This window comes from Trichomycterus rosablanca, chromosome 3 (assembly GCF_030014385.1).
Source record: "Trichomycterus rosablanca isolate fTriRos1 chromosome 3, fTriRos1.hap1, whole genome shotgun sequence".
In the NCBI taxonomy this organism is placed as follows: Eukaryota; Metazoa; Chordata; class Actinopteri; order Siluriformes; family Trichomycteridae; genus Trichomycterus; species Trichomycterus rosablanca.
The window spans coordinates 37991017-38135195 of NC_085990.1; the positions used below are offsets into that span (position 1 = coordinate 37991017).

The following is a 144179-nucleotide window of genomic DNA, read 5'->3' on the forward strand; positions in this document are numbered from 1 at the left end:
AAATATTGAATACAAATATAAAACACAATGTTTCTTACATTTAATTTGACTTTTATTAATTGCAGACAGTATAAACAAACAATATTTCATTTAATATGTTACTATACACCCATTCCTGCAAAGATGTTGTCTTGAAAGCAGCATATGTTGCTCTCAATGTATTTTCTGCATTAATGCTGCCATCAGAGAAGTGTAAATTACATTTGCCAAAAGCACTGACACAATCTAATGCCATGTCAGACCCTTACTTAACATTCATAATACTTTCATTCATAAAACATCCTAAAAATGTCTAAAGTTTTCAAGCCTTTTGCAGGGGCACTCTAAATGTTGGTCAGCCAAATTAGACAGCCAGGCAAAAAGGACCTTGGTCAGGGAGGTTATAAAGAACCCAACAGTCACTCTAGAGCTTCAAAAGTCCTGTGCAGAGTTGGTTTTAACCTATTGTATGGACAACAATCTCTGCAGCACTCCATCCAAGACTCCAAGACCAATCAGGTCTTTATGGCAAAATGGCAAGACAAATGCAACCGCTGAGTATAAGGCATATGACGGCCCATTCGGAGTTTGCTAAAAGGCATGTAAAAGACTTTGTCAACATAAGGAAACAGATTCACTGTATGCACAGCCTGGTGAAAAACAGGTACACTACAACCATGGCTGGATTACTGACCGGGCCAGTGGGGCCAGCGCCCAGGGGCCCTTGAGGTCAGGGGGCCCCGGGGGGGCCCTGGCCCAAAACATTTTGCGATGCCTATCAACATTTATTTCCGAGGGCCCTCCATTTTAAGGATCCTCTGACTATTAGGGACTTTGACCCCAGGGCCTCTTGGGGGCCCTAGCCATGCTTTTGGGGCCCCTAGCCATGCTTTTGGGCACTAGCCATGCTTCTGGGGGCCCTAGCCATGCTTTTGGGCCCTAGCCATGCTTTTGGGCCCCTTATGAAAATGGATGAGGCGTTGTGGCACTGCTCTGACTTCGACTTTTGGCTATTAGGGGTCCTAGGAAAGAGGGGGGCATATTTTTAGAGGGTCCTGGTTATGAGAGCCCCTACCAGGGGGCCCTAGAGAAGAGCAGGGCATACCATTAGAGGGGTCTTGATCACGAGGGCCCCTGCTATGGGGCCCTTGACTTCCATAGAAGTCATTTACCATGGCTCCTTGACTTTCTAGGGACCTACAAATTGCCAGGCAAGCTACCATATTTCATAACAGACGTTTTGTTGCAAATATGCGATTCAGGCCCTTACTTAATGTTTCTGAATTTGTATTGTTTCAAAATTATTATGTTCAATTTCTCTTAAGCGCAGAGACACAAATTAATTTAGCAATTTTGCAATTATTTAAATTTAAGACAAGCAATTTGTCTGATGAATGCTATCTTTGACACCGAGTAAATTGAGTGAATTTGGCCAAGGGTGTGATTTCACTTATGTGAAAACAACAAGCCATTTGACTAGTTTCATGTTTCCCCTTTAATAAACAACAGTAAAGAGACCAGTGGTCACTCTAGCTCTAAAGGAATGCATGAAAGGAAAAGTGCCTTTTCATACAACTGAACTGCAAGCTAATTTTACTGAGTAGCACAATTTTGGTTTGGTGACAGATGATGAAACAGCAAGTGGTTTTGTTGTAGTAGCTGTGGCTGCGTATGCGTGTAACCCTGATATTTTGTTTGAGGATTATTTATTGGAAAACATATTTTATTCAGCTTGTTATTCAATGACTATTCAATGACAGTTTGACATGACTTGACATGTTTCAAGGCAGTGTGAAGGGGTCTCGACAATAATTAAACTTGATTTAATATCATTAACACAGCATTTTTAATATACTCAAAACCTTCCCCCTGTCTCCCTCTCCATGCCTCTCTCTCTCTCTCTCTCTCTCTCTCACACACACACACACACACACAAAACAGCATTTTTTGTAGTAGATAGTGGCTGCCCCTCCCCCACTCTCTCACTCAGTGGTGAAAAATTGTTACATTGCCCTAAATTCCCACGGGGGCTGAGCCAATCAGGTGTTGCGAGAACTTCCAAGTGAATATGCAAGATCTATATAAAACCCCCTGCCAGTATCAAAACTCCTCACATTCAGACAGTTCAGCTTGCGAACTTGCTCTGTGCTTTTACTACAACTTTTACCTTGCTATTACCAGATCAGCAACCAACAGCCTTTTTAAAGGCTCATTGCCCTTTATACTGCATTATATTATTTTATAATATATACAAATATTTTTATATTATATTATACTATACTATATTGCATATATTCTGTTACATTCTTTTCATAGTCTTTTCAAAGGCTTATATATTATATTATATTATATTATATTACATGATATTATATTATATTACTATATATAATATATTAAACTTTGAAAGGTTCACAGCCTTTTTCAAGGCTAGTGTAACATTGCTAACTAGCAACTCACAGCTTTTTTAAAAGCTTATTGTTATTTGCATATTACATTATTGATAATAGTAGAAGTGTAAGCTTTATAATATTAGTACATACATACAGTGCCTTGCAAAAGTATTCAGCCCCCTTGAACTTTTCAACCTTTTGCCACATTTCAGGCTTTAAACATAAAGATATGAAATTGTAATTTTTTGTGAAGAATCAACAACAAGCGGGACACAATCGTGAAGTGGAACGAAATGTATTGGATATTTTAAACTTTTTTTAGAAATAAAAAACTGAAAAGTGGGGCGTGCAATATTATTCAGCCCCCTTGCGTTAATACTTTGTAGCGCCACCTTTTGCTGCGATTACAGCTGCAAGTCGCTTGGGGTATGTCTCTATTAGTTTTGCACATCGAGATACTGAAATTTTTGCCCATTCTTCCTTGCAAAACAGTTCGAGCTCAGTGAGGTTGGATGGAGAGCGTTTGTGAACAGCAGTTTTCAGCTCTTTCCACAGATTCTCGATGGGATTCAGGTCTGGACTTTGACTTGGCCATTCTAACACCTGGATACGTTTATTTGTGAACCATTCCATTGTAGATTCTGCTTTATGTTTTGGATCATTGTCTTGTTGGAAGATAAATCACCGTCCCAGTCTCAGGTCTTTTGCAGACTGCAACAGGTTTTCTTCCAGAATGGTCCTGTATTTGGCTCCATCCATCTTCCCATCAATTTTAACCATCTTCCCTGTCCCTGCTGAAGAAAAGCAGGCCCAAACCATGATGCTGCCACCACCATGTTTGACAGTGGGGATGGTGTGTTCAGGGTGATGAGCTGTGTTGCTTTTATGCCAAACATAACGTTTTGCTTTGTGGCCAAAAAGTTCGATTTTGGTTTCATCTGACCAGAGCACCTTCTTCCACATGTCTTCCAAAAGTCTCCCAGGTGACTTTTTATAGATATCTTTGAGAAATGGCTTTCTTCTTGCCACTCTTCCATAAAGGCCAGATTTGTGCAGTGTACGACTGATTGTTGTCCTATGGACAGATTCTCCCACCTCAGCTGTAGATCTCTGCAGTTCATTCAGAGTGATCATGGGCCTCTTGGCTGCATCTCTGATCAGTCTTCTCCTTGTTTGAGCTGAAAGTTTAGAGGGACGGCCGGGTCTTGGTAGATTTGCAGTGGTCTGATACTCCCTTCATTTCAATATGATCGCTTGCACAGTGCTCCTTGAGATGTTTAAAGCTTGGGAAATCTTTTTGTATCCAAATTCGGCTTTAAACTTCTCCACAACAGTATCTTGGACCTGCCTGGTGTGTTCCTTGGTCTTCATGATGCTCTCTGCGCTTTAAACAGAACTCTGAGACTGTCACAGAGCAGGTGCATTTATACGGAGACTTGATTACACACAGGTGGATTCTATTTATCACCATCAGTCATTTAGGTCAACATTGGATCATTCAGAGATCCTCACTGAACTTCTGGAGTGAGTTTGCTGCACTGAAAGTAAGGGGGCTGAATAATATTGCACGCCCCACTTTTCAGGTTTTTATTTCTAAAAAAAGTTTAAAATATCCAATAAATTTCGTTCCACTTGACAATTGTGTCGCACTTGTTATTGATTCTTCACAAAAAATTACAATTTCATATCTTTATGTTTAAAGCCTGAAATGTGGCAAAAGGTTGAAAAGTTCAAGGGGGCTGAATACTTTTGCAAGGCACTGTACAATACATTTACAATAACAACAATTTATAGCTAAATAGTTATAGGTCAGCCTTTTTTTATTACATATTGTATCTGGTTCTACAATTTTGTGATTGTATTTTTTTCCTGAACATACAACATAGAAACAACATAGTAAGTATTGGATAGGAATAGGAATTTGCAAGACAAGCTTCTATATTTGCATCTTAAGAAACACTTGCCATTAATAACATGGATCCCAAACAAAAAAGTGGTGCCTCAAAAAGAAAAGCAAAAAAGATTAAGGAAGCAAATCAGGCAGATTTCCTGAAAAGCGTTCCTTTGATCTCAAACTTCTTTGAGAAACCGCTGGATATGAGTGAGACAAGTATTGCTAATGTTAGCAGTGATCAGAGTTCTAGCAATGAAGATGTGATCACCACTGGCTTAGTGTCACCTGGCTACCACAGACCAGCAGCAGAAAGACCATGAAAGAAAAGTTGCAGGTGTGTCAGACCCACAATCAGACCAGCCAGCTGCATCGTGTGAGTGTCGTTTTTCAAATAAGGAGGGCAAGGACCCCAACTCCTGGTGTGAAACGGTCAACGACCCTGCTTTATGGCCCAGTACCATTACCGACCAAGCCAAGTCGATTCTTGTTAGTAGAGGAGAAGCTGCATTTCAAAACAGAAGTGCTAAGTACCCAGCCTCAGTCAGGGATAGAGGCATTGGGGGTACCAGTAGGAGCTTTACAAATGCTCTACTCAGTTGCTCTCTACCCAACGGGCAAACTGTGACTAGGCAGTGGCTACTTTACTCTCCTTCAACTGGCTGTGTGTATTGTTTTGCTTGCAAACTGTTTTCCAGTAAGCACAATACTTTTGTTCATGGATTTTCTGACTGGAAACATTCAGAGCGGATTGGTTAGCATGAGGGGAGTGTGGAGCATTGGGCTTGCATGCTAGCATTATATAATCGCTCCAGAGGCACAGCAACAATTGATTCTGATATTGTCAAACAAATTGATGCAGAAAGACAATACTGGCGGGAAGTTTTGAAAAGAGTTGTTGCAGTCATCCAGTTTTTGGGGGAGAGGGGACTTGCTTTCAGTGGAGATGATGAGCTATTAGGATCAGCCCACAATGGTAATTTTTTGGGCATCATAGAACTCTTAGCCAAATTTGACCCATTCCTAGCTGAGCACCTCCAAAGGTTTGGAGGTAAGGGAAAAGGTTTTGTGTCCTACTTATCATCGACAGTGTGTGAAGAATTTATCCATTTGATGGGACAGAGAACAAAGCAGGCAATTGTTAATGAGATCAAAGAATCAAAATATTTCTCTGTTATAGTTGACTCCACTCCAGACCTTGCTCATGTGGACCAACTTACTTTTATTTTCAGGTTTGTTAATAATGACGGACATGTAGTTGAGCGTTTTTTAGCTTTTGAGCCTATTGAAAACCATAGTGGGGACAGTTTGGCAGAGTGTGTCGTTGCTATGGTGGATAATCTGGGCCTAGACTTATCCAACTGTAGGGGCCAGTCATATGATAATGCAAGTAACATGTCGGGAAAGTACAATGGAGTCCAAGCTCATCTTAAACAAAGAAACCCTTTGATTTGTTATGTCCCCTGTGCAGCACATTCACTGAATTTAGTTGGTGTCAATGCTGTTGACAGTAGCCCAGAAGCTGGACGTTTTTTTGACTTTGTACAGGCAATGTACACATTTTGTGCATCATCTACACACAGGTGGGGAAAGGTTTTCCGTGATACTGATATCAAACTCACACTGAAATCACTGTCAGGTACTCGATGGAGCGCACAAGCTGAGTCAACTAAGGCTCTTTGGAAATATTATGCACAACTGAGAGAGGCATTGAATGATATGTCTAAAGATATGGAGGAGAAATGTGTAACTCGAAGTGAAGCCTCTGCACTCTGTGACAAATTGGACACGTTGGAGATGGCCTTCATGGCATACTTCTGGGACACAATACTACAGAGGTTCCAAGCCACAAGCCTGCAGCTGCAGAAGCATGATATTGACATATGTACAGCTACACAACTTCTCTTGTCTTTACGAGACTTTGTGGCAGCACAGAGAGATAACTTTGAGATGTTTGAAGGGGCAGCTTTAAATGTCACCACTGCTGTCTCCCAAGAGTATAGGCATGACCTCCAGCGTACAAAGAAGCGCAAAATTATGTCTGATGATAGTGCAGAGCCAGGTGTAGCATTTAACGGAAAGGACAAGTTTCGGATCGAAACTTTCAATGTTGTCATTGACAAACTTGTGTCCTGTCTCAACCACCGTTTGCCCAGGGGCCCAGACTATCCTTAATCCGTCCTTGACTACAACACCTGGTTAATACTATATGTACATTAAAACATAGTGGTAGTAGCAACATGCTATGGAGGTGTTTCTTGGCAGAAGGGACAGGCAGACTGGTACAAATTAAGGGACAGATGAATGCAGTGATATACATGAATGTCCTTATAGAAATACTAGAGATTTCGGTTTTTCATTTAAAGTGATTTTCAAAAAACTTTAAAAACTTTTTCAGTTTATCATAATGTGTGTTCAGATTAATGGTAAAAGTAGCTATTACATCCCTTCAGTCCCTGCAAGTCAAGGGGTCTAAATACTTTCTGAATTCACTATAGGTGTACCTAAGAAATTCGCCAAAAATAAGGTACTTAGTGCAAATCCATATCGCTCACACAGAGATGTGATTACCAGCAACCTGCTGCTTGCATCTGAGACAACTCTGCATGATACACAGTGCAATCAGTACACTGCTTCTTGCAGATTAAATTATTTATGTTTTTAAAATCCACAAAGGTATGCATGGCCATCTATTGTGTTAAAAATACGATTAAAATATTACATTGTATTTTACTGGCATGCGAATACAGATAGGCCATCAATAACAGTAAAATCCCAAACCCAGTGTGATCCTTCTCTCACTATGTTGCTTAATAATTTTTACAAGGAACCTGATGAATATTTAGCATGTCAGCTTTGTTCTTTGTTCCTGTGGCTGGTAAATCAGATGGCTGATATGTTTGTTGAATGCCCAATTAGGGTAAGCTGTTGAGCCTGCTGAATGTAATGGATGTAGTTCTGTGGGAGTCAACAGGCTCTCTGACGTCTGTTACGTAGCAAACTGCTTTATATTGTAGGCATTAGAGAACTGACCCCGATTAGTCTTTTGTAGCCATATTCCTAAAAGGCTTTAAAAAAAGATTTCCCTCACCCAAGTTCCTCTATTTAAATGTCACATTTAAATGTTCCAGATCTTCTAATTAATTTTAATATAAGATACAGATAACACAAAATGCAGCTTTTAAATGATCATTTAATTTATTGATTTTATTTTGATTTATTTTATCCTCATTAAGATAAAGAAGATATAGATTTTAAATGAATCTTTATGTGGAGAGTGAGAAAAACTTATTTTAGTTTTTCCCCAGTATGTAAAAGTTAGCAAATAAATAGAAACTGTGCATTACAATCTGCTGCAATGTGTCAACTATAACAGAGTATAGAAGGTGTAAGCTTATTTTTCACTTAAAACACATCTGGCTTATTTAAAAACAGCTGTCACACCCAGGCTACATAGCCTTAAACTAGTGCTAAGAATTATGACTCACTTTATTGATTAAAATTCTTAAAACCTTTTTAAAATTAGAACAAGTTAGACCATGCCAAATTTTATTCAGATGATTTATGATCTAGACTGGCATCCAAAGATGTGTTAGCTACGATATGACTGCAAGCAGCGAGCTAGTCTGAACTTTTAGCTTTATACTGTCACCTGGCCTATATAGAACTCTCTGCATGTTGCTATAAAGTCAAAATGTTCTAACAAACCCATTCAGCTGCTAAGAAATGTCACATTTAAAGACCTTATTTTACTGTGTAATGTAAAAATTTAATGCCATATTAGTTTTATTGTTTATATAGTTAAACCATAACCTAACATACCTGTATGGCTGCAGAAAAACTTCACATTTATAAGAATTAGTAAAAGTAGCCTAGCAAAGTCAGTATTTTTATGATGATGTGTTGGCTACAAAATGAACCTCATAAAGGTGGTTTGCACTGCTTGAGATGCTGCACTAGCGCCGACATGTACCCTGTCATACACATAAAAAAACAACTGATTTTAATATAATTTATAAAAACTCAATGCAAAGTATTAAATAAATAAAATTATACTATGACTTGTTTAATTTTTTGTATAGAGCTGTACTGTCCATTTCCATTGTAGTATACTGGTGATATAAGCTAATTATTAAAGTAAACATTATGTTTCATATTATTTATTTATTTATTTTCATCAACCACTTTATCCTGGTCAGGACCGCAGTGGAGGTCCAGTTTTACAGAGCGCCAATCCATTGCAGGGCTTCAACTATTGAAATTGAACCCTATTGTTAATTGAATTTGCTTAACTAATGGATTTAGTAGATAGAGGTGCAATTACTTTTTCACACCGGGTCATGTGGGGCTGTAAAGCATTTATCATTTAATAAATAAATGTATCATTTAAATGCTTTTTGTGGTTACTTAAGTTACCTTTGTATAACATTATAAGCTATTTGATCCTCTAAATAAAAGAAATTGGGAAGGGGCAAGTACTTTTTTTACAGCATTGTACACTATACATGCATATATCACAGCAAGAAGGTCCTGGGTTCGATCCCCAGGTGGGGATGCAAGTGAGGTGAAGTGGAGATACAAAATTCATGACTGTGTTCAGTATAACCTTGTGAATAGATGAATGAATTAATTAATCTTGTGTAACGAGTAACTACCGTGTCTGTCATAAATGTAACCAAATAGTGTAAAACATGACGTTAAAATCCTTATAAACAAACAAACAAACATCTACATCATCTGCCAAAATATTGTACTTATTGTATATACAAAGGTTTGGACACTCCTGGTTGAATTCTGTATTTAGTAAAAATAAGTTACCACATTGTCTACAGGAAGAAAAAGTGTGATAAAGCACATTTTATTGCACAATATGTAGTGTTTAGTTGATACTTAACATCCAGTGGAAAAATTAAAAAATAATGTGTGGTATCTGCAAAAGTCCTGAGAAGATTTTATGTTAGTTTTTCCCCAGTAAGTAAAAGTTAGTGAATAAATAGAAACTGTGCATTAACATCTGCTGTAATGTGTCAAATATAACTGAGTATAGAAGGCATAAATTCATTTTCACACCTGTCTTATTTAAACACAGCTGTCACACCCAGGCTACATAGCCTTAAACTATTGATGAGTTATGACTCATGTTATTAATTGAAATTCTTAAGACTTCTCTTTGAAATATAACAAGTTAGGCCATGCCAAATCTTATTCAGATGATTTATTATCTAGACCGGCATCCAAAAAGCTGTTAGCTACGATATGACTGCATACAGCGAGGTTGTCTGAACTTTTGGCTTTATACTGTCACTCGACCTTTCCTTTGCTATAAAGAGTCATAAATGTTTATGTGTCCATAACAAAACCCTTTAATTGCTAAGAAATGTCATATTTAACAATCTTGTGTTTACAGTGTAATGTGAAAATGTAATGCCAGATTAGTTCTATTGTGTATACACTGATCAGCCATAACATTAAAACCACCTCCTTATTTCTACACTCACTGTCCATTTTATCAGCTCCACTTATCATATAGAAGCACTGCTTTCACTTTGTTCTTTATTGGTCAAGACCACCACAGAGTAGGTATTATTTGGTTGGTGGATCATTCTCAGCACTGCAGTGACACTGACATGGTGGTGGTGTGTTAGTGTGTGTTGTGCTGGTATGAGTGGATCAGACACAGCAGCGCTGCTGTAGTTTTTAAATACCGTGTCCACTCACTGTCCACTCTATAGACACTTCTACCTAGTTGGTCCACCTTGTAGATGTAAATTCGGAGACGATCGCTCATCTATTTGCTGCTGTTTGAGTTGGTCATCTTCTAGACCTTCATCAGTGGTCATAGGACGCTGCACACGGGGCGTTGTTGGCTGGATATTTTTTGCTTGGTGGACTATTCTCAGTCCAGCAGTGACAGTGAGGTCACTAACACACCACTGAAAGGGGGCTAACAAAGCATGCAGAGAAACAGATGGACTACAGTCAGTGATTGTATAACTACAAAATGGTTCTATATGGTAAGTGGAGCTGATAAAATGGACAGTGAGTGTAGAAACAAGAAGGTGATTTTAATGTTATGGCTGATTGGTGAATAGTTTATAAACCATGTCCTAACATACCTTATGCAGAAAACATCACGTTTATGAGAATTAGTAAAAGTAGTCTAGCTAAGTCATTATTTTAAAAAGATGTGATGGCTACAAATTCAACCCCATAAATGTGATTTCACTCAGTAGTTGTGGTGCTGGACTAGCTCTGGTGTAAGGTAAACAACTCACCCTGATGTACCTGGTCATCCACATGATTTAGGGGAAAACACTGGACCAGACAACCTTTTTTTTTACTGTACCAATGACTAGCTTTGATGTCTGTGCACCCATTGTAGCTGCTTTTGATGGTGAACAGAAGGCACTTTGACTGGAAAACAGGGACTATGTCAACTCACATATAAAAACTTTCAAGGCATTGTATCTGGACAAATTTACCTTATCACTATGGCAAGCTGTAGCCTAGTGGTTAAAGCACTGGACTAGTAATCTGAAGGTTGCTGGTTCAAGACCCACCACTGCCAGGTTGCCACTGTTGGGCACTTGAGCAAGGTTCTTAACCCTCAATTGCTCAGACTGTATACTGTAACTGTACTGTAAGTCGCTTTGGATAAAGGCATCTGCTAAATGCTGAAAATGTAAAGCACCAGTATTAAAATTATGTTCAATCTGAGCTCTCTGTTTTCCCCCCACCCCCTTAAAAAGCATAATGTGGATTGTCTACTCTAAACTACTCCTGGTTGTGAGTGAGTTAGTTACTGGGTGAGAGAGTGGTGCCCTGTGGTTGGTTGACATTTTTGTGCCAAGTGTTTGCAAGTGGTGCAGGACCCTGGACAAGGACAACGTGGTAAGTAAATTGAAAATTAGTTTAAATAAATTGAAAAAGTTTACAGTGAGCACAAAGATTGTACAAATACAGTAAATTATAACTTCTGTACAGTTTTTTAAAAGTCTGTGTTTGTGAATCGATTCACTCGGTTTGGTTGAAAGAGTCGTTCAAATAGAACCGATTCTTGCGCCAGACGCTCGCAAGCAGACAACCTGCGTATCTTCCTTTTCTTACCGAGCGGTTTATTTCTATCAACATGGAATTACTCCCCGGTTTTGGACTAACAGATGTGAAATATACGAACTACTATGCTGTGTTATTTATATGTGTGGATTAACTGATTGAACTTTTGCACCGTTCACCCGCCTCCCGGTAGGATTTCGATGCGAACAATTCAGCGCATATTCACGGTACATGCAAATGTGCAGCAGATTTCATGTTCTGTCATCCGCTGTCGGGTTTAGTGTCAATACGGGATTAAGACTAGGTGCAGCTTTCTGTCCTGAGCCGTTACCAAAGAAATGCCTGTATTACAGCAGCCAAACAGTACAGCTAGCATTCAGAACACCGATTATGAATGGAGATATGAATACTATGATGATGAAGAACCTGTCTCCTTTGAAGGACTCAAAGCGCACAAATGTAAGTCACGCTTTCTGTACTGACAGTGAAAGAAGTTTTTAATTGTGATATTATTATTATTATCATTCTAACATGACAGCCTAGCACATTTTCCAATCCTGTCAGAACCGATAACAGTTGAACTGTAATAATTTTGTTGTAATAATACAGTTTTTTTGTGTTTAGAAAGACCATAAAAATAGCAAATTTTAGGCAAACAGTAACACATAAGCTCCCACAACAAAAGACAGTCACATCCACCAACAGCAGTGCCTTATTGTTTAATGTCAAATGCTGTACAACTGGACAAACCTAACAAAACAATGGATGGTCAGCTGCTGGCCAGACTCTTGAGGTGTGCCTAACAAAAGAGCATTATTTAAACACATAGTGTTGTGTAAAATGGTAATGGAAAACCACACATTAGTCAATGAATCTCCTATTTAAACAGGTCTAAAATAGTTGTTAACATTTAAATGTATAGGGACTCATTGAGTTAACTGCAGTGACCAGTCTTGCTAGAAAATTCCACACTTAGTGGCTAGAAATTTAACACAAGCAGTTAAGGAAGAACCACAAGGTACAAATTATATTCCCTTAAATATACCAAGCCAGTGAGAAATTTAGTTTGTAGTGCACTTTGGAGAAGAGTTGTCCAGAAAAGATCTCGGCTACAGTGGGCTAAGAACTTTAATCACTCTACTGTAGGTGATGGCTACAAATTCAACCCACATAAATGTGGTTTCACTCAGTGGTTGCGGTGCTGGACTAGCTCCGGTGTAAGGTAAACAACTCACCCTGATGTACTGTACCTGGTCATCCACATGATTTAGGGGAAAACACTGGACTAGACAACCTTCTTTTACTAAGAAACCTTAGAAGAAACTGGACTAGACAATCTTCATTTACTCAGTGGGATAAGAACTTTAATCACTCTACTGTAGATGATCGGAAAACTATGACAGATCTAGATTTGCCTCTGCTGTAATGACACAAAGCAGTGGGTCTACCAAAAGCTTCATGTGGCTTTTCTTCTAGAAGGAATTATGCAAGTAGTAGAGTGCTCTGTCATGTTCTGGGGGTGTTTTAACTTAAATCTTTTTGTTAAAGTGTCATCTGCTGTATATCAACATGTCTACAAAGTAATTCCTGACAACCCCATGCTGCCTTTTTTGCTTTATGTGTAGCAGAACACAACAATGATGCTTTCACTTTCAGGATGCTGACTGTAACAAGCATATGGTTAAATGTGTACGTGACTGTGCAAAGGATGCAAAGGATTAAACACTGGGACACCTTGACTGACAAGCAATCTCCAGACAATAATAAGATAGTAGACAGTTGTAGCCTATTGAGTAGAGCTCTGGGCTATCAGTCGGAAGATTGATGGTTTAAATCCAGGCTCTGCCATTCAGTCACTGTTGAGCCCTTGAGCAAGGCCATTAACACTGTCTGCTCCAGGGGCACAATACAATGGCTGACCCTGCGCTCTGACTGATTCATTGTACTGTACATGTGTATCTGTATATATGCCACATAAAGGCATTCTTCTAAAATATTTAGCTGACAGGATGTAACCAAGTATTAGGAAATAAATGACACATTCAGTTAATTTCTTTGTCCAGCATTTCCAATACTATTAATAATCAGTTTCAAACAACTGCAATTTTTGTTTCAGATTCAATTGTAATCGGATTCTGGGTGGGCCTGGCAGTGTTTGTCATTTTTATGTTCTTCGTTCTGACTCTTTTGACCAAGACAGGAGCTCCACATCCAGAGTAAGTACCACATTACTGTCAAAATTATAAATCATATGAATCTAATTATATGAATCCTGGGTCAGTCTCAGGAGCATGTCACTACAATGGAGAGTATACACAGATGAGGCATAACATTATGACCACCTCCTTGTTTCTACACTCACTGTCCATTTTATCAGCTCCACTTACCATATGGAGTCACTTTGTAGTTCTACAAATACTGACTGTAGTCCATCTGTTTCTCTACATACTTTTTTTAGCCTGCGTTCACCCTGTTCTTCAATGGTCATGACCCCCACAGGACCACCACGGAGTAGGTATTATTTATGTGGATCATTCTCAGCACTGCAGTGACACTGACATGGTGGTGGTGTGTTAGTGTGTGTTGTTCTGGTATGAGTGGTTCAGAAACAGCAGCGCTGCTGGAGTTTTTTAACACCTCACTGTCACTGCTGAACTGAGAATAGTCCACCAACCAAAAACATCCAACCAACAGTACCCCATGGGCAGCGTCCTGTGACCACTGATGAAGGTCTACAAAAAAAACCAACTCAAACAGCAGCAATAGATGAGTGATCGTCTCTGACTTTACATCTGCAAGGAGGACCAACTAGGTAGGAGTGTCTAATAGAGTGGACAGTGAGTGGACACGGTATTTAAAAACTCCAGCAGCGCTGCTGTGTCCAGCACCTAAATAATACCTGCTCTGTAGTGGTCCTGTGGGGGTCCTGACCATTAAAGAACAGGGTGAAAGCAGGCTAAAAAGGTATGTAGAGAAACAGATGGACTACAGTCAGTAATTGTAGAACTACAAAGTGCTTCTATATAATAAGTGGAGCTGATAAAATGGACAGGAGGTGGTTTTAATGTCATGGCTGATCAGTGTATAATTGAAAATGTACAGTGAGAAAGTGACTGCTCCTTATCTAATTACCCTCTATTCAATATTTTTTACTCTTAAATATTTAATATCATTCAACAAAATATAGTATTACACAAATGAATTTTAGGTAAAAACAGAACATATTTAGTAAACATATTTATTTAAAATACAACAAAGTTATAAAACATCCATATTACCCCAATCAGACATGTTTCGTTTACAGCCATTTAAATGTGATTTTGATTTTATAATGAAACTTTTGCTGTCCAATGAGTTCCAATTTGAATTAGTCTGTTCAGAGGTTTAACTGGTGCTTTTTCTTTTAAGTTTTATTTATTTCTTGCAAATGTCAGATAAACACTGTTTTTTCCTGTTAGCAGTACCCTCCCATCAATCTTAATGGGGAGGGGGGTTTGTTGCTTAGCCCCTGAAGCAAATTATAGCTGGTATTCCATTTCTTGGTAGGTTTACCGCTGTTCCATCTTTTATATCTGGAGATAATAGCTCCTACTGTGGCTAAATGAGAAGTGTGGTTTATATTCTACAGGGCTGTATGAAATGTGCGTTCAATTAGCTAAAGGGTGTTTAGACAGACATAGGTCATATAGCGAGTTAAATCATTTGTTCTGTAAATAATTACAGTGATCTGAAAGATTTCAGGGTGATATTTGCGATAACACAGACTACCTGATAACTGTGATCTACTTGATGAATACTTAATGAACATATTCGGTTACTCTTAATTCTGCACTCTGATGTTTGGGCTGTGCCCGTCTTGGGGCCTCATTATCTCCTTTTGCTGTGCGTGGGGGTGTGGGGGGTGTATACCATGCTCTATTTAACTGTCTAATTGGACTAGTTTACTACTTTAACACAAATTGAGCCAGAATGCAACTGTAGGACTGATATGAACACACAGCTTTAACAATTTGATGGCATTTACAATCCCTTTAAAAAGTATAAAGGCAAAAGTACAAAGTAAGGCCCAGACTTATTATAAATGCATGCTAATTTTTGATCACATGCAACACATTGCCTTGGCAACCCACTACCATATAGTCAAAGTTTAAATAGCCTATCTCAAAAACATTTAAATCAGAAATCGAATTATAAGGAAGCACATGTCTAGAGTTTAATTAACCATGAATAAGAATACACTGATCAGCCATAATATTAAAACCACCTCCTTGTTTCTACACTCACTGTCCAGTTTATCAGCTCCACTTAATTTATAGAAGCACTTTGTTGTTCTACAATTACTGACTGTAGTCCATCTGTTTCTCTACATACTTAGCTTGCTTTCACCCTGTTCTTCAGTGGCTAGGACCACCACAGGACCAACACAGAGCAGGTATCATTTAGGTGGTGGATCACTCTCAGCACTGCAGTGACAATGACATGGTGGTGGTGTGTTAGTGTGTGTTGTGCTGGTGTGAGTGGATCAGACACAGTAGCGCTGCTGGAGTTTTTACATACTGTGTCCACTCACTGTCCACTCTATTAGACACTTCTAACTAGTTGGTCCACCTTGCAGATGTGAAGTCAGAGACGATCGCTCATCTATTGCTGCTGTTTGAGTTGGTCATCTTCTAGACCTCGAGTGGTCACAGGACGCTGCCCAGGGGGCGCTGTTGGCTGGATTATTTTGGTTGGTGGACTATTCTCAGTCCACCAGTGACAGAGAGGTGTTTAAAAACTCCATCAGCGCTGCTGTGTCTTATCCACTCGTACCAGTACAACACACACTAACACACCACCACCAAGTCAGTGTCAATGCAGTGCTGAGAATGATCCACCACCTAGATAATACCTACTCTGTGGGGGTCCTGACCATTGAAGAACAGCATGAAAGGGGGCTAACAAAGTATGCAGAGAAACAGACGGACATCTAGATTGCCGTGTTAAACCACTGACAACCTAATTAGGATTACTGGGAAAAAGTAGAGAAAGTAGGGCAGTGTGCATTTGAATATAATACAGTCAGCACTGTGTTCAGCAGCTCACTGTATTGTTTTTGCTGAACATTTTCATTATATATTTTTGCCTCCATATTTGAATGTAGGTCTCTCCAATGATCTATGGTGTATTAATTATACTAAAAAGTAGACCAGATAATAATGTGTTGTGCTTGCTCAAATATGAGTAATTTGAATTAACAGGAAAGGTACAAGCTCTCAGGGAGTCAATAATGAGGTTAAGGTTCGTATCTTTAATTAACTAGCTAGCAAAGTACTGTAAGTAATGAAGATCTCATTCAGCATTTAATATCAAAAATAATATGAGCAGCCCATTAGACGATTAGTAAGCTATGTACAGAAACAACCTCACCAAATAGCTATGACTTCATCCCACCATGTGCCAGTGTGACCGGCAGGAGCTTAGCTGGGTGGGAAAACCCTCGAGACGTGCAGGACATGTTACAGGTGAGCTTCTGCTGGACCGAAAAGGGCTTCTCGGTCACACTGACACATGGTGGAATTAAATGCAAGATATATTTGTGAGTGATATCATTGCTGCTCTTGATATTTTTGCTTATTATATACTTGCTGGGTAATAAAAGATAGGAGTCATTAGTGATATTTGCGTGCAGCAAACACCCAGTATACATTCTTATTATGCTTACAGATGTGTTTGAGGAGCTGGTAACATCTGGTATTCATTGGTCTTGGAGCTGGGAATGACAAACACTTAGAAAGTTGTAAAAAAATATGTGAAATTGTCAAAATAAGAGCAGATGTGAGAGCATTTGATGAATCAACCTCAGCCAGTTTTTTCACCAGTCCCAAATTAGATATTAAACAGATAAGCAAAGAGGAAAATGACAGCAGACAACAAGATGGATGGATACAAATAAAAAGAGCCATTAAGAAGCCTGAGAACCAAAAGAACAGGATGTTCTGGAGAAACACCATCAGAATGGTTGCCAGGAGTCGGACTGACTTGATGGCACTTATAATAATTAGTTACAAAAATAAAAATCTGGTAAAATTTCTATTGATTCATGTTCTATTGATTTTCTAAGTAAAAAAAAAAAAAGCTAAAGCAGGAGTTCTGAACGACTGGGCCAGGGACCACTAGTGGGCTGTAAAGTGTTGTCTAGTAGTAGTATTCCCAGGTTAAACCAGTGGGTTTTGGGTTAATTGAAAAATGTAAATAATTAAAGCAAACAGTACTTAGAATGATAAATCATCTGCAGTGTTTAGAGGACAATATACACAAAACAGTCATAACATTAAAACCACCTCCTTGTTTCTACACTCACCGTCCATGTTATCAGCTCCACTTACCATATAGAAGCACTTTGTAGTTCTACAATTACTGAATGTAGTCCACCTGTTTCTATGCATGCTGTGTTAGCCCCCTTTCATGCTGTTCTTCAATGGTCAGGACTCTCCCAGGACCACCACAGAGCAGGTATTATTTGGGTGGTGGATCATTCTCAGCACTGCAGTGACACTGACATGGTGGTGGTGTGTTAGTGTGTGTTGTACTGGTATGAGTGGATCAGACACAGCAGTGCTGATGGAGTTTTTAAACACCTCACTGTCACTGCTGGACTGAGAATAGTCCACCAACCAAAAATATATCCAGCCAACAGCGCCCCGTGGGCAGCGTCCTGTGACCACTGATGAAGGTCTAGAAGATGACCAACTCAAACAGCAGCAATAAATGAGCGATCGTCTCTGACTTTACATCCAGTGTCTAATAAAGTGGACAGGTTATTTAAAAACTCCAGCAGCGCTGCTGTGTCTGATCCACTCACACCAGCACAACACACACTAACACACCACCACCATGTCATTGTCACTGCAGTGCTGAGAATCATCCACCACTTAAATAATACCTGCTCTGTGGTGGTCCTGTGGTGGTCCTGACCATTGAAGAACAGGGTGAAAGCAGGCTAAAAAAGTATGTAGAGAAACAGATGGACTACAGTCAGTAATTGTAGAACTACAAAGTGCTTCTATATGGTAAGTGGAGCTGATAAAATTGACAGTGAGTGGTTTTAATGTTATGGCTGATCATTGTATGGACTACTACTCAAACAGTGCAGGTAATAGAAGGAGCAAGACTTTTTTTTTAAATGGGATTTTTGAAGTATCCTCTGCAAGTACTGGATTTGATTTGTCAAAAAGGTGATGAACTTTACATATTACTTTACATATTAATGCACAATTGCTGTATATTGTATACTGTATAGTTGAACTGATCAAGAAGGCTGGCTCAGTCTTGGGCTGCTCACTGGAAGTTTTCGAGTTGGTGGTCGAAAGGAGGTCCCTTAACAAACTCATTTCTATATTGGACAACTCATCACACCCCCTCCATGACCTCCTAGTTAGACAGCGGGGCACTTTCAGTAACAGACTCATTTAGCTCCGCTCTAACAAGGAACAATACGAGAAATCGTTTGTACCAACAGTGATCTCAGTGTATAACTCCTCTCCACTGTGCCGGGACATCATAACACACTGAGTCACTACCAGGACTATCAGGACAGACTCATCAAGCATGATCTGTCACTCTGTTTATGGAACCTACATTGCACATCTGTGAATATTTACTTCACAGGACACTTTTATAATTGTCTATTATATCACATATTACATCTACAGTATCTGTTCATCCAACCATCCATCTATCCATGTTATATTTTCAATATTGGAAAAAATAAAATGAAATAGAAAGTTTTAGCAAATTTAAAATTATGCTAACTTTTTAAAATATGTCAAAGAATCATAAGATAAATGATGACATTGTAATGACAGAGCTTTGAAAAAATATTGAGCACCCTGCTCTTTTGTACAAACTGTTACAACCGATGCCTTGTGTGTTCCTTCCAATGACTGCTGGCACCTTAACGAGAGGTCACATTTTGCAGCAGCAATGAGAAACCAAATATGCAATAGTGTAACTTTGCGATAATGTAATTTTGAGGTCTTGCCCCAGATGTTCATTGAGGTTAGGATCAGGACTGAGTGGGCCACTTAAAGACATTCATATTCATTCTGTCATCATCACCCTCTCAGACATGTCAATTATGTTCTTGTATATGAATAATAAGCAATAATCTACTGCATCTGAATAATTTTATGGCTGCATCCAAACCAAATCCTAGCTACGAAATAGTAAGTAATGATACCAGTGGTGATGTACCATAGTGTGCTGTTTAGGACACAGCCTGTGTGACTCTTTCAGGTAAAATTAACTTCACATTTACAGTATGATTAGATTTTATTCTTTCCTACTCTAATAGGAATGCCCTTGCTGGCTTTTAATACAATTACCTCTCATGGTTCTTGAGATGTTATAAGATTATGTCTGGCTCTGTGCAGACTAGCATATCTCCAGGTCTGTTTTTCCCCTGCAACTACACAATAAACCAAAAATTATGAAGACACCGGGCCATGAGCTAACTGCATTTTAGATAGACATCACTTTTAAAACTGGCTATTAATATAGAGTTGTCCCCTTTTTGAGGCTCCAGTTCATCCCAAGGTTCTTCAGAAAGGACGGGCTTAATAGACATAACCTATCAAGTCTGTTTGTAGGCTTGGCTGGCCGCTAGCATAGATGAGGATTCGAGCAGTAGCAGGCTAGTTGGAAACTTGTCAGCATTGTGTGTGGCCTAAACACCAAAAGTCATTATTTAGATGATGTCCATTTTTGACTATGTAGTGTATTTTGCACTATTCCTAAAAAGGAAACAGTTGTGTAGCATGCAGATAGGGATAGTGGTAGCCTAGTGAGTAGAGCTTTGGGCTATCAGTCGGAAGGTTGTCGATTTAAATCCAGGCTCTGCTGTATAGCCACTGTTGAGCCCTTGAGCAATGGCTGACCCTGTGCTCTGACTCCAGCTTCCAAACAAGCTGGGACATGCAGAAAAATAATTTAATTGCACTGTACACATGTATATGTAGGTATCCTTCAAATAAAGGTATCCTTCAAAATCTGCTTTTAGCATAGCTGAAAGTTCAGATTGTATCTGCGTGAAGGCTGCCATCACAATACATACAAATATTCAGATATGCTCAGGATGCCCCCCCACAATATACCTATGTAAAAATGATAAATAAACGTATTCCACTCAATAGCTCAGTAATGTTAGGATCTGTCAGTTTTCCTAACAGTGGTTAATATAATGAATGTTTTAGAATGACAAAACCCCCAAAGGGTAAATTTGTTCAATTCAATGTTCAATTCATGGCAAGTGCTTTGATCTGCTGTGCTTTTACACTAATTAATTAAAAGGGGTTTGAATCTGCTTAATTAAAAAGGTAATTAAAATGATAATATTTAGTAAACACTGAATGAAACCCGCTCTTATCTATTTTTATTTCTCCCACAGGAGTTCTGAACCATGTGAGGATTGCGTGCATCTAACCAGCTGTGTGGAGGAACTAGGCCGGCCCCGGGAGCCAGAGAACAGAGCCGGATTATCCCGACCCTTACTGCAGGAGTCTCACTTTCTTTTTAACTGCTACATTAATGAAGAGGAGCAAACAGGGGAGCAAGCCCTACACCGAGCCCGCAGAGTTCACACACTGTCGAGCAGCAGCGAGTCCAGCGGCCCTGTGAAAAGCAGGGGTCGAGCTGGCCAGAGTACACAGGTGGAAATGAGGGAGGATGATGAAGCTGCATTTCTAGCGCATTTTAACATTCCAAACTTTGTGAACACTGAACTCAGCTCGACAATGGGTGACGATGACTTACTGCTTTGTGAGCCGCCCATAATCATGGACAGTGAGTCTCAATGCCACAGCACCAGTCACATTAGAGACTAAATGTGGACTGGAGTGAACAAGCCCAGACACTTAATAAAGTCCCAAAATCCAAACTGAAATCCATAACTAAGATTGTGTTCCAAAACCAAACAGAAACTATTGATTTTTTGTGTCCCTTAGCTGAGTTCCAAGAAGCAGGAAGCTTGTTTGTGCCAATTCTGAGAGCAGAAGATAAAGTGCCTCTGTATGAACTATTACCAACAGATAAATCCTTTATCCTCATCTGCCCTTATAAAATCACAATAGCTGTTTTTCCATCCATGTGCTGTTTGTGGGCAACAATGCAAAAACAAATGATGGAAGAAACCTACAGTTAGTTAAGTGAGCTGGAAGTTGCTTTTGCCTGTAAGGTTTGTGTATCTAACATACACTATATGAACAAATGTAATGGGACAAACAGGGTCACAAGGTCTATAAAGGTCTATTAAGACATGAGGAAAAGCTTGGACATGAAGAAAAGAAACTCCAGTGTCCTGCACAGAGCCCTGAACTCAGCCTCACTGAACTGAGCTTTGGGATGAACTGCAACATCAATTAAGGCTTTCTGGATCAATTTCAGTGCCAAAAAACATACTTTACATCAGTGCCAACAAACATACTCTAAGTCTTGTGAGAGTGGCTAAAATTATTATAGCTAAAAGATCATATAGAGGTCACTGTCACTGTTTTCATACTATTTGTTTTCAAATGGGATGTCCAACAAGCTCATGGTCAGCTGTCCAAATACCTTTGGCCATATAGTGTATTTGGACTATTAGAAAACAGGCTTTGAACATAATTTCGTCATGAACATAATTCTTTTTTTTTCTCAAGGCCTTACCAGCTCCTTGAAATCATTTTACCACACAAAAATAGAAAATACTAGAAAAACTAAAAGCTGCTAAAAGAAAACACGACTTGTGCAAACATTTCTTTATGCATTTTTTTTTTCACTCGTCATTACCGCGTGTAGTTTCAGTTTCCTTTTCTCTCTAATTTTTTTAACAAAAGAAGTCAGGAGGTTTTCCAGACATAAATTTTAAAAACAATTGTGTTCATATTTCTCCTTTGTCCTGCATGTCTTAAAGAAACACAATGCTCTCTGTCAATACCAGTCAATACCAGGCCAATGACAAAGCTGAGATTTGATTTTGACAGCTCTGTGGTGGTGGGCTAGCACATTAGACCATTATGCTACCTAAGCACCCCTCATAATACATTAAAAGCATCCTAGTTGTTTCCACAAGTGGTCAAAAATTGTCTGGAAAACAACTGTAACGTAGAAACGAGATCAACAATCTGTCCTTGCCGTGCATTTATGCATAGTGCAGAATCAGCATAGGAATATGTCAAATATCAATAATTTGATTTGTATTTTTTAGAATGTCCTGTATATAAAGTGTTTTCACTTTTAAGCAATTTGTGTATGTATGTACAGTGGATATAAAATGTCTACATACCCCTGTTACAATGCCAGGTTTTTGCTATGTAATAATCATTTCAATTTATATATCACCTTTCACAGACCCATTACATAGAAATGTAATAAAAATCAGACCAAGAAAAATAATTTCAGAACTTTTCCACTTTGCACAATCTGTCAAACTAATACCTTTTGATTTTGACAGCAGTCAGTCTTTCTGGGTAAGAGTCTTAACATCATGGTACATCTTGGCTATTGTTGCTCACTCTTCCTTGCAAAAGGGCTTCAAATTGGTCACATTGCAAAACCATCTCCTGTGCACAGCCTTCTTAAGGTCACCTGGCAGATTTCTATTGGATTCAGGTCTGGGCTCTGGCTGGGCCATTAAAAAATAACAAAACTTTGATCTTCTGGTGTTCTTTTGGTGATGCACCTTCTGGAATCATGTTAATTAAGTTCATTTTTTAGGATTTTTACACACTTTGGTTACATTAATGACAGGACAGGTAGTTACTCGTTACACAAAATTCATCAGTTCAAGTCTTAATGTCAAACACCATCATGGACAATTTAGTGTCTCCAGTTAACCTGACTGCATGTCTTTAGACTGTGGGAGGAAACCGGAGCTCCAAGAGGAAACCCACTCAGACACGGGGAGAACATGCAAACTCCTCACAGAAAGGACCCAGACCACTCCACCTGGGTATCAAACCCAAGCGACAGTGCAATCCACTAAGCCACCATGCTGTCCCAGAAAGTTCAACCTTGGTCTTATGAGACCATAACACGTTTCCCACAAGCTTTTGGCAAAATTGATGTAGGTTTTTGCAAAATGTAGCCGGCTGTTCATGTTTCTCTTTGACAAGATACCCCACATCCCAGACATAAGAAATTTCTGCAGCTCTTTTAATGCTGCTGTAGACAATTTTACTGCTTGTCTTATCATATTTGGAGTGACATACAGTTCTTGGTAATGTCACTATTGTGTTGTATTTTATCTACTTGTTGTGTTTCATGGTATATGTAATGCCTTGGAAATTCTGTACCCTGATTCCTTTCATGCATTGTAAGCTCTTTGTGGACCTTGGTTAAGTAAATGTCAGGAAAATCCTATTAAAACAAGTGAACTTTATATGGGGTTAATCAGTCATGTCAATTAATGGCAGGTTTATACTGACTGCTATTTAACATCAGTTTTTAATGTGATTGGTTAATTCTGAAAACAGCCACATTCCCAATTATAAAAGTGTGTGCATACATATGCAACCGCTTTATATTAGTTTTTTTAATGTTTCCCTTCTGTACAATTTCAGTTTAATTTTTTTAAAATTGCACAGATCATAGGTCACATTAGGGGTGAAAATAAATCTAAACTGGTTGATCTTTTGCATCTAAAAGGCCTGGCATTTTAACAGGGATGTGTAGACTTTTTATATCCACTATGTGTAACTAATTTGTGCAAGTTATATATGTCCTGTCCATCCTGTAATTTTAATGGTTGAATAATTGAAACAAAGAGGATGTTTTTAATTATATGATTTTCTGCTAAAGTTTGTTAATGATTACACAGACAAAAATGTCTTAAGTAGAAGAATTTTATAGTTAGATAAAACAATGTTATATGGCCTCAATGATCAGAAGTACACTGCTCAAAAAATGGGTCACTTAAATCACACATCATACTTTATTAGAAAGTCTGTACCAGAAAACCAAAAAATCTGGTGCTCAGGTTATGCAGCTGTCTATTGTTCTACCCCACCAGAGATCTTTAGCTCAAATCTCAGCTGGACTATTGACCTGACCAGCTATTCCACAGACACAGTTGGCTGTATTAGGTAAAACGAATTCATTTTTGCTCTTTCAAATGCAGGCTCTGCTGGCTGGTCAAGGCATGGAGCAGGACTCTCCCAGGACCACTAGAGAGTAGGTTTTAGTTGGGTGGTGGATCATTCTCAGCACTGCAGTGACACTGACATGGTGTGGTGTGTTAGTGTGTGTTGTGCTAATATGAGTGGATAAGACACAGCAGCACTGATGGAGTTTTTAAACACCTCACTGTCACTGCTGGACTGAGAATAGTCCACCAACCAAAAATATCTAGCCGACAGCGCCCCGTGACCACTGATGAAGGGCTAGAAGATGACCAACTCAAACAGCATCAATAGATGAGTGATCGTCTCTGACTTTACATCTACAAGGTGGACCAACTAGGTAGGATTGTCTAACAGAGTGGACAGTGAGTGGACACGGTATTTAACAACTCCAGCAGTGCTGCTGTGTCTGATCCACTCATACCAGCACAACACACACTAACACACCACCACCATGTCAGTGTCACTGCAGTGCTGAGAATGATCCACCACCTAAATAATACCTGCTCTGTAGTGGTCCTGTGGGGGTCCTGACCATTGAAGAACAGGGTGAAAGCAGGTTAAAAAGCTATATAGAGAAAGATGGACTACAGTCAATAATTGTAGAACTACAAAGTTCTATATGGTAAATGAAGCTGATAAAATGGACAGTGAGTGTAGAAACAAGGAGGTGGTTTTAATGTTATGGCTGATCAGTGTTTGTTACAGTAATTTTTCCCAGAGTGTATTATTTATACTACATCTAATGTAATTAATGTAATTACATCTAATGTACTTTCAAATGTAATATAAACAGAGGACAAACAGATTTTTATTAAAAATTTATGTGTGCAATTTCTAATTTTACTGTCAGGACTGGAGCTAAAACAGTGTGACCACTGTGCCAGTCACTTTAAATTCTTTATTCATTTATTAGGATTTTACTGTCATGCTTTACACACTTTGGTTACATTCATGACAGAAACAGTAATTACTCGTTACACAAGATTCATCAGTTTACAGGTTTAATGTCAAACACAGTCATGGACAATTTTGTATCTCCAATTCACCTCACTTGCACGTCTTTGTGTGGGTTTTCTCCGGGAGCTCCGGTTTCCTCCCACAGTCCAGACACGGGGAGAACACCTGGGGATCGAACCCAGGACCTTCTTGCTGTGAGGTGACAGTGCTACCCACTCAGCCACTGTACCGCCCACTTTAAACAATAAAGTGGAAATGCATTAGTTTTAAATAAACACTGTACAGTATTTAATAGTACATTGCTGTGAAATATGATCTGACTGAACAAAGTAATGTAGCATATTTAGTACCATTAATAACACCTATTTTAAGTTATCTGCATCACATCTGTTTTGTAAATGATGTTCATAATGGTCTCAAGCTTTGTACTTGCGTGGGTGGGTATGTACCTCTCTGTTTCAATTGTAGCAGGTTATACAACTGTTTCTAATATGTCTTGTATCACCAATGTAAATGAATATTTTTAAACAAAAATAAATTGAAAAAAAAATCAGATTTAAATACAACTGAACAATATGAATGTGTATTCTTTTCACACATTTTTTTCTGAAGACACTAAAATAACAGATTTTATATCTATAACAATGCTCTATGTTAATTTAGTTTTATAAAGACTTACCTCAATATGTACTCAAGTCAAACAGTGATTGTTGACTTGATTTAGCTCACTACTCTGGTCCTCATTATAACATGACACTGCAGCACTAATGGACGCTACTGTAAAATATGATTTGTCTGATGAACTGATGATCACTAACGGGTACACTTTTACACTGTATAGTACAGAGCTTTTTGCATAAACAAATCCTCATGTCCTAATACCACTTGCCTTAACCAAAAAAAGTGCATTGGGGTCTTGAAAATCAACCATAAAAATTTTATCATCAAAGAAATTATGCTACTTTTATTAATTAGCCAATACATAAGGAGCACCTGCCTTATATGCTGTCAGAACAGCTCTGACCCACTGATACATTGACTCCACCAGACATGAGGTAATCCTGTGGTATCTGGTACCAGGACATAACTAGCAGGTCTACTTCATTATGACAAGGAGGATCGTACTACAGTGCATCCTGGTAACATATTTTCTATGGGGAAGTGATGTAGACAGGCCTGGCTTGTACACATGATTTATATAAAAAAAATCTAGATTTATCAGACCAGTCAACGTACTTCTATTGCTCCAATGTCCAGTTCCAATGAACATTCTTTTTATATGGCAAGGTAATAACCGATTTCCCTGAATAAGCCAATTGGTCTTGTTTAAATTCATTCAATAACCATTTTCTCATTTAGACGTAAGCTCAACCCTAACCCTACATCAAGTACAACAATTTGACATCTTTAGAAGGAAACACTTAGCTAGGAACTTTTGCATGCCCATTGTAGGTGATTTAAACGATGGATAGGGTAATAATCCTTATATAAGTAGTCTAGGTTTACTTTGATTAACTAACATCAGCCCAACATCTAACAAACCCCCAAACACGACATGCACAGTTGTTGCAATTGTTGTTCTTTTTTTAAATTTATTTATGTGTTTAATTTGGTGGTGGTGGTGGGGGGGGGGGGGGCATAGGGGGGGGTAAGAAACTTGTGTTTTGGAAACTTATGTACTCAACGCATCACCAGCACCCAGTTACCCACCATACAGGACAACAAACTGTGCGTGGGCAGAGCAAGGAACATTATCAAGGATGTTTCTCATCCTAACCATGGACTTTTCACCCTGCTTCCATTTGGCAGGCGTTACAGGAGCCTCCGCTCTCGTACGAGTAGACTCAGGAAGAGCTTCTTCCCTGAGGCTGTAAACTCTTCTACACAACTTTAAGTATCTAATCTAATCTAATTTAATTACCCATCTAAAGTTACTGAAGTTGATGACACATCAGGGAGTTAGGGACAGTGGTAGCCTAATGGGTAGAGCTTTGGGCTATCAACTGAAAGGTTGAGAGTTCGAATCCCAGCTTGAGCAAGGCCCTTAACTCTCTCAGCTCCAGAGGGGCCGTATGATGTCTGACCCTGTGCTTTGACCCCAACTTCCAAACAAGCTGGGATATGAAAATTTCATTGTACTGTACATGTGTATATTTATAAGACAAATAAAGGCATTCTATTCTATTCTTCAACAGCCAACCCTCACATCCTGTAATCATTTACATTTAGCAGACGCTTTTTATCCAAAGCGACTTACACAATGAGCAATTGAGGGTTAAGGGCATTGCTCAGGGACCCAACAGTGGCAACCTGGTACCTTAAATCACTGAGCTATCACTGCCCGTAATGAAAATGTATAGTACAAAACCTTCATTTACAACAGATATATGTATGATCTGCACTGTATAGAATACAATATAATTTTTTTGCTCTCCAGAATCATTCAACTGCAAAATAAAGCTTTACCACCATAACACAACGTTGCAAATTTGAGCCATAATAAACTGATAGACATCAATGACTATCAATAATTAATGTCTCCTTCAGGAAATGACACTCAGTCATGTGAGTCTGTACATCACTGTGCAACAGAACATTTTATTATACAGTAGTTCAAATACAACTGGTTTCCATTCACTGAAAGATTCAGTAATAAGTGATTCAGAAATTACTTAAATAGAAAAAAGAGAATGAGTCGCAGAGTGATATTTGAATTAGAAATTAAGGTCTAATGACAGTCTAAATGAAAAGCTCCTTAATTCACATGGATAATGTCAGCGTCAGGAAGAATTTGATTACAAGGACTCTGATTTGCAGTGCATGAGAACCAAACGTCATGTTTTACACACTTTGGTTACATTCATGACAGGACAGGAGGTTACTGGTTACACAAGATTCATCAGTTCACGTCTTAATGTCAAACACAGTCATGAACAATTGTGTATCTCCAGTTCATCTCACTTGTACGTCTTTGGACTGTGAGAGGAAACCGGAGCTCCCGGAGGAAAACCCATGCAGACACAGGAAGAACATGCAAACTCCATACAGAAAGAACCCAAACCGCTCCATCAGGAATCGAACACAGGACAAATTACTATTTGAAACATTTATTAACATTGTTATAACTTAACACCTCTTACAGGATTAAACAAAGAAACAGACGTTTAAAAATGGGCACTACAGATATAACGCACAAGTGTGCACAAATGCGTCTGTTAAAGAAAAAAACAGCTTTAATGTGTCAAATGCACAAGCTGACATTTTGGTTACATGCACAGGCTGACAATTTGGTTGTAGGCAGTTGTAGCCTAGGGGTTAAGGTACTGGACTAATAAGCAGAAGGTTGCTGGTTCAAACCCCACCACTGCCAGGTTGCCACTGTTGGGCCCTTGAGCAAGGCCCTTAACCCTCCATTGCTTAGACTGTATAATGTAAGTCACTTTGGATAAAAGCGTCTGCTAAATGCTGTAAATGACAATTAATTAAACATATTTGACAAACATGTATTAAGATTTTTATTTTCATATATAAAATTATACATTTTATATGGCAGGGTAATTACTGATTTCCCTGAATAAGTTTAAGACAGACTGCAATCAGGTTAGCTACTAAGTGTTGTTTAAATTAATTCAATGGGCATTTTCTCATTTAGACGTAAGCTCAACCCTACTCCTACACCGAGTACAACCATTCCTCAACATATTTAGAAAATTCCGTTTAAGAGGACACGCTTAGCTAGGAACTTCTAGTGCCACTTAGGAGAACTAGCAGTGTAGTACATTATTAAAAAAAAGTGAAAAAATTGAAAAAAAGTCCTTCTTCTACTAAACTCAAACGTAATGTGAATTTATGAATGTTAGACTGTTGATGTTTATTGCGTCTTAGAAAATGCTGGTTTAGTTTACTCAAAAGATTCTTGGTGCTTGTTACCAGAACCAATACTTAAATAATAATAATAACATAGCTTGACTAATTTACAGTGTATCACAAAAGTAAGTACACCCCTCACATTTCTGCAGATATTTAAGTATATCTTTTCATGGGACAACACTGACAAAATGACACTTTGACACAATGAAAAGTAGTCTGTGTGCAGCTTATATAACAGTGTAAATTTATTATTCCCTCAAAATAACTCAATATACAGCCATTAATGTCTAAACCACCGGCAACAAAAGTGAGTACACCCCTAAGAGACTACACCCCTAAATGTCCAAATTGAGCACTGCTTGTCATTTTCCCTCCAAAATGTCATGTGATTTGTTAGTGTTACTAGGTCTCAGGTGTGCATAGGGAGCAGGTGTGTTCAATTTAGTAGTACAGCTCTCACACTCTCTCATACTGGTCACTGAAAGTTCCAACATGGCACCTCATGGCAAAGAACTCTCTGAGGATCTTAAAAGATGAATTGTTGCGCTACATGAAGATGGCCAAGGCTACAAGAAGATTGCCAACACCCTGAAACTGAGCTGCAGCACAGTGGCCAAGATCATCCAGCGTTTTAAAAGAGCAGGGTCCACTCAGAACAGACCTCGCGTTGGTCGTCCAAAGAAGCTGAGTGCACGTGCTCAGCGTCACATCCAACTGCTGTCTTTGAAAGATAGGCGCAGGAGTGCTGTCAGCATTGCTGCAGAGATTGAAAAGGTGGGGGGTCAGCCTGTCAGTGCTCAGACCATACGCCGCACACTACATAAAATTGGTCTGCATGGCTGTCACCCCAGAAGGAAGCCTCTTCTGAAGTCTCTACACAAGAAAGCCCGCAAACAGTTTTCTGAAGACATGTCAACAAAGGACATGGATTACTGGAACCATGTCCTATGGTCTGATGAGACCAAGATTAATTTGTTTGGTTCAGATGGTCTCAAGCATGTGTGGCGGCAATCAGGTGAGGAGTACAAAGATAAGTGTGTCATGCCTACAGTCAAGCATGGTGGTGGGAATGCCATGGTCTGGGGCTGCATGGGTGCAGCAAGTGTTGGGGAGTTACATTTCATTGAGGGACACATGAACTCCAATATGTACTGTGAAATACTGAAGCAGAGCATGATCCCCTTCCTCCGGATACTGGGTCGCAGGGCAGTGTTCCAGCATGATAATGACCCCAAACACACCTCTAAGACGACCACTGCTTTATTGAAGAGGCTGAGGGTAAAGGTGATGGACTGGCCAAGCATGTCTCCAGACCTAAACCCAATAGAACATCTTTGGGGCATCCTCAAGCGGAAGGTGGAGGAGCGCAAAGTCTCGAATATCCGCCAGCTCCGTGATGTCGTCATGGAGGAGTGGAAAAGCATTCCAGTGGCAACCTGTGAAGCTCTGGTAAACTCCATGCCAAGGAGAGTTAAGGCAGTTCTGGGAAATAATGGTGGCCACACAAAATATTGACACTTCAGGAACTTTCACTAAGGGGTGTACTCACTTTTGTTGCCGGTGGTTTAGACATTAATGGCTGTATATTGAGTTATTTTGAGGGAAGAATAAATTTACACTGTTATATAAGCTGCACACAGACTACTTTTCATTGTGTCAAAGTGTCATTTTGTCAGTGTTGTCCCATGAAAAGATATACTTAAATATCTGCAGAAATGTGAGGGGTGTACTCACTTTCGTGATACACTGTAAGATCTTAAGTCTTTACATTACATTTAGAGCATTTAGCAAATGTTTTTAACTAAAACGACTTATAGTACTTTGACAGTATACAATCTAAGCAATTGAGGGTTAAGGGCCTTGCTCAAGGGCCCAGCAGTGGTGGGGCTTGAATCAGTGACCTTTCGATTACCAGTCCAGTCCCTTAACCGCTAGGCTACAACTGCCCCAGTCTTACTACATTAACCTAAAATTTACTACTAATAAAACTAAGTGTAATGTTGGGATAATAATTTCATAATCTACTGATTTAATAAGCTGTGACTACATAACTGTCACTGAAGCCTTGTCATTCTCTCGTGATGAGTCATTTTCTTTTATAATGTCCATCATGCTTAATGTACTATAAAAGCACAAAACAGGGATTTCATTTTATTCATTAGAATCCAGTGATTCAAGTCTTACTTGTTTTTAATTGAGAATTGGCGTTAGGGTGCTAGACACACACACGCGCACGCACGCACGCACACACACACACACACACACACCCCTAGAGGCAACTGAATATAGATAACATATTCATTAAATACATGTCAGAAGTGTTGACAATGTAGTCTTTTGTTAGTAAGATGTATTTATTAGGATTTTAACGTCATGTTTTACATATTTTGGTAACATTCTACAGGTAGTTACTCGTTACACAGGATGCTTCAGTTCAAGTCTTTAAAATCAAACACAGTCACGGACAATTCTGTAGCTCCAATTAACCGGACTGCATGTTTTGGACTGCGGTAGAAAACCGAAGCTCCCAGAGGAAACCCACACAGACACGGGAAGAACATGCAAACTCCACACAGAAAGGTCCCGAACCGTTCCACCTGGAAATCGAACCCAGGACGACAGTCAGATGAAATACAGCTGTATTAAATACACAGAATAAATTCACAGAGGATTTTGATTGAACAAATTCCATTTTGAGAGACTGTCTGTTACATTAACCCTGCCTGCAGTGAGCATGCAGTGTTAGTTTCAAAGGAACAGCGATCTGATCCCACACTGGTTCAGCAGCATGGGGACTATTAGAAACCAGTCTGCAAAAACAGCTTAAAAAATGGACCGCTGTTTAAGACCCCACCTCGAGTTACACCAAACAGTGGAAAGTTTTGCAGATATATACAGTACAACAATGAACAGCTAATAATAGGAATATTCACAACTTAACCCTTTAATTATCTGCTCAACCATTTGGTTAAGCTTATTTTGAGTCTAAATACTTGGGTAAAAAAAGCTGTATTTAAATAATGTTGTTTGGACTGTGTCTACTCCTTGGTTGACATGTTGAACTCGAAAATATTGGTAAATGGTTTTAAGAAAACAGCCTTTCTAACCTATATGTCAACTTGAAGCTAGCAGCCGAAAAAAATCATTCATAAAAGACATCATTTTTATGATCATCTCAACTGTTTGGTAGAGGCTCATTAAAAAAATACTGTGTGCACCAGTAAAACAATGTTAAATGTTTGTTGTTGGTATAGTCCCATGAAACTAAAAAATGAAAAGAAATAATTGTTTAACCATTATTTTCTTGGTGAGACTATTAAAGGGTTAAAGCAATGTGTACTTTAATAGAAATAGGTAACAATACCTGCATGAATACCTCCAAACATGATAGAGAACATGATAAAACATGATAGAAGCAAGTGTATTTATAAAACCTGAGAACTTAAACCTGAAAAACACAGAGCCACGCTGGCTTGTTGACATTCCTCCTCCTAGTCAAATTTTTTTAATCGGGTGTGAAGACATTATTAAATCATCTAAATAACAGCATTTGTGGTTTAAACTATATTTAAAAGAAACAGTTAAAAGGTTTACTGGTTTATATTTCATTGTATTAAATAAATTTACATACAAGATAGCTTTCCTGCCAGGATGGTATTTGTTTTTTATCAACAGTTCCTTCAGCTATATCTATAAATGTGTTGCCATTATATTTCAATGTTATTAATTTATAGATTAAAAAAAACAAACCAGAGACTATTAAAAAAAAAAAAAAAAAAAAAAAAAAAAAAAAAAAAAAAAAAAACTGAAGGCAACAAATCCAAAAATCAATGTGCTGTCCCATCAAGGCAAACTGTGTGTCAACATATAACCAAGCAGATTGGTGGTAAATGTTTGTTGTTATTGATCAGTGCCTCCCTGCCAGGAGAATCAATGTTGCTGCTTTTATCTTCTGCTTCTCTTCTTAGGGATTTTCGGTCTTTCGGTCCTGGATTCTGTAAAATTGCTTTGAAACAATGTCCATTGTAAAAAGCGCTATACAAATACATTTGACGTGACTTCTTTTTAAAGCTCAGTAGAACTACAGGGGATGTGCTGAATTTTTTTTAATATTATTTTTAAAAATCATAATTTAACAACAACAAAAAAAAGTAAAAAAGACACTTCCACTGGATCCTGTATATCTGTAACTCCACTGATACAAAGCCCTTCCTAGTGGAGAAAATACTGCCATGTGGGACTGAAAAATATGAAGATTGTCTAATCATGTGTTAACACAGAACACTGGTCACATGACATGCTTGTATGGAGTGTGGCGTTTGTAACAAATGATGCTCAATGTGGTTCCAACAATGCAATTGCTTCAAATGAGATTAAATCATCCAATAATTGTGCGTCACTATGGTCGGTACATCAAGTCACCCCAGGATGATTTGCATCTATTTTTTGACCTATGTTGCTTCTTATGGATAACCAACGCATATTAATAACAAAATGCACTATATAAAACATCAGTATTAACATTCATATCAACTGAAAGGCTGAGAGTTTGAATCCCAGCTCTGCCATGCAGCCACCGTTGGGCCCTTGAGCAAGGCCATTAATCCTCTCTGCTTCAGGGGCGCCATACAATGGCTGACCCTGCGCTCTGACCCCAGCTTCCAAACAAGCTGGGATATGCAAAGAAAGAATTTCGTTGTACTGTACACCTGTATATGTATATATGACAAATAAAGGAATTCTCTAAAAACCCACTCAACCAACTCATGACAATTCAATATTAACTTTAATAAATAGATAAATATTGAACACAACAAATAACAAAGGATTAACATTACAACTACGTTACAAATAATGGCTTGTACTGTTAAAGATCCGGTAATAGGCAAATGACTAAGGATTTAAATTTCAGTTCTAGTGGAAGATCTCATCTCTGCTTTGTGATAGTTGTTTTTCAGTTCAACCTGGTATCCGTGCTAAGTCGCTTAGCAATCCAGAGAAAAGAGTTCAACATGTGAGACTGGGTCTGGTTCAAGTACAGACCTCTGAACAAGAACAGTCCTTTTTGGCTACTGCCCAAGGCTTGCTCGTAGGGTCACATTTTTATCTAGTGGTTTCTCCAGATGGACATTGATTTGGTACAGGGTTACTCCTGAAATAAACTGTTCTGTTGTATAATACATTACTTTATTGACAAACATATTTTTAAAAAGTCAATAAAGCTTTATTTTACAATGGTTTATTAAACAGCAAAAGCCAGTCAAATAATAAACATGTACATTTACAGCATTTAGCAGACATCTCTAACCAAAACAACGTACAGTTATGACAACACAATTTGAGCAATTGAGAATGAAGGGCCTTGCTCAAGGGCTCTACAGCGGCAACAAGAGAGCTGGGATTAAACTGAAAACCTTCTGATTATCAATCTTGTACCTTAACTGCTGAGCTGCCAGTGCCCAATGATTGCTATTACAGAAGAAGGGTCTAAACAAGTAACGGAATGCTGAGTAGTAGCTCAGTGGTTAAGGTACTGGACTGGTCCCTAGTTTAATTGCCAAGTTATCATGGATGGCCCTTGAGCAAGACCCTTAACCCTTAATTGCTTGTATTGTATAAACTGCAATTGTAAATCACTTTGTATAAAAGCGCTTGATAAATGCAGTAAATGTACATGGTTTATTTATTTATTATGATTTTAATGTCATGTTTTACACACTTTGGTTACATTCATGACAGGAACAGGTAGTCACTCAATACACAAGATTCATCAGTTCACAAGTTTAAAGTCAAACACAGTCATGGACAATTTAGTGTCTCCAATTCACCTCACTTGCATGTCTTTGGACTGTGGGAGGAAACCGGAGCTCCCGGAAGAAACCCACACAGACACGGGGAGAACATGCAAACTCCACACAGAAAGGACCCTGACTACATGGGACATTTAAATTGATCAAAATATTTAATAATCTTTGTTTTAATGTTTATAGCCAAATTTTAACAACCACATAAAGAAAACATACTATTATACCAAACAATAATAAATAACATTGCATGAAACATTTAATGCCACACTGTCTCCTCACAGCAAGAAGGTCCTGGGTTCGATCCCCAGGTGGGGCGGTCCGGGTCCTTTCTGTGTGGAGTTTGCATGCTCTCCCTGTATCTGTGTGGGTTTCCTCCCACCATCCAAAGACATGCAAGTGAGGTGAATTGGAGATACTAAATTGTCCATGACTGTTGTTTGATATAACCTTGTGATGAACCTTGTGTAATGAGTAAATACCGTTCCTGTCATGAATGTAACCAAAGTGTAAAACATGACGTTAAAATCCTAATAAACAAAACAAAACAAACAAACATTTAATGCTGTTTGCTGAGCCCTAACCTTTGTTTACCAGAAAATGCTACATTTTGGCCACTTCTTAGCATTTTACTGTGCCAGAGGAAGCCTCATCTTTAAATCTGTATTGTTTCCTGGTTCATGTAGATTGAAAAGTGTCACACATTTTATATTATATAACTAAAATCCATGGCAAAAATATTTCCTATTTCTAAACATAATGAATAACATTTCATTGGATTGAATTAGCTGGTTGTGCACTGCCATTGCAATTCAAGGCTAACTTGAAAATCTGTTACAAACTGTAAACTCATGAATTAAATATCCATGATTCATAAAGTTTCTCTACTTTATATCCTCATATACCTGAGACAGTAAAATTATAAGCATAATTTTCTCAAGCAAATATTCAAATTAAATAAAGAATATACATTCTGGTCCAACCACACTCAATTCTTACTGGTAACTGCCTCACTGCCATTTGCACTAATTTCATCTCCATTTTTTCGCATTAATCATCCTGTCCTTCCTCCGAATGTTGATGCAAATGATCACTTTTTAATGAAGGTTGATCATTTCCTTTAGCCTAGTTGCATGTCACATGTCACATCAGATGTGAATCAGTTTAGTGTGGGCTATACAGACAGCACTTTGAATCTTTGAATTGTACCTGACGACACACCTAATCATACCTGAGAGTAAATGCTGATGATAGAGACGTCAGGATTTAAGAGGTCGGAATATGTAGCCAGAAGCAGAAGACTGCTGTGCAGCAGGAATAACCACACCTTGCTTCTGGAGCTCTCGAAGAACATCCAGTATAGAGTCTAGCTCCAGTCTGAAAGCTTCCAGTTCACTGCTTTTTCCCTGAGCCAGTCTCTTCCAGCGAGCAACCTCTGCCTGCTGCTCCTGCTCCACCACTGACCGTGTCTGAGCTATCATCTGCAATACAACAGACACTAATGCGTGAGTTTCCATGTACAAAATAATCTGGCAGCTGCAAAAAATGGTTTTGGCAAATATTTAACCACTTGGTCCAGGTGCACTTTTAATTAATCATTTAATAATAGGAAACGTTTGGTTCTACATGCGTCAATCTACAATCTAATTTATTTAATCAGTGTTAAACTACTAGTAGCAAAACCACTTTTATGACATTAACCAGTGGTGGGTGGTAGCAGTGTTAGTTTTTACATTGTTTTGATTGTCATAATTACTCTTTAAATTGTTTTAATATTTGAAACATCAGAATTAATATTTACTCCACCACTAGAAAGCAAAGCAACATAAAGACAGAGATAGATAGATAGATAGATACATTATAGATCCTGAAGGAAATTAAAGAAATTAAATGAACATTTTGGAGGGGGGGTCAAACAATTTGCTAAATCAAATGTTTAAAAATCCACACATGAAAAAAAGAAAAAAACTCAAGCAGATCTATACAAGTCTATAAAAGCTACGTAAGCAATGTTAAGTAAATTAGAAGTATTAAGTCAACATAAATGATCACTGTGGTCAAACTGTAACCAAAATGTTTAGTAGTCAGTAAGGTAAAGTTAGATCCAACACACAAGTTTGCAAAAGAAATATACTTTATATTTCTGAATATTAAAATATCTGGTTTGTTTTTTTTACCTGATCGGATGTGTGGTGTAAGTTTTCCCTTAATTTTTGAACAGTGTATTTTACTGACTGATAAGCAAAGCAATTCTGATATACAATGAACTGTTTTTTTTCTTGGGGCAGGCTACACTGAGGCTCTGCCTCAACCTGTATTACTGTACAGCATGTCTTGTCAATTGGTTTTTCTTGCAGTTTAAGAGAAATATTCACTCTGTTCTGTGGCACTTCAAATTGTAGTCAGGTGCATCCTGTGTCCTTTAATTATGTGTCTAGAACTCAACTGAACTCAACTGAACTCAATGTTATGCCATCTGAGAAAATGTTTTGAGCAAAGAAAAAAAAAAAAAAAAAAAACACTGAGTCAGTCACAATAGCCAAAAGCATGTTTGAAGGAAAAAAAAGTGGGGCCTTTAAACCCAACAACGCTGTACCTATTGTCAATCACAGAGCTGCTACCCATGAACAATATGATATAAATAAAAGATTCACTTAAAATATTGAAAATAGCCAAATGTCTAAACCAGTTTTGAAACAGCTTAATCAGGCTAAACTATTTTTAAAAATCTTTGGCACCCTGGTGGTGCAGCAGTGGTGCAGCGGTATAATCCGCTAGCCTAGCAGCGCAGAGATTCTGAACTCCCCGGTTTGAATCTCGGCTCTGCTACCGGTTGGCTGGGCGCCATCTAGCAGGCACAATTGGCAGTGCCTGCAGCAGACACAAATTGGGGTGGGGAAATGACCAGATGAAGTGGGTGGGGTCTACGAACGCTGTGCAAGTACCCTGGTTAGCGGATAGAGGTGCCTGTGCAGAAGCACGGCCGTAAAAGAAGGGGTCTGCTAAGACTGATAGATAGATACTTTATTGATCCCAAAGGAAATTAAAGAATGCACTGGAGGCCACGTGAGCAGCAATATATAAAATATTTGCCCAAAAACCATCAAATCTGGTTTCATTTATTAATATTGCCAAACAAAGTGGTAAAGATCCAGAAGCAGAAGTGATCAAATCAAATATTAAAAATGCTGTATATATAGTCCCGATCCCATAGAATGTCAATCAGAAAACGCACAAAAAACCGCTCAAAACGACTTATGACAAAACTGAAGAAACTTAAAGTATGCAACAATTATTTAGTTACTTGATAACTAAGCTAATGTTAACTTGATAACTAAGCTAAATTTTATATTGTAATTAGATTAAAGACAGTAAAGTATGTTGTTTACACAGTCACCCAAATAATCAGATTAATAAAAAAATTTCAATTTCAATCATGAACAGGTTTATTAGTTTACAATAAGGGGCTGATCTTGTTTTGTGTGTGTTGCTTGAGTAGATGCTCGTACCTGCTGCAGTTCTTGCTCACGTCGATTGTATCTAAGCTCCATGGTATGGATTTTCCGCTCTAAGCTGGCAAAGTGTCTCAGCTCAGGACTATGAGCCTCTTTTGCTTGTTTTAGCTCCTCCAAAAGCTTAGTTAGCTACCCATACAAGCACCCACACAAAAAGAAGAAGAGGTAAATGTCATGGTGTTTATTTACTAAATTACCCAACATGTCATGGCATTACTGTTTCTAAAAGGTCATCAAATTAAGACTGGGTAATAATAGTCCTGAAGCTTTTAGAGTAAAATGTGCGCGCACATAAAACTGAAGCTGTGCAGCCATCTGCAGACTAATATTTATGAAGGAAAAATAAAAAAACATTTTTTTCAATGTAAATTAATCTACCCAGATAAGACATGATGAATCAAACAGACTTTCCAACAGAGTTATTTAATTAAAATCTACATTCAGAATTCTGAACTACGTTTACATTTTCAGAATTTAGCAGACGCTTTTATCCAAAGCAACTTACAGTTGTGACAGTATACAATCTAAGCAATTGAGGCCTAAGGGCCTTGCTCAAGGGCCCAACAGTGGCAACCTGGCAGTGGTGAGGCTTGAACCGGCAACCTTCTAATTACCGGACCAGTACCTTAACCACTAGGCTACAACTGCCCTACCTGAACTAGATCTGGTAATAGTGTTGTTCCCTTTGTTGAGGTGTTTTTTTTTTTATTTAATTTAGTATAAAGCACTTGTCAGTTAACAGAACATTAACAGTCAGCTACTGGTTAAAAGGATCTGAGAAATGTATGTACACCTAGTTTGGGTTAAATTAAAGAGTCAAGGTGAACCTTAAGTTAAAAATAAATCTGAAGATTTTAACGATTCTTTTGATGAAAAACATAATATAGGCAACAATACAAATAACACGACATGTTCCTTCCTCTTGTAAGTCCTAAATATTTGGTCTGTAAACCAACACAACTGTAAATGTGATACTAATCAGTGCTAATAATAATAAAAAAAGGATTAACTTGTCAGTTAAAGATAAATTGTCAGCTAATGACTGTCAGTTACTGGCTAAAATGGCAATATTTGCAGTACATGATCAGTGGTTTATAATCAAAAGTTTTTTTTATGTATTTTTAATAGAAATAGAAATCTGGTTAGTTTACATGCATGTCATCTTGACACTGCATGAAGGCTCTTTAATCATGATTTTCATTTTCCTAATATTATGACGAGCCAAGATCTCCAAATTGATATCCACTTAATGCTAAACGTATTTTACTAGATAAAAATGGTGAATACGGAACATAAAACTGTATGTTCAACTGGACAGTGGTAGCGTAGTGGGTAGAGCTGTGAGCTATCAATCGAAATGTTGGGAGTTCAAATCCTGGCTTTGCCAAGCTGCCACTGTTGTGCCCTCCAAGGGTGCAGTACAATGGCTGAAACTGCACTCTGACCCCAGCATTCAAACAAGCTGGGATATGCGGAGAAAGAACTTTGTTGTATTGTACACCTGTACATGTATATATGACTAATAAAGAAATTCTATTCTATACAAATCATACAATATACTGTAGAGGTAAAACCATTCAGATAAGGCTGGCTTTTAAAAAATAACCACAATTATGGCAATACATAATACAGAATACATTCAAAATGATACAGAATACATCAAACATAATACATTACAATACATTAAAAAGTAGAAAGAAAAAGCAAGATGCATGAGGAGAAAAAAAGGTTTACCTGGCTCTGTAAGGTCTCCTCTCTAAGTTTAGACACAGCAAGGGCCTCTTTAATTCTCTGCAGCTCTTTTAGCTGCTCACGCAAATGGAGAACCATTATCTAACACACACACACATGTAGAAATATTAAATATATATAAAAAACTACAGTTTCCTTTACAACCTGTATGACTATAAAGCATGACTATAATTCATTAGATGGGTCATTACACAATGATTCAGCTTGGACTGCATAACTTAAATGCAGTTAAATACAAGAAGCAGTGAACCGTATTTAATTGTTATAACTGTTACAAATGAGGGCGCTCGGGTGGCTCAGAAGTAAATTCGCTGGGATTCAGGGATCGAATCTGTAGCAGTGCTATTGGCCACTTGAGCATCTTAGGTTGGGGAGAATGGACTCATCTGACTATAGCTCACATTTCCACTGTTTTTTATTAATCTGAGATTAGCTCTAGCCCAGGGACCTCTGCAGCAGTTCAGAATAGAATTAATGTATGGCATTCTCCTGGTTTAAGGTTGAATTTATTGATGCAGTGGGGGACTGTGTTAGTTTTCAAGTCCTCCAGAGAGCATGTGGGCATAATTAAGACAATAGCATGATGGTTCATCATGCAATGCCATCTGACGGCTTGAAGTTCCACATGTTCAACAGTGGTTTCTGGCCTTGCCCTTTAAATCAAGCTGGTTAGCCAAAACACACAAGGTCTTGTAATGTTTTTGTACACGTTAGTTAAATCGTTTTTTCACCTTTTTTTCCACTCAATCCAGGTGCCTAATTAGAGCTCATCTTTCTCTTGTTGCTAAAGCCACCCCACACCTGATCAAGGAGTGCTGAGGCAGTCATGTGCACCCTTCGACAAGCATGCAGCCATTTTTCAGAAATGCCACCTACGATTGCTAATTTGATAGACATATGGTGAATATTGCTACTAGTACGATGGTATGTTTAGATATGTGCAGCGAGTTCAAACATATACAGTGGGGCCAAAAAGTATTTAGTCAGCCACTGATTGTGCAAGTTCTCCTACTTAGAAAGATGAGAGAGGTCTGTAATTTTCATCATAGGTACACTTCAACTATGAGAGACAAAATGAGAAAAAAAATTCCAGGAAATCACATTGTAGGATTTTTAAAGAATTTATTTGTAAATTATGGTGGAAAATAAGTATTTGGTCAATAACAAAAGTTCAACTCAATACTTTGTAACATAACCTTTGTTGGCAATGACAGAGGTCAAACGTTTCCTGTAAGTCTTCACCAGGTTTGCACACACTGTAGCTGGTATTTTGGCCCATTCCTCCATGCAGATCTCTAGAGCAGTGATGTTTTGGGGCTGTCGCTGGGCAACACGGACTTTCAACTCCCTCCACAAATTTTCTATGGGGTTGAGGTCTGGAGACTGGCTAGGCCACACCAGGACATTGAAATGCTTTTTACGGAGCCACTCCTTCGTTGCTCGAGCGGTGTGTTTGGGATCATTGTCATGCTGGAAGACCCAGCCACGTTCCATCTTCAATGCTCTCACTGATGGAAGGAGGTTTTGGCTTAAAATCTCACGATACATGGCCCCGTTCATTCTTCCCTTAACACGGATCAGTCGTCCTGTCCCCTTTGCAGAAAAACAGCCCCAAAGCATGATGTTTCCACCCCCATGCTTCACAGTAGGTATGGTGTTCTTGGGATGCAATTTAGCATTCTTCTTCCTCCAAACACAACGAGTTGAGTTTTTACCAAAAAGTTCCATTTTGGTTTCATCTGACCACATGATATTCTCCCAATCCTCTTCTGGATCATCCATATGCTCTCTGGCAAACTTCAGACGGGCCTGGGCATGTACTGGCTTAAGCAGGGGGACACGCCTGGCACTGCAGGATTTGAGTCCCTCTCGGCATAGTGTGTTACTGATGGTAGCCTTTGTTACTTTGGTCCCAGCTCTCTGCAGGTCATTCATCAGGTCCCTCCGTGTAGTTCTGGGATTTTTGCTCACCGTTCTCATGATCATTTTGACCCCACGGGATGAGATCTTGCGTGGGGTCCCAGATCGAGGGAGATTATCAATGGCCTTGTATGTCTTCCATTTTCTTACAATTGCTCGCACAGTTGATTTATTCACACCAACCTGCTTGCCTATTGTAGATTCACTCTTCCCAGCCTGGTGCAGGTCTACAATTTTCTTCCTGGTGTCCTTCGACAGCTCTTTGGTCTTGGCCATGGTTGAGTTTCGAGTCTGACTGTTTGAGGCTGTGGACAGGTGTCTTTTATACAGATAACGAGGTCAAACAGGTGCCATTAATACAGGTAACGAGTGGAGGACAGAAGAGCTTCTTAAAGAATAAGTTACAGGTCTGTGAGAGCCAGAAATCTTGCTTGTTTGTGGGTGACCAAATACTTATTTTTTTTACCATAATTTACAAATAAATTCTTTAAAAATCCTACAATGTGATTTCCTGGATTTTTTTTTATCTTGTCTCTCATAGTTGAAGTGTACCTATGATGAAAATTACAGACCTCTCTCATCTTTCTAAGTAGGAGAACTTGCACAATCAGTGGCTGACTAAATACTTTTTGGCCCCACTGTAATCATGACCGAATTCGAGCAGGGTTGGTTAGTGTTAAAAATAAATGTAACAACACATTTAAACAAGACCGTTGCCATGAATTGAACACCTGGAGGGGGGATTGGGGTTTCCTGCCATTATAAAACGTTCCTGCCATCAATAACTGATGGAAACACTGACAGATCCTAACATTGTCTATCGAGTAGAATATGTTTATTTATAATTTTTACATTAGTTAGTTACCCTGCTAGCTGCCATCTTGTTAGCGCTGTCAGAAGGACAATAAATGACATTTTTAATGTTATGTTTGAGGTTTTGACCACTAATAATGAACTGCTGAAAATATAACAATACCCATTAAGAGTCTGATATGTCTACTCATCTCCATCAGTAACAAATGCAACCTATCATACATTAAGGAGAAACAATCATTCAACAATCTTTTTTCACATTTAATATGTAGAAGAAGATCAGGACATTGTTTCACAAATAATTAAATTTTTCTTAATGCTTGTTTGTAAATCTTAAACAACTCTTTGTGCTTCTTCAGGAGATTCCCATTTGTTTGGGGAGCAGGAACAGAGAAAACTGAGACGCAGGTCATTGCTTATTGCTCTCTCTAAAACTGTTGCTTCTGCTGCTTTATTGTTGTCCTGCAATGTCCGGCTAAGTGGGTAGCACTGTCGCCTCACAGCAAGAAGGACCTTGGTTCGATCCCCAGGTGGGGCGGTCTGGGTCCTTTCTGTGTGGAGTTTGCATGTTCTCCCCGTGTTTGCGTGGGTTTACTCCGGGTGCTCCGGTTTCCTCCCACAGTCCAAAGACATGCAAGTGAGGTGAATTGGAGACACTAAATTGTCCATGACTGTGTTCGATATAACCTTGTGAACTGATGAATCTTGTGTAATGAGTGACTACCGTTCCTGTCATGAATGTAACCACAGTGTAAAACATGACGTTAAAATCCTAACAAAACAAACAAACAAACAAACTCTTCTAGCTTTCTTTTTAAAAGCATAAAACTACATTAAAAAACTGTGTATGGAACGTGTCCGTGGGTCCATGTACAGTAGTACCTTGTAACTCAACGTCCCCTAAACTCAAAATCTTTGAAACTAGATGCCCTTCGCTGAGAAATTTGCACCCTTAAACTCAACGTTTCCCTTAAATTCAATGTGTTCAGCTTAAAAAAAAAACACAAATAATTTAATATCAGGTTAACAATAAACTGCTGCTTTGTTCAGCCCTTGGCTTGAGCTGTGCAGTAAAACGTCGTCAAAGTGCAAATATGAGACAAATCTGCATTTGTGTGGAATAATCATCAAATCCATTCTGAAAGCATCCACATTGCGTTTTTAAGTCTAAAATGCTTATCGTTAAAAAAAAAGCTTGACGTGACTTAATGCATTAAAAGAACGACATAGAAACACTAAACCTCTCTTTATTATTACTGCTCATAAGTTTATTTATTTTTTAAAATATTTTTTCCCCACTTTCCCCCCCAATTTTCTCCCCTAATCTAGTCGTGTCCAATTACCCTGATTGCGTCCTCTATACTGATTCAACCCTTCACCGCTGACTGAGGACGCCTCTCAACTGACATACGCCCCCTCCGGCACGTACAGTCAGTACAGACTGCATTTTTCACCTGCACGAGTCGAGTTCATACACCGACAGGCACTATGTACAGAGGGCCACACCCCCATCAGCATTATTCCTCAGTCCTGTGCAGGCGCCATCAGTCAGCCAGCAGGGGCCGCAGTTGCACCAGTTATGAGGACCCCAGTCGGAAGGCAGAGCTGAGAAAATCAATACGATGTATTCAAAGCCCCAACTCTGGTGTGCTAGCGTACTTTACCGCTGCGTCACCTGAGCGGCCTCTCATAAGTTTATTACTGCCTATAAGTTCTCTCCACTAATTAAATTCCTCACTCATTTAAGTACAATACATCACGTTAAGCTTTGTGCACTGGCACACTCCATAGGAAACAACGGCACATCCAGCAAAAAAAAGCTATATTGAACGGAATACGATATTCCAAGATCAAGCATCTACATGATCTACATGATTAAGAAGCATAGGGAAACAGTAAAGAACTAAAGGTAAAGTGCAGGTTTTATTGTATTTTTTATATTGATTTTTAACTGTTTTCTATTGTATTTTAGTGTTTTTTATATGCATGTTATTTTCAGTGTATAAGTGTCAAAAACAACCTCATTATTTTACATTTGCCTAAAATATGAGTTCCACAGGACCATGGAACGCATTAACAGGTTTCCGATACATCCTTATGGAAAAAATACCTTAAAACTCAATGCCACTCCTAGAACCAACTGACGCTGAGTTTCAAGGTACCCCTGTACTTTGCATTTGCAAATGCTAGTTTTATTATGAGATCTTCCCAAACAATAGCAAGATATTTTATAATAAAACTTTAAAATAAATACTTTCTAGAATAAGAAATATGTGGACACTTAATAAGCTTGTTAGAAATTTCAATCCAAATACATTATTATGGGCTGAAAAAGAAAGGGAAATAAAACCCTACCTCTTGTGACTTCACTTGATTTGTGAGTTTAGAAACTTTGGAAGTGGAGTTCTCCAGGGCGTGGTGAGCCACCAGGCGTTCTAGCTCCTTTTGGTGGTCAGCTTTGAGCAAAAGCAGCTGCTCCTCACCATCTTGCTGAACCCTAAAAACAAAACAGCTTTTTTTTTCAACACATCCAACAGGATCATTCACTTCAAATCCTCACCTTAATATTTACCTCAGGAGTTTAGCATGTTCTTGTGAGGCAGCAGTCTGCAGTGAGACTCTTTCCTCCTCCCATCGTTGCTCCAGCAGCTCCAGTCTGGTCCTCAGCCTTTGATTTTCCTGCTGAACCTCTGTAATATGGGAGCCTGAAAAAGCTCTAGGCTGATAGTCTTTCTCATCATGCACAGCTGGAAAAATCTCAGCAGGAACAGTATTGGGATTGTTGGCCACTTGTTTGGTTTGAAGATTAAATGACTTGGGTTTTGGACTCAACAACATGCCTTTCCTCTCTTTCTGCAGTCGCTCCACGGTGCGCTTCAGCTCCTGGATTGTGCGGCTTTTGGTGGCGAGTTCCTGTGTAAGGCGCTCCATACGGACGGCTTGAGCAGATTCCGCTTGCTTCTGGTGCCGTGAGCACTTTTCGGGCTCTGTTGTGGAGTGAGCCAAGCAAAGCTGCTCCTGCAGAGAGGCCACCTCAGACTTCAAAACACTCAGCTGACTCTTGTGTGCCTCTTTCAGCTGTTCCAGCTCCTCTTGTAATATGTGGGGCTGGGTTTCTGACTTCTTACCTGAATTATTCAGGTGCTCAGGGCTTTGATGCTCAACTAGTTGCTTCTCAAGATCAGAGATCTGGAGCTCATACTGGAGCTAAGGAAAGAAAAATGTGCGAAATGAGCTCAGGATTTATTGTAACTAGCATAAATAGTTATACATAAAGCCCTACATAATTCACGGCTGTGAAAATTGCATCATGGACTGTAAAAAAGCCGTTTTCATGTAATATGCAATTTGCCAAGAAATTCAAAATTTAAGCTTTAAGTTTAGCGATTTAACATTTTTCATTTGCGTAGCACAGTATGCAATGAGGCGCAATATGCAATATGAGCGGTCCTAGCAATCATACGGCAATTAAGTTAGTGTAACAGACTTTTCTGTGCTGTAGTGTCCTGACAATTTTTGATGTATGTGTTTACGTATTGAGTGCATTTTGTCCCTTTAGGGACATAATCAATGGAAAAGTGTGCTTCTCCACACATGTGATCATCTCTGTGCTGCACTTCAAAAGAACAAGCCAGTAAAGTATTATGCTCCCGATAATTTGTCTATGTACAGTCTTTCTTTATAAACTCAGCAAACTCTAAAGACGCTCAGTCACACTAGCAATCGGTTAGACAAAATGTCCAAGATGTTGAAGTCTAAAGCAGCTAACTCTTGGTAACTCGGGTAACTGATTTGGGGGGGTTAATGGGTGTAAAAACACGGACAAGAAGTCTTTCAGCTATTAAGGTGGGCTGTGCTGTGTATTGCAGCTTCCATTGATTCTATCATTCAATTCATGAGTGTAATTTAATGACTGCAGTGAAATGTGGGACTATGTTAATTTTACCTTGAATTTAGTAGGTCCCTAGTTATACATGAGTTCATTCATGAGTCTTAAAGAATTCATCCAAAACCATACACATTTATATACAGATGGTCTCGTTGTGCTGCATTAACAGCATCCAATCTTCTAAGGAGGGTTTTTTGTACTAGATTGGATATTAACCATGGAAAAAGACAATAAGATAGTATATATAATAAGATAAGAAAATGGGTAAATCAAAGCCTGGATCTCGGGTGGCACATTTCCTGCTTAATGAAAGTGTAATTTTATTGTTTTTCTCAGAGATACAGAAAGTTTAACAACTTTAAAACAATGTTATATTTACTGTTGAATGTATGTTAAACCAAGTAAGTTTGAGTAGGTTTTTATGAATATACACAACAAACCTGTTTCATGATCTAGACCTTAAAATAAATAAATTCTGCCTGATGTAAAACCATAGCAACTAACCAATCGGAGACTTCTAATAAAAGAAAAATAAATAAAAATGGATGTTTCCATCAGTATAAAATAGAGAACCTCTTTTCTGATCCACTTGCTCCTAATCCTGCATAAATCTGTCAGTGTCCACTTTCCAATAATAAAGACACCAAATACCACCACATTCAGACCCAATTCAACACCATCATCCCCGAGAGAGAGATCAGCACAGAGAAAGCTCACTAGCAGCACTCTACACACACCTGCCACCGGGTGAGAGACAGTGTGTTACCATGCTCCACACACACACACACACACACACACACACACACACACACACACACACACACACACACACACACACACACAATTACCTACGTAAAATAACTCATGAAGTTTTTTTTTTTTACCACAGCAGTCAAGCATTTAGGTCTGTACAGTCCTCATGATGTATGCTCATTATTTATAAATTATACATTCAACAAAACATAGCAGGATGTTAATTACTAATTTGTATTTCATTTCCATAACCATCCATATAAGCACTAATAAAAATAAAAAAATATTGTGCTGCCAGAACACTCGACACCATCGATAATGACTCTGAACTGCAAATTAATTCTCAACTGCAAATTTAAACCTTTTAAGATACAAGGAGCAAGTAACCCTGCAATAAATAAAGACTTTAAATTAACTGCTAATACTAAAATAGTTTGTCTGCAATTATATAAAACAGGGGTCGATGGGGTCTAGTTTGAAAAAGCTCTATTTTAGAATGTTCTGACCTCAGTGCACATTGATTCCAAATGTTTGAGGTGAATATGGTTACAACCTGAATTTTACAAGAAGAATATTACAGTATACAGTACATTTAATAAAAAATTTATTTTAGGCAGTGGAATACTGTAATACGATTTGAATTAAAATAAATATAGTGGAAACATCATATTTGCTCTAATTACAGAGCACTGTATTTTCTTTTATTCTTATATTATTTATCTTTGAGTCAGCCTGCCCTTACAAACTCAAGTTACAAGTACAGAAATAGCTATTTTGGACTAAATTTTTTTTAACTCAAAAAGTTTTTTCTTCTTTCAACTTGGCTACTTCAGGAAATCTTAATCATAACCACTTTAATTTCATGACCACTTTGATTTATATGCATACTTACACTGATCAGCCCTAACATCACCTCCTTGTTTCTACACTCGCTGTCCATTTTATCAGCTCCACTTACCATATAGAAGCACTTTGTAGTTCTACAATTACTGACTGTAGTCCATCTGTTTCTCTGCATGCTTTCTTAGCCCCCTTTCATGCTGTTCTTCAATGGTCAGGACCCCCACAGGACCACTACAGAGCAGGTATTATTTGGGTGGTGGATCATTCTCAGCACTGCAGTGACACTGACATGGTGGTGGTGTGTTAGTGTGTGTTGTGCTGGTATGAGTGGATAAGACACAGCAATGCTGATGGAGTTTTTAAACACCTCACTGTCACTGCTGGACTGAGAATAGTCCACCAATCAAAAATATCCAGCCAACAGCACCCCAAGGGCAGCGTCCTGTGACCACTGATGAAGGTCTAGAAGATGACCAACTCAAACAGCAGCAATAGATAAGCGATCGTCTCTGACTTCACATTTACAAGGTGGACCAACTAGGTAGGAGTATCTAATAGAGTGGACAGTGAGTGGACACGGTATTTAAAAACTCCAGCAGCGCTGCTGTGTCTGATCCACTCATACCAGCACAACACACACTAACACACCACCACCATGTCAGTGTCACTGCAGTGCTGAGAATGATCCACCATCTAAATAATACCTGCTCTGTGGTGGTCCTGACTATTGAAGAACAGGGTGAAAAAAAGTATGAAGAGAAACAGATGGACTACAGTCAGTAATTGTAGAACTACAAAGTGCTTCTATATGGTAAGTGGAGCTGATAAAATGGACAGTGAGTGTAGAAACAAGGAGGTGGTTTTAATGTTATGGCTGATCAGTGTATATACATAGCTATAGGTAATAAATTAAGGGAACACCTAAATCACAGATCAGATCTCAAACACAAATTCTTTACTGATACAAACTGTCATTTGTTGATAACAAAATGATGAAACAATGGACAATGGAAACCAAAATCATCAACCTATTTGAGGGCTTGATTTAAAATCACGCCAAACCAACAATGTTGCAGGTAGCATAACATTTACCATGGAGTCTCCAGACTCTTCTAGTTCTGTTACATGTTCTCAGTGTGAACCCGCTATCTGTAAAGAGAGCGGAGTGCCAGTGCCGGCTCTGCCAATTCTTGTATTCTCTGGCAAAAGCCAATCAAGCTGCATGGTGATGGGCTATGAGCACAGTTCCCAATAGAGTATGCCAGGTCTTTATACCACCTTCATGAAGTCTATTTCTGACAGTTTGGTCAGAAACATGCACATCAGTAGCCCGCTGGATATAATCTTGTAAGGCTCTAGTAGGGCTGGGCATTATATCACAAATATTTTTATATTATATTTTATATTAAATATATTTTATATGACTTTTTACACAATATTAAAAATGATCATATTCATTATATCGAGTATGTCTAGGATACAAAGGTTACCATTTGAAACCGAGCACACACATACCACATTGGCCCACCATTTAACTGTGTGACAGGATTTTCACAGTCGTAAATTAGGTAGGTCCTTAGTTATAATAAATGTAAACACCAACTTTCATGCTGTGTGACATCCAACCCTAATGGGGCTCTTTAGTAATTGATGAAAGAATGCTTTTGGAATTAGGGCCGACCAATACAGAAATTAATATTCATTAATAAATGTTTAATAGATACACTTCTACACCTCCGATTACCAGCACAAACAGTGAATTGTGGCTGTAATCACAATAAAAGTAGTAAAATGTAACCATGTCTGAAAGCATCTGCCTACTGTTTTGTGTACCTTGATTCTTTGGAAGTGCTGCTCCATGGCTCTGAGTGAGCGTTTAGCCTCCTCATCGCGGCCCTCGAGCTCAGCCTCCAGTCTGAGGATGCGCCTCTCTAGCAGTGCTGTGGTTTGTGAGGGCTGAGGAGCTGTACATACGTGACCCTCACCTAACAGTTCCCCATCTGCAGCTGCAGCAGCAAACATCAGGGCAGGCAATGAGTTTGGGTGCCTCCGTCTCAAAATCTGCTCCATCTCCTTCACCTGTAATGCATAATTCCAAATATCAATTTGATTTACACCTCTAATGGCTACAGATGTTCCTACACAGCTGTAAGTTAAAATATTGTTTAGGCTGTATTTTTAGTTCTATTTATGAACCTTCCCCGCAAAAAACTAGTTGTAACCAACAGCCTAGTAGTATTTTCTTTACTGCTGCAGAACCCTACCCTAACTGAGCAGGGCCGTATCTAACACAAACCCCCTCTGACGTGTGTATTTGCCAACCACTTCTTTTTACCTGAACGAGGCGGTTTTACACAGGAATCAGTATCATGTATGGAGAGTCTCACACCGCTCTCCATTATTCACCATGTCTATGCAGGGTCTATCGACCAGCCTGCAAGAAAACCTAAACTGTTGTCTGACTGAATAAGGTGACAGTCTGCATTTTTCTGCTGACAAATTGGCAAAATACCATTGTTCCAAGTATTTTAGTGGCTCCAGTCAAATAAGCCCTATTTACATGGGCACAGAGAGCTCACAAGCTATGGTCAATTAGGAAACACTCTGCAAAAGGCACAAAAAACCCAGACATGGAGCCCTAAATGATCATGCACCACTGAAAATCAGGGTTGTCCCCACTTCCCATGTCTCCCCATCGTTTAGAAATAAGTAGGAATGTAAGGATACACTCTACCCACGATGCGATGCGGTTCACGATACTCGGTTCACGATATACAATTTTTTTTGGCAACCAGGCGTATAGCGCCAGTGACATCAACCAGGCAAGGTGTATAGCGGCAGTGCCCTCTGCTGTTTAAAGTGAATATCGATTCATTTCACATGTCAAATCGTTTTGAATTGTGGAATTTTTGAATCAGTTATTAACTGTATTGTGGTGCATCGTTACATCCATACAAATAAGCTCTGCAAGATTAAATAGTTAGATTTAGAAGAGATTTAGGTAGATGCCTTGAATATTTGTGTAAGAGATCTGGTCTTACTATCCACTTAATTCTATAGAAACAGCGTATCCACAAGTACAGAGACAAACTTAATGCAGCTCGCTTCTCCTATTATTCTGCCATTATAAATAATAGCAGCTCAAGGCCTTTTTAAAACTATAAATAAACTCCTCCAACCAACCTCATCAGCCTCTTCAAGTACCTCTGATCAGTGCCTAAACGTTCTTTCAGAATAAGGTGTGTAAAACATTCATGCCTTCTCTCCACTCTCCGCTTGTATCCATTGACTAAAATGAATCACTGCACCATCCAAGCACTTTACAAGCTCTATTTTGTCAGCCACCTAGATTTCTGAAAAAAGGGGCGTTAAATGTAAAAACCTAGTGGGAAGTACTGGTAATAGAAAAGTACGGAGAGAGGCTATTGTTAAAATGTAACTTGTTTATCACCTCTTAGCTGTTCAAGACCACTGTGCTTAATTGAGCTTTGTGTTAAGAAACACTTGTAATAACTGCTGTAGTCAGTAAAGATGATATGACTGCTGTTTTTATTTAGAGTTATTGATTCTAAACAGATAAGCAGGGGTGCGCCTATTCATTACACCATGCAGGTACAGCCTCTGTCTAGACACCCATTCCTGTGCTCTTCTGTTTGTTTTAGGGATTAAGTTACAAAACTGAGATGGCAGATTAGTGATGTTTTGTTATGTGCTTTCCTTTAGCACCGCCCATTGTGCAGTTTCCATTATGTATATCAGGGGTTTTCAACATTTTTGAGCATGCGCCCCCTTCCATGTACCAACCTTGAACTCCCCCCCCCATCAACCCTCTCCCAGAAACCATTGCGAAAGCTCTGTAGCTAAAATAAAATAATTACCGTTGTGCACATCATACATACCATGCAATTTTGCTGATTTAAATATTCACTTAAAAAGATAATACGCCGCTCAGGTGGCGCAGCCATAACACACACTAGCACACCAGAGCTGACATTTCAACTCATTGGTTCAAAACTCGGCTCTGTCATCCGGCTGGGCAGGGCAGCTATATGAACAACAGCCAATTGTGAACAACAGGGTGGGAAAAGCCGGATAGGGACCTAATAACTGACGCAATTACGACCTCTGCTGGCTGATTGATGGTGTCTGCACAGAGTTGAGGGATAGCGCGATCAGGGTGTGCACAAAGCTGATCTGCATATGAACTCATGCAGGTGAAAAAATGCAGTCAGCTACTGCCCACATGTCGGAGCGTGTGTCAGTTTGCTCTACTCAATCGGGGAGTGGGGCCGGCACCATTAGAGAGGAAGCATAACGCAATTGGGTAAAAAAAAATTGGACACGCTAAAAAAAAAGGGAGAAAAAGCCTATTTCTAAGAGCACATTATAGAAATTCAGTGTACAATATTAGTTACAGCTAGTCGTAAATCGTAAGTGGTACTTTTGATGTAGATGTGAGCAGAAAATGTTACTTCACAACTTCAGAGATTGCTTATCGGCATCAGTACTATCGGAATGGATGGCTTCACTATTGGAGTCCTTTGCTTTAAGTTTTGCTAGCCAACAGTGCTTTTTTTCAGACTGTGCTGGATAACATTAGACATGTGTGTTCGTGGTCAGCGAGACTATTTTTCACCCACAGGAGGCATATTTGATTAAATTGCTTTAGTTTTAAAAGTAAAACAATCTTGTAATGTCACACCCCCCTGGACAGGCTGCTCACAACTGCAGCATGTTGGTTGCAGCACAAAAAAAACAAGTAGAAGAAAAGATGTGCTCTGAATAAATAGACTCCTTTCCATGGGTGAAAAGATCAAAGCAACAAACGTCTCGTCTGTGTGTTTCTAACCTGTCGTTCAAGGTCTTGAATTTTTTTGGCCTGACCAGCTCTCTCCTTCACTTTCTTCTGGTGCTGATTGGCTTGTTTGGATACCTCAATCTTTAGCTTCTCCACCTTAGGGAAAGACACAAATATGCACTTAAATGTCACAGAATCATTATGAGCATCACTGCAATGACGCTAACAGGTTAATGAATTGGTAGTGTGTGTTGTACTGATAAAAGCTTATCAGATGCGGCAGTGTTGTTGATTTTTAACACCAAAAAATCAATGCTGTGAGAAGGATAGTGCTGCAATCAAAAAATAAAGCCAATCCTGTGATTACAAAGTGTCCAATGCTAAAAGACTAGAGGAAGATTAACAGGGTGTCTGTTTCTAATAAAAAGACTAGTAAAGTTAAACAGTATTTACACATCCCAACAACACTGCTGCACTTGCTACATTCATTATGTTAATGTTATTGCAGTGCTGACAGTGGTCCACCATCCAAACATCATCTTACTAACATTTACATTTTCAGCATTTAGCAGACGCTTTTATCCAAAGCGACTTACAGTTGTGACAGTATACAATCAAAGCAATTGAGGGTTAAGGGCCTTGCTTAAGGGCCCAACAGTGGCAACCTAGTAGTAGTGAGGCTTGAACCTGCAACCTTCTGATTACTAGACCAATACCTTAACCACTAGGCTACAACTGCCCTAATCATCTGGTATATCAATCCAGACTTATATAGGGGTGCAGCGTTGACAGTGTACAAAGCAACAGAGGATCTACAGTCAGTAAATGTATATCCGCACAGTTTGTACTGTGTGGCTTAAAATAATCAATACATAATTTATTAGGATTTTAACGTCATGTTTTACACACTTTGGTTACTTGCATGACAGAACAGGCAGGTTGTTACTGATTACACAGTTCAAGTTTATAACGTCAAACATAGTCATGGATAATTTTGTATCTCCAATTCACCTCACTTGCACGTCTTTGGACTGTGGGAGAAAACTGGAGCTCATGGAGGAAGCAGACATGGGGAGAACATGCAAACTCCACACAGAAAGGACCCAGACCACTCTGATATACATAACAGCATATCAGAAATTCCAGTAGCAGACAAAGGGGTAGTGTAAATAAAAGTCAATCACTTTCTGAAACTGATGCTGATAATATTATGTAATGGTTTGCAATATTATGGAACATGTTTACTGACATTAACATCCATATTTATACTAGCAAGATGTAAGTGCACTGTAAATGACACTGAGTTTTAATTGTGTAGACTTAAGAAAGCTTGGAGGGAAATTGATGACATCTTACGAAGATGAGTGAACACAACTTTAAAGCCCTACTGTGCGAAGAATGCTTAAAGCACTTGCAGCGTGGGTGGGCATTAAAAACAACATTATAAAACAAATGCTAAAATAGATAAAGAGCTACAGCAGCCTCACAATCTACTCTAAAATAATTACTCTGCTTTTCTACAATATCCATTCCTTACATAATCATTCTGCTGTAAGTTATTATGCCAGTCATATTTTCTCTCTTCTTTTCTCTTTCTTTATTACTTATAAGGACATTTTAAAGTCTTACAGACATTTGCAGTTTCTTAGCAATTACTGCTTTTCTTTAGCTCCGGGTTAAACTGACCACAACTTCAAGATCTGATTCCATATTAAAGGGCACTATGAATTATAAACTAGCCATTTAACACTTTGAATAAAATCAGATCAGGCAACTCACCACTTAGAGACCGTATTGCGCACAACCTTAGATAACGTAGCCCCACTAAAAACTAAACTGATTAGGGAGAAAAAGCTTGCTCCATGGTACATTGACCACACGTGCTCTTAAACAAGCAGCACGAAAATTAGAACGCAAGTGGCGGCACACTACACTGGAAGTGTATAAGATAGCTTGGAAAGATGCACTAACTGAGTATAAACATGCCCTTATAAAAGCTAAATCTTTATATTATTCGACCCTAATAGAGAAAAATAAGAACAATCCTAGATTACTTTTCGAGACAGTGTCCAAATTAACTAAAAACGTCAATGAAACTGAATCTAATACACCACCCGACTGTACCAGCGATGATTTTTTAAAATTCTTTAATGATAAGATAGAAAAAATACGACTTCGAGTGTGTCACCTGTCAATGTTAAGTATAAACTCACTGAGCAGCATTGGTGATAATAGTGATGATAATAGTAACAATGTAATCCAACTAAATTCCTTTAATCCAATCTCCCAAAATGAACTAACTGCGTTGATTAAATCATCAAAGTCATCATGGTCTGGCTCCACATTATCTGAGTGAACTCATTAATCACTACAGCCCAGCGCGTCCACTTCGCTCACAAGATGCAGGGTTACTTATAGTTCCTAGAATTAAAAAGATCACGGCTGGTGGAAGAGCATTTTCTTACAAAGCTCCACAACTTTGGAATAATCTTCCTGCCAATAGTTCGGGATTCGGACACAGTCTCAATGTTTAAGTCTAGACTGAAAACATATTTATTTTCTCAGGCTTTTCATTAGTATAGACAAAGGTGCAGAGCTTGGGGGTTCTTGGTCATAGAAACTTGTGGTGATCAGGGATGTTGGGTTGCTGTCGTTCTGTCTCTCTTGTCCGATCACACAGGTTTGGTGACGGTGGGGAGATGGACGCTGATGTCCTGTGAAAGCCTTCATGACCTTGTTACCTGCTCGCTCTCCCTTTTAGTTATGCTGTAATAATTAGGGATGCCGGAGTCTAAAACTCTCTGTAAAACTGTTTTTACTCAACTAGCATTGTGCATTAATAACTAAATTTTCTGTTGTTTTACCCCGAGGGCATTCTGATGGAAACCTGTTTACCCGCCAAGGTTAAGGATTGAAGTCGAGACTGCCGTGCCAACGATGCTGCTCCTGCCGGATGTAACGGGTCTGGAGTAATTGCACCAAGAATGACAAGAACGGACTTTATTGAAGACTAGATCAAATAATAACTCTATTATTATTAATTTATTTATTGCCAGTTATAACTTTTAGTCCATTAAATTCTGTGTTTGTATGATTTGTGTCAATCCTATTTATTTAAAGTATCCTCCAGGCCACCCAAGAAGGATGGGCCCTGCTGAGTCTGGTTCCTCTCAAGGTTTCTTCCTGTAATTTTCAGAGTTTTTCCTTGCCACAGTCGCCCTCGGCTTGCTCAACATTTTGTATCTGTTGGTTTTGGATTTTGTAAAGTTGCTTTGAGACAATGTCTACTGTAAAAAGCGCTTTATAAATAAAGTTGACTTGACTTAAAAGAAAAACCTGAATTAATCCTTGTGAAAAATAAAGATGTGCACTTAATATAGACCTAGAGTGTTAAATGTGGTTTGCTTTCAAATGTTCCTTATATTACATGCTTGAATTATAGGAGCATATAAAGGTATCGGTTTTAACTGAGACCAAATGAAACTGGCATAAAACTGAGTGCATTTCATGGTGTCAAGACAGTTTAGGAAAAGCCCCCGTCCCAAGAAAAATAGTCTTTGCAAATGTTGGCTATGAACAGCCTTGTACACCCACAGTTGTTTTTGTAAAACCTGTCCCAACACTAAATTATTTTAATCCAGAACAACTTTTGTGTGCTCTCACCCCTTCTCTCCAGTCTCTACACCAGTGACTGTGTTTCTAAGGAACCAGATGTAAAGATTCTAAAGTTTGCTGATGACACCACTGTGGTGGGCCTTATAGCCAATGGTGATGAGTCTGCCTACAGAAAGGAAGTCGAGCAGCTGGTCTCCTGGTGCAGCGGCAACCACCTGCTGATCAACACGCAAAAGACTGTAGAGATGGTGGTGGACTTCAACCCCCCCTCACAATCAATGGCTCTATGGTCTTGATGGTGGAGTGATTTAAGTTCCTGAGCACCACCTTATCCAGGGTCCTAAAATATGAAAGAAACACACTCTCCATCACCAAGAGGGCTCAGCAGAGAATGTTCTTTCTGAGACAGCTCAGGAAATTCAACCTGCCACAGAGTCTGGAGATCCAGTTCTACACAGCAATCATCGAGTCCATCCTCACATCATCTATCACCATCTGGTTTGGTTCCACCACATCATATGAACGAGCCAAACTCCAGCGTATAATCAGGACAGCGGAGAGGATCATGGATGTAGTCTGCCAACGCTTCAGGACATCTACAACAGCAGAGTGCTGAAGCGAGCCGGGAAAATTACAGCAGATCACTCTCATCCTGGACATTACCTTTTTCAACTACAGAACTACAGAACAGAGCAGGGATGCGCAATAAGAATGCACGTCTTTTCTCTATTAAAGAAAGGTTTAAATTTAGCTTCTAGCCTAGGATATATATACACTGTAAAACGAATAAAAAAGAATAGAAGAAAGAATAAAGTCTGTAAGACCTTAAACCTGTGTTATCATGCGCGCTAGAAAAACCAACATGTTCACCTGATGTGGTTTCAGAGATGATCTGAGTGGGGTAGCGATGTTCCCGACGGCACTAAAACTCTCTCTGATGGTGTGTGTGCTCGTTACACTAATACACACGTGTACCTGCATGCGACTTTAGAGAACAGAGGAAATCTAGCCCGGTTATTAATGCGCACTATTAACCATCTATTTAGTAGGTATAATTAACATAACAATATATACTACATTTTAAGTTATTATTCGTTTCAATACATTTTTATTCAACGAAAAAATACATTTAAATCATTCCAGCAAGCCAGCAAGAGAATATTTGCAGGCTGCAATGCCATATTAACCGTCATTAAGTGTTTTAGTATGCCAAGGCTGTTTAAATATAGTCTAAATTACAAGTATTTTATTGAGTGTGAACTCAATTTGATCATTAATAAACTTGCCTATAATTAATGTTGCCATTGTTTTCATTTTAAAACACAAACTCTGACACTCAGCAGCAACGGATGCGAACAGTTTGTGGGAAAATGACGCTCTTAGCTCATTTTCATTATGATTTCATTTAACATTTATTACGCCCGAATGCACGCGTAAAACAAGATGGACTTTGCAACAAAAAAATAAAGAAAAAATAAAGAAAAAACATGAACATCACGGTGTTGCGGTTGCTTGGCATGCCCTGCAGTTGGCTGGTCTATACTGCTGTATTTCAAAATTGCGGTTAGCGAGACAGCCCTATTTAAAGGTCTTTAAAATAGGTGACTTGGTCTTTCAAAGATCTGCACAGGTATCCTCTGGGAGCTCCAGTTTCCTCCCACAGTCCAAAGACATGCAAGTGAGGTGAACTGAAGACACAAAATTGTCCATGACTATGTTTAACATCAAAGACTCGAACTGATAAATTTTGTGTAACCAGTAACTTCCTGTCCTGTCATGAATGTAACCAAAGTGTGAGATTAAAATCCTAATAAATAAATAAATAAATAAAATAAATTTGGAATGAGAGCATTATTTTGCATTATACCCCAAATTGCAGGCCACTTTACCTGCTCAGTTAGTCTCTGTATCTCAGTATTGGCTGCTCTGAGTCTGACAGCATCTTTGTCCAGCAGTTCTTGGTTCTCAGCGTACCACTGCAGCCTCTTCTTCAGTGCTGCAACCTCTTCCTTATGTCTTTCCTCCAGCAGCTTTAATTCAAAGTTCTTATCACCTAAAACGCACACAGGTTATAAGTACACAAATTCCACAAATTGACCAAAAACAAATGTGCATTTTGAAAACTCCCCCATCCGTCAGCTTTACCTGAGGTGGAAACTGCTTGTGCCTTTGCCAAGTCCCTTTCTTTTTTCATCATTTGCAAATCCACCTGCAGCACCTGCTTCTCTTGTTTGAGTCTGTGAATTTCCTCCTGCAGTTCTGCTTCCATCTTCTGCACATGCACACCCACCCACCCACGAGAGTATCAGCACAAAAGCAGAGGTTACATTAGCTGACAGAAAGGGTTATACTGTATTTGATCCACCTACCTGTGCAGTGTGCACCTGAGCCTGTAGCTCTGTAACCCTGTAGCCTTGGTCAGTGACACCCACACTTCCTACAGTCTTCTCTCTAGCACGCTTACTTAACTGCTCCCTGAGGGGTTAAGGAAAACAAGAGCTGGTCAAACAGAATTTGTATAAGAAATGTATTCATTTAAACTGAACTGAATAAACACAACCTTGTAAAAGGGTTCTTCTCACAATCACAATTGTTATTTTTTTAATGTATTTTCTCTCCATTTTCCTCCCAATTTAGCGCACTCAATTTGTCTTCCACTGCTGAGGGATACCTGAACATGCCTTTTCCGACACGTGCACAGCCCTCCTCTTCGCCCCTGCATTCTGCACAGGCGTTTCTTCCGCCAATCTGGGAAGATATGAGGTATGAAGATCCCACACCACACATAGTCCGGCCCCCATCCTGCAGATACGGTGGCCAATTAGTATCTGCTGCAGGCACTGCCAATTGTGCCTGCCAGATGGCGCCCAGCCGACCGGTGGCAACGACGAGTTTTGAACCGTGGAGTTCAGATTCTCGGCATTGGTGTGCTAGCGGAATGTCCACCTGGCCAAATCCTTCACTCCTATCAGACAATTGGACAACTAAAAACAATTTAATAGGATAGAGCAAAACTGAACCACAAGGCTAAGCTAAAAAAAGCTGTAATTAAGAAAAGTATGAAAGCTCCTTAAATCTGGCAGTGCAAAGCTGTCTCTCGTTGCTAAAAACAAGAGCTGATTCTTAGCACTTTCTGTTTTGCTACCAATTTTTTTCTATGCACTTCCCACAACTAACTTGGTTTTTAATATCTCATGACAGCCTTTATATCAACAACCAAAACTGACTTTAGCTCCACAGCAATTAGTTAAAAATTTTTTTTTTAGCGCGCCCAATTACCTGATTGCGTCATGCTTCCTCTCCACCAATGCTGATCCCTGCTCGGATTAAAGAGAACGAAGCTAACCCACGCCCCCTCCAACACGTGGGCAGCATGCCATATGCATCTTATCACCTACACTTTGACGAGTACAGTGCAGCTCAGCACTGCGTACGGAGAGACACACCCTGAGAGCACTCTTTTCTCATCTCTGTGCAGGAGCCATCAATCAGCCAGCAGAGGTCGTAATTGCATTAGTTATGAGAGAGACCCTATCCGGCTTAATCCCACCCACATCTGAACAATAGGCCAATCGTTATTCATGTGGCCGCTTAGCCTAGCCAGAAGGCAGAGCTGAGATTCGATACGATGTATTCGAGATCCCAGCTCTGGTTCCAGTGTGTTTTTACCGCTGCGCCGCCTACTGATAAGATTGGCAAATACCATTCATGTTACCAGTTATGTAACATTTGTATAAAAAAAACCCTCCTTTTTCACACATGAAAAGCGTTTGCTTTTTGTTCCCCACAAACTTGGATGTATGTTGCTGCTTTCTAAAGCATTTTAGCCATGTACATGATACATGGCAACCCGCTTTTTATTGGCTGTGCAACTGAGTGCCAAGCTTAAAATCAATACTCAATACTGACTGACTATTAAAAGTGGATTCACATGCAGTATTTCAGTTTGTACAAGAAATCATATAAATATTATTGTCATCATTTGGAGAAGAGATAAAAAGATGGGTGGAATTAAACTTTATTATTTTAAATGAAGGGGGTCATTTAATCTTATTACAGAGCTACAAAGCCAAAACAAGCGATTCCAGGATTACTAAACAGGTACATTTTGATTTCAATCAAAATTGCAAACTGAACTGAATTTTACTAGTCATCAGAACATAATTTTTCCCCAGAATATTATGTAGAATACAACAGTTCAGTGTTTTGTAAAAAAGCAAGAGTAAGCTGTTCTCTGACATGTTTGTGCTTCATTTTGACTACGTCATAGAAACAATTTGTCTTTCTGTCAACGTATTTCAGCTTCATCTACAAGTTTTAACCTTAAGCATGCAAATATAAATCTGTCACTGTTTACTTCATCAATGTAAATACCAAAAGCATTACTCAAAAGACTCACCTAGTAAAGGCTAGTTCAGAAAGCAGTCTCTGATTCTCTGCAAACATGACCTCTTCATTTTGCTTATTTTGCATCTGGAGGGTCTTCATCTGCAGATACAACTTCTCATTCTCCTACAAAATCAAAAATAAAAGGTTTTACAATTCTACTTAATATCACTGAGAAAACACCAAACACAACTGTGCTGCAAATATACACAAAATGTACATTACATGGCAATGAGGGCGGCTGAAACAGTCAAACACCCTAATTCGAAGAGGGGTCTAGATGTTTTTGTTCAACCGGTATGTAACATCAAGCGTACAGTCATGCTATCTCCACAGACAAATGATCAAAGAATACCACCCGTCCCCTGGCCAAAGCGTGTATTTTGTTTCAGCAACGTATTTAAAAACAAGTGTTTTCAACAAATGTTAACACAGTTTTTTTATATATTAATAATTTAAATAGGCAAAAGAGCAACTGTGGCCCATTCCAACGTTTAGATACCTTTTCAGTTGGAAGGCTCTTAACTTTTTTTTAACTTGTAAGGTTTTGCTAGGCAGGTTAAAAATGTATTTATTTATTAGGATTTTAACGTCATGTTTTACACACTTTGGTTACGATCATGACAGGGCAGGTATTTACTGGTTACATAAGATGCATCAGTTCACAAGTTTAATGTCAAACACAGTCATGGACAATTTTGTATCTCCAATTCACCTCACTTGCATGTCTTTGGACTGGGAGGAAACCAAAGCTCACTGAGAAAACCCATGCAGACATGGGGAGAACATGCAAACTCCACACAGAAAGGACAAGACCGCTCCACCTGGGAATCGACCCCAAGACCTTCTTGCTCTGAGATGACAGTGCTACCCATCGAGTCACTGAGGCAGGTTTAAAACTGTCATTAGAAATTGTAAGCGAATGACAATTACAGCGCATTACACATTTCTGACTCTTAAAACCTTGTAAATAATGAACAACATGGGCTTGTCTAAGCTTCTCTTGACCTCTAAGCAGACTCCTCTAAATATTGAACTGGTAGATGAAACAAAGAATCCCACTAAATATATAGACAAATTCCGAAAGTAAATGTCAGTACAGTAGATCTGAAAAAAGACATGGCAATGATCCTATTAAAAACCATCAAAAAACATGGCTTATGCTCTGTGAAGGATTGGCGCCTATTTTTGGCACGTAATTGTGCATTATTATTTCTAGGAAATTCTATTTTTAATAGTTTGCAACATTTGTTTATTTCCTTTAACTTAAACAGAGATTAAGTGACTTATAAGTCATTTTTAGATGCTAACGAAGATGTAAAAGATACAACCTCACAACCTCCAGAGACAACCTCACAAGAAAAATATTCAACTATGAACAAGAAGAAAGAGTTTACAAAGGTTATTTCTGTTTCAGACATGAACTCACAAAATCAGTTCTGAAGCCAGATGGACTTTAAATGTAATTTCTGGCAGTGAAATGACATTAAATGGATGTATGAGACACTTTTTTCAAGAAAAAGGACAGAAGAAAAATCCGAGCACCCACCTGCCCACATTATGTCCACTGCACTGTACATTTGTGCAATTATGCTCTACATGCAGAACCCAGGTGAAAGAATCTTACCGAGTGGTAGCCTTGAATTAGAGTCTCCTGCTCCTTCATCTCTTTTTCAATCTGTTTGAGTTTCTCTTCAGTTACTGGATCTGAAGCCTCACCAAAAGCCCATCTCTGCTTCTTGCTGGCTTCTTCCGCACTGTGCAACTAAAGGTCAAACATTTGAAGCTGGAGTGTTTTCGTGCTGATCTATAACTGCTCTGTTATTAATTCTTTCTGACATTTAAAACACAACAAAACTCTACATGCACGCACTTCTGGTTTACTACTGATTCAGATTAGTCTTCTAGACTAAACATATTTTACTCATGCATATCATTAAAAAAAAAGTAAGTCAATACAAACCCTTAAAATCACTCATTTTCATGTAGTTTTTAAATTTAAACAGACATGTCCTATTTATGCTTCCAATTTTAATCAAGGACTTTTCAGATTGCAATACTGAAGAAACTGAGTATACGCGGTGACTGATCAGCCATAACATTAAAACCACCTCCTGGTTTCTACACTCACTGTCCATTTTATCAGCTCCACTTACCATATAGAAGCACTTTGTAGTTCTACAATTACTGACTGTAGTCCATCTGTTTCTCTACATACTTTTTTTTAGCCTGCTTTCACCCTGTTCTTCAATGGTCAGGACCCCTACAGGACCACCACAGAGCAGGTATTATTTAGGTGGAAGATCATTCTCAGCACTGCAGTGACACCGACATGGTGGTGGTGTGTTAGTGTGTGTTGTGCTGGTATAAGTGGATCAGACACAGCAGTGCTGCTGGAGTTTTTAAATACCGTGTCCACTCACTGTCCACTCTATTAACACACTCCTATCTAGTTGGTCCACCTTGTTGATGTAAAGTCAGAGACGATCACTCATCTATTGCTGCTGTTTGAGTTGGTCATCCTCTAGACCTTCATCAGTGGTCACAGGACGCTGCCCACGGGGCACTGAGGGCTGGATATTTTTGGTTGGTGGACCAAGGTGGTTATCCACTTATTCCAGCACAACACACACTAACACACCACCACCATGTCATTGTCACTGCAGTGCTGAGAATGATTCACCTAAATAATACCTGCTCTGTGGTGGTCCTGTGGGGGTCCTGACCATTGAAGAACAGGGTGAAAGCAGGCTAAAAAAAGTATGTAGAGAAACAGATGGACTACAGTCAGTAATTGTAGAACTACAAAGTGCTTCTATATGGTAAGGGGAGCTGATAAAATAGACAGTGAGTGTAGAAACAAGGAGGTGGTTAAAAATAATATAAATAATGATCTAATTGTTTTATATAATATGTTATAAACCAGTTAGTAATAAGTGCGCCTCAGTATTTAGAAGGGGCTTCATACATAAATAGCTATTTAGTGTAAAAATGTTAACATCAAATGGTAATGAATTCATTTGTAAATATTCCTGTTGAGAACATTCTCTGCACAGAGGTGCAAATTTAAAGGTGCTTTGAAGGTTTATTATAACCCCCTCTCAAAGATCTTTACTAAAACTACTCTCAGAAACTAATGGCGTAACCTCAATGGCTTAACAGGCAAAATGATACCTGAAATGATGGCAACCACAAAAACCATCAAAGAATAACCTCATTTTAAACCAAAAATTGCTTAGAGAAAACTAAAAGCATGCTAATCTTGTGAAATATTTTGGGTAAGGGTATGATAGCCAAATTAGGTGAATCCTATTTCTTTTTCAGGCTCTTTATTAACCTTTCTTTCTGGTTTTGCTACATACAAAAGTCTTTAGGCCAAAGAAGCACTTGGCTGATTGATCCTTATTCTGCATGAAAAGGATTTAAACGCCACTTATAAGACCCAGAATTGTTGTGTGATATTAATCTGCAACAAACTAAACAGATTTGAGACTATCCAGTAAAGAGACACAGTGCATTTAAGTAATTTAATGCAAAACAAGGGCATGTTTGGCCTAAAAAATAGATTATACACAGTATAACCTTTACCATGCCAGTGGATGATGTGTGATGTTTTGTGTTTCCCTAAAAAACTCTAAGAAACTTGTTGGGATGCATGTCATGCTGGAAAACATTCTCTAAGGATGCTAAATCTGAGTCGTGATCGGATCTTCAATCAGAACAATGAAAAACCCATAAAAAGACTTAAAGGTCACAGATTTAAACCATGGTCACCCCAGTCCTCTTACCTTATACATATTAAAACCTTGTTGGAGGAGCCGAAGACAAATGTGCACAGGAGAGAAAGGCTAGCCTGAGGAATCTGACCAGATTTTTAATTGAGGTGCACGCTCAAATTCTTGCTCTGTATTCTGTAGTCTTATCAGGCATTACACCTGAAGCCTCTGCAATGTTGTTAGCAAATCATTTTGCTAGCATCATTTTGGGATGGTATCACACATCACAAAACATCACAAATCCCTCCAGCAAAGTAAGAATTTCATTGTACCGTGTGACCTCCTGTTTTTATGTGCTTGTGAAGAAAAATTCTCTTGATCTCTCAGTGTGAGCTTGTATAAAGTAATGAATGCAGGGGAGGCAATGACAGGGAGGGGAGGGTGTATGGGGACTTCTAATGTCTTTTTGAGGCACAAGTAGTGAAGGAATAGAGATAGTATGGTGTGTTCCTCTGCTTGTGTTATGACCTCTTAATTTTTTCTATTTTATTTATGCCTTTTTTCCCGATGTAGCGTAGTCAGTTTGTCTTCCGCTGCTGTGGGATCCCTGATTACAGTCGAGGTGAGTATATTGCTGCTCACGCCTCCACCGACCAGTGCGCAGCCCTTAGCGGAACCCTTTTTCACCCATGCACTCTGCACAGACGCCTCTCTATCTGCTAATCAGGGTCCTTACACAGTGTTTGAAGATCCCACCCACATAGTCCGAGCATACCGCCCTGGCAGAAACGTGTCTGCTGCAGGCACTGCCAATTATACCCGCTAGATGGCGCCCAGCTGACCGGTGGCAACGCAGAGTTTCAAACCGAGTTCAGAATCTCGGCACTGGTGTGCTAGCGGAATATCCCGCTGCGCCACCTGGGCGCCTCATTGATTAGGGTTTAACGTAACCCAGTCATTTTACACACTTTGGTTACATTCATGACAAAAACAGTAGTTACTGGTTACACAAGACTCATCAGTTCACAAGTTTAATGTCAAAGACAGTCATGGATTATTTTGTATCTCAAATTCACCTTGCTTGCATGTCTTTGGACTGTGGAAGGAAACCGGAGCTCCCAAAGGAAACACAGACACGGGGAGAACCTGGAAATCTTTCAAAAAAAGATAGGAAATTCTTGCTGTGGTGCGACAGTGCTACCCACTGAGCCACCATGTCACCCCATCTAAAAGAATCTACGAAGAAAGAGGTGGTCAGTGGCTGTATGTGTCAGAGTGGGCGTGTGCTAAACTGCTACCTTAACAATATGTAAGAGCTTCAGTTTAAGATTTTCCAGGCACTAGGGTGGTGCAGCAGTATATTACACTACTATGGGATTTAATCACAGCAGTGCTATGGGCCAGCTGGGCACCTACACAGACCTGATTAACTATGTCTAATGACAGGGACAAACCACTGCAATGGATTGGGTATTCCTGCATTGTGCCCAGTGTGGACCTGCCACGACGCTGACCAGGACTATGTGGTTGGTACAAAGTTAATGGAAAAATGTTCACCTTATTTTTAGTATGGGTACTAATCATCCATACATGGGTAGACATGAGTACTAACCTTGCTCTGCAGCATGTAGTTCTCTTGTTTGAGTGCACTGATCTCCTTGCTGTGCTCCTGCTGGAGCTGCTCCTCTCTGAGGCTGAGCTGTCTCTCTTTCTGTGCCAGCTGCAGTCGCAGACGCTCCAGGGACATGCGCTCCAACTGAAAGTCATGACCCCCATCGGCAGGTTCCTCATTTCCTAGTGTACTCTAACATATATGACATGGTGAAAAGAAATGTCAAGTTTAAAGGTATTTACGGCAAAAAGAATCAAGGAAGGCAGACCACCTTAAATACATTACTCCTACTGTAAAGCATGGTGGTGGCAACATTATGTTGTGTGGTGTAGGGCGTGTTTCTACATCATGAGTAAAAAAAGAGACCTTTGTATAACTTTGCCAAATGCTGATCAGTTTTCAAAATGTTCACTGTTCACTGTTGGATGTGTTTCCGCTCAACAGCAGCAAGTGACACCTTTGTATTTTACCACTGAGGACAGAATTTTAATTAAGGATTTGTATCTGCTTAAAGGTTAAAACTGTTTTAAAGATTATTTTTTCTCTGGATTTCCAGACAATAAGGTATTGTAGCACATGCTTAAGGTGTGATGGGCAATATAATAAACAATTTATCACAAATTTAATTCTAAATACAACAGTGAAAAAAAATAAAAAATTGATCAATATTTCCCAAAGCAAAAAGAATGAGCAAATATTTGCCAGTCTACAGCTGCAAAGCTGGTAAAGACAAATCCAAACAGACTCTGGTTGCATTTACCCTGATTACTTGAATGTTGAAAAATCTAAAATATGCAAAAAAGTTGTTTTTAATAGATTTTACTTTTACATGTATGGCATTCAGCAGATACTTTAATTAAAAGTGACTCAGTTTCGACAGAATGCCATGCAAGCAATTGAAGGTTAAGTAGTAACTTGGGGATAATGGGGATTAACCAGCAGCTTTCTGATCACTAGATTTCGGGCTGTATTACAAAAGTATAATAAAGTGACTATTTCCAATAGGTATGATAATTTTTTTCCCTAGACACTGTGCATGTTTAGTCTACAAGGGCTGACATGAAAAAGAAACTTTTTAATTACATTTCTTACTTTTGGCTGATGTGTGCTGCTGTCTGAACAGCCTAGAGAGTGCATGTTCAGACCATCCTCATCCAGTTGCTGCTGGAGAAAATCTGCAAAAGACTGTACTGATGAAATGAGGTCATCCCTTACTGCTAAACCAGAGTCTCGACCTAAACAGAACCATGCAGAGAACAGCATGTTAGAGTAAAACTTTACCTGGAAACAAATGTGTTGCAATACATATAAAGCCTGTTCATTACGTAGCCCATTTTGAGGTCTAGTGGTCTAACTGAGTTTTTACAATCTGCAATTTCCAGAAGCTGGCATAATAATTAAAACGAATTTCAATAAGTCTTTTAAAATATTAGCTTATTTTTTTGCCAGCTGTTGCATTTATATTAAACATAACTTCTTGTAATTAAAAGCTTAGCTGTGTTAGTTTTGCTTAATAACAATAGAATTGAATTCATGCATTTATTCATTTACTCAATTATTGTCGCTGAGCGCTCTGTACCCTTGATTGGATGCCTTATCTATCAAAGGGCAACACCAGCTCATGCATTTACTTACTCTGAGGTGCAGTTTATGGCAGACAATGACATGTTCAAAATAGTTTTTGGAAAGTGGGAGAAAAAAACAAGGATGTTGTCAGCTTTAGGGTTTTGTTTGGCATACTCTTCTCTTTCCAGTATTGACAATGAAAAGTTCCTAATAAGAAAAAAAAAAATCCTAACAACACTGCTGTACCTGACGTGCTGGTATTAGTACAACACAATAGCCCTTCTGTTGGACCAACTGCCATAACCTTTACGTCCTTTGTCATTAACGAAGATTGTCCCTGCTGTCTGTGAGCACCTCTTGCTGTTTCAGATACTTTCATCTAGTTGTCTGACCATGATGGTTTGGCTGTTATTAAAGTCCCTCCCCTTTTTATACCTGCCTATAATGTATCTGCTGCATTCAACATGTGTACTACAAGTACCTACCATCAGCCTAACGTTTAACATAACCCTGATAGTAACATGCACAACTGTTGTAAACTAGCCATTGCCATGCACATTTCCGGAGGGTGGTCCTAAAGTTTTGGCTGCTCAGTATGATACTGAAAATGATTAAAACCCATAATAAAAAGGATTGGTACCTTTGACTACGTGTGTCTGGCTAAGAGTCGTCTTTCTGTTGGACCTCTGGTTCTGACTCTTCTTTTGAGCTGTTAGAGAGGGAGGTTTAGCTAAAGTGCCAGGCCTGCTGGTTGTAGATGCCTTGGGTAATGGCCTGGTCTCTTGTTTCTTACTACGTGCAGCTGGGACTGGAGCTCTTCTGGAGGGATTTGAAAATTGAGCTGTGGTGGTGGATCTGGAAGGAACCTACAACAAAAGTTAATGGTCATCATAATCACCACAACCATAGCAGCTTATAGCAGGGGTGTCCAAACTACAGCCTATGTGCCATTTGTGACCTATATATATATAGGTATTTTAGAATTAAATTAAAGTCCCACAGGTCTAAGGTCTAAAAAGTCATTCGTAGTTTGAACACTGGGTGTCGCTATCACATATAACCAGTCTAAAACACTCTACTTTTCCTTTACATTCAAATCAAAATGACGTTACACCTGCAGTAATGTTCCTGAACTTCATGGTTGCTCCAAAAAAGATTTTCACACTAATTTAAGAGGGAAGCAGGTATGTTTAATTTGTCAGGAAACAGTTGCTAAGTATAACAACCTTATTCAAAACGATGTGTCTCTTATAGTAATCGAGTAGGCCTATTAATTTTTATTTATTTATTGCATAAATAAATGAGTCCGTGGCCAGTCATTGCATTTTTCTAAATGCGGCCCCCAACAAGAAAAGTTTGGACACCCTGAATTACAGCATCTGTATAACTCTGTATGTAATTATTACGTATCTTTGTGACATATAGCCCTGAAAAGACTAAACACAGAAGAAAAGAGTTATTTAATTAAGTTTATTTCATAAAACTGAGACTTCTTGTAGATATGCCCCACCTGCCTCCTCTTGTCCTTGCTGAACACAGTGGGCTGTGTTTCAGTGGTGTCATCATTCTCCTGCATGAGCATTTTTACCTGTTCAGCAATGCTCATGTGTATGTGATGGGGGGATGACTGACATGACTCCATTACTGCAGGACTCTCACTATCCACCACTCTGTGAGCCACAGGGGAGTCTGCATTTTCAGTTTCTGCAGCTTGACCCTCTGAATTCAACGATTTAGCGTCTGTGGCTTCCGGTTCCTCACTACATCAGAAAACATCAGAATCAACATGTGTATTCCTAAACTAGATCTAAACCATGTAACATGCTCTGAAAAGCTCACCTCAGGGCTTTAAGATGCAAGTTATAGGTAAATCCAGAGTCAGGCCTGATAGCACACATCAGTTCTTCTGCAGTGGGTAAATCTTTAATACACAAAAAGGTTGTGAGTGATTGCCTTAAGAAAACCAACAATAAACCTTAGTAAATGGTGACTGGACAGATCAAGCTGCCACAGCTGTTTTTTTACACTCATAAACACTCAAACTTTTTGGGTATACAATTACTGTCACCCCTCTTAAATCTATTCGACAATGGAGAGTAACCCCCACTGACCAGATCATGTTTGGGGGGTGGACCATTCTCAGAACTGCAGTGACACAAACAGGGTAATAACATGACAGTCAAGTCAAGCCAGATTTATTTGTATAGCGCCTTTTACAATAGACCCTGTCTAAAAGCAATTTTACAGAATCCAGGGCCAACTGACCAAAACCCCCTGTCGAGCAAGCCGAGGGCGACAATGGCAAGGAAAAACTTCCTTAAAATTACAGGTAGAAACCTTGAGAGGAACCAGACTCAGCAGGGACCTCCATCCTCCTTGGGTGGCCTGATAATGTGTTTTGCTCTAGCGGGAGTGTTTAAAATGCAGCAGTGTTGTTGGGATATAAATACTGAAATACTGTTTAAACCTACTGGCCTATTTATTAGGAACACATACCTTGTAACCAGCTAGTTGTGTAGTGATCTTCTTCTGGTCTTTTATTTGTCAACACTTTCTGATCACATCATGCGGATTCAATGTTTGGATGGAGCACTATTCTCCTCATTTATATTTACATTTTCGGCATTTAGCAGACGCTTTTATCCAAAGCGACTTACAATCTAAGCAATTGAGGGTTAAGGGCCTTGCTCAAGGGCCCAACAGTGGCAACCTGGCAGTGGTGAGGCTTGAACCGGCAACCTTCTAATTACTAGTCCAGTATCTTAAACACTAGGCTACAGCTGCCTTCCTCCCAGTATTGACATTGAGGTGTTGAAATTTTGCAATGAAGTACAGCATCTTATACACTGACACCAGCACAACACACACTACCATGGCATTACCATGTTAGTGTCACTGCAGGACTGAGGTTGGATCAAAATATTATACAGTGGGGGTCCTATGGAGATCCCTTATCTGAGCTCTCCAACTCATGTCCTTACTTTCTGGCATAATGCTCAAAAAACTTTACCCTTTGAAGATAAAGGTTCTTACTGTGATTTATTGCCATCTAAAAAAATGTGAAAGGCTAGTCAAATTTATTTGTATAGCGCTGTTTACAAAAGACATTGTCTAAAAGCGATTTTTAGCATCCAGAGCCAACAGAGCAAAAACGCCAGCTGAGCAAGACAGAGTATTGATCATTTTACTCAATGCAAATCTTTTAATTAAATTGTTGCCAAAATCAGATTTTGGCAGTTATCAGATTATGTTGTACATGTAATTGACACACTGATGTACTCTTCCTGAGCATTTCACTGAGCATCACCTGATTCTGCAGTGGAAGCATGCTGAAGAGTTTTCCTCAAAGCCTCTGAAATGGTGGGTGATGGGGGACTCCTGCAGCGCTCCTGTTCTTGTTCCTCACATTCCCCCATTAAGTGAGTAATCTGTCTGTAGGCTTCCTGCAGAGCCTCTACCTCACTCGCACCACTCTGACCATATGACTGCCCTGTGGAGAGTGACAGGTAATTGAAAGCAAATAAATGGAAAATCAAAATAATGCTGTGGCTGCTGTGTCCAGCAGGAACGCAATCAGACCTGTGGCACTTGGCCCTGCTGCCTGTGCCATACTGGAAACAACCAAGTCCATTCCTTCTGCAGCATTGCTGTGAACAGCCGGCAGTTGAAGGACGTCCGACAAGTTCAGAGAGTCATGCAGCGACACTAGTAAAACAAAATAACAATTGTGTGGTCCTTACCAACTTCTAAAAAAGAGCAAAAACTTAGGCGACAGCAATAATTACAATAGATTTCACTATGCAGTCTTTTTTTCAGTAGCATATAGAACCACCTTTAGCAATAAAAAACAAAGTCTCTTACATTGTTTATAAGGAAATTCTCACTGACTCTTCATCATCAACAAACATCATTACAGTTCATTAATGTTTGGGGGCATTCATTTCTGCACAGCTCCTTTAACACCCTAAGGGCGAATTCTCATGAGAAGCGTCAAAACCACTTTTGTGCTGGCTGTGCTGTTGTTTCCTATGGAGTATGGCGGTGCTGCTTAGCTTGCCGCTGCCCTTCACCGCTCAGAGTTTATCTGATTGAACTTTGACAGTTTGCCGTTGACTTTTTCAAAGCGCGTCTAATGGGACAAACTGTTCGATATGACATAGTAAAAGTGACTCAGGCAGTGCGATTTACTGTACTAAAACAATGACCAAGAAATTCCATTCAAGGAGAGAACTTATGACCAGTGATAACTGTGAGAAATTTAGTGTTCCTAAGTCATTCTTTTAGTACATTAAGTCACGTTAAGACTCTCTTGAAAAAGCTGGTTCTCAATGTTTCTCAGCATCCCGAGCTGTAACACAAGTTTAAAAGTGAAACAGTGGGGAAAATACAGGTAAACAAAGATATATATGGATGCTTTCAAAGTGGATTTGACAGTCATTTCACATAAATGCAAATTCGGGGAACACTTTAATGACGTTTTACCACACAGCTCAAGTCAAGTGGCAATTTGTGCCAAGGCTCACCGGTGAGCGAAGCGTAAAATGCTTCTCATGTGAATGCCTCTTAACCGTCCACAGCATATGAGTAGGGCTGAGATCTGGAACTGACTTGACGTGACAGACACACATCTCCAGAACATTCTCCAGAACACTAAACTACAAAGGGTACACTTATCTAGGTAGTCACTCTTTTAGTGCATTCGATTAAGAACCCCAGGTTGCTAATTACTTTCTTAATGATTGTGAAAGTAGGAAGGGTGTATTAATTTTTCCTCACATTGTTTATGAGGTAATTTACGTTTGAGGAAAAATAACATGTTAAAATCTGTTAAGTTTATGTTCCCTTAACTTACATGTTGGTTTATAGATGTTGAGGACTACACAATTTGAAATTAGGCTTATTTAATAATAATAGAACTGACCAACTAAATGAGGGCATACTTTCTTTTTCCCATGTACACACAAGCACACACATACATACCTTTAGCCAGCATGCCACACCTTTCAGGCTTCTACAGGAAAGAGAAACAAAGAGGAAATTACTCAAAATACATTTCAATAGATACCACAGCAAATAAATAATATTACCAATTAATCAACTTTATGACTAAATATAAATCTAAATAAAGTCACCTTCTCCTCAGGTTCCTTTTCACTTGCCTCATCCTCAAAATCATCGCTGTAAGCAGGAGATGCTGGCAGTGACACACAGGAACAGTTAGAAAAAGTACAGACATTACAGTTTCTTTCCTATACATATCCAGTAAAGGTTGCTAACCAGTAAAGAGGTGATCATTAGAGACCCATCAAATGTAGCGCATATCACACCCCTGCACATTATGTGGTGAGTCACAATACTACCTAATCAACAGATAATAATGCTACTTCAAATTGTATTGGTGGCAATGCATAGCCTATAAAAAGCATTTGTGTTAAATTAAAAGCCATATGTAATTTAATAAGTAATATCTTGTCAAGGCTTACACGAACATCTAACATTACTGCCTAATAAAAATCCACAGAAAAAAAAAAAACATTGCTGTGCCACCTGAGCAACCCAGTAAATGGATCTTAAGTAAAGCAACATAATTTCATGCAGAAATCAGACCTCACTATAAATAGAAAGTAATTACAGTCTGTATCAGCATAAAAACATTCACTTCATCTCATATGAATCTTACATAACTTGAGCACTGACTAAATAACTATGTCTTTACAATACTCCTACCTGGAGAGGCTCGAACAGAATGCAGATCTTTTTCCTCTTCAGTTTGGTCCTGCTTTGTGAAAGCAGCAGCATCATCTTCCCTGAAACACACCCATGTGGGCACATGCACAATTAAAACCATAAATGTACTTAGTACCATTTCCATCCAAAATAAATATACAGGATTTTATTTTATGTTTCATATAGGCACTGGGCCCTACCAAATTCACGGGAAAATGTCCCTGATTTCATAGACCTCGTTTTTCAGAAATTACAAATTTCATACATTTCACAGATTTAAAAAAGTGCCACATTTACACTCATAAATTAAATGATACAATAAATAGAAACTACAATACACAGCACAGCCTACCTTAAAATTCTCATCCGTGTTTTGACACGGCCCTCTCTGCGTCCACAGAACTGGTTGGGAGTTTTAGACTTCAACATCTTGGACATTTTGACTAACCTTTTGCTAACTGAATTGCTGTAGGATTGCTAGTGCAACAGACTTTTCTGTGGTGTAGTGTGCTGACAGTGTTTGATTGCGTGCATTTTGTCCCTTTGGGGATTCCAGAATCAATGAAAAAAGTGTACTTCTCTACATATGTGATCATCTCTCTGTAGTCTGTGCTGCGCCTCAAAAGAACAAGCCAGTAAAGTATTATGCTCCCAATAGTTTGTCTATGTACAGTTTATTTTTTTCTTTATAAACTCAGCAAGCTCTAAAGATGCTTGGTTACACTAGGACCATCTCATAGTGCAAATAAACCAGTAAGCATAAGGCACGTAAATGCTATGTGAATGAAAAAGTTAAATCACTAAACACAATTTAATTGAATTTCAAATTGCAGCAAATTGCATATTACACGGGAAAAGATTCATTTAATGGTCTGTGATACAATTTTTACAGCCGTGAATTAAGTAGTGTCTTATATATGTATAACAGCACAGTTCTAACCCCCTCCCCACAACTGTCGCACCTTTGAGGAGACATAGAAGAGGAACTGCAAGATTCCTGCACTTTGTCCATTCCTCCATCTGCAGACTCTACAGCATCCCTGTCCAGGACAGCCAAAAACCTTGCTTTCTCCTCCTCTTCCTCCTTTACAGTAGCCAGACCTGGAGCTGCTGTGCTCGTTGCAGATCCAGAGACTGTTAGTGAATCTGTGAGGTAACAAACAACAAAGTCATCCTCATGATAAGATAAAAGATAGTTTTCTTAAATTTTACAACTAATGTAATTTAGAAATGAAAATTAAGACTAGGGTTAAGAATATAAGACCAACCATCTGGCTCGAGACTGTCTCTGGTGAAGGTAACTGCTTCTGCTTTGGGCTCATCCTCAAAATGTTGCTCTTTGGTCTGATCTTCATCAACCTCCTTGATAGACTGAGACTTCCTTAAAGACTTATGAAAAGTTCTCCCAGCTGCCACCATACCTTTAGGTAGTGAATTAAAAATGAAATTAAAAAATATTCTAACGTGAAAGTGTTTCTTAGGTAAGACAAAACAGTTGAAGCCACACTTTTGTTCAAAACACGCCAGAATTACAAAAGGAAGTTAAAAGCTTTAATTTGTGGCTGTAAATAAACAAATTATTCATTAATAAAAAAAAACGTTCATCAGTTCCCGGTAAAAATGCATCATGATAGATAGATAGATAGATAATAACGTCTCTATCTATATAATATCCATCCATCCATCCATCCATCCATCCATCCATCCATCCATCCATCCATCTATCTATCTATAATGAAAGTGTTTTGATTTAAACGTTAATAGTCATTAGACAGAAAAAAGAAAATACAGGGAAATTTAAATGCTTTAGAATGGTTAGAGTCACTTAGACTCTAGAGGCACTTTGCGGTTAAACTGTCCAAAAGATAATTGAAATTTTTTAATAAAAAAATTCAAGGCCAAAAAAATAAAATGCAAGGCCAAAAGAATGTAGACAACTTTTTATTACCTTTTTTTATAGCTATGCATTTTTAAAAGAAAAAAAAAAAAAACAGTTGAACGTGTCATACCCAAGAGCTCAATGGCTTTTAACATCCAACCATCATCATCACCATCTAAGGTCCAAAAAATTATTCCCAGTTTGAACACTGGGTGTCGCTATCACATATAACCAGTAGAAAACGCTTCACATCTTCATTTTTCATAAATCAAAATGATAACAATAGCTGCGTCCAGAATCGAATACTTACAGAGTACGTACTAGATTGGAGGAAGTATGCACTACTCGGCCGGTAAAAAGTACATACTTTCAGTACAGAAGTATGCAGTATGCACACAACACCGCTACGTACTACATGCGCCATCTTGCCAACGTCAAGTGATGACGTAAAGACGTGATGACGTAATATCACCATAGTTACAGACTCATTACAAACCCCACTCGCCAAAATTTTGGATATTTATCGTGTTTTTGTTATTTATTCGTCTTTAAAATGTTTTATTTTATTTATCTTACTTACACTTGTGAACAGAGGACTCAGTTTTCCGCTATCTTTCTTGTTTCTTATTCCGCTTTGAACGCCTACGCAGCTCCAGTTGCATTATGGGATACATTAGCGGACCGCAAGTGTGCATCGCTTGCATACTCAAACATGGCTGCCCAATAAGTAGGTCATCCGGGTACTTCTCGCGTACCTCTTTATTTATACTACATATTCGGACATACTAACCGCTCTTGCGTACTCATTTCGCGTACTATTGAGTATGGAAGTATGCGATTCCGGACGCAGCTAATGTTACAAATGCATTAATGTTCCCAAACGTCATGGTGGTTTTTCACTGATTTCAGAGGGAAGTGTGTACGTTTAATTTGTCAGGAAACAGTTGCATTAAAGAGTGTGATAATCTGATTCAAATTAAAAGGACCTGTCGTTGATAGTAATCGAGTAGGCCTATTATTTTTTATTTAACTGCGACCCCCAACAAGAAACGTTTGGACACTGCTGCTCTACAGGCACTTTTATGTGTGGTTAAAAAAAAGGCTTTTTTCTAGCAAGGCTGCCAAATATCCTGTTAAAATCTTAACTGTGTCTAATTTTAAATTTGAAGACTTGGCTAGTCTAGAGCGCAACTAAATTCCGCAAATGTCCATTAATGATCCTAGGGAGAATGTTTCACTTATATAACAACTCTCATTGCTGTGGAAAATACACCAAACAAGGGAATGAGTAAAAGTAGCACAACACAAGACAAACAGATCTAACACAAAACCAAAAGTTTAAGAAATAAATCCTGAGAGTGCTGCTCTATTAAGGATCACATTATGAAAATTCTTGCAAAATGAGATTTTTACCACTGTCCCCATTTCCTGAAACACTTTCTCTACTCCCTGCTGAAGGAGTATCAAAGTCAGACCCAGTGTGAAAGCTCTCAACCACAACAGTACTTGTACCACTTAACCTTATGTGAGAGGCTTCTGTGGCGCTTCATTTCTGAGAATATTCTGTTCAAAAAATGGCTTTTTAGTGCCATGTAATTAGAGCACATCTGAATATCTGTGCTGTTAAAGGTTTCTTATTAGGGCAGATTGGGCTTTTCTTGAGGATTAGTCCTGTCAAAGGGCCTGCTGAGGGATTTCAAAGGTACTAATGGTAAAAGCAAGGGACACAGATATAAAAAGCAAAAAAACAAGTCAGACCATAAAATTAAGGGAAAGGCTATTTATTATTATAGAGGGGACACTTTTGTTCCAAGCCATTCAAAATTGTGACAAAAATACAATCAAAGCAATTAAGGGGTTAAGGGCCTTTCTCAGGGGTCAAAAAATGGCAACCTGATTGTAGCAGGGCTAGAATCATCAACCTGCTGATTGCAATTCCATTATCTTCGCTGCTACCACTGCCCAAATGTAATGCAGTAAGTAGGATAGCTTATGAACTAATCAGGGTGAAAAATGGGGGGTAAAAAAGGTAATGGGAACTGCAGAAAAGAAAACAGACCAAGGTGCCACATTAGAATAAAAGTGGTGAGTAATAGTGTAGGCTACAAATCTCATGATTCTACTGAGGTTTTATTCTTTTTATTATTAATCTTTACATATCAAAGATTAGTAAGAAATGAGCTGTAGACAGAAGTGTCTGCCTGCTTTTTGTTCAATTTTTCTACTTTTGATAAATTTTATTTAATTTCCAGCTTGATCAGGATAGGCACAAAAAGAAGTAGATAATAGATTTAGTAAAAAAGGAATAACAAGCATTAAAAAGCAAATCCTATAAATTAGTTTACGCTTAAAAGGCTGAAAGAAAAGGACAGAAGGTTTTATCAAGATGTACTAAATTAATAAACAGTAAACAAGAAACCTTACAGAATTACCAGGAATAAGACAAGCAAAACCTAAAGAAACTACAGTGTACTTTGTTGAATGTATATTAAGTGAAATATAGGACATCATGTTAATGTAAAACCCATGTTTGTTATTTCCGAGACCAGACTGTAAATACAGGAAATGCATGAGAGTACATTAACCTAAGCATGGGGGAGGGGGGGGGGGATTAGTGAGTTACAAAATCATATTTAAGGCTTTAGAATGGCACTGACCCAGAGCCATTATCTCCAAATTGAGTAAATATAAAAATGATGAATCTACGCAAGAGAGGCCGATCTGCTGAGATATCTTGTCCAGTGGGTCACAAATATTATATAAAAAAGACTAAAATACAATTAAAAACAGTTACAAATTAACAAAAAAATACAATAAAACCTGCACTTTACCTTTACTTCATTGTTTTCATTTTAATCATGGAGATTCTTGATCATGGAATACCGTGTTCCTTTTTGAAAAAGAGCTACTTCAAGGGTACTGAGTAATACAAAGTGCTACTTCTTTGATACAAACTTCCTGAATAACAAAGTTTCACCTTAGATGATATTATTATTATTATTAACTAATATGCATACACTGATCAGCCATAACATTAAAATCTTTCCATTTTATCAGCTCCACTTACCATATAGGATCCATCTGTTTCTCTACATACCTTTTTAACTTGCTTTCTCTCTGTTCTTCAATGGTCAGGACCCTCACATGACCACTACAGAGCAGGTATTATTTAGGTGGATCATTCTCAGCACTGCAGTGACACTGACATGGTGGTGGTGTGTTAGTGTGTGTTGTGCTGGTATGAGTGGATCAGACACAGCAGCGCTGATGGAGTTTTTAAATACCGTGTCCACTCACTGTCCACTCTATTAGACACTCCTACCTAGTTGGTCCACCTTGTAGATGTAAAGTCAGAGACGATCGCCCATCTATTGCTGCTGTTTGAGTTGGTCAATCCTCTAGACCTTCATCAGTGGTCACAGGACGCTGCCCACGGGGCGCTGTTGGCTGGATATATTTTTGGTTGGTGTACTATTCTCAGTCCAGCAGTGACAGTGAGGTGTTTAAAAACTCCAGCAGCACTGCTGTCTTATCCACTCATACCAGCACAACACACACTAACACACCACCACCATGTCATTGTCACTGCAGTGCTGAGAATGATTCACCACCCAAATAATACCTGCTCTGTAGTGGTCCTGACCATTGAAGAACAGCGTAAAAGCAGGTGGACTACAGTCAGTAATTGTAGAACTACAAAGTGCTCCTATATGGTAAGTGGAGCTGATAAAATGGACAGTGAGTGTAGAAACAAGGTGGTGGTTTTAATGTTATGGCTGATCAGTGTATCTATATAGTTTAGTTTTTTTATACAAATGATCACTTCTGTAACATTTTTAAGGAAATCATTAACTGTCACATCTTCTAATCATGTCTCGTTTGTGTACTTATCACTACCTTTGTTACACTTTTGAACAAAATCATGTTTGTAGAAACTAGAAGGAAAAAAAAAGCTGTGATGTACTGCTGCTGTCCACAGACTCGTTGCACTGGATGCTAAACCACCTGCACGTAACCAGATCCCGGACATAGCCGACACTCTTTTAGCCATCATACTCATCGGAGAGAGTGGAGATGACATCGGGACCATTCTTCGCGTGAAAACAGTGTTTGCTATTATCATCATCACTGCTCCCTAACCGAAAAGTCTTTCTTATTCTTTATAAAAAAAAAAAAACGCATCTCGCTCCCTATCGTAGCTGCGCCCGCTTGCTTGTCTCAGCAAAGGGTGAGATTGATGTTTGTCTTGCGCACAATATAGAACTTTGCCCCCAGACAAGATCAGAGTTCATATATATACTGTATATATACAGGGGTTGGACAAAATAACTGAAACACCTGTCATTTTAGTGTGGGAGGTTTCATGGCTAAATTGGACCAGTCTGGTGGCCAATCTTCATTAATTGCACATTGCACCAGTAAGAGCAGAGTGTGAAGGTTCAATTAGCAGGGTAAGAGCACAGTTTTGCTCAAAATATTGCAATGCACACAACATTATGGGTGACATACCAGAGTTCAAAAGAGGACAAATTGTTGGTGCACGTCTTGCTGGCGCATCTGTGACCAAGACAGCAAGTCTTTGTGATGTATCAAGAGCCACGGTATCCAGGGTAATGTCAGCATACCACCAAGAAGGACAAACCACATCCAACAGGATTAACTGTGGACGCAAGAGGAAGCTGTCTGAAAGGGATGTTCGGGTGCTAACCCGGATTGTATCCAAAAACATAAAACCACGGCTGCCCAAATCACGGCAGAATTAAATGTGCACCTCAACTCTCCTGTTTCCACCAGAACTGTCCGTCGGGAGCTCCACAGGGTCAATATACACGGCCGGGCTGCTATAGCCAAACCTTTGGTCACTCGTGCCAATGCCAAACGTCGGTTTCAATGGTGCAAGGAGCGCAAATCTTGGGCTGTGGACAATGTGAAACATGTATTGTTCTCTGATGAGTCCACCTTTACTGTTTTCCCCACATCCGGGAGAGTTACGGTGTGGAGAAGCCCCAAAGAAGCGTACCACCCAGACTGTTGCATGCCCAGAGTGAAGCATGGGGGTGGATCAGTGATGGTTTGGGCTGCCATATCATGACAATCCCTTGGCCCAATACTTGTGCTAGATGGGCGCATCACTGCCAAGGACTACCGAACCATTCTGGAGGACCATGTGCATCCAATGGCGGTGCCGTGTATCAGGATGACAATGCACCAATACACACAGCAAGACTGGTGAAAGATTGGTTTGATGAACATGAAAGTGAAGTTGAACATCTCCCATGGCCTGCACAGTCACCAGATCTAAATATTATTGAGCCACTTTGGGGTGTTTTGGAGAAGCGAGTCAGGAAACGTTTTCCTCCACCAGCATCATGTAGTGACCTGGCCACTATCCTGCAAGAAGAATGGCTTAAAATCCCTCTGACCACTGTGCAGGACTTGTATATGTCATTTCCAAGACGAATTGACGCTGTATTGGCCGCAAAAGGAGACCCTACACCATACTAATAAATTATTGTGGTCTAAAACCAGGTGTTTCAGTTATTTTGTCCAACCCCTGTATATATATATATATATATATATATAACATTTTTGTTTTTAAAATGTTATATTCAGTACTGTCATTTTCAAGTCCACATCTATAGAGCTTTATAGTCACTAGTGCTATTTTTAGAACATGCCCTGCAGGTGACTCATGTGGTCCGTGTTGGTGACCCCTGCCTTAGCGAGTTCAATAAAGGCACATTCACAAAATTGCTTTTGCGCTTGCTGTGTCGTTATTTGTGTGCCGGTGCATGAAGCTTAATGTGACTTATTGTACGAAAACTACGAGTAAGGAATTTCATTAGTGGAGAGAACTTATGAGCAGTATTAATTAAGATCTGCTATTTAATACATTAAACTATGTTAAGCTTTTTTTTTGCGTTTTAGAGACTCTCGGAAAAGCGGATTCTCACTATTTCTCAGCACCCTGAGCTGTAACACAAGTGAAACAGGAAAATTCAGCTAAACACAGATACATGTGGATGCTTTCAGAGTGAATTTGATGGTTGTTCCACATAAATGCAGATTCGTCTCATATTCGCACTTTGATGACGTTTTACCACACCGCTCAAGCCAAGCGCTGAACAAAGTGCCAGTCGCACATGCGAAAATGTTTTCCATTAAATTTCCAATGTGATCAAATTTGGCAAGTGTCCTAATAGGTGCAACAAGTCAGTCCAGTATGCTGCTTTTCTAACATTTATGATTTACAAATCCATGACAAACAAAACCTTTGTTATCTAGGCTGAAAAGTACAGCTGAACTTACCTCGTCCCTGAGCGTCATCACTGTCATCTTCATGCCACCAAGGTACAGATGCCTGGCTGTTTTTCACCTGTGGCTGTGGTTTCTTTCCCAGCTGATCAAGAACACTGGGTGGTTTAGAGCTGTTTCCCAGTTCAAATGAGTCATCAGACACTGACTATAAAAAGGAACAGGAGAGAAGAACAAGATTAGAATTAGCATACGTAACAAGGTAAACTTGTCTGCTTAGCATTTGTATAAATAATATAAACAAGTGTAAGTTCTTGGGTTCCAGCATCTTTGTTAAGGGATGATAAATTCCCTAGCAATTCAATTAGTTAATGCCACACAATAACTGATTTCCTACTACAGGAAACATTCACCAATATGGCAGGATGAAGACACCAGCCACTGTTGCATTTGGCAAAACCAGTTCCAAACTGGGTCTGAAGGAGCATTATTAAGCAGAATAAGGAGCTTTGCTATATGTCGCCCTTTTACCACTTTTGTTCCCATTTTACTTCAATTGCAAGACAGGAATAGGATCTGGGTAGGGCACCAATTCATTGCAGGACTTAAATTGCAACCCGCAATCTCAAACTTAACTGAATACTTTATGTTAAAGACAAAATGAAACATCCTTTTTGTTAGCAAAAGCTAACACCTGTTATGTTATGGGGGTGCAACTGTGTTAATGCGTGTAAATTGGAATTTTAGACACACATATGATGCCATCAATGTGACATTTTACCCCCAAATAGTTAATGTTTATTTCAGCAAGACAATGCCCAGCCTTAGCCTGCACAGGCTATAACAGTGTAGCTTTGTGGACACAGAGTGCATGTGCCTCCCTGGCCTGCCTGTCTGTCCTCAGTAAGCAAGCAATTAAAAATTGTAATTAACAGTGATGTCCGGTTGCAAACAAAATGATTAAACTTTCAGCTGTTTGCATTAAGCCAATCAAACAAGAACAATTTTAATAGCTCAACACAACTACAACCTTAAATCAGAAAAAGTTGAGACTGTATGAAAAATACAAATAGAAAAATGCAGTTTCTTACATTCACTTTGACTGTTATTTAATTGCAGACGCTTTAAAGATACTTCATGTGTTATCTGGTCAACTTCATTTAATTTGTTGATATACATTCATTCTTGCATTACAGGCCTGCAACACATTCCAGAAGGTCCTGGGTTCAATTCACAGTCCTACTCAAAACACTAAAAAGACATCCTGGCACCAAAGATACCAAGATTTATCCTGTCTGCAATAAAATAAAATTTAAAGTAAATGTAAGAAACATTGATTTGTTTTATTTGCATTTTATTTGCATTTCCATACTGCCCCAACCTTTTGTGATATGATGTTGCATTATAACAAGTGGTTTCTCCATATTTAACACAAAATGCTCTTTTTAATGACTACTGCAGCCCCAGAATAATTCAACCCCCTGAAGAGAATCCCGCATTAGAGCACATATTTGCAAATCAGGTGGTGTATCAAGTACAGCTAATCTAGGGCTTCATTAGTTACATCAGGCATACTTGAAATAAAGCTCTTCAAATACCTGTACTGGAGAGTGGTTTGTTGACTATGATGTTTGAATGTTAGAAACAGCAGCAGCGCTGAGTTTTCAGTTGGCACAGTGAAGAGCATACTAAATGCTGAAGGTCTCTGTGCCTGAAATTTTATTTGTACACCTCTACTGACCCAAAAGCACAAGTAAAGCCCGCTCCAATATACTCAACCATAGCCACAGACGTTTTTGGGGATTTTGTTCTGTGGAGCAATGAACAAAACATGAACGTTTGGGGCCTAATGATCTGTGGCATGTCTGAAGGAGGAAAAATAAAGCTCAAGTGCTCCATCTTTACCAGAAATGCAGTTTGAGCATCACACAAACAAGCATAATTGGTTTCTACCTAATGCGTAGACAAAAGCATTTTAATGTGTTTTACAAAGAAAATGGAAAACACTAGACCTCAAAGCACTTTAAATCTGCTTTAATCGCAATTAAGTGATTTAATTTAGTTGTTTGTTTCTATGCATTGTAAAAGCTGTGTATTTTCACCACATTGCAATTAAAGAAAACCTTATAAACCTTAATTGTTCCATTATTGACGATATTGTTACAACAATGTTTGTGCAGTCAGATGCAATTTAAGAACCACCAACACGTGGCTAACATGAGCCAGCTTGTAGTAATGGCTGGAACATAAATAAAACTGGTTATAGTCAAGCAAGCTTTAGATTTTAGCCATATGCTTGGAGTCTGCTGTGCAAGAATAAAGCCTGTTTTTTGTCCGTGTGATCAGCAACATACATAGGGCGTCTATTTATTTATTTATTAGGATTTTAACGTCATGTTTTGAACTTTGGTTACATTCATGACTAAAATGGTAGTTACTGGTTACACAAGATTCATCAGTTCACAAGTTTTAATGTCAAACACAGTCATGGACAATTTTGTATCTCTAATTCACCTCACTTGCAAGCCTTTGGACTGTGGGAGAGAACCGGAGCTCCCGGAGGAAACTCACGGAGAGAACATGCAAACAAGCGAACTCCACACAGAAAGGACCTGGGAATCAAACCCAGGACCTTCTTGCTGTGAGGCGACAATGCTACCCACTGAGCCACCGTGCCACCCGACCCAGCTTGTAGTAGTGGCTTGAACATACATAACTCTGTTCTCAGTCAAGCAAGCTTTACATTTTAGCCATATGCTTGGAGTCTGCTGTGCTAGAATGAAGTCTCTGTTTCTTTCCACGTGATCAGCAACAAACATAGGGCATCCAAGTCCATGTATATGTAAAGCTTGCTTGGCTGTGAACAGTGTTGAGACTGAGTTTGTGTTCCAATTTTTCACTCAAAGAAAAATAATAGCTGCAGAACTTCTTTGAACCCAATACATAGATACTAGGGCTGGGCGATATGGATCAAAAATAATATCTTGATATTTTTTCGCTGAACGGCGGGCGATATACGATATATATCTCGATATTTTTTTTATCCCATAAGGTAATAACAAAAAGACACTTCTGAGACAAAGCTACATGTTACAAATTTTTTACAGGCACTTTTATTAAAATTCATGTTGGGGAAGCTTCACACAAGAACTATTTTTACTTTTAAAAAAAGAGCTATTCTAAAAAAAAAGAAAGTTGTTTCTAAGGTATCTCCTGTCGTGTAATGTAAACGTTTTTTCAAAAATCCACTCAAACGTTTTCTCAACAGTTGAGGGAATTTTTGGCTAGATTGTTGGGAATGGTTCGGTGAATTGTTGAGGGAACATTTGGGTGGATTGTTGAGGGAACGTTTGGGTGGATTGTTAAGGGAACGTTTGGGTGAATTGTTGAGGGAACATTTGGGTGGATTGTTAAGGGAATGGTTGGGTAAATTGTTGAGGGAACATTTGGGTGGATTGTTAAGGGAATGGTTGGGTGAACTGCTGAGGGAACATTTGGGTGGATTGTTAAGGGAACGTTTGGGTGAACTGCTGAGGAAACATTTGGGTGGATTGTTAAGGGAACGTTTGGGTGAACTGCTGAGGAAACATTTGGGTGGATTGTTAAGGGAACGTTTGGGTGAACTGCTGTGGAAACATTTGGGTGGATTGTTAAGGGAATGGTTGGGTGAACTGCTGAGGGAACATTTGGGTGAATTGTTAAGGGAATGGTTGGGTGAACTGCTGAGGAAACATTTGGGTGGATTGTTAAGGGAATGGTTGGGTGAATTGTTGAGGGAACATTTGGGTGGATTGTTAAGGGAATGGTTGGGTAAATTGTTGAGGGAACATTTGGGTGGATTGTTAAGGGAACGTTTGGGTGAACTGCTGAGGAAACATTTGGGTGAATTGTTAAGGGAATGGTTGGGTGAACTGCTGAGGAAACATTTGGGTGAATTGTTAAGGGAATGGTTGGGTGAACTGCTGAGGGAACATTTGGGTGAATTGTTAAGGGAATGGTTGGGTGAATTGTTGAGGGAACATTTGGGTGGATTGTTAAGGGAATGGTTGGGTGAACTGCTGAGGAAACATTTGGGTGGATTGTTAAGGGAATGGTTGGGTGAACTGCTGAGGGAACATTTGGGTGAATTGTTAAGGGAATGGTTGGGTGAATTGTTGAGGGAACATTTGGGTGGATTGTTAAGGGAATGGTTGGGTGAATTGTTGAGGGAACATTTGGGTGGATTGTTAAGGGAATGGTTGGGTAAATTGTTGAGGGAACATTTGGGTGGATTGTTAAGGGAACGTTTGGGTGAACTGCTGAGGAAACATTTGGGTGAATTGTTAAGGGAATGGTTGGGTGAACTGCTGAGGAAACATTTGGGTGAATTGTTAAGGGAATGGTTGGGTGAATTGTTGAGGGAACGTTTGGGTGAACTGCTGAGGGAACATTTGGGTGGATTGTTAAGGGAACGTTTGGGTGAACTGCTGAGGAAACATTTGGGTGGATTGTTAAGGGAATGGTTGGGTGAACTGCTGAGGAAACATTTGGGTGGATTGTTAAGGGAATGGTTGGGTGAATTGTTGAGGAAACATTTGGGTGGATTGTTAAGGGAATGGTTGGGTAAATTGTTGAGGAAACATTTGGGTGGATTGTTGAGGGAACGTTTGGGTGAATTGTTGAGGGAACATTTGGGTGGATTGTTAAGGGAACGTTTGGGTGAATTGTTGAGGGAACATTTGGGTGGATTGTTAAGGGAATGGTTGGGTGAATTGTTGAGGGAACATTTGGGTGGACTGTTAAGGGAATGGTTGGGTGAACTGCTGAGGAAACATTTGGGTGGATTGTTAAGGGAATGGTTGGGTGAACTGCTGAGGGAACATTTGGGTGAATTGTTAAGGGAATGGTTGGGTGAATTGTTGAAAACCCAAACGTTTTCTCAACGATCCACCCAACCATTACCTCAACAATTCACCCAACCATTCCCAACAATCTACCCAAACGTTTCCTCAACGTCCCCCCCTCACGTTCCTTCAACATTCCCCCCTCACGTTCCTTCACGAACGTTCTCTCAACGTTCCTTCACGAACGTTCTCTCAACGTTCCTTCACGAACGTTCCCCCAACGTTTCCACACGAACGTTCCCCCTAACGTTCCCCCCGAACGTTCCCTCAACGTTCCTTCATGAACATTCCCCAACATTTCCCCACGAACGTTTCCCCAACGTTCCCCCACAAACTTCCCTCAACGTTCCTTCATGAACGTTCCCCCAACGTTTCCACACGAACGTTCCCCCAACGTTTCCACACGAACATTCCCCCAATGTTCCCCCCGAACATTCCCCCAACATTTCCCCACGAACGTTCCCCTAACGTTCCCCCACGAACGTTCCCTCAACGTTTCTTCATGAACGTTCCCCCAATGTTTCCACACGAACGTTCCCCCAACGTCCCCCCACGAACGTTCCCTCAACGTTCCCCCACGAACGTTCCCTCAACGTTCCCCCACGAACGTTCCCTTTACGTTCCTTCATGAACGTTCCTCCAACGTTTCCACATGAACGTTCCCCCAACGTTCCCCCCGAACGTTTCCCGAATGTTCCCCCACGAACGTTCCCTCAACGTTCCTTCACGAACGTTCCCCCACTAACGTTCCCCCAACGTTTCCACACGAACGTTCCCTCAATGTTCTCCCTCAACGTTTCCTCAACGTTCATTCACGAATGTTCCCCCAACGTTCCCCCCGAACGTTCCCCCACCCCCCCCACCACCGAAAAAAGAGCTATTCTAAGAAAAAGAAAGTTGTTTCTAAGGTATCTCCTGTCGTGTAATATAAACGTTTTTTCAAAAATCCACTCAAACGTTTTCTCAACAGTTGAGGGAGTTGGCTAGATTGTTGGGAATGGTTGGGTGAATTGTTGAGGGAACATTTGGGTGGATCGTTGAGGGAACGTTTGGGTGAATTGTTGAGGGAACATTTGGTTGGATCGTTAAGGGAATGGTTGGGTGAATTGTTGAGGGAACATTTGGATGGATCGTTGAGGGAACGTTTGGGTGGATTGTTAAGGGAATGGTTGGGTGAATTGTTGAGGGAACATTTGGGTGGATTGTTAAGGGAATGGTTGGGTGAATTGTTGAAAACCCAAACGTTTTCTCAACGATCCACCCAACCATTCCCAACAATCTACCCAAACGTTTTCTCAATGATCCACCCAACCATTACCTCAACAATTCACCCAACCATTCCCAACAATCTACCCAAACGTTCCCTCAACGTTCCCCCCTCACATTCCCCCCTCACGTTCCTTCAACGTTCCCCCACGAACGTTCCCCCAACGTTTCCACACAAACGTTCCCCTGACCGTTCCCTCAACGTTCCTTCACGAACATTCCCCCAACATTTCCCCACAAACGTTCCCCCAACGTTCCCCCACGAACGTTCTCTCAACGTTCCTTCATGAACGTTCCCCCAGTTTCCACACGAACGTTCCCCCACGAACGTTCCCTCAGCGTTCCTTTACGAACGTTCCCTCAACGTTCATTCACGAATGTTCCCCCAACGTTCCTTCACGAACGTTCCCCCAACGTTCCTTCACGAACGTTCCCCCAACCATTCCCAACAATCTACCCAAACGTTTTCTCAACGATCCACCCAACCATTACGTCAAAAAAAAAGAGCTATTCTATGAAAAAGAAAGTTGTTTCTAAGGTATCTCCTGTCGTGTAATGTAAAAGTTTTTTCAAAAATCCACTCAAACGTTTTCTCAACAGTTGAGGGAATTTTTGGCTAGATTGTTGGGAATGGTTGGGTGAATTGTTGAGGGAACATTTGGGTGGATTGTTGAGGGAACGTTTGGGTGAATTGTTGAGGGAACATTTGGGTGGATTGTTAAGGGAATGGTTGGGTGAATTGTTGAAAACCCAAACGTTTTCTCAACAATCCACCCAACCATTACCTCAACAATTCACCCAACCATTCCCAACAATCTACCCAAACGTTCCCTCAACGTTCCCCCCTCACGTTCCTTCAACGTTCCCCCCGAACGTTCCCCCACGAACGTTCCCTTAACGTTCCTTCACGAACATTCCCCCAACATTTCCCCACGAACGTTCCCCCAACATTCCTCCACGAACGTTCCCTCAACGTTCCTTCATAAACGTTCCCCCAACGTTTCCACACGAACGTTCCCCCAACGTTTCCACACGAACGTTCCCCGAACGTTCCCCCCCGAACGTTCCCTCAACATTCCTTCACGAACATTCCCCCAACATTCCCCCACGAACGTTCCCCCAACGTTCCTTCATGAACGTTCCCCCAACGTTCCCCCCGAAAGTTCCCCCAATGTTCCCTCAACCCCCCCCACCCCCCTAGCAATTACCGGATAGCAATTACAAATATATTGTCTGGCCCTTTAAGAATGTTAAGTGCACTATAGGGCGCAGGGAGCGAGTGTGTAGGGAAGATGTCGGAATTTATCGTTTCCGTCTGTGCTCGAGTTCTTCTGTTGTTTTGCACTGAGCTTGTGTGACATTAAATAAAGCGTTCTCGTTAAACCCCCCTCACGTTTGGACTTTATACATTATTATGTATATGTCGCCACAACATTTACATTAATATTTTTTTACCGTATAGAACTCAGTTCTGTAACACAGGCAGAACTAATCGTTAATGTTACTGTGTAACTATTACAACATTTCATGCATTTTAATCAGCGTTCTGCTTCATGCACTTTATTATTATTTAACAGCTTTGTTTGTTGTTTAATTGCTGTTTGCTCCTTGTTTACTGCAGAGTTAGTTCATGCAATTTTATAAATTTTTGGTTGTTTATTGGCCAAGAACAAGAAATACTATAATAGAAGATAACTAAATAAATGAGTCTCGGACGGGCGATCATCCAGTATAAACTAACACGACCACGTACAACATCCAGTACAGAAATCACTCCCCATAATGTTTTTTACAGATTGAGCAAATATCTATACATGCACATCACATATACAAACACAAGAGTCAGAACAACAGGAGACACACCGTTATGTTATTATTACTGTTTATAACACTTGTGCTTGATTTACACTGTTTATATATGAAGTAAATACATGCATGTCAGCGCGTGCATGCGCTTGTATGTATTTCCGTTTTCCAATATTGGTTTTTGAAACGAATAACGACTCGTTTTCTAGTTTTTCAACTTTGGGATTTGAAGTGAAAAACGAATGACCAAAGGTACACGGAGCTGGAACCTTTTGTCTGGACTTGTTTTCACCATTCTCTACAGAATACATTATTCTGCTGTTCATCTGACACTTTGAATCCGAACCATCTCCAAATAATTGAGCCATTATTATTCTTTTTACTAAGCAGCTCCTCCACCGTCTCCATGCTATCATGGGAGTTTTACTTACAGAAATGTGTTCTGAGGGCAGAAAAGATCGGCGGTGGGGAGGGAGGGGTGAGTTGTGTTCAGTGAGTGAGAGAGGCGGGGCAGGTGAACATGCACAGAGACTAACTGGGAGAAGAGAAAGACGAACTGTCAGATCTAATTGGAACGCAACATCTATATCGATATTTTATAAAATCTCGATATATCGCCCAACCCTAATAGATACCCTTTAAAACGTAAATTTTAAACTTCAACTGTATTTTTCAAGATTTTAGTGAAAACTAGAACCATTTATCAAAACAGCAGAAAATACTCACAAACAAAAGAAGCCATGACGATATGACACCAAACATTTTACTTAAACTACACTGCAAATGTATTTCTCTAATCTAGACTCACCTCTTTTAAAAACTGTTCAAACTGTTGATCCAACTCCTCTTGGGTCAGTCGATAAGCCATTATCATTCAGTGCTTAACGTTTGCTCGGTTTCTTCAAACACATACTGAAGCAGAGATCACTACCAACCTAGCATTCAACACCACTCAGTTTAACCTTCCAGCTAACAGTAGTGTTTGATAACTACCTATTGTCAATGGCAACGTCTGAAGGTGAGCTAATAAAGCCAATAATCTAAATTAAATATCCCCAAAGAGTTAAAATGATGTAAATTAAAACTATTTGTCTGTTTCTGTGCATTTAACGGTAGTTCAGTGCGTTTGTTGTTAGACGCGAATACTGGCTGAATCCCAAATGCAGTATATAGACTGTAAACTGATTCTACTAGATTGGGAGCCGACTCTTACGAGTCGATTCACGGAACGGATTGAAAACTAGGAGTCAACTCTAAATCTGTACAGTAGACGTTGTATAGGTAAACTGACTTACTTGGACTGAAATTCAGCAAAATGAATAATGGAAAAAATCGTCGAAAACTATTGCCAACATTGGTCGGTCAGTTATAATGTAAAATAACTGTAAAGCGTGTAGCATGTGTACTTATTACTAATCCATTTAACTAAATACAATAAAACGTTACAGATTTGTTGTTTATTCAATACTATGTAATTAAGAGGCCAAGTAAACCGACAGTACCGAATAAAAAAAATTAAGCTTGGTGGTCTGCAGAAAATAAAGTCACTTAAAACGACTTCTCTTTTATGAACATGTGTTTACACGTTATCAATCTTAATAACGCATTATGATGATGTGTGTTGTTTTACTGTATTTAACTAACGCTTCATTACTGCGTTTTACGTTTTTGAGATCAATAATCGAGTAAATTCACCAGTAAAAACAATTTTTGTCCATTCGAAACGGAGTCGACTCCAGATTCAACACTCCTTGTAGTGCACTGGGTATCCAAAATGACTCGTTCAGAATCTACTGTTTGTCTAACACTAGCAAAGTCGAAAAACCACGCATTCACTAAGCCGACCCTACGGTTCTCAGTCTTCTTTAGAATTAAAGAGAATAAAAACCGAGCATATACGTGTTGAGTATTCATTTTAGCATAATAGTATTGTTGTTTTTGTTATTGCTTCCCGCTACATAGACCGCCTAACACTTACTGTAAACACAGTGGTTACTCTTCTTCTTTTATGCTTCATTGAGGTTTAGCAAAAATAGCGTTTTTTCCTGCCACCTGCTGTACGACTGTGTAATTACTGCTCAAAGTTGGTTATGAGATTTAAAAGAACAGTTAATGCCAAGTTCACACAACACGACTTTCCAAATCGTCAAGTCGCTGTACAGTTCACACTACACAACTGGATCTCTTGCACTCGGGAGTCTTTCAAGTCAGTTTAATGATACCACGTCCAAAAATGCACGTCAACAAGTAGCGAGCGATCAAAGTTTGTGCTTATGTGCAGCGTAAAATCAAGGAGAAAAAATAAATAAATCTGAGTGGATTTGGCTACGTGAACAGCATGGATTGTTCTATAGTGAGTTGGAGATTAATAAATATTTTTTGCAATGCAACGTTGGTGTTATGTTTTGTAGAGAATGATAAGGTCAGAAATACTGTAAAACTTGTTTGGGTGCCAATGTATTCTATATTGTGCCCCGTCCCACCTTTTTACAAGCGTGAGAAGTGACGAAAGGTTTAATGGTACCACTCCTCCCCTGCGTTTCCCCTCACACCGTATGTTGCATTCTCATTGGCTGTTCGACATAGCACTCATTGCTAGTTGGGTGACTCAGATCCAAATATTTGACATGCTAGATATCTCTCTTTGGTCGGCAAATTGTTGAGCAGTTCACACATAGCGATTGAGAGCCGAGTTTCGGTCGCCGAGCAAACGCCGAGTTGCTCCCGAGCCGGCAAATCTAGCGCCGATCAGTTGCCTAGCAAAAATCAGGGCAAAAATCGTGTAGTGTGAATTAGGCATAAGTCGTTGAAGTCAAAGATAATGCATTAGGACACACTTATTGAGGAAAGTTTGCTTTTGATGTGAATCAAGGGCAGAGTAAGCCAAATCTCTTTTTAACCATGCATTTTACACACACAAGAAGGGTAGGGCAACCAAAAAACACTACAACACATCTAAATGGCCAATAAACAAAAAATACACCAATTGCTAAACCAACTACTGTAAATGACTAGTAAAACACAAATTATTCTTACATATTCTTATGTTATTTCACATTCTGTATATACACAATATTTACACTTTTAAATCACTCATTCTAATACTGATGTAAACAGCAGAGTATCTTTGGTAAAGCAAGATGGCCACTTGTCTACATCTTAACTTTTAGCGAGCTAGCCACTCCCCACAACACATTGTTTAAAAAATGAACAGAATACTTAATCATTACACCATAACACCAACTTCAGGAATATCAATCGGTCCAGTTAGGAAGCTGAGGTGATTGTGAATCAGTTTCACCTTCTAAGTGACATCAGATGCACCGGAGAGGCAACAGCAAGACAACCCCCAAAAGCAAATGGTTTTGCAGGTGGTAATGACAGAAACTTACTCTCAGAGCCATTGTCAGATCTTTACACTGGTGCAGTGGGCTCTGGGTTCTTTATGGTGCAGGACAATGCCCGACCTCATGTGACCATAGTGTAAAGGCAGTTCCATGATGCCATTGACTGGCCCTTAAGTTTCTCAGAATCAAATTGAAAGCCTCTGGAATGTTGAGTATCAGTGCATTCAACACCACAGACCGTCCAAGAGCTCACTGATTGCCTGATTCAGGTCTGGGAGGTGGTCCCACAAAAACATCATACACACTACTGAGTCACATTATAAGTTGTTGTGATTAAATTTGCCTATGATTTAAATTTTTGACTTTTTGCTTCTTTGTTTTTTATCCAGGACCTTAAGGTGTTTATGATTTTGGTTTCCATTGGCCCTTGTTGTGTCATTTGTCATTCATTATTTGTCATGACCCGATGTGTGATGCTCAAAGGGCGTGGGGTGTTCTATGAGGTTAGCGAGTCCAGGTAAAGGGCAACTGCAAATTTGTCTTGTAACTGAGACATCTCTGCTTTCCGGTATGGTATGAGTTGATCACCACAGGGGACCAGAGCGTGATTGAGTGTTTTTTTATTTGTACCTTACTTCCTCTCAGGAATCACCATTTCCAGAGCCATAGGCAATCCTTCACTCCATGGTTTTAGGAGTGGTCAATAGTGTGCTTAATTTGCATTGCATTCCACCAATCTACAGTATATGCTTTACCTTATAGTCATTGTGTGTCCTCAGACTGTCCTTGCCACATGCAAGTGATTTAAAACCCAATATGGGGAGTAATACAAGCACTTTATCCACTGTAGTCTAGAGCCCTGTTATACAGCATAATAGATGCTTCTGGGCCTGATGCAAACTGTCCTATGTTACGTGATCAAATGTGTGGCGTTGTGCTCTGTGGTGAACATTATGCTGACATAATTACTGACATAGACACTGACATAGATTAATTTGAATCCCAATAATTTGTAAACTTTGCAAAAAGTGACATAAAAGTTTGTATTTGTTATAAAATTATAGAAGATAAATTATATAGTTACCACTTCTTACAAGCATATCACAATGATGTGTAATATAAGAATATATTTAAAATGGATCTCTAACAAATCTCTAATAAATCTCTAACTCTTATAAATTGTGTTCACTACTACATGTTTTATTATGTACACTTTCCTAAAAAAAATTCCTAAAAAACTGGAATGACTTTGCATCAGAAGCATTTTAGAAGTGACTGGTTATGAGGGGAAACTGTGAACCTGTCAAACTTCTAATTTTCCTTCACCTACTCTCAGCACAGTGAAGAAAATACAACCGTTAAAGTGAGTGCCACACAAAAACGTTAGTCCTAGACCTGGGTTTGAACATCTTTTTCAGTAACTTGAGTTCAGCATGTTCACTTCATATTACTGTAAAGTTTTTCTAGGTACTCCAGTTACCTTCCACCTCCCAACATTTACAGATGGTTTGGAGTTTTTAAAATGCCTCCTGGTACACTATACAGATTTTGTATTCAAGGTAAGTGTAATGAAGGATAAAGGGTTATTAAAGCATAATGCAGCATAATGCTGTACTGCCTGTCCAATAATCAATTAGGTCTTTTAATAAAAGGCCCTGTTTAAATTAATGCGTACCAGCAACGTGCTTCACTTAGATACATTTTAAGGAATGAATCCCCCTTAAATACAAATTAGCTTCATAAAATATTTAAAGGGGTCTAAATATTTAATATAAGCACATTTAGATGGGATATGTTTGCATTAGCATTTAACTATAAATGCAGCTGGCTCTTCAGAACAAAACTACAGCAAACTAATGCAAAAATGTTTTATTCATGCTATTGAAGGTCAGTAGGACTATTGACAGGGTCTCGGTCGGTGGTCTCCATATACAGTATACCCGAACTGGCTAAACTAAATGTGTGGTCACAGGACTATGGACTTGTTTGACATCCTGTTCTGAACCTATGTTCATTAATATGGATCCCCTGCAGATATACTGTAATAACCTCCAGTCTTCTGGGAGGGCTTTCCAAAAGACGGTGTAGTGTATGTGTGGAAATGTAGGCCTGTTCCGTCTAACAAGCATTTGTGAGATCAGGCTTAAATTCAACGTTCCACTTCACCCCAAAGATGTTCAGTGGAGTTGAGGTCAGGGCTCTGAGCAGGTCACTGGACATTTTACACCAAACAAGCGGTTGCCACCAATTAGGAAGCCTATAGTTGTTTTTACATGTTAGTTATGGGTGTGGTCGAAACATCTGAAGGATTTTATCACTGTTTTAATTAAAAAAGCGAAATAACAACAACAAGAAAAAACATTTAAGATATTTAGAAACTTGGACCCTGGACCCTCAGCAGCTGTTTGTGGTCTTGGACTTCTCTATTATTTAGGGAAACTCCAGCCCTCATGGTAACCATGAGGTGTTGACGCAACTAGTTTAGCATTTGCATTTTTAAACAGACAAGAGCCAAATGTGATTCATGCTTTGACGCACTGCTCTAATGAATGAACCTGCTGTCCTCACGTTTCTTAGTAGAATTCAGGATAAGGCTGCATGCATTAGTGAGATACCAGCTTTCATTTAGTCTTGGCCTCTGCGCATCTTCATGCCCTTCTCTAATGCTGGGATTTAGCAGGTAATCCACTGAATGTAGAACCTGCCGTCTAACTCACTGAGCACGTCCATCTATTTAAAGCGCAATGCTCCATCTGAAGAGCCGACACGGTCAATATTGCTGTACTAATCTGGTCCTTTGCCAAATAGCCTTTGAGAGGTTAGGGCATCAACTCTGCTCCACTAATCACAGAATATCTGAGGTTTATGCAGTCTTAACTGAGCCAAAAGTCTTTATCTCAGCTAGTGAGGATAACCCACAGGGTGCTCAGGTGGTGCAGCAGTAAAGTACTCTAGCCTCATCTGTGCTATCGGCTGGTCGAGTGTCTGCAAGAACACGATTGGCTAACAGCTGGGGGATGGATGAAAAAGCCTAGTCATTGAGAGGTGCACTTGTCAGAGGACTCTCAGTGCTGGTCCTAAGTCTGGATAAATGTAGGAGGGCTGCATCAGGAAACTGTGACAAATCGGGTATGTGAACCAGATCCGCCCTGGCGACCCCTAAACATGGAAGCAGCCAAATGAGAGGAAAAAAAATAGAGTAGCCAAAATCTCTCAAGTAAGGTTAATAATCTGCTAAATATATTCAATCGATAAATAAAAATACATTTTTGGTGGCACTGCAGTAAATTACCGGTATATTGGTTTATGTAAACAATGCCTATTAATGAATATATATAAATGAATATATTGGCTCTCTCCAGAAAAGTTGATATCCTGCTAGGATCACACCAAGGACACAATGTGCATAGCAAGGCAAAAAAGAACTCAAGGGTAACAAAAAAATAACACCATAAATTTCCAGAATGAACTAAATTTTTTTTTTTAAATACTAAAATGTTTTAATAACAAAAGGCATGAAAGAAAAACTCACTCACTCACTTTCTTAACCGCTTATCCAGTTAGGGTCGCGGGGGGCTTGGGTGCTGGAGCCTATCCCAGCTTTTCAATGGGCACAAGACACACAGTATCACCCTGGACGGGGCGCCAGCCCATCGCAGGACAGACACACACATACACACACACACACCCATTCACCTATAGGTCAGTTCAGTGTCTGTGACTGCATGTTTTTTGGACTGTGGGAGGAAACTGGAGCCTCCGGGAGGAAACCCATGCAGACACAGGGAGAACATGCAAACTCTGCACAGAAAGGATATGAACCGCCCTGCCTGGGGATCAAACCCAGGACCTTCTTGCTGTGAGGCGACAGTGCTACCCACCGAGCCACTGTGCCGCTTATGAAAGAAAAACACTGCTCTTAAAGAAGCTGGGAAACTGAAATCACATGAATTCAAATCAGATATTTTGGCAAAAAGCTATGTTTGGAGAAGAATTTACTGCACATTTACATTTTCAGCATTTAGCAGACACTTTTATCCAAAGCGACTTACATTTATGACTGAACACAATTTTGGGTTAAGAGCCTTGCTCAGGGGCCCAACAGTGGCAACTTGGCAGTAGTAGGGCTTGAACCGGCAACCTTTTGATTACTAGTCCAGTACCTTAACCACTGAGCTATCTATCCCTGCCCTAACAGCACACAAACATCTAAACATTATTCTAACCAAAAAGCATGTTTAAAAGAGCATCATCAAATTTCAAATCCAATTTTGTTCATACAATAAAAAAATCTTATAATGGTCTTACATTCCTCCTAACATTAGTATCTGATCAGCAGCTACAGAAAATATCACTTCTATCAAATATAATTCTATTAAATTTCTAAATTCAAGAATGAATTGAATGATTAATGAATGTAAAAAACATGTGTATGTGTTTTTCTATTATCAGTACCCAGATGTAGACTAGATCTAATTTAATCAAAGACCAAATTAGGCTGAGCAATGAAAGTCACTGCTTAGAAAATCACACAGGAAAAGTTCTTGCTTTTAGAAAATCCAAATCTTAACAGTATAAATAAATAAAGAAAACGTAATAATAATAATCATCACTAGATGGCACTCTTACCTTGTTCTACAGCAGGATCAGTTTTAAGCATAATCAATTCAGTAATAGAAAATTTCCTCAGCTCAGTGAGAAACAGCAAGGAAAAAAAAGGGGAATACAGACACAGGTGAAAGGAGACTCCAGGTCTGCACATCAACTCTAAGAAGAAGAGAAGAAAAAGAGGAAGAGGAGAACACTGGCACACTTGCTTGAGAAGCACATTAATCATCCAGAGACATCTGTTCATTCTGCTGCTTTACAATCAAATCAATGCACTCCTGTCTCGCCTCTGTACCTCCATACAAGGAGGAAAAATCAGGTAACAACACACCCCCTGCAAAAATTACTGCTTTAAAATTCCTTGATTTAAATGTGTAAATCAAATGTTTATAGTGCCAGAGGAAATAATTAGGTTAAGAATATTATTTCAGGCTTGTTTTACATGTTATATACCAATGTATATAAAATATAAAGCTATACAACTGTAATTAACTAGTAATTTAAATATATAAACATCTATGTATATGTTAGTAAGATATAAAATACTGGGGTGGCACTGTGACGCAGTGGGTAGCACTGTCACCTCACAGCAAGAAGGGCCTGGGTTCAATCTGTGTGGAGTTTGCATGCACTCCCTGTATTTGCATCGGTTTCCTCTGGGTGCTTCGATTTCAATAACATGCAGTCAGGTCAAATGAAGCTACTGCAACAGTGACCAGAATAAAGTGGTGCTACACCACTCCACCTGGGACACAGGGTGACTAGTCCTGATAGAGGGAAAGATGAATCCAGCTAAGTACACAGAGAAAACCTGCTCCAGAGCGCTCTGGATCTCAGACTGGGGCGAAAGTTTACCTTCCAACATGACAGCGACCCGAAGCACACAGCCAAGAGAACAAAGAAGTGGCTTCGGAGAAAGTCTGTGAATGTCCTTGAGTGGCCCAGCCAGAGCCCAGACCTGAATCCAATCAAACATCTGTGGAAAGATCTGAAAATGGCTGTGTACCGACGCTCCCCATCTAACCTGACGAAGCTTACAAGGATATGCCAAGAGGGATGGGCAAAAATGTCCAGAAACAAGTGTGCCATGCTCGTAGCTTCTTTCCCAGGATGCCTTGAAGCTGTAATTTACATTTTCAGCATTAAGCAGACGCCTTTATCCAAAGCGATTTACACAATGAGCGGAACACGATGAGCAATTGAGGGTTAAGGGCCTTGCTCAGGGACCCAACAGTGGCAACTTGGTGGTGGCGGGGCTTGAACCGGCAACCTTCTGTTTACTAGTCCAGTACCTTCACCACTGAGCTATCACTGGCCACTAGCTGCTGTAATTGCTGCCAAAGGTGCATCAACCAAGTATTAGGCTAAGGGTCAGTAAAATAAAATTGCATATTTTCTAAACCCTGTTTTCACTTCATAATTATTGGTGATTGTGTGTAGATGTTTGAGACAAAAAAAGAACTCAATCTACAGTATTATAGAATGAGTCTGTAACGTAATAAAACATGGAGAAGGTGAAAGGGGTGTGCAGACTTTCTGGCTTGGCTGTATCTAAAGCAAACACATGTAGACACAGAGTAAACCTGAAAAAATGCTCAGACATCAGAACCAGGCTCACAGGACCCATACTGCTGTGCAGCACCCACTTTAACAGCTGCACCCTTGGTTAGCTGTATGTCTTGTGAAAAAAACTGAAAAAAGGAAGTGTTTAAATTAGAAAAAAACATGTGTTGTGGTTTTGAGAAATGAAAGTTGGCTTAATGGTAAATAGAAACTAATTTCTTATGTAAGACTGAGCTACACCCATGATGACAAAATATGGAGGTTATGCAGTTAGTTTAGACATCTGCATTCTATACTGAGTAAGCAATGGTGACAAAGGTACAAGGTCTAATGTTAGAATGGACTATGGGAAATGCTTGACTCTCACTTGGACATAGAAGGAGGAGAGCTGGACTTTTTGGTATTATGTGGTGAGCCATAACCCATCGCTGCTTATAAAGGCTGATTCTTTGGTGGATCCTGCTTTTATACCCAGTTATGATTCCTTCACCTGTTACCATTTCACCTGCTCATTGTGGAATGTTTTAAAACACTGTAACTTTAACTTTTCACTCCTATTTTGCCTCTGTCCCAATTTTTTGGAGTGTTGCAGGCATCAAATTCTAAATATTTTTATATTTACAAACTATAATGATCAGTGGAAACATTGTAAATCTATTCTGTCTACTTTTGTCAGTTAAATAAAGATTTTAGAGAATTAACAAATCACTGATTCTTCTTTTTATTGCATTTCACAAAATGTCCCAACTTTTTTGAAAATGGGGTTTGTAAGTCAGGTTTTTTTTATGCATTTTTCTTCCATTTTCTCCCAATTTAGTGTAATCAATTTGTCTTCCGCTGCTGGGGGATCCCTGATTGCAGTCGAGGTGGGTATATTGCTGATCACCACCTTCTGCCCGCGCACAGCCCTTTGCGGAACCCTTTTTCACCCATGCACTCTTCACAGGCACCACTCTATCTGCCAATCAGGGTCCTTACACAGCGTTTGAAGACCTCACCCACATAGTCCGGTCATCTTGCCCTAGAAGAGACGTGTTTAGAATAGAATAGAATAGAATAGAATCTTTATTGTCACTATACACAAGTACAATGAAATTTCGAGTGGCATCTCTCCAATAGAGTAGCAGCAGTAGAAGAAAGAAAGACAGTAGTAGTATTAATACAAGTAATTAAAATTATTTACACAGAAAAAAAAAATTATTTACACTCTAAAAGATAAAAAATAAAAAATAAAATCTTTGCTCTCTTGTAACGTGAATTTACATTTTTGCTTTAAATATTAAATATTAACTGTGTGTGTGCAGATGCTGCATAGTTCGTGTGTGACCCGTAGTCCTGTGTTTGTGTGTGCTCAGTCTTTTCCAGTTCTGTGGTGTGCGATGGAGGCCACAGCTCTAGGAAAAAAGCTATTCCTTAGTCTATTTGTGCGTGCTTTTATTGTCCTGAATCGTTTGCCTGATGGTAGTAGCTGGAACAGTGTGTGTCCGGGGTGTGTGGTGTCTTTGATGATGCTGCTAGCCTTCTTCCTGAGTCGGCCAGCATACAACACGTCCAGGTGTGAAAGTTCTGTGCCAATAATTCGTTGAGCTGTTTTCACTATGCGATGCAGATCCTTACGCTCGGCGGCAGTGCAGCTTGAATACCACACTGTGAAATTGCTGGTCAGAATACTTTCTATTGTGCTCTTATAGAAGTTTACTAGTAGTTTTTGTGGTAGCTTGGCCTTTTTCAGCTTCCTGAGAAAGAAGAGTCTTTGTTGAGCTTTCTTAATCAGGTGTGAGGTGTTAACGGTCCATGTCAGCTGGTCAGACATGTAGACTCCGAGGAATTTCAGGCTTTCCACCATCTCCACCTTGTCTCCATTGATGTGCAGGGGGAGGTGGTCTATCTCCTTTGTCCTTCGAAAGTCAATGACGATCTCCTTTGTCTTTGAGGTGTTAAGAGCCAGGTTGTTTAATCTACACCAATCAGACAAGTGAGCTACCTCCTGCCTGTAGGCCATCTCCTGATTGTTGGAGATCAGTCCGACTATTGTTGTGTCATCTGCAAATTTAATTATTCTGTTGGAATTGTGAATGGGGGTACAGTCCTGTGTAAAAAGTGTGAAAAACATAGGGCTTAACACGCAACCTTGCGGAGTTCCTGTGTTTACGATGAGGGTGGAGGAGGTGTGGTTGCCAATTTTGACCTTTTGTGGACGTCCAGTGAGAAAGTCCATAATCCAGGTACACATTGAGGAAGTCAGGCCCAGGTTCACCAGTTTGCTGACCAGTTTCTTGGGGATGATTGTGTTAAATGCGGAGCTAAAGTCCACAAATAGAATCCTTACATAGCTGTCAGGTTCCTCCAAATGTGTTAGTGCGGTGTGGAGTGCTGTTGTGATGGCGTCCTCTGTGGAGCGATTTGGTCGGTAGGCAAACTGATACATGTCCAGGCCAGGTGGGATGAATGTTCTGATGTGTGAAAGCACTGACTATCGTCAGGCACTATAACAGGCACTGCCAATTATGCCTGCTAGATGGCGCCCAGCCGACCAGTGGCAACGCTGAGTTTTAATCAAATCACAGATTCTTCTTTTTATTGCATTTTACAAAATGCCCCAACTTTTTTTTAAATGGGGTTTGTAAGTGTAAGTCAGGTTCAGTTCTGGTGCACACAGTAAAGATAAACAAAGACACATACATGCAGGCAAACATGCATGCACACAATACTAGCTAGATACCTTAGCAAATATGATTCTAGGCTGAAGATGTAAAATAATATAATATATTTTTATGTAGATTTGAAAATACTTGATTCACATTTTTTTGACGCAGTGGTCTACTATGCTAGCTCACAACAATCAAACCAGGATATCACTGGTGCTGTTGACCAGCCAGGTTTCTACACAGACATGATTGGCTATGTGTCCTGGGTATTTCTTACATCAAGTTATCGATACAAAAAGGGGTCCGAAACAAATAGCTAGAACCAAAATCAGCTTTAATATTGTAAAATAAAACACATTAAAGACAATAAGAGTAAAATCTTGTAGAACAATAGTAACAAAGACAACTTTGTGTATTAAGAATTAAGTCTTGTGGGGGCAGCTAAGATCTCTAGAGAGATTAGGTCTGAGGAAAGAAGTTACAATAACTATAAATAGTATTAAAATAGAGCATGGGTCCACCTGCTTTTAATACCATCCCTTTTATACAGCATTCAACTGCTTTACTAGCTATATTGCAAACCTTATTCTATTTGATGGATTGTGTGTAACTATAATATTGATAGTGCATCAATAAGACATATTTAGTATGAAAGTTTGAAGTGAACCCAGTTTTAAATCAATGCAATATTTCAATGCCATCAGTGCCACAATTATTTAAGTCAAAATCCCTATTATGTATCTATTATGTAGCTCTAGACTCTCTGGACCTGTGAGGGATACAGTCTGTACGTATCAGACTAGAATAAACCAGTGCTGTCTTAATTCAGCTATAAGTGGTGGACCAGCACGATACGTCTTCAGCCTCTTATAGTGCTCTGAGATGTACAACTCTTCGATTTTCTTGTTGTTTTTGTTATACTTTACAAGCAACCTGTCCATGTTGCTGTCTGGATTATTTGGATCGTAATATTTCCTGACTTCATAAGGCAGATCGCTGGCATGCTTGTAATGAAGATTTCCTATGGTGAAGTATTTATACGTCTTATCCTTCAGCTTCGGTAAAAGGTTGTATGGTCCTTTGTTCTGAAACACATGGAAGCCGTACTCTCCTTTAATGGGGTCACAGAGGGCCACCATGTTGTTGTCCACACAGTTTTGAACATACCACAACAGCAGAGCAAGTCCATGTCTGGGAGGGGGTGTACCAAATCCAGTCTCTTTTAGCTCCTCTACTGAGTTTAATGTCCTCAAAGAGGAGAAAACCACCACAGCCAGCAACAGGACAAATCTCGCAAAGCTACAGTGAACCACCATGTCAATCTGATAGAAAAAACATATCACATGCTTAGATCATCTTCAAACATTCTAAAAGTACCTTAATGAAAGTACCTCTAATTCAAATCTACACATGTATAAACTGTCACATAGTAATACTGCAGAAAGTCTTAACATTCACTTTGGTTTTTGCTCCATTAAACAACCATCACAAATTTTAAGCCATTATTTAAACATTTTTTATTAAATAATACCTTTAGATTAATCAAATTATTAAATGTTTGCATGAACATAAGAGTGAAATGTATGCCATGGATGTCTTAAGATTTTAAATATTTCTGCAACTGTAGGATTCAAAGATAGTTCAAAAGTCAATTAATTTCTTTTATCAATTTGTCGTGTGTATTTTTAATGCATTTTCTCCCCATTTTCCTCCCAATTTAGCACAGTCAATTTGTCTTCCGCTGCTGAGGGATACCCAGCTGCATCCGAGGAGAGCAGGTCGCTGCCCACGCCTCTTCTGACACATGCACAGCCCTCTTCATTCCTGCATTCTGGCAGGGATCAGGCATCTCTTCCGCCAATCAGGGTCCTTACACAGTGTATGATGATCCCACTCACACATAGTCCGGTCTGCTGCAGGCACTGCCAATTATGTTTAGAATCTTGGTGCTGGAGTGCTAGCAGAATATCCTGCTGCGTCAACTGGGCACCTGTTGTGTGTTTTAATATGTTGGGCCAGATTTAAATATGTACAGATTTACATATTTTAGCTTTAGCTCCTTTAACATCAGCTCACCAAGACAAATTCTGATTTTAAAAAAAGATTACTACTTTGTGGTGTTAAATGTTCCATAATGTTATTTGCTACTGTAAATTGGAAGCTACTAAAACACAGGTAACATTGCTTATAGACAAGCAAGCTTTACATAGAAATGGGCTTAGATTGGCTTTTTATGCAATGAAGAAGCACCTGCTTCAAAATTAGCATGTTAAAATTGACTGAAGTTTTTGCCAATGACAAAGAAAAAAAAACTTATCAAGGTGAGTTTTCTGGTCAGATAAAACCAAGACTTAGTAATACAGTCACATTGACCCTAAGTGTGTTTAGAGTATACATTTAAACACCACAACACTGTACATGTACTGCTAAATATGGTGTCTGCAGTATTGTACTCTGAGGCTGTTTTGCTGCCATCGTATGTTGGTCCAAAGACAAAAGAAAAATCATCAATAAATCCCAAGACCCCCATGACATACACGTCTATAGTTTGCACAACTTAGATTTCAACATTTAGTCAGGTTGATTTTCACAAACTGTATCATCCTGGACATTTGGTCTGGTGCCACCCAGACATTGAGTTCAAGGCAGGAATACACACCAATTGCATCATGCACTAACACATATGCTCATTTATATATATACGTATATATATATATATATATATATATATATATATATATATATATATATATAGTGTATATTTATATATATATATATATATATATATATATATATAAATATATATATATATATATATATATATATATATATACAGTGTATCACAAAAGTGAGTACACCCCTCACATTTCTGCAAATATTTCATTATATCTTTTCATGGGACAACACTATAGACATGAAACTTGGATATAACTTAGAGTAGTCAGTGTACAACTTGTATAGCAGTGTAGATTTACTGTCTTCTGAAAATAACTCAACACACAGCCATTAATGTCTAAATAGCTGGCAACATAAGTGAGTACACCCCACAGTGAACATGTCCAAATTGTGCCCAAATGTGTCGTTGTCCCTCCCTGGTGTCATGTGTCAAGGTCCCAGGTGTAAATGGGGAGCAGGGCTGTTAAATTTGGTGTTTTGGGTACAATTCTCTCATACTGGCCACTGGATATTCAACATGGCACCTCATGGCAAAGAACTCTCTGAGGATGTGAGAAATAGAATTGTTGCTCTCCACAAAGATGGCCTGGGCTATAAGAAGATTGCTAACACCCTGAAACTGAGCTACAGCATGGTGGCCAAGGTCATACAGCGGTTTTCCAGGACAGGTTCCACTCGGAACAGGCTTCGCCAGGGTCGACCAAAGAAGTTGAGTCCACGTGTTCGGCGTCATATCCAGAGGTTGGCTTTAAAAAATAGACACATGAGTGCTGCCAGCATTGCTGCAGAGGTTGAAGACGTGGGAGGTCAGCCTGTCAGTGCTCAGACCATACGCCGCACACTGCATCAACTCGGTCTGCATGGTCGTCATCCCAGAAGGAAGCTGACGCACAAGAAAGCCCGCAAACAGTTTGCTGAAGACAAGCAGTCCAAGAACATGGATTACTGGAATGCCCTGTGGTCTGACGAGACCAAGATAAACTTGTTTGGCTCAGATGGTGTCCAGCATGTGTGGCGGCGCCCTGGTGAGAAGTACCAAGACAACTGTATCTTGCCTACAGTCAAGCATGGTGGTGGTAGCATCATGGTCTTGGGCTGCATGAGTGTTGCTGGCACTGGGGAGCTGCAGTTCATTGAGGGAAACATGAATTCCAACATGTACTGTGACATTCTGAAACAGAGCATGATCCCCTCCCTTCGAAAATTGGGCCTCATGGCAGTTTTCCAACAGGATAACGACCCCAAACACAACCTCCAAGATGACAACTGCCTTGCTGAGGAAGCTGAAGGTAAAGGTGATGGACTAAACCCAATTGAGCACCTGTGGCGCATCCTCAAGTGGAAGGTGGAGGAGTTCAAGGTGTCTAACATCCACCAGCTCCGTGATGTCATCATGGAGGAGTGGAAGAGGATTCCAGTAGCAACCTGTGCAGCTCTGGTGAATTCCATGCCCAGGAGGGTTAAGGCAGTGCTGGATAATAATGGTGGTCACACAAAATATTGACACTTTGGGCACAATTTGGACATGTTCACTGTGGGGTGTACTCACTTATGTTGCCAGCTATTTAGACATTAATGGCTGTGTGTTGAGTTATTTTCAGAAGACAGTAAATCTACACTGCTATACAAGCTGTACACTGACTACTCTAACTTATATCCAAGATTTATTTCTATAGTGTTGTCCCATGAAAAGATATAATAAAATATTTGCAGAAATGTGAGGGGTGTACTCACTTTTGTGATACACTGTATATATATATTCATTTTATGATTGTTTTATTAAGGAGTAGGAATATTCAAACTCTTTGCAAATAGTGACTGAAAGCAAAGCTCAAAACTAGGTTCCTTATGTTATTAGTCAATGAGTGCCGCTCATGTTACTACAATGAGCACCATCATGGTATCTCACTACATATTGCTCTCAAATTAAAAATTATATGACAACCCTAGAGAAACATTCCAGAACAAAGTAGCACCAAGATTATAAATTCATGATTATATCTGTGTTAGAAGGATTCTACTTTTGACAGCTTTTGTTAAGTTTAGTTAATAAATTTTTGCTTCTGACAGATAATAATGACCCATTTTGTAAATGTAAATTTGACACATTGCTAAATTGATCTAATGAACTGTTGTCTCTGTGATATTATTGTCTGCATCTCATAAGCAGCTTTTAAACACAGTGGTTGACTTTTTGAGATCAGTGAACTAAATTGAACTGAATAAATACATAAATGCAGCTAATAGCAGTCTATCATGCAAAAATGTAGTGTGCCTTACCTCAGTGATTCAGTAGTTTAATGGAAGATTGTATTTTTTGATACAAGTTGATCTGGACAAGACGACTGAATGTGCATCTAAAGCTAACAGGATCGGTTCAGAATGTTAACTGTGTATGCACACGCAAGATCATACTCAGGTTCTTCCCTTGTTTTTTTTGCCACTGCACAGGATGTGGTGCAATCTGTTTTTAAAAAGGTTTACTTCTTCTTTATTTTTGGAAAGGCAATACTTTAATGATTTATTTATCACACCACGCACAAATCCAGTATATGGTGTATTATATATTTATTTATGATACAGTACAAAGTATACAGACGTTCACATGACTGTTATCAGTAATACATTATCTTGACTACTTGAAGTTTTATAAATACCTGTAATTTATGAACTATATGAACCCATAACTCCAGGTTGGATAACATAATATACATAATTTATTTGGCAGACATCAGCAGTTTCCTTTAATTCAATACAGAGACACTGTGCCACAGTCTAAATAAGTAAACTAGGTAGATTTTGAAAGTACTGATTGTTTACTTAAAAAATAGTTAAAAAGTCATACAGGCCATAATAATTCCACTGAACCACAGTCAAAGCCATTATCTAAATTGAGGAACATTGCAGCTGCTAACCTGCTAAAATTTTTAATGGTTTAAAAACAACTCAATCAGAAAAGATCCCAGAAAACCTGATGGTCTCTACCATTAGTTAGGGTCAGTGTTCTTCACTCCACAATATAAAAGGGACTTGGATTCATAGGAGTGTAGCAACCACTGCAAAACAAGAGAAGCACCTGTGTTTATTGGGGATTTACAAAAACATTTAAATAATACCTCAACCTAAAAAACCCTCAAAAACAAGGTTTCTATTATATCTAGGTTTCTAAAACAAATATAGCATTTCATATGCAGTATATTAAACCAACACATATTTTGATGCTAGTGTCAAAAAAAAGTTTATCATTAAATCATTAATTTTAATGATTGCTATCAGAGTAATGAAACAGTATAGTGTGGCACGAAGGCTTGGTGGGTAGCATTGTCACCTCACAGTGAGACGGTCCTGGGTTTGATTTCCCAGGTGTAGCGGTCCGGGTCCTTTTTGTGTGTAGTTTGCATATTGCCCTAGGTGTGTGTGTGTGTGTTTGCCCTGTAATGGACTGGCGACCTGTCCAGGATGTTTCCTACCCTTCGCCCCGGTGAATTGTACCCACCACAACCCTGAATTGGATAAAGCTTGGGTAATACAAATAAAGAATGAATTAATTAATGAAAAACCATTGATTTTATGATTGCATTCAGGTAATTGAAACAGTTTAGGGTGGCATGAAGGTTTGGTGGGATTTGGTTTTCATTTGATTCCCAGGTGGAGCAGTTTGGGTCTTTTCTGTGGTTAGTTTACAAGTTCTCCTGTGTCTACATGGGTTTCTTCCCACAGTCCCACAGTCATGAATGTAACCAAAGAGTAAAACATGACGTTTTAATTCTAATAAATAAATGAAGTGTTTCTTTGAAGTGTTCTTAGACAAATCTATTGGAAGCACTTGAATCCCAGCAGAACCTATGCTAATGAAATCACTAGCATAACACTGATCTACATTTTTTATTATATCTGATAAGTATACCGGCTGACATATTGCAGCATCAGAAAACATGTAACATTAATGTGTTAGTAGGTGTTCTATGAATAAAATATGCAACACACATTTCTTGCCTTTCTCTAGTGCATAGGGGTACATTAGTATTTGTCCTCTGAGCAAGCAAAGATCATCTGTTGTGTCTCTGTAAATCATTTTTCCTAAACATGTAAACATGCCTTTTCCCTCTGCTGTCAGCTCATTCCCAATTTCAATATCATATCAAAGCCTTGTCACTTCGTTACAAACTAAATTTGACTTTTAAATGATCCCTGTGCACCAAACAAGCAGAGCACGAAGCAGAGGATGGCAAAGAGAGGCAGACAAACACAGGCATTAGCATTTAATTTGCAAATTACGTCAAATTATACAGTTCCATTTTGCAGTCATTATTTATTTATTTCCCCATCTTACAGCCACTTTCCATCGCTGCTGTTTCATGGTTTTCTTAATTCTTCTGTCAAATTCTGACAATTTTCTGCTTACAATATTTAATCATATCAATTATCTACATAATTATCATATTTACAACACTTTAACTCTGGTACTATACAGCGGTATCCATGCAACATGCACTAATGAGAAAGATATGTAAATGCAGTTTTTTTTTTTCATATGCAGAAATTTACATATAATAACATTTAACATTTTTGGCTATCAACGCCTTCAGCAATGTAAGACTATATGCCATAAAAATAGTGGACACTTAACTCTGAGCATTTTGGCATCCTTTTTCAAAAATCAAGGACATTAATATGTAGTCCCCTCAGCCTTGCAAACATAATAGCCTCCACTGTTCTGAGAAAGTTTTCTACAAGACTTTAGAGTGTGTATGTGGGAATTTGTGCCCAAGTCTCTCAATGTCTTCAAAAGTCGATTAAAAACCCACCACCTTTACTAAGCATGTAAGCTGAAAACTAACATGTACTTACTAACGCGCTTATTCATTTCTTATTTCCTAAAAAAATGTTCTAACAGGGTTTTAGCAGATGTGTGTCCCTCTGGATAAGAGTGTCTGCTAAATGCTAAAAATGTGAATGTAAATGAAATGTTACACAACCATGCCTGAATCACCCAAAGGTGTTCACTAAGGTTCAGGTTAGGGTTTTGCGTTGACCACTGTACATTTTGAACATGAGCCACACCAAATGTGTCTTTGTGGAACCTTATGTTGTACACAGGGGCATAGTCATGCTTAAACAGAAAGGGCCTGTCCAAAACTGAATAACATTTATTTTATATAATTGATTTTACACACCAGTTTGCTATAGAAGTGGCTAAAACATCTACAACCCCAAATCAGAAAAAATTGGGACAGTATGGAAAATGCAAATAAAATAAAAATGCAGTGTTCGTTTTACTTTTTTTTTTTTACATTTACTTTGACTTTTATTTGATTGCAGACAGGATTAACCTGAGATATTTCATGTTTTGTCTGCTCAACTTTATTTCATTTTTTAATAAACATCCATTCCTGCATTTCAGGTCTGCAACACATTCCAAAAAAAGTTGGGATGGGGGCAATTTAGGGCTAGTAATGAGGTAAAAAAACTAAATAATGATGTGATTCCTATTAGATGATGTCAACAGGTGATTGTAATCATGGTTTGGTATGAAAGCAGCATCCAGGTCTTTGATGAGCAAAGATGATCAGAGGATCTCCAGTTTGTCAACAAATGTGTGTGAAAATGAGCGAAATGTTTAAAAACAATGAACCTCAAAGAAATATTGGAAGGGATTTGCATATTTCTCCCTCTACAGTGCATAATATCATTAAATTATTCAAGGAATCGGAATGAATTTCAGTACATAAAGGTCAAGGGCGCAAGCTTAAGCTGAACGCCTGTGATCTTTAATCCCTCAGACGGCACTGCATCAAGAACCGCCACTCAACAATAGCTGATATAACCACATGGGTGAGGGATTAACCTTTGTCAAGCACTACAGTACAGAGTTACATGCACAAATGCCACTTAAAACTTTACTGTGCAAAAAAGAAGCCTTATGTTAACCATGTCCAGAAGCGGCGTCGACTTCTTTAGGCTCAGAGGCATCTAGGATGGACCATCACAGTGGAAACGTGTATTGTGGTCAGATGAACCAGCATTCCAGGTCTTTTTTGGAAAAAAGGAAGAAGAGGGTATGGGTACTGGACTGGCCAGCCTGCCGTCCTGACCTGTCCCCAATAGAGAATGTGTGGAGACTTTTGAAAGGAAAAATGCGACAACGACGCCCCCGTACTGTTGCACATCTTAAGACAAGTTTGCAGGAACAATGAGACAAAATAAAAGCTGAGACATTAAATCACTTGGTATTCTCGGTGCCAAAACATCTTTTAAGTGTGGTGAAAAGAAATGGCAACATTACAAAGTGGTAAATGCTGTACTGTCCCAACTTTTTTTGGAACGTGTTGCAGGTCTGAAATGCAGGAATGGATGTTTATTAATAAATGAAACTGACCAGATAAAACATGAAATATCTCAGGTTCATCCTGTCTGCAATCAAATAAAAGTCAAAGTAAATGTAAGAAACTCTGTGTTTTTTTATTTGCATTTTCTAAACTGTCCCAACTTTTTCAGATTTGGGGTTGTAAAATCAGTAATAAGGAGAGTTGTGTACAAAATCTTAGTGTTAATGCTAAATCCCGGATAGCATGCTATACTTTATGCTGTTTCTTCTTCTACAACATCAAAAACATTTAACTTTTCTATAAAAGCTGCTCAGAGTTCTGTCAGGTCTCTCATCATTTCGAGGCTGGACTAATGCAGCTCCCTCCTGGCTGGTCCTCCCATGTCCACCATCAGACCACTGTAACTGTTTCTAATCAAGCCTAAATGCCACATCACTCTACTTCTTTAATCTCTGCACAGGCTTTCTGTAGCTGCCCACATTCAATTTAAAACATGATGCTTCCCTACAAAGTTGAAAATGGACCAGTCAGTCTGACCTATCCTAGAGAACTTATCAAGCCTTTGTCTGTATCACGCACCCTTCAAGTCTGGCTTGTCTTGAGCCCCCAGTCAGAACTCAAGAAAGACAGGGATCAATGATCTTCTGTGTACTAGCACCCAGGTGGTGTAATGAACTTCCTTTTTCTGTTCGAACAGAGTCTCTTGCTGTTTAAAAATATAATAGTAATAATAAAATAAAAACTACTAACTACTAATAATAACTACTTTAATAGCTACTTTTAGGCCACCATTTATCATTAGTCCTTTATCATCTGTCTGAAAAGGTTTTGTGTTGTGCACTCTTGATGGAAACACTTACTTCCACAACTTTCCTCTTGCAGATTATCAAATCAGTTGTGTGGACAGCAGTGTTTAAGGGTTTTGCTTTGGCTCTTATGTTTTTTTTAATAATTTTGTACCTGAGAAAGCTTCTTCATCATTAACCATCAATCCACCCATCAATCCAGTTTATCCCATTCTTCATGGCTGATCCTCTCAAGCTTTGTCAGATTAAATGGCGTCTGTGCATTTTCAGGTCTCTCCAAAGATGTTCAATGGGATTTAGATCTGGGCTTTAGATGGGCCAATCAAGGACATTTAAAGACTTGCCTCAAAGCCCTTCCAGTGTTGTTCTGGCTGTTAAAAATGAACTGTCATTGCAGTCTGGGCTTGTTTACGCTCTTACTCCAAGGAAGAAATTAATCTGTCCCTCAATTCTTACCAGTCTCTATCTCTGCCACTGAGAAGCACTCCCAAAGTATGATGCTGCCACCAGTTTTACAAAAGGTATAGTGTTAGCCAGGTGATGATTATGGCCTATTTTTTCAGACGTAGTACATGCTGTTCTGCCCATCAGATGAAAGAATCTTTTTCCTTTTGTTGTCGGACTCCTTTATGTGTAACTTAGCAAACCTCAAGATGGCTCTCATATGCCTTTTACACACTGACTTATATCTTGCCAGTCAGCTATTAATGGCCCAGATGCCCAATTTGGCCAAACAGTCAATTCTTTACAGGCATAAGGTTGTTTCTAAACTATATTTCAAAACTATTATGGTCACTTGGTCCTGTGAAAACTCTAAATCTGAGATATTGTTTTATATATTTTTATATATTGTTTTTATATATCTATAGCTTGCCACAATTTAATGCCAGGGTTCCAGAAACAATTCTTTGCACTTCATGGATTGTTTTTTGTCATGACAATGTAGTGTAAATTGTGGGCTTTTATGGGCCCAGTTGTGTACCTTTCTAAACTATGTCCAGTCAATTCAAATTGCAACATCTGGACTCCAGGTGAATTCGAGACAGCTAAAACACAATGAAAGATTACAAGATGCACCTGATTACAATCTGAAGTGCCTTTAAATCGATTTCCAAAAAAACCCTCTAAAATCATGTTTTCTCTTTGTTTTTCTGTCTATATGTGTAGTGTACTGTAAGTGTAGATCGATGGGTACAATGACAATTATAATCATACATACAAGTCTTTGGATACATGTTTCTCCTTACTGTTAATATACTGTACAGTGTTTGATGTCTTATTAAAGTCTAAATTGCAGCTCTAAAAAGTTAATATACACCAATCAGCCATAACATTAAAACCACCTCCTTGTTTCTACACTCATTGTCCATTTTATCAGCCCCACTTACCATATAGAAGCACTTTGTAGTTCTACAATTACTGACTGTAGTCCATCTGTTTCTCTGCATGCTTTGTTAGCCCCCTTTCATGCTGTTCTTCAATGGTCAGGACCCCCACAGGACCACTACAGAGTAAGTATTATTTAGGTGGTGGATCGTTCTCAGCACTGCAGTGACACTGACATGGTGGTGGTGTGTTAGTGTGTGTTGTGCTGGTATGAGTGGATCAGACACAGCGGTGCTGCTGGAGTTTTTAAATACTGTGTCCACTCACTGTCCACTCTATTAGACACTCCTACCTAGTTGGTCCACCTTGTAAATGTAAAGTCAGAGACGATCGCTCATCTATTGCTGCTGTTTGAGTTGGTCATCTTCTAGACCTTCATCAGTGATCACAGGACACTGCCCACGGGGCGCTGTTGGCTGGATATTTTTGGTTGGTGGACTATTCTCAGTCCAGCAGTGACAGTGAGGTGTTTAAAAACTCCATCAGCGCTGCTGTGTCTTATCCACTCATACCAGCACAACACACACTAACACACCACCACCATGTCAGTGTCACTGCAGTGCTGAGAATGATCCACCTCCCAAATAATACCTGCTCTGTGGTGGTCCTGGCAGAGTCCTGACCATTGAAGAACAGCATGAAAGGGGGCTAACAAAGCATGCAGAGAAACAGATGGACTACAGTCAGTAATTGTAGTACCACAAAGTGCTCCTATATGGTAAGTGGAGCTGATAAAATGGACAGTGAGTGTAGAAACAAGGAGGTGGTTTTAATGTTATGGCTGATCAGTGTAACATTTTAGAGCTAATCATTATAAACTAGTTTATGAGCTGTTGAATTAGATTCACACATAAATCTGAATGTTTGCAGCTGTCTTGTACAGGATGTGATAAATGACAGGTAATTGATGCATTTAAACTAGTTCTGTCTTTTCTATAATGAAGACCTTAAAAATAGACCATAAAGGTGAATTCAGACAATCAGGGGCAGAACCTCTGTTGCACTGTCTGTACCACTGTTTTTAATGGAGTGTGGTGGTGCCTCTAAGCTTGCTACTGCTCTTCCCTGATCTATCTGCACTGCTCACATTTGCCACGTTGGCTTGCAATTTTAGCACTTGCCACACACTCAAAGTTCAATATGATTGATCCTTGACTTGATGCGGACCTTTTCTCACTTTTGATGACGTTTCACCCACTGCTCAGGCCAAGCTCTGAGCAAAGCTGCAATTTGTGTCCAGCCTTGTGGTGAATGCACTCTAAGAGAGATGACTTATAAAGCCTAAGTAAACTGCATGCACATGTACATTTAAAGCTGGTCAAATGGCACCTCTACAACATTTGGCAGCATTTTAGATCAAAACAGATTGAATCTAAGAGGGACAGCAGATGAAAAACCCCCAAATGTATCTCATTTGCTTTAGTCAAACCCTAAAGGTTTAGTGTTAAAATAATATCAAGACTTATCTTCTACTTACTCCCTCTGCTTTTTAACACTTCATTATGTGATAGCTTTCTGCACGTAATGTTTTTTTGTTCAATATGTACAACATCTCAATTTGTACTGCTTAGAACACTGTTTTAATTTATTTTGAATTTAAGACATAGGTTTGTAGATAAGATGGGATGTAAATCTGTTTTTCAGAAAACAGGAAAAGAGGTGTAATATTCACACCTGGGCAAGCAAGTGTGGGTAAGACAGGGCATGTACTGTACATTATATAGCCAGAAGTACAGACATCTGACCATTAGCTTGTTAAGCAAACCATTCCAAAATGATAAGCATTAATATGGAGCCCCCTCCTCCAGCACATTTAAAAGCCGACACAAGGAAGTCTTTTCAAAAGATTTTTGAATGTTTGTGGGAATTTGTGCTTCAGATTTTTTCCCCCCAGAAATTTTAGTTCCCAGAATGTTGTTCTATTTTAGCAGTTTACCACCAACAGAACCAGTTCTGTTCGTGTTTCTTCGAACCTTGGTGTTTTTTAGAGAACCGGCAGGTGTTCCACCAGTTTTTTGGAGCCAAACATGCATCATCAACAATGGGCGTTGCGCAGTGACGGCGGAGCGTGTATATTACCTGTAAGCATTTGTGCTGTTGTTACAGATGTTAGTTTTTATTCCAAAAGCATCACTTAACTATTGGTGATAAGAAGACATAGAAGGCGACTTCGTCCCCTGTGTTTGTTGCCATTCTTGCTTTCTTTAGTGCATTCACATTAAAAGCATTTTGCGCTTCACTCACCGCGACCCTTGGTGCAAACTGTCGCTTTGCTCAGCACTTGGCTTGAGCTGTGTGGTAAAACATCACTTAAGTGTTCCACAACACGAACATCCATTTGTGTGAGATAACCGTCAAATCCACTCTAAAAAGCTTCCACATAGATCTGTGTTTGGCTGTATTTACTTTACTGTGTGGTGGTTTTACTTTTAAACTTGTGTTATGCAGCTCGGGGTGCTGAGAATCAGCTTCTCCAGGAGAGTCGAAAAAGCTTAACATAAAAAGAAAGCTTAATGTGGTTTAATGTAATAAAAGTTGACATAGGAACACTAATTTTCTCTCAGTTCACTGCTGTACTTTTGTATCCTTTCTCATATATATTATAAATATTAATAAAAATAGTTGACACATGCATTGAAACAGTGTAATATTTACAGAATATACTATATCTATAATACATATACAATTGAATTTGTACTGTAATACAAATGACCATTTCAAGCTCTGTTTAGCTGCCAGTAGATTTTGTGCCTTCTCGCCTACCTCAGATCATACTGGGAAATGTTTAAGCTATTTTACTGCAGAAATGAGGAGGTGTTTTAAGCAGTGGGTTCATGTAGGTTCAATTTTACATTGACTCTTTTTATTGATGGAACATAATGTACCACCTCCACTTTTCTTCACTTTGTGTTTTATTCACTTTGATTCTTCTGATTAAAAACTACTCAGTGCAGCGTTGTGTTATAAAGGACATATCTGCCTCTCTTCATCCTCCATTTCTTTCTTAACCTCTCTGCAAGAAAAAGCATCAAATCCACTCAGGGCCAATAAAGCAAAGTACAGGTTTTATCGTGGTCAATTTAACCTGCACATAAAAGCAATTCTCAAGAGGTCGGTAATATACCCTTTAGAAGCAGCTATAGTGCAAGCATCAACAAATTATGAATGTACCAAGCATACATTGTGTCAAATTACCTTTATTTTTTTCAATTTACAATTTTTTTTTTTTTTTTTTTGAAAAAAAACAACATATGCTCAGAAAAATCATAAGATTAATTTCTACCTGTATTGGATGTACCAGGCGTTGAAAGGTCCTTAATCTCCAAAGGCTGTTGGTGTGACACATTCTCTGAGCTCAAAGTTTTCCAGTGTCTGTTTTTAAATTGCTCAAGTTGCTCAAAACGTCTGTTCAAATATAAACCTGGTTATCTAAATGTAAATCATATTATTTAAGCTGCAAAAGAATAAATGGAAGATTTTTCAAATGCTTACAATAAAACATGTATTGTAATTTGAAAATGCTTTTTATTACACTTTTATTAGACTTCATTTCTTAGTTATACAGATATAATAAACTCAGAACTTAAAACAAAATAAAAGTTGAACAGAGTAAAGATTTGGAAGTTAACAGGTTTAAAATTTAACAAGTCCAGTTGTGAGAATGAGCTTTACCAAGTATCAGGAACAATTGCCATGTAAAAAGCTCTGAATTAATATAATCTTCAGCTGAAATTGTATGTAAATCTTATGTAGCCAGACAGTGCTGTGTGTTGCTCAATCAGCATCATTTTGGTAAACATTGGCTTGGTTTGCTCACTGGAAACAACTTGTATTGGCATTATAACAGAGGAGTCTTGTCACGGTGGAGAACAATCAAACCTTACTAAGCAACTGGAACCATAGGTCATAGTGGTCTATCCTTAGGGTCTATCCTAAAACAACAGGTTCAAGGTGAAAATACACTTCTGACAAGTAAACAACCAGCTCAGGGCCCTACACACTGTCGTAATGTTTTAGGAGGTGGGAGAGAACCCAAGTGGATATATGAAAACGTGACAAATTCCCCACAAAGAGTAACTAAAGGCAGAGTATTGATCAGACTTTAGAGCTGTGAGGTACACACTTCCTTCTGTGCCACCGTACTGCAATAATAATAATAATTTCATTTTCATCAACCAATCCATCGCAAAGCTTTGGCCATTCCCTCCATTTAGGCATAGCCAATCATGTCTGTGTAGATGCCCGATCTTCCAATAGCTAGTGTAATAGACTGCCAGTTTATTTCAGACATATACACACATTAATTCACTCACATCTATGCACAATATGCAATTTAATGGACGCTTTTATCTAAAGTGAGTTACAGTTGTGCCCAAATACAATCCAAGCAATTAATGGTTAAATGGGACATGCTGCTATCAAAGCAACATGTTTTCCCAGGAAAACCTGTGGTTATTTCAGTAAGACTATGCCAGGCCTCATTCTGCATGTGCAGCTTCAAACTCAAGTCTACATATTACTGTGAAAGGCATCACAACAATTTCCCAATAGTTTTAAACCAAGAATCTAGGCAGAATTTTAGAAAAAAGAGGTGAGCAAAATATTGGAAATAAGCTGCAATTTATAGACAATTGTTTATCAAACCACCTTTGCACAATTAAAGCTGTATGTATGAAAGTATAACCAACCTTGAAAATGGGAACTTTATTAGGAAAAGTGTTTGCACTGTAGTGTGCACCTCTTTTACAACAGTGCAGTCATTGCACCACATGATTTCCACCAGATGCTTATATTATGGACCCTACACTATACTTAACAGTTGCAGACATAGTGAGGTAAAGGCATTCTTTGGCTTTATCCAGTATAAATCTGGTAAAAAAGGCAATTTGGTGAAAGTTGACAGACCACAGTAAGTCTGACTGTTGCTCCGGGGTCAAGGTTTTGTGCTTCTTATACCAAGTTGTGTCCTTGCGCCTTCAATAATGTATTTAAGTTATCCGAATGGTAGTCCTTTCATGAGTTGTAGTTTTTGTAAAGTTTTCAACATACAGTTTGGATGAGTCAGAAAGGTGCTCATTCAGTTCTGTAGCCCTATTGGAATTGTGTTAGTAATAGACAGGGTCAGTACAGCAACATGGGTTCTAAGGATTTGGGTTGAAATCTATGTCTGATCACTGTGTGTAGGTATTTTCCCATTACCTGTGTTGTTAAGGTACTCTGGTGTTTGTACCTATGATTTAGACACTTTATAGACACTTTAGACTTCTTTTGAAATGGTGTTTCTGTTATTTTGCCCTCTATACTTATACTTATATAAATACATTTAGAACTCCTGTAACCTATAACCACAATAGTCCATTAAACAACATGTCATACTATGAAATTATTTTATTTAAAATACTATTTATTAGAAAATTATGCATGTTGATAGTCTGACCACAAACAAAATTTTGCAAGGGTAAATTTTCCAACCAAGAAACCTGAACAGCACTGAACAGATTTATTACATGAGGTAAAGGTTACTGTCACTATCAATTTTCGACAATGCCACTTAGGACATATTTAATATAATAAATGACCTGAATAAGGAGTGATTAATCAGTTTTCCAAGCATTCTGTTACCCTCACTTCATCTGGGACAATACAGCTCTGCTCTTGAATACAGATTCTGTCACAAGACTCTGAAACAAGTGTTATAATGTATCTGTCAAACAAAGCTGCCGTTCTCTGCAGGAAATAAACAGTAGTTTCTAAGTACATCTTTTGCACATACCATAATGTTATAAACCTGAGCTGTTTGTTATTGTCTTTGTTTGTTTGTTTATTTGAATTTTATTGTTGTGTTTTTACAGTCTTTGGTTACATTCATGACAGACATGGTAGTTACTCGTTACACAGTTCACAAGGTTATTTTGAACACAGTCATGGACATTTAGTGTCTCCAATTCACCTCACTTGTATGTCTTTGGATTGTTTGAGGAAACCAAAGCACCCGGAGGTAACCCACACAGACACAGGGAGAACATGCAAACTCCACACAGGAAGGAACCCAGGACCTTCTTGCTGTGAGGAAACAGTGCTACCCACTTAGCCACCTGTTATTGTCTTTAAATCAACTAGTTGTCAAGATACCCAAAAGAGAAAAGGGGGGAATGTAGATCAAAAAGAGGGTAAAATACAACACTACATAAAACCAAACAAGGGGAATCAAGAAATGCAGATAGATCAAATGACATTATTTAAGAAAAGGACAAAAACACATACACTATATGGTCAAGTATGTGAACACCCCCTAATGGTTGAATGCAGTTGTTTAAGGTCACACCCATTGCCAACATTTGTATAGAATCAATTATATTAAATAAATAATTTATGGCCGCTCAGATGGCGCAGCCGTAAAAAACACACGCTAGAAACAGAGCTGGGATCTTGAATACATCGTATCGAATCTCAGCTCTGCCTACCAGCTAAGGCGGAGCGGCCACATGAACAACGATTGGCCTGTTGTTCAGATTTGGATGGGACTAAGCCGGATGGGGCCTCTCCCCCATGACTGGTGCAATTACGACCTCTGCTGGCTGATTGATGGCGCCTGCACAGAGATGAGAAAAGATGCTCTCAGGGTGTGTCCTCTCTGTACACAACGCTGAGCTGCACTGCATTCGTCAAAGTGCAGGTGATAAAATGCATACGGCATGCTGCCCACGTGTCGGAGGGGCCGTGGGTTAGCTTTGTTCTCCTCAATCAGAGCAGGGAATGGCATTGGTGGAGATGATGCAATCGGGCAATTGGACATGCTAAAAGGGAGAAAAAGGGGAGAAAATACATAAACAAAAATATGATAAATAAATAAATTATTTACTTTTTACTTTTGAATGACTTTTTTGTTCCAGCATGATTGCTCCTGCGTACTAACCAAGGTCTAAAAAGACATGGTTTGAACAGTTTGGTAAGAAGAAACTCCAGTGGTCTGCATAAAGCCCTGACCTCAACCAGATTAACCACCTTAAGATAAATTACAACTTTGATAGTGAACTAGGCTTTTTTGTCTAAGTTTAGTGGCTGAACTTTTAAGTAAATGGCCCAAACGCTCACAGACATACAAGGTTTTTTTTTACTCTATTTATCAAGAATTTCAAGCCACTGATGCTCCGCTGCTTTCACATCATTACCACATGAAAATCTTCTTTCCTTTAAAGCTTTTTTGAGTGTCCAAAAAGGTGGAAATCAGATGGCCTATATGCTCTCTCTCAGTCTCTCAAACACGACCAATTACTACTCCTCCCACCCTCACTGATTCCAACGAAAATATATAAATGTGGAAACTAGTTATGTGGATAGAAAAGTGAACAAGCACATGATTTACAAAATCACTGACAACACAGAGCAGAAGTCATTATTTACAGTATATTATCTTGTGTTATTTATTTACTGCAGCAGCTCTATTCAGTAAAGCTTTGCTCAAGATCACATTTTTGCTTTTCAATAAACCTGGCTGGTCACAGTATGACAAACCTTATCCATAGTCACAGTATGACAGTGCACGAGAATGCACTATTGTATTCTCAATTTATGAGACAAAAGGAGAAAATATTTATAATTTTAGAGAATTTTAGAAAATATGGTAAAAACTGACTCCTCAAACCATTTTATTTTTGTTTTATTGTTATGATGTCCAGATGGTTTCTCTTATCACAAGCATTTATTGTGAATAAACCTTTAATGAAAAAGTGCTAACTCTCCAGCAATTGTTTAATTTTTTGAACAAATATACAGTATATGGGAAGTGGACTATTTTCAGAATTGCAATGACACTAACATGGTAATGATATGGTGTTGAGTGTATCATATGCAGCAGTGTTTAGGGGTTTTTAAATACTGTTCTCTTTATTTGAATTACTCACCCTGTTAAAACTTGTTGTAGGTGTACTGTTAAGATAAGATAAGACTTTATTGATACCCTTGGGGAAATTAACTAAAGGGCTGCAAACCAAGTACAATATTGTCAAGATTTCTTGTCCATCGCCTTAACCACTCAGCCACAACAACACTTAGATACTAGAGCCATTTTCTTTAGACACTTGGCTTATGTTAGCTTTATGCTTTTTTGGAGCACTATTCTCTTGCCAGCAATTGCAATGAGGTGTTTAAATATTCCAAAGAACACTGCCATGCAACACTGCCAGTGGACTATGAGATGAGTGTTCTTTTTGGTCAGCAGCTGCTTGTGCCCTGCCACTCTCTCATGGATTCCATTCTTGACCAGTGTCTTTATCTTTGTGGAATAAGGTAACTGAGGCAGGTGAGGACTGCAGTTTTTTAGATGTTCATCAGGGTTTTTTTGTGACCTCCTGGATTCACCACTGTTCCAAATGTTCTAAATTTTTTTAATTAAAGCTCTCACTGTGGTTTGTTAGAGTCCTAGAGCCTTTAAATGACATTGTAACTCTTTTCAGGCTGGTGGATTTCAAATGCTTTGATTTACATGTGTATTTAAATCTCAGTTGAATTTGATTAAGTGGTTGATTTAGTTAATTTAGGGCTGAACAGCAATTTCCCTCTAAAATCATCATTTACAAAAGCATTGTGTGTACTTGGGTTATATTTGTCTAAAAGTAAAAAAATTCTGGCGCTTAGGTGGCACAGTGGTAAAACACGCTAGCACACCAGAGCTGACATTTCGAACTCGTTGGTTCAAATCTCAGCTCTGCCATCCGGCTGGACTGGGTGCCTACATGAACAAAGATTGGCTGTTGTTCATACAGGGCGGGAAGCTGGAGAGGGAAAAGTTGCAATTACGACCTCTGCTGGCTGATTGATGGCGCCTGCACAGAGTCGAGGAATAATGAGGATCAGGGTGTGGTTCTCCGTACACAAGGCTGATCAGCATATGAACACGTCTCGTGCAGAAGTGGAAATCAGCATCAGTAGAGAGGAAGAGTAATGTTGGGAGAAAATGCATGAACAGTTCTTAAAAGTAGTCTGGTGATCTCAAACATATAGCTGTGACAAATATGCTGAAGTAGAAGAAAATGGGAAAGGCACAAATGCTTTTTCACAGCACTGTACATTTGCAGGTACTTTTGCAACAGCCTTGGAAAGGACTTTCTGAACAATATTTGATTTCTGTTGGAGAAAGAATGCTTTAAGTTGACATATGGCATTCAATTTTTAGTGTATTTTTCTCTTAAAGATAACATTTACAGTGTAGCTAGTAAATTGACTTTAAGATATAATGTATTTATGTTATCCATTGAACCAGTGGTCATTCATGATCACACATTGCCTGTATGCAGCGGTGCATGACAATGTGCCCTTGCGTTTGGACATCAAGGAGCAGACAAAGGGGTTTAAGTGGAGATTTTTATTAATATGATGCAAATTCAATGTCACAGCAGATTTGACTTTAAAGACCAACCTGAGTACATAGCATAACTAAATGTGAACAGCTGGCACATTCTCCAGACTCAAATTGAGGCAGTAATGGATTGTAACAACTGGAGCCACACTGCTATTTACAGGACAAAATATGAACGCACACCGCACTAATGGTTTTCAGTCAGTGAGATGCATGAGTGTGTTCAGTTTAAATGCAGGACATTGTTTTACAAACACAGGCCATACTTTATGTCTTTAAAGTAATATAAAACATGTCCTTTTAACTAATAAAGCAATAAACATACACTATACGGAAAGAAGTAAAAGGACATCTACACATTACACTGACAGGAGATTGTATGACATCACATTACCATTAAGCATTAATTGGCCCATTCATTCAGAAGAGCATTTGTGAGATCAGACACTGATGTGGTTTGAGAGGGTCTGGCTTGTTATCTTTGTTCTAGTTCATCCCAGAGGTGTTCAGTGGGGTTGAGGTCAGGGCTCTGTGCAGGACAGTCAGTTTCTTTCATCCTAGACTCACCCAACCATGCCTTTATGGACCTTGCTTCGTGCACTGAGGCAGCACAGTCATCCTGCAACAAAAAAGGACCTTCCCCAAACTGTTCCCACAAAGCATACAATTGTCCAAAATGTCTTGGGATGCTAAAGCATTAACAATTTCCTTCACTTGCGCCCAGGTGGCGCAGCAGGATATCCTGCCAGCACACCAGCACAGAGTTTCTGAACTCCTCGGTTCAAAACTTGGCACCGGTCGGCTGGGTGCCATCTGGCAGGCATAATTGGCAGTGCTTGCAGCAGATACTAATTGGCCACTGTATCTTCAGGGTGGGGGCCAGACTATGTGTGGGTGGGTCTTCATTCGCTGTGTAAGAACCCTGATTAGCGGAAGAGACGCCTGTGTAGAATGCAGGGGCAAGAAGAGGAGGGCTGTGCACGTGTCGGAAGAGGCGTGTACAACGACGTGCTCTCCTTGGATGCAATCGGATGTCCCTCAGCAGCGGAAGACAAAATTGAGTTCGCTAAATCGGGAGAAAAATGGGGAGGAAATGCATAAAAAAAAAAAACGGGAACTGGAACTAAGGCGCCTAGGCCAACCCCCTGAAAAACAACCCATTAGCATTATCTCTCCTCCACCATACTTTACAGTTAACACAATACAGATTTACATTTTCAGCATTTAACAGACACTTTTATACAAAGTGACACAGTACCATGACAGTGTATTGTCTAAGCAATTGAAGGTTAAGGGCCTTGCTCAAGGTCCCAACAGTGACAGCCTGGCAGTGGTGGGGCTTGAACTGCTAGGCTACAGCTGCCCCTACAGTTGTACAGGAAAGCAGGAAATGTTCTCCTAGCATTTGCCAAACCCAGACTCGTCCATCAGACTGGCAGATAGATAAATGTGATTTGTCACTTTATACCACATTCCATCTGACGCTTGGCATTGTGCTTGGTGATTTAAGGTTTGCATGCAGTTGCTCTGCTGTGAAAACCCATGCCATGAAGCTTCTGGTGCACAGTAGTGTGACAGTATACATTATGAGCATGTGAGGGTTAAGGGCCTTGCTCAAAGACCCAACAGCAGCAACCTGGCAGTGGTGGGGCTTGAGCCAGTGACCTTCTGATCACTAGTTCAGTACCTTAACCACTAGGCTACAACTGCCCTATTGATTGTGAATCACGCTTGAATTCACTAAGCTCTTTAGAATGACCCCTTCTTTCACAAATAATGTGAGGGCAGACAGCATGTAGGTGCTTGATTTTATACAACTGTGTCAGTGGGACTAAATGAAATGAACAGGTGTGTCCTAATAGTACTTTTGTCTATATATATATATATATATATATATATATATATATATATATATATATATATATTTGACAGTATAAAACATTCTTGGAAAATTATGTCCCCCCCGTAGTGAAGTATGAATAAAAATCAAACTACAACCACTCTGCTAAATGCATAAGCAATGTGAAATGTGAAATATCAGATTTCTTTTTTCTTTACACTGCTGCCCAGATCAAAAGAGCTTTAATATTTAATATTCATGTTGTCAAACGTAAGCCCATAAGAAAAGCTCTCACTTAGTGCTCTTATTTACCAGCAGGGAATGTGTCATCATTCAAAGCACTCGTGTGACAGAATGATGCCCACCCTTCTCTTTGTGGCAAAATGACATCCACACTAAAGAGCTAATTATTCTCGTCTTTAATTAAAATTTTGGGGGAGTACAGTCATCAATCAAAACCACCGCTCTATTCCACCACTACTTACATCCAAAAAAAGAATGACCAAGCCTGAAAAAAACACTTTCAACTGACAGTGACAAATGCTTAGAGTAGGCAACAGACAAGCAGCTTCAGTTTAAAAATAGGTTTGTGTGCATGTGTAAACCAATTCTAAATGAATTCTGTTTATGTAATGAAATCTGGCACTAAAATGGATGCAAGTCTTGATCAATATTTCATTATACATATAGACTGTCTGTCTATTAAATAAATGGCAGTAAATACATTTTCAGTAGCTTCTGTTAAGGAAATATATTGATTTATGAGATACACAGTGTTACTATAGCTAAAGTAAACATTTTTTTTTCATTGATTTGAAGTACTGCCTTTTCTTATATTTATAATCATTCTTATAAACAGCAACATCTAGTATATAGAAATGTCTAGTGTAAGAATGGCAACTATTTAATTGCAGATTCTATGTTTACCACTTACTGTGTGCATGCATGTGTTCAGTTCTGTTTAAAAATGTAAAAACTTTGACGCCACATGGAGCGGACGTGAGCTTGTGTTTCCCCCTGAGCAAAGTTAAATTTTTACATTATTTTAAGGCACATTTACCATTGTTATTTTATTTGAGTTTGTGTTAACTCTTAGTTATTTATTTAGGATCGTTTTTTTGTTGTTACGATTCCTCCAAAAGTTAGTAAAACACCGGGACCCTCACAGAGCCTCATCAGGCCTGTAGTTCGATCTGCGTCCTCACCTGGTAGCAATGCCACGGCCCGTGCAGAAATGAGCACTGCTTCGGCATTAACCCAAGACGTCGCGGTGCTGAAGTCTGAACTGGTTCTGGCAGTGAAAGAGGAGTTTAGATCTAGTATTCGGTCAGAGTTCCAGGCGTTGAAGGCAGACATTTTTCGAGATAATGCTGCTTTGAGATTGGAGTTCACTGATCTCAAGAAGACAGTTTCAGATGTGGAACAGTCTCTCTCCTCATTTTCAGACGATGTCGTGGGTCTACAAGCTAAGGTCAGTTATTTAACTGTGAAGCTCAGTAAGCTAGACGCTAAGTGCGATGACTTGGAATCCAGATCTCGCCGGCAGAACATCAGGATTGTTGGGGTCCCGGAGTCACAGCCGACATCCAACTCATACGTGTCTCAACTTCTTAAAGACGCGTTCAATCTGGACGAATGTCCCGTGATTGACAGAGCTCACCGCTCCCTTGCTCCGACCCCTAAATCTGGTGATCCACCGCGAGCTATTATAGCTAGAATGCATTATTTTAGGGATTGTGCTCACATTCTGAGGAAAGCCAGGGAGCTGCAGCGAATCACCGTATCAAACTTGAGTATCTCAAGGTCAAACTCCTGCAGCCAAGAAACCAATGACATTTAAAATTCAGGTGGGTGAGCTTAATATTTATTAGTAATATACAATTTAAACATGTAGGTACAGTTTTTTTTCTGTAAATCTATGCACTGAATTAATTATTAATGATTTATTATTGGTTGGTGTGTTATTTATGGACCACCCCCTTTGCATTTGTAAAATTATGCAGTTAATAAAGAATTAATAAATGCAATGTCTGCTCTATTGTGGAGCCAGTAGGTGGAAGATGACGTTAGCCCCTGTGCCCTTGTTAAATCTCCCAAAAAGAAACGCAAGTATCCTGTCTGGTTCAAACCACTTTCCACATATTGTTTTTATCAAGCCCTCGCCGTTTCCATGCCTAGGATTAAATTCCTGTTAGTAACATGGGGCAGAGGGGCAATGCTAATTATGACTTTTGTGTGTCCCCTTTTCCCTGTTTCTGTGCTGCTAAAACACTAACATGTTGTATGTTCCTTCTGACAGTTGGGCCAGCTCAGAAGATGTGTGGAATAACATGCTGGATAAGAAGTTAAAGTATGTCTATGATAACTCAAAGCAACATTCAAGACTAGAACCTGGTTTGTGATTAGTAGTTTGCACTTGCAAAGTCATAGCGACTTCTTGTAGTAAAGGCATTTTTGACTAATTGCAAATAACTTTCTGGGTCTGTTTAGGTGTGTGAAGCTTATGAGCTCAAAGTGAGACTTTTTACTTGCTCAGGATGTCTTGTTTTATGATGAATCAGGTGGAAATTGGCACAAACCAGTTACAGCTTATTGCCACAACATTGCTCTACATAGCAGCTAAAATGGAAGGAAATAAATGACTTTGCTTTTAAGTGTAATTGATTTTAAATTATTATGAAACCTACCTACTTAGAATGTATGGATTTGCTTATGTCACCGATGGTGTGACATGGAATGCATAAATCTGTCAATAATGCTTGAATGGCACAACGGTAAAGTACACTAGCCCACTACTGCTGAAATCTGGGGATCCAGGGTTCAAATCTCAATATCAGCTGTTGGGCATCTGCATAGACATGATTGGCTTATGTTCGCTAAAGGAGGCATGGCCCACAAACAACCATCTTCTGATTAAAGCTATATACACAACTGGACGCCCTAAGGGACTGCCAGAATTTCCTTGTGTGTCACTTCTCCCAGTACAGACTGTGGTACAGGTAAGTGTACTAAATATGCCCCATCCACCAGTTATTACATGTAGTAATTAGAGTACTGTGTAGCAGAGGTGGTAAGTAATAAAGTGCTATGTTTTTATGTACAGTATATAAAATGTTTGTTTTTACTCAAGGTCACTTTGTGAAGTGTGTTCTGTTTATATATCCTTTTTATCATTATGTTTCACAAATGTAGTAACACATTCAATCAGATTCTTTGTCTACAGCAGTGTGTTATAAGTATATTGCATAAACATATTTAAATACATGCTGACCAATGTTTTTTTTTTTTTATATTTGTGCATTAAGGTTTTACTTTATTTCTCTTTGTTTGTTGGTTATTATTTTTTTATTGATATGATATGAGTTTTGCCTTTTTGGAATACAAAAAATGTAACAAATAAATGCATAAGAAAATAAAAATGGTAAAATAGATTTACTGAAAATGTGGCAGCACTTGGTGCAACAGCATGGTCCTGCCAGTCTGGGTTCAGGGCTTTGGTCCCCCCATACCCCCACACTGCAAGTACATTGTAATTAGAAATGAATAGCTGGCTCCTCTGAATCTAAGATTTTGATTGTTCTGAAAGATTTAAATGACAACAAACTGAAACAGAGTAGAAGGTAAGGTAAACATGATCTGAAAGATCCTTAAGCTTTTCTTCTGTTGTGGATGCTGGAATGATGAGTGTCTGAATGAAGAGGAGAAACTCCAGCAGCTCCAGAAAGAAATGAAAGAGCTGGAAGGAGAAATTGATATAAAGAAGAAAGAGAGTAAGCAGATGAGAGACAGAGAAAGCTGGGGGGGAAAAAAACAGAGGGATTGAAAAAGAGAGGAGGAAGATACTTGAAGACTGACAGTGGATTCTTAATCTGTGGAGATCGGGCCAGGTTAAGAAGAGGGAGGTGGAGACACTCAGATAGCTGAAGAAACAATCACAGCTGAAAAATAATGGATAATCAAATAGAAAGACAAAGGTTTTGTAGAACGTGCTCTAAAAAGGTAAATATAAGAATTCATTAATTATTTTTACCCTAAATTACTGCTTCTATGATCATGGTGCAAGAGTAACAAAGAAAGACAAAGTCCCAAAGCAAAGTGAGTGGGGTATTATTACTTTTGGCTACTGTTTCTATTTTTTGTGTGATTTATATGGCCTTGTTAAAGCAGGCGTCCATAAATGACAGTGTAAGCCAAAGACTAGACACTTTGCAGGTATCTCAGAGGCATGAAAGGAAAGAGTCAGGCCTATGAGTCAGAAACATTATTAAGATTAAGCATGCATGAATTCAAGAAAAAGCTGTCCTTAATCAAGAAAAGAACACATTTTGAAGGACATCAAAAAGAGGAAAGAATTAAACATAGAGGAAATTAAGACAGAGCTGGCGTTAGTCAGGAATTAAGCTAATCTTGAAGGGCTCTAAGATGAGGAAATGGAGATGAAGAGCAAAAGATTTTGGAATAAAAACTGTCTGATAGACAAGGTGGGGCGGTCTGCATGGGTTTCCTCCAGGAGCCCCGGTTTCGTCCCACAGTCTTCTTCTTCTTCTGTGTGTCTGCCCTGCGATGGACTGGTGCCCCATCCAGGGTGTTACTGTGTGCCTTGCGCCTATTGAAAAGCTGGGATAGGCTCCAGCACCCCCCCCCCGTGACCCTCATTGGATAAGCGGTTAAGAAAGTGAGTAAGTGAGTGATAGACAAGACAGAAGAAAAGCCGAAAGCTTAATTAGCTGCCTAGGAATCCCAAGATGAATAAAGAGTAGTAGAGTGGGGTGAAGAACCAGAGAAGAATGGATAAATTGGAGGAATGAACGAGGAGAAAATAAGAGGGATGGAGAAGGGGAAAAAGAGAGGTCTGGATGAGATAAAAATGAGAGGAATGGAGGGCAAAATACGAGGGATGGTAGGTACATCTATAAACACATGGCTGCACGAAGAAAAACCAAATGAAAATAGGAAAAGCAAGTTAAATACTGTATATCAAAATGTTAGGAGTCCATGTGTGTGTTTATCTGGTATTTTCTCTTTAATTGCAGTACTTATCAGTAGCAATAAAGTACAACGTGCTGCTTGGTGCTTCCTTTTCATTTCCTTGTCGTGCTTTTCACTAAAGCACTGACCCAGAAAAATGGTGTTCTTTTTATTGTGGAAATCTTTAAGTACATTCAGGGAAAATGAAAGTTTTGTGCAAAGGTGTTCATTCTTTGTGTGTGTTAGGGGTAAAGATATAAACATAGTCAATTCTGTTGTAACAAATGCATACTACCTGAATTATCACTGCTGGACATGCCAGTATTATCTGAAAAGTGCTTTTTATTTGAAGCAACAGCCATTTACCTGCGTTATACATAGTAAATATGCTTAGGATTTTACATAAGTTTAAATATTCTCTATTTAAGGGCATGTGGCTTGAGCAAAAAGGACATAAAACCATTGGATTTACATGTATTTATGTATATGTATATAATAATAATAATAATAATAATTAAACGTGGTCTAGTCTGTTTTTTATAGCTGAAAAGATCACATAAAAGTCAATCTATTTTAATACCATTTGTTTTTGAAATTGGATGTTTATAAAACTTATGGTCAGGTGTCCAAATAGTTTCGGCCATATAGTATACATACAACCTAGAATAGAATAGAGTGCCTTTATTTGTCATATATACATATACAGACATCTTAAAACATTTTATATGTATACGGTTGATATTATTTTATCTACAAAATGGCCAACCTCTAACTCTTGGAGAAAACTAAAATGCAGCAGCAGTACAAATGTAACTTAGTCTCACAGAAAGCCTGTGCATCTTGCTATTCTGCTGTAGGGAAAAGTCTTTGATAGTGGGCATAACTGTTGTATTAGTCACCTCAGCAGTCTGTCATCTGCAAACTTTCAGTTTTATGGTGGCAGACATAAGCTCTACCGTAGATGCAACAGAGCAAAAACATTTTAAAAAGTACATAACATTGTGACTAACAGCAAAAAAAGCAAAGTGTAGCTTGATTTTGATTATTATTTTATACATATAATATTCAATAAGTAAAAACTATATTGTTACTTCTGAATCTTCAATCAAAATGTTTGACACCACTGTGTTTTAAAACACTCAGAGCCTTAGATACCCTTGCCTTGAATTTTATGGTTTAGTTTTTGTATAAATGTATAAATTCTGATCCCTCATAGACCCAGGTGTGTGCCTTTCCAATGTTATCATTCATTCATTGTTTGTTTTACCACTGCTTCATCCTATTTCAGGCTCGGTGGGTCACTGAGCGAAAGGCAGAAAACACCCTGGACAGGTCACCAGTCTATCACAGGGCAAACATACGCACACAAACACACATTTAGACTTGAGGCATTTTTTTAGTAGCTTCAATAAACCTGACTGCATGTCTTTCACTTTAAAATACTTTAAAGACACTTTATACTTTAAAATTAAGTGTTGATTCATGTGTTAAAATAAATTTTTTTACTTTTCATACCAAACCCCCCTGGAGGTGCTGAAAGAATGGAGGTAGATTTGAATACTTGGTAAATCCACAATGCTACAATCTGCAAATCTACAACTGTGACCCTTAAAGAAACATTTGTCTCTTTAACCATACATCACAACAAAATAAATGGAACTAAATAAAATAGAAGTGAAGCTATTTAAAATATTTATACATCAAGAAACATTGGTCACATTTTCACTTGTTTGATTTATTTCTAATGTTAATAAACGAACAAGGAAATCTGAGCCCTAGGTCCAATTTTACCTTTTAAACAAATGTAATGTTTAAAACATTTATTTATTTATTATATTTTATTCAGGTATTTTCTCCCCTTTTTTTCTCCCTTTTAGCTCGTCCAATTGCCCAATTGTGTCATGCTTCCTCTCCACCAATGCCGATCCCTGCTCTGATTGAGGAGAACAAAGCTAACCCACCCCCCTTCCGACACGTGGGCAGCATGCCGTATGCATCTTATCACCTACACCGACGAGTGCAGTGCAGCTCAGCACTGTGTATGGAGAGACACACCCTGAGAGCACTCTTTTCCCATCTCTGTGCAGGCGCCATCAATCAGCCAGCAGAGAGAGTCGTAATTGCATTAGTTATGAGAGAGAGACCCTATCCGGCTTAATCCCACCCATATCTGAACAACAGGCCAATTGTTGTTCATGTGGCCGCTCAGCCTAGCCGGCAGGCAGAGCTGAGATTCGATACGATGTGTTCGAGATCCCAGCTCTGGTTTCAGCGTGTGTTTTTACTGCTGCACCACCTGAGCGGCCTAAAATGTTTATTTATTACATAAACAAATGTAAATGTAACCTTACATTGTAGTTTGGATTTGTGTTCAATTTTAATGTAATAATCAACCACAACTATTTTTTATGACATGTTTGTGCATTTTGACAGAGGGTATTAATAATCCTGGAGCTAACTGTATGTGCGTAGTAGTGTTTGTATGTTTTGGCTAAGTAAGAAAAGATTAAAACATTTGTCTAATCATAAAAATCCAACTGCACACAAAGACGCTTTACAGCAAAGAAACAATCAGTGACACCTAACACCAATCATTACATAATTCTAACTGAGAGAAAAGGTAAAAAAGATTGAGCTGCAGTTTGAATCCAGTGCCATGGTTTATGTTGTTCAGTGATTTTGCTGGATCATGAATCAGACGTAGCAGCGATCCTGACAGATTCGGTCTTCTAGACAAACAGCCCTATTTCTGTTGGGAAACAATGCTGTCTCTGCCATTATAACCTTAGACCAAAGTTGCTTGGTGTATAATCTATCCACAGCGCTGTCTCTCACACATCACCTGCACACTGAGGAAGCTGAGGTGATGCCATATCTCAGTAGAAAATCTTGGACTGTGGAAATAAATCTGTGGAAAAAAATCAATGCAAGACAGTATAAGCTATGCAGAAATGAAGAAAGTAAAATAATAGAGTATAGTAACTGGACTAAATGAAATAGCATAAGTAATAAAGTACTTTAGGTACATAAACGTACAGATGTCACTGCTTGGTACGGTGGAAATGGTGATAGATAGACATAGATGTCAAATGCATAATTTTAACATGATTTGGAAAAGTGCTGCAGAAAAAAAAGTGTAATGTGTGGCAAGTAAGAAGTAGAAGCAACCTCATAATGTCTGTGTAGTTAACTGTGCTGAACAAACTACTAAAAATGTAGTAGCTAAGCTGAAATGTACTCCATTAAAAACAGCAATAGTAGTTGTACACTTCACAGAAATAATATACCCTCTTACCTTTTAATCTTAAAAAACATTTCATCCAAACCAATTACAAAAGACAGCAATTTAAGCAAACAAACCTCGTCCCTATTGAACTGGAATTGCTTACTTTAAAGTAGGGCATTAGTGCATACACCGACCAGGCATAAAACATTATGACCACTGACAGGTGAGGTGAATAACAGTGATTATCTCTTCATCACAGCACCTGTTAGTGGGTGGGATATATTAGGCAGCAAGTGAACATTTTATGCTCAGAGTTGATGTGTTAGAAGCAGGATAAATGGGCAAGCGTAAGGATTTGAGCCAGTTTGACAAGGGCCAAATTGTGATGGCTAGACGACAGGGTCAGAGCATCTCCAAAACTGCAGCTCTTGTGTGGTGTTCCTGGTCTGCATTGGTCAGTATCTATCAAAAATGGTCCAAGGAAGGAACAGTGGTAAACCGGCGACAGGGTCATGGATGGCCAAGGCTCACTGATGCATGTGGGGAGCGAAGGCTGGCCCGTGTGGTCTGATCCAACAGAGGAGCTAGTGTAGCTCAAATTGCTGAAGAAGTTAATGCTGGTTCTGATAGAAAGGTGTCAAGGTTCAAGCCAATTGAGCATCTGTGGGATATGCTGGACAAACAAGTCCGATCCATGGAGGCCCCACCTCGCAAATTACAGGAGTTAAAAGATCTGCTGCTAACATCTTGGTGCCAGACACCACAGCACACCTTCAGGGGTCTAGTGGAGTCCATGCTTCAATGGGTCAGGGCTGTTTTGGAAGCAAAAGGGGGGACAACACAATAGGAAGGTGGTCATAATGTTATGCCTGATTGGTGTATCTCTCTTTTTTCCCACTGTATTGCATAAAAACAGCTCCTTATCCATATGATACACAACATACACACTAAACATGTAGAAGAGAAGGAAAAAAAAAGAAAATTGCAATGATAGGCACTTTAACACAAAGCTACTGTGTAGGCTGCCACTCACTGCGGCGCCGGAGCTGCCACGGTATTATCTCTTATTCTCTTAGGTAGTGTTAGTACACTGAAGAGCCACTAAAGCATTATGTAACAGTTAAATATTGAGTAATGACTTTACTGCATGGTTTTGTATGTATGGAGATGTTTGGACAGTTTTCGGTGAAAGCTCATAGCTTTAAAAAGTGAACTGTATTAAACATTAAAAAGTGCTTGTGACATGCTCACAGAGTTACTTAAATTAAATTCTCTTGGCCAGACAAGGTGTGTGGCACTGAGTTATTGCATTGGGCACATCTCTACCATGGCTGTCCTTATTCTGGATGGACAGCAAGACTAAAGCCACATATCCAATTTGAGTGGACATGTAAGAGGATATTAACTTTAGCGGCTGGCTCGTTTGGGATGTCTGTTTCATTTCATGGATGCCAGTCAAAACCTGCAGAGGTGTTTACTCTACAGAGCCACACATTTCTCACACACACTGATGAATTTAATTGTGTCTGACGTCTGTCAGTTACACCTTGATGGCTACACCAAATTGCGTGTGGTAAGCATGTATACGAAAAGGGAATGGCGGTAATAAATTAGGGCACATCAGCAAAGGGGGCCGTCACAAGCCAGTTTCTTTAGTGCCAATGTAATCCCTCAATGGAATTCTAAGCTATTTGGCGGTATTTATTGCCTTTTATTTCCACAGTGTCTAAAAAAGCAAGTGCATTAGGCTATTGTTTTAGCTCTGTCACACATCATATTGCATTAAAATCCGAGTGTCAGTGCGAAAAACATGATGGGAAAGGCACCAGTGTTTGTGTGCATACAGCGCAGCTGTCTGTAAGGCACATTTCCTAAATAGATTGAGAAATACACATTTTCTACAGAAGAAACCTGGGAAATACTGCCAGAGTTGTGAGGGAAGAGGGGGGCAACGTGAAGGGAAGGAAAAGTCTAGAGTCTAATCACAGCCAGAGGCAAGCTCACACACACACACACACACACACACACAGTCTTGTTTATTACAGGTGCACAGCACGCCATTGGTTATGCAGATAGGCACAGGTAATTAGAAGAGTGGGAGGAGGGGTGATGATCCAACTCTGTCTTCATTAACATTTACCATTCAACTCATTCCCTGATCTTAGAGTCTCTCCAGCCAGGACAATCAATCCATAATCATGCCTCCCTCTGTCGCATCGGTCTGACAACTCAATTCACACTAAGATATGCTAATCGTATTCACCCAGTGATTGCACTGCGCAGTCAGCATTGATCTTCACTGACCCAAAAGAAGACTCGTGTCTCAGAAACAGAAAGCACAGAGCAACACTTATCTCAGGAACATGTAGGCTAATCTCAGACATTGCGCTGAGTTAGAAAGTAAAACAGGAGTTTGCCTTAAGTACAGCTTATTCTGTCACACACTGCATCACAGCAAAATGCTGCAGTGGCCTTAAAGGATTTCATGTGCTGTATGTTTAAAAAAACAGAAAAATTTTTTTATTTATGGTCTAGTTCAATTTTAATTTCTTTTACTTCTTTACTGTTTCCATAAGGCCTTACAAACTTTTTGATTGTCTCATAAACTGTTTGTGAAGCTCTATTTTGGGAAGTTTTAAAGAGCTGCATTGTTAACCTGGATTATTAAACCACAGTCGCGCCAGGTGTTTGTCAATAAATCACATTGGTTTCATGAGGATTTGCAACGTATTTTTCATTTCAGACTTCAGGTGGTGAATGAAATCCGCAAATGAAACCTGTTCTGCAATGTTTCAACTTTATATTTGCAGAAACAGATTTGTTTTAATTATCCACTCTAAAGATGTTGTTTTAAATACAGTGGTACTTTGAAACTTGACGTCAGTTGGTTCGGGGAGTTTCAGTGTACTTTCTCCCATAAGGATGTATGGGAAACCTGTTAATGCCTTCCATGGTCCCATGAAACTACATATATTTTAGGCTAATGCAAAATAATGGGATTCTTTTTGACACTTATACACTAAAAATAACACAAATATAATATAAAAAACAGTGAAAGGCAAATGAAAAACAGAAAAAAATTACAAAAAATACAATAAAACGTGACTTATTGTACCAAAACAATGAGTGAGGAATTTCCTTAGTGGAGAGAACTTATGAGCAGTAATAATTAAGAGAGGTTTAGTTTTACTATGTCGTTCTTTTGATACATTAATTCACATTAAGCTTTTTTTAAACGATAAGTGTTTTAGACTCTCTGACTTGTGATTCTCACAATTTCTCAGCACCCCGAGCTATAACACAAGTTTAAAAGTGAAACAGGAGGAAAATCCAGCTAAACACAGATACTACATGTGGATGCTTTCAAATGAATTTGACGGTTATTCCACACAAATGCAGATTCGTCTCATATTCTCACTTTGGTTCATTTTACTGCACCACTCAAGCAAAGCACTGAACATAACAGCAATCACACACATGTCGAGTTTAAGGGAAACGCTGAGTTTAAGGGTATAAATCTCTCGATGAAGGGCGTCAAGTTTTAAAGAGTTTAAAGAGTTTAAGAGTTGGGGATCTCATGTTACAAGGTACCATTGTACATGTTTATCATTGCATAGAAAAACTGCTGCATTGTCTAATCTGGCGTGTAGCAAATATGCCAAACCTGCCAAAGTAAGTGAAGTTTACCCCAAGTTTATTGTCAACAGATTTTTTTTTATTACAACACAATATACAAAACAATAAGTCCTTCATCTTGTGTAAAAATCTATTTAAAACACACTATACAATTTGCCCTGGTCTCAACTTTTATGGAATGTGCTGCAGACCTGAAATGCAGGAATAGATGTATATTAACAAATCAAATCAAATAAAATATCTTGGATTAATAATGTTTTTTTTATTAAACAAAGACTCAAAGTAAGATACACTGTTTTTTTATAGGCATTTTCCATACGGTCCAAATGTCTGATTTGAGGTTGTAGACTTGACTTGCAACTTGTCCCTAATGACTCCTGATTCGATTCAGACTCGTCAAAAATAACTCCTGAACAATATGATCAGTTTGTAACAGGTGCAACCTGTTTATTAAGTTGTTGCCTCTTTAACTAAGAGAACTTTATCCTTTCCACAGTAGTTCCTAATGTAATGGGACCCGGTTACCCTGTGACAGCACTTTATATTAGTATGCCACATAAATACAGCTGTAGTGCAGTTGCGCTTATAAAAGTGCATTACCCTTTTAAGAAAGTAGCGCCATTTGGTCTTGTCCATCAACCGCGCTCATATGAAGGATTGCAATTAACGGATTTTAATCTTTGGAGTTAATCTGTTCTAACATCACAATTCTTCTGAGTCTGTGGAAGATTGGTTGTGGAGCTGGACAGTGCAGCAGTTTAATCTAAGTTGAAGCTTGTTTATTGAGCGTTTTAGCAACTTGCTACATTTAACACTGTGCACTGTTGCCTATCTAATAGCCCTTATGCTTCTTGTACTTTTGTGCATTGTGCTCATTTTGTACTTTATGAATGAAGCGTAGCCTAATGGTTTGCTTTAAACAGTAAATTCTTACGTATTTATGTTTTGGTTTAGTGTGGGCTTAAGGACAAGTGCTTTCAGAGCCCCTATTATCTTCAAAGTACCAAAATAATTAGCTCTAACAAACAGGTAGGCCTTGCACAGAGAATGGTTTTATTAGCATGTCTTGCCCTGTCCAAAGCAAACAGATTTAAGCTAATTACTATTTGCCTCCCACCTGGTCTTTCTTAGAGAATTTGCTGACTTTGTTTTTATTTTAGTGCTATAAACAGATAAGGCCTTAATTGTTGTAAGTTTTAATATCCATCATGAAAGCAAACACAATCTGCTTAAAATTGTACTTGACTCCATTATAAAATCTATAGGTATCATCCAGAATATAATAGGACCTACTAACCTCTGTAAACATACACTGATCAGCCATAACATTAAAACCACCTTCTTGTTTCTACACTCACAGTCCATTTTATCAGCTCCACTTACCATATAGAAGCACTTTGTAGTTCTACAATTACTGACTGTAGTCCATCTGTTTTTCTACATACATTTTTAGCCTGCTTTCACCCTGTCCCTTAATGGTCAGGACCCCCACTGGACCACCACAGAGCAGATATTATTTAGATGGATCATTCTCAGCACTGCAGTGACACTGACATGGTGGTGGTGTGTTAGTGTGTGTTGCACTGGTATGAGTGGATCAGACACAGCAGCGCTGCTGGAGTTTTTAAATACCATGTCCACTCACTGTCCACTCTATTAGACACTCCTACCTAGTTGGTCCACCTTGTAGATGTAAAGTCAGAGACGATCGCTCACCTATTGCTGCTGTTTGAGTTGATCATCTTCTAGACCTTTATCCGTGGTCACAGGACGCTACCCACAGGGTGCTGTTGGCTAAATATTTTTGGTTGGTGGACTATTCTCAGTCCAGCAGTGACAGTGATGTGTTTAAAAACTTCATCAGCGCTGCTGTGTCTGATCCATTCATACCAGCACAACACACACTAACACACCACCACCATGTCAGTGTCACTGCAGTGCTGAGAATGATCCACCACCCAAATAATACCTGCTCTGTACTGGTCCTGGGAGAGTCCTGACCATTGAAGAACAGCATAAAAGGGGGCTAACAAAGCTTGCAGAGAAACAATTGTAGAACTACAAAGTGCTTCTAGTGTGTGTAGAAACAAGGAGGTGGTTTTAATGTTATGGCTGATCGGTGTATCTTAGACTTAATACTAACTTTTGTATTGACATAGACAAGCTTGCTGTTCCACCACAAAAAGACTTATTCTCACATCACCCTCTTTTAATATATGAACTGTGTTTAACTAATAATATTTATCTACCACACTGCTATCAATCTAAATGTATTATTACGTCTACAACTGCAGCAACGTTCATTAATAACCTACCAGAATTAATGACTATGTCACCATCAGGACCTGAACAGCTCGAACATGCTACCCAACAATCCGTATTCTGCACAACCTTAATAATGAAGCATCAGTTAAAATTAAAATGATTAAAGAGAAAAAGATCCATGGTATAATGACCACACACATGCTCTAAAGCAAATAGCACAGAAATTAGAGCAAGGTTGTACTTTTAGGTGAGTTTTTCCTTGCCACTGTTATAATTATGTTTATAATTCTGACTAGATTTACTGGAGTATGGGGTTTAAATCTGGGCTTAAAAGTTTAACATATTTTCTTTTAACACCTGATTTTCATGCCACCTAACAAAAAAAATGCAGACAGGTGGAATGGCTTGTCTAAATTACCCCTAGAGTACACTAGCATTTTTTTCAGGATTTTTTTTGCCATGTGCTCATTGTTCTTGGAATACTGTAGAGGTTACGGGTAAAGAGGCTGTTAAAGATGAGATTTTTTTCTCTCAGTGTTTAGTTTGAATTAAGTAGGGCTGGGTGGTATGACCAAAATTTGTTCCACAGTATTTTTTCTGACGGTTTCACTGTATATCAAGGTATGTTTTTTTTGTATAAATGGGACTTTTTATGTGTCTGTGGCTTATTCTACTGTCATAAGTACATACAATATAAAAAGTTTTAATTTCACCATGTATATATGAAGGTATGAGTACTGTAAGCTTTGCTTAGCCCTACAAAATGACACAATATATGATGGAATCAGTACACGTGAAACAGGGGCAATATATACAATTTTTACTGTTTATTTAATATTTAAGTATTGTACAATTACCCTTAGCTCTCCCTTTAACAAATAAAACCACGTTTGCAAACTCCACTGTACAGCATGTAGGAAAGTGGACAACTTTATATATCTCCGCTTCCAGTTTGCTTAAAACGTTGATTTAGCGACTGACCTGAAGTAATTTTGGCCCGTAAGACATACATGGAATCGAGTGTTTTAATGATTGCTCTGAAAGCTTCTTTCTCGACTGTCTATAGGGGAATCATGTCCTTGCGTATGTGGATAGTTACTGTGTTCGTAATGTGATTGTTTGCAACAGCCGTGGCTTGACAATCTGTACAGTATATAGTGTTTTAGTCTGTTCTAAACTGCAGACACACCTCATTTATTTGGCAGGTTCTTCCGGTGCATATTTGGTCTTCCTCTCTTCATCCTCCATCTGCTTTTTTTTTTTTAAATGCATTTTCTCCCCATTTTCCTCCCGATTTAGCGCACTCACTTTTGTCTTCTGCTCCTGAGAGATAACAGATTGCATCCAAGGAGAGCATGTCACTGTACACGCCTCTTCCGACATGTGCACAGCCCTCCTCTTCTTCCCCCTGCTTTCTGCAAGGCGTCTGTTCCGCCAATCAGGGTCCTTACACTGCGTATGAAGGCCCACCCACCCACACATAGTCCGGCCCTCACCCTGCAGATACGGTGGCCAATTAGTATCTGCTGCAGGCACTGCCAATTATGCCAGCCGACCAGTGGCAACACCGAGTTTCAGAATGAGGAGTTCAGAAACTCGGTGCTGGTGTGCTAGCAGAATATCCCGCTGCGCCACCTGGGTGCCATCCTCCATCTGTTTTTGTTTATTTTTTTTTCACCATATTGAGGAAGCCTCTCTCTCTCATATGTTAACACTGTCATGCTAACGCTACCTGACTCATGAGCTGTATCTTATCTGCACAGTGCTCCTTAGCGCTTTTAGCGGTGAACAACATTATGTGATTTGCTGCTTACTGAAGCTTACAGCTGTTGTATTAACTATGCTACGGTATGGCGATATTTGAAAAATCCATACGGAATGAGGAATCAAAGACGGTATACCGAATGTACCTTCATACTGCCCAGCACTAAATAAATATGAACTAATGAATGTAATAATGCCAGTGTGAACAAACAGCTTAATGATTCCAGATATCTTCGATAAGTGTTATCTTTGTAAACATGTATAGGGGTGTATAAAATAGTCACTAGTAAATAAATGTAATAATAACGTGTTTTTCTTAAACAGGTACTAGATATTTAGGTATTTTTTCTGGTTTTATATATATATATATATATATATATATATATATATATATATATAACATTTCTATTATATAATGTTTGTTTGTTTATTAGGATTTTAACGTCATGTTTTACACTTTGGTTACATTCATGACAGGAACGGTAGTTACTCATTACAAAAGGTTCATCAGTTCACAAGGTTATATCAATATATCGAGTCATGGACAATTTAGTGTCTCCAATCCATCTCACTTGCATGTCTTTGGACTGTGGGAGGAAACCGGAGCACCCGGAGGAAACCCACGCAGACACAGGGAGAACATGCAAACTCCACACAGAAAGGACCTGGACCGCCCCACCTGGGGATCTAACCCAGGACCTTCTTGCTGTGAGTTGACAGTGCTACCCACTTAGCCACCATGCCACCCCTATTATGTAATGTATTACTATCATTAGAAATAAAAAAGTCTTGTAATTCTATATAAAGTTTGGGCTAAGCCAAATCTAAGTCTCTAAAGAAAACATCATTTTCTGCAGCAGTGTCAGAGCAGCTGAAGCATAGTAATCAGCACATCATATTTTTGTTTAATCAAGGCCTGACTCGTGACTAAATTGCCTAATGGCTTGTTAGAGAAACCCTAAATAACCTTGTTATCATGGGAAACCAATGTTTTGTTTGGCACTAATAAAACATTTTTGTTAGGTGATGGACAAGTTAATATAATGCGAACTTTTTAAATGTGGCCATTTGTGGCTTGTTATACAGGTGAGCCCCACTGACATTTCAAACCTTCTTTTCTTGGGTGACCTGAGATGCACTGACCAGGATGGGTTTAAATGATTAAAACCGTAACTAGGTTCTGTCTGCTTGGTAAAGCTGAAACACACAGCAGGTCTGCAAAACAAAATCCTTTGTCAGTAATAAAGGATGGTCCTCAGTGATTTAAAAAAAAAATGGTTACAAACCCCTTTATCGCCAGTCTGTGTCGCAGTGGTTCCAGTTCTACATGGAAACACTAAGCACAAGGCAGGAGTACACCTTGTACAAGGCGCCAGTCCATCATAGGGCACACGCCCAATTGCTTGCTCACTTACTTGAACCAAGGGCTAAATAAAAGGAGCCAATCCATCATGTGAATGTTTTTGGTAGGTGGTGGAAAAACAATGTTTTTTTTTCTGGATCAACAGTAGATGGCAGTGTGCCACTTTTGTTGCCTCTCGAGTCCCTCACGCTTTCTCTACCCAGAGTCGGGGCAACCGTAGTCCATTTAATAGAGCATCATGAAATGCCAACATTTGGTCGTGCTGTTTGCAATACACAATGAGTTTCAGCAGTGCAAATCTGTGCCTCCCGTTCATTATAGATGTGTTTTCGGCAATTTAACTCATGGAATGTTCACTGCCTACAATTTAAATACATAATACTTTCTAAATATTGAACATGAGAACCATTCCAGTTAAAGCTGTAGGAGGTTCCTTACAGATTTTTCTAAGCTTTCTTTGTGGCAAAACTGCTAATTTCCTAGAGAGCTTGTTAAAATATGAAAATGTTCATGTACAGGTGCTGTTTATTTAATGGCAGTGGTGATACAGAGATCAGAAAAGCTCAGTAGCTGACCTGTCTATTATTCACACAGATCAGATAAGCAGTTAAATCATTAGTGCCACACTTTAAAAAAATAAATAAGGCTTAGGTTCTAACTTATAGGCCTATGTTAACTGATCTGTTGACCATCACAGTAGCACCCAGAGTGTGTAGATGAGTGTGCCAGTGCTGTAGATAATCTTAATTAAGACTAAGCCCAATATCAACTAAAACCATGACTAGATTAAGACATTTAATGGTACTTTAGTTGCTTCCATCTTTAAAAATTCATGCAAATGCCACTCAGGTGGCGCAACAGTAAAAACACATGCTGGAACACCAGAGCTGGGATCTCGATTACATCGTATCAGATAGAGGTGGGATATTAAAAAGCCAGGGAGGGACTCTCTCATAATTAATGCAATTACGACCTCTGCTGGCTGATTAATGGTGCCTGCACAGAGACGGGAAAAAAGAGTGCTGTCAGGGTGTGTCTCTCCGTACACAGTGCTGATCCGCACTGCACTCGTCAAAGTGTAGGTGACAAGATGCATACGGCATGCTGCCCATGTATCGAAGGGGGGAGTGGGTTAGCTTCGATCTCCTCAATCAGAGCGGGGATTGGCATTGGTGGAGAGAAAGCATGACGCAATCGGGCAATTGGATGTGCTAAAAGGGATAAAACGGGGAAAAATGCATAAATAATATACTGTATATATACAGTATACATATCATGCAAATCAGTGGAATAGCAGACAGCATAAGACCCAGTAGGGGGTGTGGGTGCCACATGGCACCAGGATCATGCTGACCTGGGTTAAACCTTGCCTCCAGCCCCTGTTTGTAATTCTCTGCAATGTTTTGGTGTTTTCTGATCAGGTCCGGTCCCACTGTTGGAAAATTTTAAATTGCTTGCTTACAAAGCCCCCACCTATTCTGTACCTCTTACCCTTTAAGTCAAATTCCTTGTGGTAGACTGTGTTAAGTGACGATGGTTTTCCCAAGCCTATGAAGCTATATAAATCACAGGTACATGATGTTTTTAATGCATTGACATCTGAGGGCTTGAAGATTATGCACATTTAGTGGTGGTTTCTCTGGATTCCCTCAATCTTTTTACAATATCCTGCATGGTAGATCATAAGAGGCCTAATATTAATTGCAATTAATTAATTAAATACATTTTTCTTTTGTAACTGACTGAATTCTCCAATTCTCTCTAGGTTAGCTAAATCAGTTTATTCATTTTATTGTTTATTTTTTATTTATGTATTTATTTACTTTTACACAGTTGGTGTTGAATGTTGTTTTCTTTAATTATTAAAATATTTGTTTTTCAATTAAAAAAGAAGAAAATGTTTTAAGAGTATGTCTGTCACACTAGGAGCCTTTGTGTGCTCCAGTGTGCCTAGTTGCCACACCCTCTCTTTCGATTGGTTCCCAAGGACTAATGGGCTCCAGCTGCCCTCTATTTAAGAGGTGTGCTGGAGCACAAACATTGGGAACTGTTTTGTTTTCATGTGGACTTTTGGTGAGCACGGTAGGGGTTTTGTTTCTAGCCTATGTTCCTAGCTTATGTTTAGCCTATGTTCCTAGCTTATGCTTAGCCTATGTTCCTAGCTTATGCTTAGCCTATGTTCCTAGCTTATGTTTAGCCAGTGTTCCTAGCCTGTGTTTAGCCAGTGTTCCTAGCCTGTGTTTCTAGCCTATGTTCCTAGCTTATGTTTAGCCTATGTTCCTAGCTTATGTTTAGCCTATGTTCCTAGCTTATGTT

At 39.1% G+C, this 144179-nt stretch overlaps 3 protein-coding genes across 5 annotated transcripts; 1 reads left to right on the forward strand and 2 right to left on the reverse strand.

The window, feature by feature from the left end:
- The first annotated feature begins 11654 nt into the window (after positions 1-11654).
- mrap2a (melanocortin 2 receptor accessory protein 2a) lies at positions 11655-21179 on the forward strand. The gene is made up of 3 exons (XM_062992088.1): positions 11655-11775; positions 13433-13532; positions 20744-21179. The coding sequence occupies exons 1-3, from the start codon at positions 11655-11657 to the stop codon at positions 21177-21179; spliced, it is 657 nt and encodes a 218-aa protein (XP_062848158.1).
- A 10450-nt stretch (positions 21180-31629) lies between these two features.
- cep162 (centrosomal protein 162) lies at positions 31630-91032 on the reverse strand. Of its 3 annotated transcripts, none has more exons than XM_062991272.1 (27): positions 90889-91032; positions 82180-82333; positions 75260-75412; positions 74954-75137; positions 73992-74071; positions 73397-73458; positions 73245-73275; positions 71844-71969; positions 71572-71754; positions 70104-70185; positions 69775-70024; positions 68905-69130; positions 67791-67873; positions 66699-66890; positions 62998-63135; positions 61384-61496; positions 59354-59459; positions 59130-59256; positions 58874-59037; positions 53421-53525; positions 50405-50650; positions 45659-46293; positions 45442-45598; positions 40336-40434; positions 38596-38730; positions 36318-36567; positions 31630-31879 (listed from the first exon to the last, which is right to left on the reverse strand). In XM_062991272.1, exons 1-26 carry the CDS (start codon positions 90952-90954, stop codon positions 36346-36348), a joined length of 4119 nt encoding a protein of 1372 aa, XP_062847342.1. In that variant the 5' UTR covers positions 90955-91032; the 3' UTR covers positions 31630-31879; positions 36318-36345. The 3 variants fall into 3 exon arrangements, with proteins under 3 accessions (XP_062847342.1, XP_062847341.1, XP_062847340.1); XM_062991271.1 differs by having other exon boundaries at positions 45442-45583; positions 67791-67933; XM_062991270.1 differs by having other exon boundaries at positions 67791-67933.
- Positions 91033-102667: 11635 nt separating this feature from the next.
- Positions 102668-103562, reverse strand: si:ch211-198c19.1 (uncharacterized protein LOC100151013 homolog). The gene has a single exon (XM_062992298.1). The coding sequence runs from the start codon at positions 103560-103562 to the stop codon at positions 103041-103043; it is 522 nt and encodes a 173-aa protein (XP_062848368.1). The 3' UTR covers positions 102668-103040.
- Between the last annotated feature and the right edge of the window lie 40617 nt (positions 103563-144179).

Coding starts and splice junctions, on each gene's coding strand:
- mrap2a (XM_062992088.1), top strand. CDS start 11,655: ATGCCTGTATTACAGCAGCCAAACAGTACAGCTAGCATTCAGAACACC. Junction 11,776..13,432: donor AGGACTCAAAGCGCACAAAT/GTAAGTCACGCT, acceptor TTTTTGTTTCAG/ATTCAATTGTAATCGGATTC. Junction 13,533..20,743: donor ACAGGAGCTCCACATCCAGA/GTAAGTACCACA, acceptor TTTCTCCCACAG/GAGTTCTGAACCATGTGAGG.
- cep162 (XM_062991270.1), bottom strand. CDS start 90,954: ATGATAATGGCTTATCGACTGACCCAAGAGGAGTTGGATCAACAGTTT. Junction 82,334..90,888: donor TTGAACAGTTTTTAAAAGAG/GTGAGTCTAGAT, acceptor TCCTTTTTATAG/TCAGTGTCTGATGACTCATT. Junction 71,755..71,843: donor AGCAGGGCCAAGTGCCACAG/GTCTGATTGCGT, acceptor CACTCTCCACAG/GGCAGTCATATGGTCAGAGT.
- si:ch211-198c19.1 (XM_062992298.1), bottom strand. CDS start 103,562: ATGGTGGTTCACTGTAGCTTTGCGAGATTTGTCCTGTTGCTGGCTGTG.